This window comes from Glycine max, chromosome 2 (genome assembly GCF_000004515.6).
Source record: "Glycine max cultivar Williams 82 chromosome 2, Glycine_max_v4.0, whole genome shotgun sequence".
NCBI classification, from domain to species: domain Eukaryota; kingdom Viridiplantae; phylum Streptophyta; class Magnoliopsida; order Fabales; family Fabaceae; genus Glycine; species Glycine max.
The window spans coordinates 48,737,335-48,851,413 of record NC_016089.4 but is presented as its reverse complement, the minus strand read 5'-3'; the positions used below and the strand labels follow the sequence as shown (position 1 = coordinate 48,851,413).

Sequence of the window (114,079 nt, the reverse complement as noted above, 5' to 3'; positions counted from 1 at the left end):
ATTTCTAATGAAAATATAAGTATTATTTAGTTATATTCAATTTTTACCATTTAAGTCTATATGTTTATCTTATAGTAGTAACTAATATTTTAGCAGGTGCATTGTATACAATAAAATATTTATTTTATATTACAAAAAATTACAGTAAATAAATACTTACAATTATATAATTTATTTATAAATAAAATTTATAAAAAATATTTCAAATATATAATTTATATTTAAATTTATGATAAATAATTTGTAGTCATACGATATTATTTTTTATTACTAATAATTTATTTTTCAAGAAAATTAAAATTAAAAATATTAAAAAATGATAAATTGAAAGAGAAAAGAGGTTAAAATTATTAACTAAAATTTGCTCTCTTTGAAGAAAAAGGATTGGGTTTCTTCAATTCTATACATAATAATTGGCAATTAACAATTGACAAAAAGATAAAAAAAAGTAAAATTAGCAAATTATCCAAAGAAAGCGGCAAAACCAAGTTTTTATGCAGTGATTAATTTAGATAATACTCCATATATATCTGGTTCTCTCTATTCTGAAAAAAAAAATGATTTTCTCTATATTATGTTATGAATATTTCTAACTTAAATGAAGTTATCTCTATTAAAAAATGCTTGTGGTCTTAAAAAAAATTCCTTTTTTTCTTCTTCTTCGTAATGACATGCCTTCTGAAACAGCTTTAACAAAATGCATTTTTTTTATCGGTAATTTAGAATATAATCAGACGAGGAAATGATAATGTTTAAGGAGATGGGAAATGTAAAGAAGGGATTCATAATTTAATAGTAGTATTTTTTTTTTTACATACCACAAATATCCTTTTTGATTTCTTTATTTCTCCACAAAAAGCAGTCTCAGCCTTAGTCCTACCACGTAGGGTTCAGAATTTGATATCTTAATTTTTAATGTCTGTTTAGAAAATAAAATTGGAAAAGATTTTTGTTTTGTCTTTAATTTTATTGGATTGTAAATTAAGTTTTATTTTGAAAGTTGAAACTCGAACTAAAATAAAATTCATTCAAAATTACTTCTACAAAATAAAATTCATTCAAAGTTAAATTTTTAAATTTTGATCTTAGCTAAAAGTGATTGTTATTTTTAAGAGGGTGTGAATTCTAAATCTTATAATTATGTTTGAAAGTAATAGAAATTAAAATTTTCAAAATTAATAAAAATTGATTTAAAATGTAAATTTTTTGGAATAATTATATTTAATTATTTAAATTAATTATTATTTTAACGTCATTATCTTTAAAATAAATCGTAATAAATAATAAATAAAATAAAATCTAAAAGAAACCCCCCACCATCCATTGATCATTTAAATCAGAACGTCTCTTCCACCAGCAGCCTTAACAAACATAGTAGCTTATAAATAAAGTAGGGCCAAACGACATGGTATAACATTTCCCCGCGCGTGGAATCATGATAACAGATACGTTGACCGTATTCACATACGGCAAGACGTACACCTCTTTGCGTATGTGTATTTGTATTTGTATTGTCACTGTGTTCGTCCTTTTCTCAGCAAAATCTCTGAAACAGTGAAACTCTCTTCCTCTCTCTTCTGTACTTTCCTCGTGTTCTCTCTCTCACACTTCACGAACTCCATCACTCCAGCAACACGCAGATTCTATATCTCTCTCTCTCTCACACACACTGTTTGCATCTTATCTTTTTGGGCCATTCATTCTCGCAAGTAACACTCTTCTTTGTTTGACTAATGGCCGAGACTCGCCGGCGACGATGAAGTATTCCGGCAAGGGGAGTTTACCGGCGGGCATTGCTTCGAGGAGCGTGAACAACAACCCTTCGCCGGACTCAGATCTTGAACCGGCGAAGCCCTTTCAGAGGTGGAAACCGAGAACTCCGGGGACACGGTTGAGGAGACACGGTGGCAAACGGAGCAGACCCGAAACCCCTCTTTTGAAGTGGAAGATCCATGACGATCCACTCGAAGACGACCGGAAGTCTTCCGTCGCGGGGTCCCGTCGGAGAACGTGCCGGAGCGCCAAGAAGCAAGCCGAAGTCGCCGTGTCGGCGAGGAGACTCGCCGCCGGGCTGTGGAGGTTGCATCTGCCGGAAACAGCCGCCAATGATGACCGGAAGGGGTTGGAACATAAGGTAACTTGGGCTACTCTTCTTACACTCTGGGTTTGGGCCTAACTCAGTCGCAAAAACTACTTTTTTCTGCGAGGATTTTTCCTCTGCTTATATACACTGTTTTCTCCATGACACTGGTCAATGTAGGATCTAAAACGTTTACCCTTTTGCTTTTTTTTTTTTTTCTTTTTCTTTCTGTTGTTTTCTGTTGTTTGAGATCCCTAGTTTTTCTTCGTTCCCGTGTGAGTGTTGTTGCATCTTGCACGTGTTTGTTGTTTCTGATTTAAATGTGATTTTGCAGCTATATGCTACTAGGTTACTTCATCTACTGTATTGTAGGCCACCCCTCATGTAGAAAAAAGAATTAATTGTTTATTGTTGGGGTTTATTTATTTTTATATGGTGACGATGATTTTTTGTTGCTTGATTTTAAATCGTGGGTTTTCAGATTCTATCCTTGGTTCCTTGCCATTATTGTGCACTTTCCTGTTTTGGTGTTGAGAGTTAGGGATTAGGCTTTCTATGAAGGCTAAAACAACTGTCTTTTGAAGATTCAAATGCTTTTTTTTTAGTTTGCTCGCGAGTGATGTAGTTCTAGTGGAGGACTAATTATTAGTCTTTGTAATGATTGGAGAAATGAGTTGAGTAGGGTTTGTCTACGTAAATAGTTATCGTTATGTTGAAGATTTCTTCCCTAAATGCAAACTTGTGTTCAGAGAAAGGAAGAATTAGTTGCTTCCATTCGTGCTTTCATTAAATCTTATCCATCCAGACTGCTTTAAATATTGTCTTGTTTGGTAGAATGTCAAACAAACTTGCTGTGTTAATAATATTGGCTTATATGAAGTCATATTCTTTTGTGCTTTTTTGAAAGTAAGTTGGGACTTTAGTTGGGTCTTCCTTTTATATGAGATTCTGTTATTTGTTATCTGTACATTCCAGTTGAATTAGAGAATTGATTATCTTACATGCACTTTATTATTGTCGTCATTTGTAGATCAATGTAGATGGTTTACAATATTAATTTCATAGGTTTCCATTTCTCATTACTGATTACTGATTAATGTCACTTATCTGCAGCATGGAATTGGTCACGCAGGGCTCCAGTTCCTTGGTCATCCTAATGGCATGACCCATGGTTCTGATATGAAGAAGAATCCATCTCAAAGTCCCCGTTCCATATTTGGAACAAAGAATGGTCACTTCTGTGAGGTATGATTTTTTTTCTTATTACTTCAATATCAATATACCATTAGAAGTTTTACAGCTCTTCGGTATTGTAATTGAAGATTATTGAGTGAATGTCATATACAAGCAAATAACTCAAGTTAAAACTGCAGCCTGTACTGCACAATGATCCCAATATCCCATTGCTCAGTCATGCAATTACCTGTTTTAATCATCTTTGTGAAAATGACATTAATCATCTAATCATTAAGTTATAGATAGTAATGCGTTGTTTATGATTTCATATTGTGGAAATTTTTTAGTAATATTTCAAAGGCCTGCATGTGCAAACACACATGCATATTATGGGTTGATATCATGCTCCATAGGATGCCCAGATTGAACTTTGTAACAAATAAATAGAAATGTTATAGAAAAACGGATTATTGGACAGCACCTTGGGAATTGACAAATAATGCTGATTGTTATGTTGACCCATGCTATGCATAACAGTATAGATCTGTATAGAAATGGGTTGGACTACATTTTTCATGCAAACCAACTTGGTGAAATTAGCTTTTACAATGTCTGTATGAGCAAAGAGTTATGCTTCTACTCACTAAACGTGAAAGAGCAAATGATTAAAGTGCTAATTTCTAACCTACTTCATGCTATTCAGCCTGAATGTTTCCAGTTTTCCAACAATGAAATGGAGGGTGCAACAAAATGGGATCCTTTATGTTCAAAAACTGCAGATGAAGCTCAGCATATTTACAGCCACATGAAACATGTTGACCAAAAGGCGAGTGCTGTATCTGTTATATCTGCTCTCGGAGCTGAACTTGAGCAGGCTCGAACACGAATTCAGGAACTTGAGACTGAACACCACTCCTCCAAAAAGAAGCTTGAGCATTTCCTGAAGAAAGTCAGTGAGGAAAGGGCCCAATGGAAAAGCAAAGAGCATGAGAAAATCCGTGCATACATTGATGACATTAAAGCAGAGTTAAATCAAGAAAGGAAAAATCGCCAGAGGATTGAAATTGTCAATTCGAGGTTGGTTAATGAGTTAGCAGATGTCAAACTCTCTGCAAAGCGCTACATGCTGGATTATGAGAAGGAAAGGAAGGCCAGAGAATTGATCGAGGAAGTGTGTGATGAGCTTGCCAAGGAAATTGGAGAAGACAAGGCTGAAGTTGAAGCATTGAAGAGGGAATCTATGAAATTCAGGGAAGAAGTGGAAGAGGAGAGGAAGATGTTACAGATGGCAGAAGTATGGCGTGAAGAACGAGTTCAAATGAAATTGATAGATGCAAAAGTTGCTCTTGAAGAGAAGTATTCACAGATGAATAAACTTGTTGCAGAGTTGGAAAGTTTTATCAGGTCAAAAAGTGCAGAGCCAAACACAATGGAGATGAAAGAGGCACAGTCACTTCAACAGGCTGCTGCTGCAATGAACATTCAAGACATTAAGGGATTTTCATATGAACCCCCTAACTCTGATGACATTTTTGCCATTTTTGAAGATGCAAATTTTGGGGAAGCAAATGAGAGGGAGATTGAACCATGTGTTTCTCATAGTCCTGCTAGTCTTGCCTCAAATATTCACATGGTGAGTCCTGAAGCCAATGCAATAAGTAAAGGTGGCATTCAGAGGCATTCTGATGTATTTTTGGATGATAATGGGGATATAGAAGGAGATGAAAGCGGATGGGAAACTGTGAGCCATGTCGAGGATCAAGGCTCGAGTTATTCACCAGAAGGGAGTACCCGATCTTTGAACAGGAATCATCGAGAGAGTAACGTTTCAGGGAGAAGTGTACTTGAATGGGAAGAAACTGCAGGTGAGGAGACACCAATAACTGAAATAAGTGAAGTGTGCTCTATACCAACTAAGCAAGCAAAGAAGGTATCATCCATAACCAGGCTTTGGAGGTCAACATACCCAAACAATGGGGATAATTACAAGATAATCTCTGTGGAGGGAATGAATGGGAGACTTTCAAATGGAATGTTATCTAATGGTGGCATCATGTCTCCTGATCATGGATCAGGTAAAGGTGGGCTGAGTCCCCAAGACCTTCTATACCAGTTGAGTCCCGAATCAGGAAGTCCTCATGCACATCGAGGCATGAAGGGATGCATTCCTCGCACTGTGCAGAAGAATAGTTTGAAAGCCAGACTTATGGAGGCGAGAATGGAAAGCCAGAAGGTTCAGTTGCGCCATGTTCTTAAACAGAAGATTTAGTTTTGGGCATAGGCATGCACAGATTTCCAACCTGTATAATTGATAAATGATTGACGAAAAGCAGTTCATTTTGGATTGTGAGGGTACAAATATGCTGTTTTATGGAAAATCTGCTCGGAGGGATGAGGGGTCATTAATAGATGCACATTTTCTGCCTCATACTAGTTTTTATTTCAGTTCTTCATTAGCATTCATATTAAGCTTTAAAAGCAGATAATCTTCTCATTCCCTTGTGCCAAATACCTCAAAACCTAGGATTTCTTGGGAAATAGCTCGCTTTGTAATATGTGATTACAGGTCCTACTTCATTGGGTAGGGTCTTGAGAAAATTATGAGAAGCATGTAGCATGTGTTGTACTTGTATCAATTATACCCAGAGGACAACTGTGGAGGGAAAAAAGATCGTCATATAATATAATATAGATTATAGCATTATCTACTCCAAATTTTGATTTTATCATTGTGTATGTCGCTTAGGATTTGTTGTAGATTGTATTTTAGGTGGCAAGGATGATAGTTAGTGTTGTCAAAGTATAAAAAATGATGAAATTGAGATTAGCATTTTTCCTTTGTTTGCTGATTATAATTTAAATTGAGGTGATGGTTAACGTAAGTAATGTTTTAATTTTACGATGTTCATGGGAATGAAAGTTTTCTACCTTTAGAGGAAAATAATAAAAATAATTTTTGGATATAAAAGATTTTTGTGAATGTTAATTTGTGAGTAAATGACAATGAATTTTTTCACTTTTATAGGTGTGAATGAATTTTTTCTATGACAATTAGTTATAAAGTTATTAAATTTTATCATGATATTGAAATACATGTATCCTCGTGTTTATCTTCCATAGAAGACAATGCTACTTGAATCTTATGTGGGAATAAGAGGATAATTTGAATTTGAACATGATTTTTTTTCCAATTAGATTTTTTAAAAGGATATATCTTTAGAGGAAAAAAAATAAGATTTAATTGCATTCTTAGAGAGATGTATTGGATTGTGATTTTAAAAAATTATTTTAATAAAAAAAAGTATTTTGGGTTCTAAAAAATTATGTAGAAAAATTGTAACTTATCATATTTAGTTAGTTTTTTTATTATGATTGTGTAATTTGGTAATTTAGATTTTAATTGTGTTAATTTAATTTTTCTTCAAATTATAATCATATCTTTTATCATCAAAAGGGTTTAGATTAGTTGGTTGAGTAGAATTTTAGAGTTGTAAATCGTCTTTATGGTGTTTTTAATTCAAGCGGATAAAAAAAATATATCCTTACATATTGATTTTATTTAATATTTAAAAAGTTGATATAACAAATTAATATATGAAAAGCATAAAAATGTAGCTATTTTTATAAGAACAATAAATATAATACCTTTTTATCTTGAATAAATTAATAAGTTAAATATTAAACAAAAATTGAAGAAAAAAATAATCTCTCTTATCACGTATATAGCATTTTTACGTTCATAGCATTTTTTTTCAACAAAAACAATAAAATCTGAATGAAAAGAAACTTATTGTATATGAAAAAAACCTTACAGACTAAAAAAAAAAAACTGTGTTAGGATTTAGAAGTTAGGACAGAAGAGAAAAAAAAGAAAGAGCTGAAGACGCGATAAGTTTGAAGAGAGGAATCTTGTTCGCCACACTTGATCGTTCAGTCGCGCACCCGCGAATCAGAATTTCAATTCCTTCCATTTCCCCCTAAATTCAAATCCCATAAACCCTCCCTTATATACATTACAGTTACTTGCACCTCAATTCAATTTTCCTTTCAATTTCCATGGAAAACTTCGAAGTACCCTCATTTTCCCTAGGTCTCGACGAAACGCCCCCCCATTCCCCCATCCATCCATCTCCTTCTCCCGCCGACCTACACGTCTCTGACTCCGATCCCGAATCCCGACCCTACCCGCCGCGCCCCCTCCTCAAACGCTTCCGCCGCGACCTCCCGCCGCCGTGCCTCGACGCCGACGACGACATCGAGGAGTTCTCCTCGCAAGAAGATCCCGATCAAGGTCAGGTTAGCTTACACTTCAAATATTTCACCTCTTTCTCTCTCTCTCTGCTTCTCAATTTTAAATAATACTAATATTTTCCCTATTCATAATATTATTAGGGCATGCGTTTCCGTCGGCATGGAATCGGAATCATTCTGTGTGTAGCAGTTCGAAAGTTTCGTTGAATGGTAGCGGAGTTTTGACCCCTCATTCGTGTAGCAACTCTTCTTCTAGGGATAGGAAAAGAAAGGAACTTTCCAATGATGTTCCGGCTTCTTCTAGGTTAGAGACACGGAAGAGTGGCTTGATGTTTCCCAAGTTAAACACTAGTCCTCTCCGAAGGTTTCAATTGATTGATTCCGACTCCGATGATGCTGATGTTGATGTTGGTGCCGATAAAGTTAACCCTAACAGTCATTTGGAACAAGATAAGAAAACTTTGGTTGATTTGAATGGAAATGAGGATCTGTGGAAGGATTTTTCGCCAGTCAAGAATGTTTATGTTAATAGGTTTCAATTGCTTTCGGATTCTGATGATTTGGATGTTGATGTTGGTGCTGCCAACAAAGCTAACCTTGACAGTAATTTAGAAAAAAATAAGAAAACATTGCTTGATGAGGATCTATGGAAGGATTTTTCGCCAGTGAAGAATGTTTCTGTCCCAACTCCGGCCTTCAATGAGATGTGTGAAGAGTACTTTCGTTCTGCCTATTGCAAGGAAGTGGGTGGTGGTGATGTGTCTAAAAGTTTTAATGAGAGGAATCCTGGGGTTAGCTCTAGCTGCCAGAGGGATCAACAGCAACAGGAATCAACGGACCCTGTTCATCCTGCTCATAGTTATTTTTTCCATGAGGATCCGAGAATTCGGCGGTTAGTTTGCAGTCGCCTGCAGAATTTTAATCCACTAGGTACCATCAACACAGTGAATCAGCAACCTAATGTCTCACACATTGATTACATGTAAGTTATAATCCGTGTTTGTATTTTATTTTAATCTTTTGGTAATGATTTAAAAAGAAAGTGGTTGTCATTTTGTATTTCATATTGTTTTAGTGTATTTTGAATTCAGGAGGCAATTTGGCAATGGAGGAGCTTCAAACATGCAGGGAGTTCAAAATGGTCGTGTTAGCAACTCAACAAGGGGAAAAAATAAATCCAGCAATTTGAATGTTGAGGGATATTTTGATGCTTCTGGAGGCTGGATGGATCCCAAATTTGTTTCTCCATTCAGCCACGGGAAATCTTCTAGAAAGAAAGCAACAAAGAGGAATAGCACTAAGAATAGTGTCTCAAAAAGTAATAATAAAACAAACAAATCAAACCCTTCAAACCAATCATCTGAGGGCTGGGTGGAACCCAGGAGCTGCACCAGTTTGCCAAAGGATGCGGGCAAAAGGCGTGTTCAAGCAAGTGGTCAATCTGCTGGTCATTGGTTTACATCACCAGAAGGGAGAAAGGCATGAGAAAAATTCTTAAAAATTTGAAGTTTAATGTTATTAAGTATTGACTGGTTAAATTTATTTACTTTTCTCACGCTAGATGCTGGTCATAAGAAGTTGCGTGAGCTGTTTTGTTGTTGTTTAAAATTGAAATGCAAAAAACCCATACAGTATGTTGCTTAAGATTTATATAGATGCAATGAAATTCAAATTATCACATTACCTAATGCTTTTTTTTTTTGTGTGTGTGGAATCCATGATTTGATGCACAGGATCCTATCATTCCAATATAACTATACAACACTAGATAGTCACACTCAATCTCCCATTGTTTTTGTCAATATTCTTTTGACATCAAGATGAATAGTTATATTGTATTTGATATTAATGTTAGTCAGTACACCAAAAACAACATTAATACTAGTCATGTTACAAACATCTCTTTTGTACTTCAAAGTTTTGCTCCTAGTGCCTATGTATTAATTTTGTAGCATACTATGTCATTGTATTAGATGTTCTAGACACAGCAACAACTCAACAATTACAAACATCAGTGTTTTACATGTCACAGTAGAAACTAAAGATTTAAAGTTGTTATTGCAATGTGAAGGTGCTTTTATGTCTGTAGTTAACTTTCTCATATCCAGAATATGAATTTGTTGCTTTTAATTGATCCAGCAAATTGTAATTTATTCTCTGAACCTGTCTTCCAGCCATGAACATAGACTACTGATATTGCAAATGCTGCTGTTATTTACTCATCTTATAGTCACTCTTTCAATCTTGATATAGTTGTCTTGAATCTCATGTTATTCTGCTGTTATTTACTCATCTTATAGAATAGCAAAATGCTACTGGGATTTGCTCATGTTTTGGTCATTCTTGCAATGATTCCTATATTTTAAAGGTTTGGTTTTTTGAGTCTATGTAGTTTCAAAATCACTAGGAAATGGTCCCTAGTGTTGGGACAAAAATCAGAATGTACACTTAATGGCAGGGATCAATTCCTAGTGGTTTTGAAATTATAGGACCAGAACAAAAATTGAGATAAACTTTTAAGCCTTTTTCCAACCTATCTATTTTGTCATACTGTATCAATCTATCAGAACCTAATTCTTTATTTCCCCCCTGCAGGTTTATGTAAACAAAAGTGGGGAGGAGTTGACAGGCCGCAATGCTTACAGACAGTATCGGAAGGTACATCTACTTGCATTTCATTCTGATGTTTTGTTGTCCTTTAGGTTGTGATGCAGCCCTGAATGCCTTTGATGCTTACAGGAGAGTGGAGCAGGATTCAAGAAATCAAGAAAGAAAACAGGTGCCAAGACGACAAATGCCAAGAAGAGAAACTGAACACTTGATGACAAGACATTTATTCCCCGCCTGGTCCACGTCCCATAATTTACTTGTGATCGTATGACTAGCAATACCCTATAGGTTCAATTCAATTTTGTTAAATTGCCCTAAATTTCCGGTTTCATGTTTTGGATGCGGACAAGGAAGCTAGGAATCCAGCGTGCAGCATCACATGAGGAAACTGAATTAAGGCCTTGTTGCTTAGTGAAGATTTGATGCTAAAAAAATCCTAGCAAGTAGCAAGTAGATATTGGGAGCTTATGTAAGTGGTTCTGTACAGTACACACGGACCTAATGACTTGGGCCATCCTGAAATAATGATTCACTTTTCTTTTATTAGAATCCACAATGATTCTTCGTTTCATTCTTGATTCGCCACTTGGCTCTCTTTGTGCTTATGATCGAGCTTGTTGCGTTGTTCCGTTATTTGTAGATTAAAGATAATAATAATGGAACGATAGGAATGATAGCAAATTTTAAGTAAATGAAGACATCGAGAGGACCTTTCTTTCGTCTATCTTGAGTTAAGGATAGGAGATGCTTTTGTCTGAATTCTTTGGGCTTTTGGGTTGCTGTTTATTCTGTCTATTGGTTCCATTTCATGATGTGTTATAATGCATATTTACCAAATAAATACTGAAGTTTGCAGACGATGTAAACTTAAATTAGGACACAATATTTGTGAGCGTAAACTTAAATTAGGACATACGTGTACAGATTAAAAAAATTGGGAATTTTCACCCGAAAAAAAGAAATGGAATTTAATTTTCCAAAATCCGTATAAACTTTTAATTTTTTTATAATAAAATTGCCTTTGTTAATAACCAATAAAGATAAAGGTGGTGATGATTAGTTTTCTGCTTGTCTTCACGCTTCAAAACTGATATACTAAGGGCAACATCCCACAATTATATCTATTCACCTATTTATTGTTGTATCTGTTCTTTATCTTGGGGTGGAAGAGAATCTGCAGACATTGATTGGATACTCTACAATGCAACTTAACAAATCTCTTGTAGCTTGTGGTCTTCCTTCTGTGTCTTTATACCGAAACTCAATTGGAAGATGGATAATGTAAACAAGAAGTATGGCGTATGAAACATGGAGATCGGAGAAACAAAAGTAACCTGTTTTAGATCATCCAGTTTTGAAGAGCAAGCATCTACAGTTTCATCATCACCATCATCATAAAGCCAATCCTCTCGGGTTCGCTTGAAAAGCTTAACAGAAATTTGCCATTCGTTCTTTTTTTTTATTAAGTGAAATTGTCATTCTATACGTCAGCACTTGATCTATTTTGTCTCTTAACATAGAGAGGTTAATTATTATTGTTTGTCAATTTTGTCTCTTAATTTTTTATTTTACTTATTTATTATCTATTTTTTAAATTAAAATTGTATTATTGTTAAATAAAACAATAATAATATAAATAGGTAAAGTATATTAAATTTACCTAACATAATATTAATAAATAAGTAAAAACTGATAAAAATGCAAGGAATAAAGAAGTAAAATGAAATGAATATATTAAATTTACCTAACAATAATAATATAAACAAGTAAAATATATTAAATTAATTTAACAAATTTCACCAACCACTTGAGTGTTTTTTTGGTGAATTTAATATTATGCTTTTTTTTTTTGGTAAATTTAATATTGACTTAAATGTAATTTTGATCCTCTTATTTTGTTTAATCAATAATTTTTGTCCATTTATTTCAAAATTAAGACATTTGGTCTTCTTATTTTAAAAATTTAGTGATTTTAGTTCTCTCATTTCAATTTAAAAATATGCACTTCTTTTATTTTGAAAAATAATCCTCCTATTTTATAAAAATTACAATTTTAGTCAAAATTTTAATTTTTTTTATGTTTTATTTCTTTTCTTTTGATCCAATTGAACCCTAAGTCTAACATATTCATTTAAGGTAATATCAAAAAACAATTTAATTAATTTAAAAGTAAGAAATAAAACAGAAAAATTAAAAATAAAACCATACATGTGAATTTTCTAAAATATAATGATCATACTTACATATTTTTAAAAATATGAAATTAAATATTTGTATTTTGAAATAGATAGAACGAATTCCGGATTGAATTTAAAATAGCCAAACTAGGACCAACAACTTCGTACCAAAAAAAAAAAACGGACCAATGAATGGTTGGTCAGCGTTTGAGTGTGAATATGTGAAGATGATGAACATAAATTTTCCCCATACTTTTCTGGTCCCCCGGAATTGGCAGGATCCATGTGTTTTTTTAATTTTATCGGTAAATATTAATAATTAATTTTGTTAGAATGTTAACGGGAAGTGTTCGAGCCCCTTTTTCTTTCTTTTTCAATTTATCATTAAATTAATCTTATAACTCGTTTAACTAAATAAATAATCATACCAAAAAATAATGAAATGATAAGAACTTCGTCAATTTGAAAGTTTGACCCTCCAAAGAAAGTAAATCTAGGAATTAAGTGACATTTAAAGCAGTTAACTTACAATATCAAGGAAGAATATGAGAGGATGAAAATAGATTAGACTTGTTAGCTAACTAAGCTTATTGCAAGGATTTAGCTATATGGTACCAATTTATGCATATTGCAGCAGTTAACAAGACTTCCTTTAAGAAGAACCTCACTCAAGCTATATGGAAGATGTGCCTCAGCTAAGAAGAATTGGTTCTGAGTCTTCTGACCCTGAAAATTTTCAATGCAGCATACATGTTGTGCAGCATTTTGACATAGTCATCAATCTTGTCAGCCTTCCAATTTTCAGTACTTAGAGGAAGATACTTGACAGTGAGAGGTGCTGGTCAAACATGCAAACTTCCTTTCCTCCATGCTGGATGAGTACCTGTCAGGACCATTGGAACAATTGGAAGGCGCGATTGCAGTGCTAAATGAACAAAACCCTGCATGAAAAAGTGAAAAGAATAATGGGTTATGATTCATGAAGCATAACCAAAATGACTGCAGCAAATCTAGATGACTAAATTCATGCATTCTGCAGATTATGACCATATTGACATCTTTAGAATATATGGATACTCATAATTTTTTTAGAATATATGGATACATTATATACAACTAGACAGGTGATGATATTTCATAATCTGCATCAAAATCATAGATAACAACTTTTATATTTGTAGATTCTAGTATATTCTCACCATTGCCTGCCTTCTTTTAATGTATTCAAAAAATTTGATGAGAATATGCTCGAAATAGTAAACATTTTTATATGCGGCTTCTCACCATTGCCTTTTCTTAATTTATTCAAAAGAATTTGCTCAAAATGGTAAATACTTTTATATTTGTAGATTCTAGTATATATTATGATATATGGTAAAATGATTAATTTTATAAAAATTACTTTAGAATATAAATTATTATATAAATTGACTTTTAAGTTTTGTAATAATTATGTTAAATGATTTTTAATTAAATGAAAATTTTGACATTATATGAAATTATTATTTATACAAAATTATTTTGACAAAAGGTTTATCTACACGATCAAGCAAATTAATTGATAAAACTATTTTAAATTGAGGTTTAAATATTTTTTTAATCCTTACAATTTTTTTGTCCGTATAATTTTTTTAATTCTTATAAATCATGTTTATTTTATTTTGTCTTTAAAACACTTTGACTAATGGAAAAACATTATCTAAAATATTATTAAGACAAAAAACAAAAAAATATAATTTGTAAGGATTAAAATAAAAAATAAATTACAAAGACTAAAAAATATTTAAATCTTAAATTAATCAAAAAAATTGCGGTTTAAATTTATATAGATGCATCTATATTGAAAATTCAATTTAATAATATTGAACTATTTTATCATATTAGTTGTGTGTTATTTATTAATGCGTAAGCTGTTGGTGAATGTTTACGTAAAAATATTTCGTAGTATCAATAAATTAAGCTCTTAAAATTCAACAAAAGAAAATTAAGCTCTTAAAGATTTTAGATGAAAAATACTTTATTTATTATGAATTGGAAATACCAGTTAAGATGTCTTTTAAAGAGGCTTGCATTTTATTATTAAACTGGATGAAAGGAGTAGGTTACGTTGATCGGATTGTCCATGTATTTTGTATATGCATTATGCTATTTTGACTTTTGTAACACTTTTGGACATTTTAGGAATTTCTCAAGTCATTATGGTTAGGTGCTTTTGAGCCACATGTCGTTGGACAACACTTTCTACTTTATTCAAGATTGATCGACAATGTTGTTTTTTTATCATTTATTTTTTAATGAATAGCTTTTTACCGAAAAAGAAATAAAATAAATTCCTAAATTTGGTAAACGTTGTTGTGGGTGTTTGGGACTTTGTGTTCAGAGAAAAAGTTTGTGATATAATATTACGATTTTGTTATTTTATCATTGGATCAATTTTAAATATTTTAGTTATGTGATATATTATATTATAGTTATTTAAAAACAATTTTTTTTAATTTCATAATTTTTATATGCCATGAATATAAATATATTTTCTTAGTTTGAGGAACTAATATAATAATATTTTACACATTCAGAATCAAATTAGTGTTTTAAACTTTTACTTTTTTTTAAAAAAAAGAGTGTACAAAAAGAATGGCCATGGACTAATCGGGCCAGCCCAATGATTCATCACTCGGCCCATTACGTAGCTTGTCGTCGTTCACAAATGAAGCTTTAACCGCCAACAAGTCTAGGCACTGCAATGAAGCTCTTTCTGCCGCAACAACACACAAACCATAAACCTAAACCCCAACGTTCCTTTTGATCTTCATCTTCGTCTTCGCCTTCAAGCTTGAGCAATGAGAAGACCGAAATCGAGGGAGTTTCGGAAGCAACAGCGAGTTTCAGAGGAGGAAGAGATAAACCTCTTGAATTCATGGATCCAGTTCCAGCCACCGGATTCCGGTTCGAACCCAATGTCGCTTCCGCCTCTCCCCAAAAACTCCCCCGTTGGCCGCCTCGACGACGACGACACCTACTCGCGCTACGCCGGCGCGTCGAGGTTCGAGCAATTCCCGCTTTCCAAGAAAACAAAGGACGCCCTGCGAGAATCCAAGTTCGTGGTCATGACCGACATCCAGAGAGCGTCTCTCCCCCACGCGCTCTGTGGCCGCGACATCCTCGGCGCCGCCAAAACTGGCTCCGGTAAAACCCTCGCTTTCATTATCCCTGTAAGTGCTTCATTTCTCAGCTCCATTCACTTCGGATTAGGGTTCCTTATTTATTTTTTAACTAATACGAATATATTATATATTGTGATAATAATAATAATATAATCCGAAGGTTTGCTCAAAAGTGAAAAAATCTATCGTAAATATTGTGATATTTATGCTTATTATTATTTGTTTATGGTGGATTCTGAATGCAAATATTGTGATAATAGTATAACTATATAATCATAGCATTTACTATTTACTAACGAGTAGAGAAACCAAGATAAACTAAACTGACACATGTTTAGGCAAGGTCATTGATTTAATATATAGTGGATGAATAGATGGTATCTTGAACTGTGATATTTGTGCTTATTGTTATTTATTTATGGTGGATTATGGATAATAGGTGTTGGAGAAGTTGCATAGAGAGAGATGGGGACCTGAAGATGGGGTTGGCAGCATCATCATATCTCCTACGAGAGAATTGGCTGCTCAGCTGTTTGATGTGTTGAAGGTTGTTGGCAAACACCATAATTTTAGTGCTGGCCTTCTCATTGGTGGTCGAAAAGACGTTGACATGGAGAAAGAACGTGTAAATGAGCTCAACATATTGATTTGCACGCCAGGTAGACTGCTGCAACACATGGATGAAACTCCCAACTTTGATTGTTCACAGATGCAGGTCAGAATAACCTTTTTTCTTATATGGGATAGATTAACCTAATTCTGACTCTGAAATTATGGCTACAATTAAGTCCTTTGTTTTATTATATCACTCTCTGTTTCCTTGTGTCTGTTTTTAATTGTACTTGGGTATGTCAAGATTTTCCTGCCTTAATAGCCTTCAGAAAATTTGCTTCCGTGCATAGGTGATTTAGCAACAGTGGTTGAAGCAGAGTATAGGTGCCATTTAATTTTTGTATGCTTTAGCCCTTGTAAAGCATAATTTTTTAATTTTGTCTTCCAAAGTACATGTTTATTTGGGTCAAACAAGATAACAGATATGTATCATTAGATTTGGTCAATATAGCTGATGGTTGGGTGGACTTCCTGGATATAGGTTTTGGTACTAGATGAAGCTGATCGGATTCTAGACAGTGGGTTCAAGAAGGAACTAAATGCAATCATTTCCCAACTACCAAAGCGTAGACAAACCTTGCTTTTCTCTGCAACTCAAACAAAGTCAATTCAAGATCTCGCAAGACTAAGTTTGAAGGATCCAGAGTATCTGAGTGTGCACGAAGAATCTGTGACTTCCACTCCTACTCTGTTGAAGCAAATCGTGATGATTGTTCCCCTGGAACAGAAGTTAGATATGTTGTGGAGTTTCATAAAGACACATCTACAGTCCAAAACACTTGTCTTTCTTTCAAGCTGTAAACAGGTAACTCCACTTCTCTTTCCTGTTTCAAGAAATTCTTTTCCTTGTTGAACGGAATTGCATGTTATAGGCTTCTATTACAATTTTACTGTCATGCTTCTTCAAAAGTTGCACCCTTTGATGCTTAGCCAATGCATATGGCTACTGGCTAGTCATCATTTTCAAGATTTTTTGTGCAATTTGAGGGAATGTAATTTGATTTTATGATTGAAACTTGAAAGTTGTCTCATTAGTTTCATATTCAATGGCCAAGTAAATAATTGTTTTGTTGTATTTGTAACTACATGGTGTAGTTCACATGCATAGAACTTCAGTTATGGTTTTCAGTTGTGCTGGTTATGGTTATTGTAATAAGAATTTTTTTAAAGGATTCTTAGGATGAATTTGTCCATAATTCTTTCATGTTAGCAGGGAAAATGTTTAAGATGTGTTTTTTGGTGCAAATTCCCTCTCTTGAGCTTGACTATCTTCCATAACGTTCACATCCCTGCTTAATAGGTAAAATTTGTCTTTGAAGCATTTAAGAAATTGCACCCTGGCATACCATTGAAGTGCCTTCATGGGAGGATGAAACAGGAAAGAAGAATGGCAATATATTCTGAGTTTTGTGAGAAGCGCTCAGTTCTCTTTTCAACTGATGTGGCTGCAAGAGGCCTTGATTTTAATAAGGCAGTTGACTGGGTTGTTCAGGTGAGTTTCATCCTGCTTTTGGTTTCCTGTCTTGGAGCAAGTCTTAGGGCTTTGAGGTGTGGGGTGTTGGAAGCAAAAAACTTGTTTTTATGTTCAGTCTCACTTCTCTCTTGCATTTGTAGGTGGATTGTCCTGAAAATGTAGCTTCTTACATACATAGAGTTGGTCGCACTGCTCGATATAAATCTGATGGAAAGTCAGTTTTATTTCTGTTGCCTTCAGAAATTCAAATGCTTGAAAAGTTAAAAGCCGCAAAGGTTCCAGTGCATTTTAATAAGGTACAATTTCCCTGCAAATTAATTGTATGCGTGCAATTCCAATTTTCATTTGGACATCAAGATGTCAGTTTTAAAATCTGGTTCACTTCAGTCTTATGTTTGTCTGACATTTGCTTTCCATGCTTTTGCAATTGTTGATTATTCAGCCAAGGAAAGAACTACTGCAACCAGTTTCTAGCTTGTTGGCATCTTTATTGGTCAAATACCCAGACATGCAGCATCGGGCTCAAAGGGCATTCATCACATATTTGAGATCCATCCATATCCAAAAGGATAAAGACATATTTGATGTTATGAAACTACCTATTGACGAGTATTCAGCATCATTAGGTTTACCAATGACCCCCAAAATCCGTTTTCTAAATCAGAAAATTAAATCTAAAGATGTGTCAACAAAATCAATTTTAGTTGAACCAGAGGATTCAGACAAGGAAACTATCTTTGAGGTTTCAAGGAAGAAGCTAGACACAGTTGCTTTCAAGGATGAGGAAACCGAAAATGATCTTCTTCAGTTAGCTGATACTGCAAATGAAGGCGAAGTGAAGTCATCTGAAATTGAAGAAATAATGTATGCTACCTTATACATGTTTACAGTAGTACTGATAAAAAAATTAGGCTGCTTTCTGATAATACTGCATTAGTTTCTTTATATATGATTATGGAAAGGGGCTAGACTAGTCTTCTAGTTTCAAATTGCTGGGGCAAATTGATATTTGAATACAACACCTTATGATGTGGCTAATAGAAAAAAAAATTCAAACTTGGTGTTGGGTATAAAGTTGGATCTATTATATTTCTTGGCAGGAGCCATTCATGTGGAGCTTTGAATTTCTTCCTCCATTCTTGTTCTTACCAATTTGGTTCTTTCCTATGCAGACCAGCAACTCGTGTATTGAAGAAAAAGAAACTCAAGATTAATGTACACAGGCCACTTGGGACTAGGGTTGTATTTGACGATGAAGGCCACACACTTCCTCCACTAGCCAGGATAGCTGACACACAAAGTGGCAAAGAAATGTTGCTTGATCCAGGTATGCCCTTACTTTTCAACTGAAGCTGGAATGGTGAAATTGTTGCTTATACATGTGTATACATGTCATTTCTTTCCTTGTTTTCATAGTTTTGTGAAAATAATAAAAAATGTTTTAAAAATGTTAAATAAATATATAGCTACTCACTTGTTTACCAATTAGAAAACCCTTTTGTATTTTCTGCAATCGTTGTTGAATTTGAGAACCTGATCATGGCTAGATCTCATTCTCATCAAATCACTATATACCATTTTGGTCTTCAGAGCATTGAAGTAGTTACTTACATGTATGTTCTTACTTCATAAGCATGGGCTATATTTTACATTTTTGCCACATCATCTTTATGTCTTGATGCAGAACAAAAAGCTGAATACTATAGAAGGATGCGAGATGATTTGAAGAAGGCTGACAAGGAAGACAAACTTATAGAACGTCAGCGGCTTAGAGAAAAAAGAATCAAGCAGAAGATGAAATGGAAGGCTGGGAATGCGGAAGAGGACGACCAAGATGATATATCTGGGTCAGAAGGAGATGAAACTGTTGATAGACTGCATAAAAAGAGTAAAGTATACTTTGATAGTGACTCTGACGAGGGTGAAAGAAATGAAGTCACAGGAAATGCACGTACAAGTACTGGCGGGGTTACTTTGGAGGAGCAAGAAGCTCTGGCTTTGAAATTGTTAAATTCCATGCACTCATAGGACGTGCATAATTCAGTTATATGACATTTTTTGACAAAAACACGTGAAAAATATAATTTTTTGCGGAGGTTTTATGAACAATGAATTTTGCGGCGAATTGATCTCAAATTTAATCAGTCAAATCATTTTCAAGAAACAGAGATATAGAATCATCAATTTTCTGGTTTTATTTATATTAACAAACGCAAAAATCTTTTTGGAATTAAGCGCATAATGAGATAATCCTTATGTGCGTACCAGACATGAAGATATTAGTATTATTGGGAGATATTTATAATAGTTATACTACAAAAAATATGACTCAATTCTTATATAAATAGAATAATTTAATGTTGTATCGCATATTTTGCTATTTGATCAACTTCCTCGTATTTGACTCACTACCGCAGTATAATTTTAATCGTTTACTGGAAAAAATCTACCACCAAAATAGTGTCTTTGTTCTCTACCTTAGTAGACGTCCAATGAAATCCATAGAAATGTCAGATCAAATGTGTAGAAATAGGCAGTGGCTACAATAGCCTGGCTGAAGACAAGGTTTCGTATTTATTACGCTGAGAAATATGACATGCTGATCAAGTTTCTGAATATCCTTCATTCATTCCCTCCTAATGAGACATGTTATCGTCAATTTGTGAACCAGCTCCTGCTACTTATAGAACCGCCAGTTGAATTTTATCGGTTGATTTCTAGTTGACACTTGAGCAAGGACTTCGTGGTTGGTACATAGAATCCATTTTAAATTTTAATGGCCCTTTCCACAATTTCTTCAATAACTTCATATTCATACCTACAAAAGCGCAATGCTTTTTTTTTGTTTACTACATACATAAAAAAAATAGTAATTGGCACACAACAAAATACAGAGTATGTGTTGTACCCGGTTTCAAAGGTCCATCCTTTCAAGTTTGCGGCTTCAAACAAAGCTGATCTCCATTTCTGTACCTTCTCAGAGTCCTTACCCAACATATTTTCATGTTCAGTCATGGCTTCACCATAACTATTTCTTTGACGCCTTATATCCCTGGGCTCCACTTTGTAAAATATGGGCCAAACCAGTTGGTTTTTCATCTTCATGCATTCAAGGATTGCCAAAAGCTCATCAAGACACGACGAGGAATGTGCATAATTTTTAGAAAATACAATGATTGAAAGCCTTGATTTTCCAATAGTGGATTGTGAAATCTGGTCCCCATCATCATTCATGTAGGTTTTGAAACCACTCCGGCTCAAGGCATTGTAGAGAAAACCTGTAAAGGAGTACCGAGTATCTCTTCCACAGAAACTCAGAAAAACATCATTGCGGGGAACGGTCTTGGTGACCCAATCCACGATCTCTTCCACAAATTGATATTCATATTGGTCCCTACAAAAAGGTACCAGGCATTCATGTACAGTCTTGATCAGAATTCTTGATTACTAGTATGACAAAATTAAGACCGAGTAATCAATCTGCACGATATAAAGATCGTGACACAAAATACAAAATTACACTGAAACTTGAAACGAAACCTTAACTTTGCTGATGTTGCTTACCATAGTGTTTGGATGGGGAAATGCAGGGGAGGGGATTTAAAAACATTTTAGCTATATTGACTAAGATATCTTCATTTATATTTTGAAGTCTAATATTAACAGGAAAATTGAATTTTAAAATTTCTCTTCTTCCCTTGTGAACTAAACAAGAAAAGATTTATTTTTCCTCTCCTCTTCCTACCTAAACAATCTTCCCTCCATCAAACCAATCAGACTCGTACTTGTACCATAAATTTTAATGTGATGGTTTTTTGAATAGGCAATCAAAGTTTCTAATGCCACTTCGAAGCAAATTCATTCATTGTCAAACATTATAGTGTTGTTTGGATGCCAAAAGCATTTTCACTCTAAAAAATAATAAGGTATATAAATCAAGGAAAAAACTTAATACAATATCACAAATGTTGGTGGTGTGTTACAATTAAAATGGAAGTTTGCATGACTTGCGCAAAAACAATAGGCATAAGTTACTAGACGAAATTTTGCTTTTGATTAAAAGATGTTATACCTAGATTTGTCTATAAATAAATGATCAATACTATTTAGTGTTGATGAATGATTAAGGAACCAAAAGCAATTATTTTCATTAAAACGTGTAAAATTATGTTACTTATAATTTTTTTGTCACAATAAATATTTTGTTTGTTTGTTAATCAATGTATTAGCAAACACTCATTAAGAAGATTCTAAATAAACTGATTGATAGCCATATTACTAATCTCCTCCACATAAGACCCAATGATTATGGAAGTTACATGTACATACCCAGTACTGGAGAAACAGAAGGCGGTCAAGTTGGCGACATGAGACAAAACTGAGCTCCACTGGAGCACTTTGTCGGAGCTCTTTCCGAAACGATGTTGGTGTTGAAGCATGGCTTGGCCAAATGTATTTAGCTGATCTCTTACATCGGACTGGTCGACGTCGTAAAAGATTGGCAAAATGAGTTGGTTTTTGGTATTCATACAGCGATGGATGTGGACAAGTTGATCAAGGCAGCAGGTGGAGGAGGCAAAGTATGGTGAGAAAACGACGATTGAAATCCTTGATGCTTCCATTGCAGTGAGAATAGCGGTTGCGATTTTGTCGCCACGTCTCAACTTGCCATTCTCCATGTAAGTCTTGAATCTGGCGCTCTGTAAAGCGTGATAGAGAGTACCTGTGAAGCTGTGGCGTGTCTCTGCCTCATTGAAACACAAGAAGACATCGAAGGGCCCCTTGGCCTCCTCGCTGCCGATGCCACTGCCGCCACCCTTATTTGCCATCCTAATCAAATGCTTTCACCTACTTTCTTCAATTATTCACTGGACCCAACCAACTTGTCATAATTATTTATAGTTATCTTCTTAGCTTACTTTTTAAAAACTAATAAATAAAAAAATTAATTTTATGATTGTTAATTTTTGTTTGTTTTTTAATTCATATTGTAAAAATTAATTATTGTTATATGAAAAAAATTAAAATAATAATTATATTTAAATATTTTTTTCTTACATGCTAATTATAATAAGAAAAAAAAGAAAAGTAATTATTTCACTTTCGATTGAGTTTTTTAAAAAATAATAATAATTGACTTGACCTCTCCACTCAATGTCCAATGTCTCCCCCCTTCTCTTGTCACTTTATTTTTCACATATTGAAAATGAAAAAAAAAAAAAAGTTGAGTTTAACATAAGGGACTATTAGTCTCTCTCTCGTGACAATATGATAAATCAAAGTTTAAACTTCTGTTAAAATCATATTTAATATCCAAGTTGATTAGAAATTAAAAAAAATGAATATTTAAATAAGTCAAGTCAAGCTTATCGGCTGAGAAGCCAAGGGTTTTTTTAATCAGATTATACGTAGGGAGCTAACTGAGGGAGGCATTTTTTGTACCGAGATGCGCATTAATGAAAAATGAATAATGAATAAGAACACGAGGCAGGGCAGAGGAGAAGGCCTTGTGATTCATCATGACGAATGAACCCAACAACAAGTACGATGTTTTTCTGTGTTTAGTTGGCCCAGATACCCGCTACACCTTCGCTGGTAATCTCTATAATGCTTTGCGCCGCAACAGAATCAATACCTTTTTCACAGAAGATAATCATCATGATGAGCTACTACTCATGAATGGCGACCAAATTTCACCCTTTGCTCTAAGAGCAATTAAAGAATCAAACTTGTTAATTGTTGTTCTCTCTCCAAACTACGCATCATCCCCAAGGAATCTTGATGAATTTGTGGCCATCGTTCGGTGTATAAAGAGGAAGAAGCAACTGCTGCTTCCCGTCTTTTACAAAGTGGAACGAGGGGAAATAATGGATGCAATATTTAGTGGACCTGATCAACAAGCGCTCTGTGTATTCGAAGAAAGATTTGGAGATTACAAAGAGAGGGTGAATGAATGGAAGGACGCCTTGCTAGAAGTCTACGGTTGGACTGCTATGGAATACCAAAATGGGTATGTAAGTAATATGCTTGCAAATTTTATTTACTTTTTAGTTAATAAAGTTATCTTGTCTTGTCTACTAGCATAGCACCAGTTCTTAGTTACTTATTTTATTTGCAACCTCTGCTCGTCTCATTATCGTTTTAGAAAGTGATACAAATGGATGGGGTGTTGTGGATTTTTAAAAATTAAAGGTTCTGTTTCCTGTTTCAGTGTAGTATAGTTCTGATTTTGTTGTGCTTGAGTTGGCCTGATAATTAAAGGGACTTGTACACTGATTTTATAGGTCCGGATACGAATATGAATTCATCCGAGAGATTGTTGATATAGCCAAGAGGCGCCAGCGCCGCCGATATGATGTTTTTCTGAGTTTTAGGGGAAGAGATACCCGCCACTCTTTCACAGGTTTTCTCTATAAAGCCTTTTGCCGGGAGGGATTCTACGTCTTCATGGATGATGAGGGATTGGAGGGTGGGAATCAAATTTCACCTACGATTATGGGAGCAATTGAAAGATCAAGGCTTTCAATTGTAGTGTTCTCTGAAAACTATGGGTATTCCACGTGGTGTCTTGATGAACTTTCCAAGATCATTGAGTGCGTGAAAACCAGGAATCAAATGGTTTGGCCAATATTTTACAATGTGGAAAAGTCCGATGTATGCAATCAAACAAAAAGTTATGGTGATGCCATGACTGCCCAGGAGAAAAGATTTGGAAAGGACTCTGGGAAGGTGCATAAATGGAGGTCTGCTTTGTCTGAAATCGCCAACTTGGAAGGAGAGCATCTCAGGGAAAATCAGTATGTAATGCTTTTAATTAATTTTGGCTGATCAAGTTAATTTGTTGTTTATTAATGTCTATTAGTTCTAGTTGCTGATTAAATGACTATTAATCCCTTAATAATATGCCTCCCTCTTGACCATCTGTGAAATGGTCAAATAAATGGTAAATAGGAAATGTATAGTTCTTGTCCTAGACATGGAGTTTTGTTTGCTGTTTGGTTTGGTGCGGTCTTGTATTTTGTACGATAATCCATATAAGCGAGAAGATTAATTACTCAAGCTTAATGTGTTAAAAGGCCTTGTACTTGTGTAGGTACCAATATGAATTTATCGAAAGGATTGTGGAAAAGGCCATTAATATACCAAGTCCTTGCTCCAATGACAGCTACGAGGAAGAGTCAAGAGTGTCAAAATGCACGCATTGGGAGATTGGGAGCTGTGTAGTCAGCTGATAGTGACATCAGCAAGCAGCCTTGAATTTATGTGTGCTTAACGATGTTGTTACTATATCCAGTTCAATTCTCAAGGTTTATTATGTTCCTTTTACATCTTGTGTAATTCTTGAGGTCTCGTGTTTTTCTTTTTTTTTGGTGTGTACCAAGGTCCAAGGATTATGTCTGAGATTAACATCTCCCTTTTAATACTACTACTCTCCCTCACTCTCTCACTAGCTAACAACAAACCAAGAAGAAGCTGTGATAACTATTCATGAGGCAGAATATCAAATAAGAAAAAATATATACATTGAAGAGATACAATAATGAAATAATAAAAGCTTAAACATTTAGTATGCGTCAAAAACTTAATAAAAAAAAAGTTTTCAAAGATAATGAAATGATAAAGCTTAAAAATGAAAGATACAAAATAGAATTCTTGTCAAAAAATAAGAAGTACAAGAGTCTCGGATAAAATTCCTCTGGAGAATGTATAAATGATATTTTAAAAAATAAACCAATTTAATCTTTCTTTTTCTTTTCTCTTACTATCACAAGTACCCCCAAAAGCACTATGCTATAAATGACTGAGTTTAAAAATTGCACGGGAAAAATTGAACTTTAACCTTTATCAGAATAAATAAATGCTAATTTTCCTTGATTAACCACAGTTTACACTGGCCTATCCATTATATTTTTTGTTTGATTACACATCTCTAGCTCTTTGCTCATGTCACAAAACCATGAATACGGCTCTCCTAATCTACGTCATAGGTATTGGCGAAGGCTTTCTCCACTCAGAGATTCCATTTCCTGCAGAATTTCCTGAGCAAGAGATTTAACTGAAAGCTCCACATCCTCAAGCAGTTCACCGAGGAAGGGGATTGTTTCAGCTATGAACACTAGATATTCTTCTTTCAAGTTCTCCACAAAATATTTAACAATTCTGAGGCCCAATATTTTAGCTCGCAATTTTTCACTCCGTGTCTGCATCAAAACCTGCAAAAAAAACCGGATAAAGAAGGCAGAAAGATATTCAGTTGCTTAGGAATACTAGTATAGTAGTATGTGTGGGGTACAAACATATAGCATTCAAGAGCTTTACATATTACTGAATACCCAAAACTATAACAACGAACTAATGGGCTAAACTTCAACCGCATAAATGAGGCATGGATGACTACAAAGGACCAAAGCTAATATATTATGAAATGGGGATGCAAGAGTACAGGAGCAAGTTCAGATCTTTAAAGATAATTCACCCGTAGGTCAAAACCGCAGGGATACAAAGGGTCAATTGACATGATTACTAAAGTTTGATCAAAATGGCATAAAAGCTGCAGCATGTTTACAATTAAACCTTGTAAAGCCCAATAAACATATCAGAAAAGGTCGAGTCTATGACTGAAACCCTTTTCGGATAAACTATTCAATAAGCACTTACAGAATAATAAAAAAAAGAGTGTAAAATGAATTAAGCTTCCCTCATAAGTCAAAATCAACTTTTATAGAAGCTCTCATTTAGCTTCTCCAAAAACTTATTTTAACTTGTGCACAAGTTAATTTTAACTTACGGAAGAAAGTCAATCCATTTTACCTTCTTATTTTCTTCTTAGAAGTTCTTGTTGAAGTTTTCCTAAATAGGACATGGTTTTACTATGCTTAGGGTGATGTTGATAGGTAGTTGTTAGCAACGCAAAAAATGGAGGTCTAGCAAAGGAAGGTTTTGGTAATGATTAGCTCGTTTTTCTAGTTTGAATGACTAATGTTGGAAACTCCATATTTGGACCTGCTGCCATTGCTAGGAGCCCAGTTGGCTTGCTGCTGCACTACAGCTACTGCCTGAATGTATGCATGTGAGAGGCATTTGTTAAATTAAAAGTTTTCGGGGGCCCTATCTGTAACTTGCACTTTTATTATGGCCTTTAGATAGATAATTACTTCTATTGTTAAAATGTCATGGGGCATCCATGCACCCAAACTAATAGGGAGAATAGTAGAACCAGTCATATTCACTCAATGAAAAACAAGATTACCAGTATGTCAGTATCAAATTACTTGCACAATCATTAACAAATAGTATAAAAGAATAGAAATTGTAAAATCACCTCATGATTCAAAGGTTTCCACAAAAGGTCTGATCCAGCAGTCACTGCCATTTGACCAATGCATACAACCAGTAGGTCATCAACTTCCTTCACACTTGGTATATTAATGCTGTCATCCAACAGTGCTGGTGGATCTACAACAAGTTGTGAAACAATAGGTCTCAACAACATCTGTAGCAAGCAGCAAACAAGATATTACAGTCAGTGAGGGAATATAATGAGCAAGAATATTGCTGAAGGAAGCTGAAAGATTTGGGAATATTTTATTCCTTAATAATGGAATGAGAAAACATGCAAAGTATTTTTAAATGGAATGGAAAAATTCCCAATTAATGCACAGCCTTTAAAAAATCCACTCAACTAGGTGGAAAAAAAGTCTTCCTAGAGAATTTTTTCATAACCACTCGAAACGGTGAAAATAGATACTGATGCCAATACGATGCATATATCAGATATGAAAAGTACTAAAATGACTATGCAATTATTCTAAAAATACATAGGATAGGATAGGTATAAGATATAAATCTAGATATGTAAAAAAAAAAATCTAGAAATTCAAATTAAAAGCATATTGCCTGCACATTACTAAAAAAAATCATCTTAAATCACATCCTATTATCTACAAATAGGAATAGTATCAATCTCAATCCTTTTTTGAGATCATCCATAAAGAGTTTCCATTTTGGTTCATCAAGGGACAACGCTTTTCAATGTTTATATATGCTTCTATGTCTCATGTAAACTATATTAGATTTTCATAACTATAAAGGCCCGATACTTCACAGACACATCAGTTCAGTATCCAAAAGCTTTGGCAACGTATACGGATAGATGAAACAAATGAGAGTTCTTATTATGTAAAGAATTCACTTGCCTGAAAATTTGAGGAGTCAAGAAACTTCAAGGTCCCAGTGTCGTACAGGAAACACTTATGTAAGGATGACAAGACTAGTGCCCTGAGATGCCAGGCATTGATAGACACACTGCCTATTTCTTTTATATTGCCATCATCCAGAATCCTGGCCTTTTTCTTCTGATTCACTCTAGACACTTTCACATCTCCACCTTCACTAAGATGATGAACACAACTACCAAGCAAGTGTTTGAAGTAAGGAACAAACAATGACCTACAAATAAGGATATAGCACCATCTTAAACCGCTGTGATTTGATCATTATTTTGGGTAAACAAGGTAACATCATAACTGATTATATTCTTATGTTTATTCGTGTAAACATCATAGACAATTAAGGAAATCGCATTGATAACTAACTTCCAGTTTAATACTGAGACCAAATGGTACAAATCTCAACTGTCACAAGTGGTTGACATATTACAGTGGTTCAAAACACAATTTTCGTATCTACATTAATATATACATACATAATTTAATACAAACAAAAAGCTAAACTCTTCTTCTGATACAAAATATTTAGAAACACAAATAAAGTGTCGTTTAAATAAACTCAAAGCATGCTTATTTCAAAGACCATTTTCTAAAACGAACAATAACTAGCTAACAAAATACTGACTTACCGATGGCTCTCTGTAAGCTTATTTACCATGCCATAGAACGATATGACCCTATCAATGCTTCCGCTAGAGGCAGTTTCATCCACTTCAGATTCTGCCCACTCAATACTCTTTATGAGAAGAGGCTTGAACATGCTCTCAGTAAGTTTTAGGGTCAGAACAGTCATTGTGTTAAGCACAGCTTTTTCCACTACATCAATGTTTTGAACTGAAGGAGGACTTTGACGGCGCAGATCAAGAGCAACCAAACAAAGGTCAAATACCTTTCCATGGAATGCCACAATAGATGATCTGTCCATTGTACCAATTATGGTTCCCAACATATCAAATACAATTGTTAAGCTTTTATCCCCAGCCTCAATGGCAGCTGGGTATAATTTTAACAAAGGTGGCAGGGCAAGTCGAACCTGTAAAAAAATAAAGTGTTTGGTAAAGAAAAAAACGGGTATTTCATTTCATACCACATTTACACAATGCTACATTATAACAAGCCTTACAGGAATTTTTTCAGCAAGAAGCTTTCGTACTCCATGAGCTCTAGACTCCACTTTTGCATCTACTCCTGAAACATATTCAGGATAAAGCACCAGAAGCTCCATGATATTTGTGAGATATGGATTTAAAAATCCACCAAGCTTGTCCACGACTGCCTCCAAAGTGATGAGAACATAAAAATGGGATTCATTTGAGGCTGATAAAACATCGGTGGTTTCGGGTTTCTTATCCAAACTAGCCAATACTCGACGAGATGACTTCATCACATTGTCCATAATCTTGGGAAGTTCTGCCAGTGATTTTGGACCTAGAACATTGATCAGGGCAGCAGTTGTTCTGAGGCAGCTAGAAGTCACAGCCAAGTTATGAGACACAATATGTCTTGTAACAGATCCAAGGCACAGACTAAAGATGGAATTATTAGAAGGAAATCTTTCAGCTAGAACTTCTAATGCTGAAACTGCTGCCACTTTCAAGGAGGTATTTGATGAATCATCAAGTACTCGAATAATTTCTAAACACAATTTATTAAGTGATTCTTGAGAAGTTTCATTCATATGAAGCAAAAGAAAACTTGGAGTTGACCTTGAACCTTTATTGCCTTTAAGCTTTAAGCTGACATTTTTGTGATTTCTTGCAACCTCACATAACAGCCCAAGAGCCTGCAGCACAAGAAATACAAATATCAACTCAGTTTCTCACTGTCTTGCTTTCACACCACACAAAAAATGTGGATTTCTATTCTGTGCACATGGGCACATGGTGTGCAAACATTGGAAAACTTTAATGTTTTTCGATATACCAATACTTTCTTTTCTATTAAAAATTTGGGGCATTTGCTTGCACTTCTATTGCCTGTTTTCTTTAATTACAAAAATGTCAACTTGTTTTCAATTTGTTTCCTATTCTCATAGATTTGTACAGGAAATGGAGAAAAAAAAGCTTTTAGCATTTCCTGTACAAATACATGAAAACAGGGAACAGATTGAAAACAAGGTGGTATTTTTGTAATTAAAAAGTGAAAACCGAAAATGAAAACAGGAAATAAAAGTGCAAGTAATCGTCCCCCTTAGTATTTTTGGCTTCTTATCATGTGCTTATGCACACACATTAAAAGGCAAATAAATAATTTACCAAGATGTGTGGTCAATACAAACTAAACAATTTACAGTCTATATACAACTAACGGTATTCATAACATATGTTAATATAACTCAATAATCATCATATGATAAAAGAATAAATGACCATTGTGTATACCCACCAAATTAAGTAAACATCTTGAAAATCAGGATGTTTAATAGAATACTACAAAGCAGATAAAGACACCAACAAATGGTGGTTTACCACTTTACCCTTGTATCAAAATAATGCAAGATCCTAATAAAATCTCATATTTTGTAACTTCATTGAAAACCATACCTTTTTTCCTACATTCTTGTCTGCATGACGAAGCAATTTAATTATGCTCCTAAAATATATGACAGGTATCATGACTGTTGTTAGATTCCTTACAACTGCTCGCATAGTTTCCTTCAACTCTCTCCTCAGAATTACAGGGAAATTCAGTTGTTTTTTTCTTGCATCTACAAGTTGCAAGAGTAAAACAACCTGCTCCATAAGCTCACCTAGTGCCCTCTGAAATTGAAGAGGCCATCACATTTATTTTGATTATGAATATGTTCATAAAAAAAAACAAGAGTTTATAAGGCTTATTTAAAGATTAGAACAATTACAGAAAAATATAAGCACGCAACACTAATGCCATTGCTATCACAATAAGAAACCAAAAATCTCAATATTAAACCTACAAAGAAAAAATAAAATATGACATATATTCTACAAAGAATATTTCAGTTCATGTTTTGGTTATGACTATTGTCGGAATGTCGCCTAAATTCAGTAAATTGCGGTCACCCCTAGCCTTAGTTGTGGCCTCTTTGGGGGTTGCCTTAATTGCAACCCGAGGGATGGTGATTTTGTCCCACATCAACTAGACATGTGGTTAAATAGAACTTATCAAACTTGGGCAGTCCTCACCTTACAAGCCAGTTTTTGTGGGGTTGAATTAGGGCCCTAAGTCCAATTTCTGAGAAATATGTTCATCTAAGAAACAAGTGTCATTGCAATCACACATTAACACACATATAAGCATGAAACACCAATGCCATTGCAATCACACTAAAACCAAAAACAGTATCTAAGCATGAACCTACAAAGAAAAGGCAAACAAATATGATGTATATTCTACAAACAATGAATATTTCAGTTCACAATAATGAAGTCTGCTTCTGCTTCAATATCATCCTAAGATCTGTCCCTCACCTTAAAATCACAATTTCTGATTGATGGAAATTTAACTTCATCATGTGTATCATACTATTTTGTCAGGCAAATTACATTGACACCCCTTAAACTTAAGTCCAATACTGCTTTTTTTTTTACCCCACACGGACCTCCTTCAATTAATAAATCAGGGGAGATATATGTTAATGGTAGGGTCCAATTGCAGACTATGGGAATCGAATCGCACATTAGAAGTATGCAATTCTAGCGAGGTTTAAAAGGCCTTGGGCTCTCTAACTAAGTACAATGACAACTTTTGTGGTTTCGTCCTCCCAAGGTTCTTATCAATTGGTATCAAAGCTTTCCACCACGTCCCTTGGCTGCAAAAAGGCAGGACGGGTGGTGACACCACATTGCAGCCCCTGGGTGTCAACATAGTATGCCCAAATTTATGAATTATGAGATATCAACATCTCAACAACATACTGTATGTATCTGTTAGCCATTATTGGGCATGGGTCAGGCAAAAATAGAAGCTATTCATAAATATCGTAATATTTTTTTTTATCAGCATAAATATCGTAATATAAGTTACATCTAGACTTTGCCTTGTAGAACTGAATAAAGGCATTAAAAGGAATACAAGTATCTAGCATGCATCTGACGTGGATTTATACCTGAATGACTGCAGTATCTTCTCCTGATTCCAACTTAAACACAAATTCTGGATCTTGCAACTTTTGCAAGGAAAATTGCATTACAATAAACAATTCCAGAAACAGTGCCTGGTCAACATCACTATTTCCCCTCTGCTCAAGCAGCATGACTAAAGAAGGAAGCCAAATCATACTCGTATATTGTTCACAAATTTGCACTGCAAATTTATATTCCCATTCCCCAGTATAAAATGTTAAATCATCTCGTGTCTTGACATTAAGGAAACAGGCAGCTTTCCTTGAAATTAATGAACGCAAAAGTAGGATAAGCAATGAGGCTAAGCTTTTACCCTCACCCAAAGTTCTGCAAAACAGCCATCATTATAAGACAGACCAAAAACCAATGGCTAATGTATCAATAGCAAGATCATGATGTAGAAGTAGAACAATACCTTAATAGATATAACACAAATGACAGCCTTCTGTGCTCAACGATTTCAGGCAATATATCCATGAAAATCTGGAGGAAAAAAAAAACATAAGAAGGTTGAACTGCAAAGAGATTCTTTCTATCAAGCAGCAGAAGATCATTTCTGTGAAAAACCAACCATTAGTAATTTCTCCACATCATCTGTCTTAGCCAGCCAACACGGAACAATTGCAGATATAAGATCCTCAAAAACATGCTTTGAATGACTGTCAATCTACAGGCACATAAAAGAGAAATGATGACACCACAGTTACTACACTGAATTATTAGTCCTTACTAAATTGAATTATGAAGAATTTCTCTTAAACACTGCAACTAAAAGTTAAGTTGCAAGAGTTAATAAGAATCTAAGCATGCACTTCTATTGGTGATGTAGGACTTTCAACACCCCCTCCCACTCCACGGATGCCGGCTGACCAAGTGATGCACAAAGGAAACTTGGAAACGACAGAAATGGCAGTAGGCTTTGATACCGTGTTAGATTTCATCTTAACAACTATAAAAAGCACATCCTAGTAAACGAGGTAGGAATTGTGGAACTTTCCAACAAGCATGGAAACATAAGAAAAGGATATAAGCTATTCTACCCAAAGAATGCCCGAAGTTCAGTACATGGAAACCCTATATTAACAAACCTGTGTGACAGCTGCTTGTCCAATAACTTCTAGAATATCAAGCATATGCTCCAAAACTTCGCCTGGAAAGACTCTGGTAACAGCAGAAAGTACAGAAAATACATGGTTGCGGGTGACTGCAACGGGGGATTTCCGGGCACACTCTATCAATAGCTTGATGTTAATTTCACTTATTATTTTTTCCTGTCAACAATGACAGAACTTACTATAAGGAAATAGCTAAATTAGTGAAAAGGTACTAATAGTATTTCTAACAACGTAATAAATTTTCTGGCTTCATGACTTGGAAGCATACATTTAGCGGAGCCATGCTTTTAAGAGAAATAATTATATCCTCCAGGATTATCAACAGAGTCTGTTGAATATGATATATTGTGTAATTGTTGGCTTCAGAAGGACTTGAAGGTTGGCTTAACCTTCTCACCGGGGAATAGGCACCATTCACCCATTCACCTGAAAACACCTTGCTAAGAAGCTTAAATAAGGGCCCTAAAAGTAAATGCCTGCAAGAATCAAATTGAGAATTTAGCACGATTAAATGCTTTAAATAATCATCTTAGCAGTACCCATAATGTAAGTTCAGATTCAGAAGTAACCAAGTCACCTGTTTGTTATGTCCTTCTTCAGTAGCAAAACATCAAGAAGGGAACTAAGGATGTAGACTGGATTATCTCTTCTGGATATGTCATTAGGAGGATATCCTGCTTCTTGATGTCCTATGAATTTTTGTTTCTTCACCATCTTTTCTTCTGCTGAACTACTTATACAACTCTTCTGTGCAAGTATAAGATCAAGCATGTGGCCAACAGTTGAGAAACTAATCTGCAATTGCAATATATACACCAGTTATTCTCAATTTTATTTATTTTTTTCCTTCCGTGGAATAAAAAGTTGGAAAAAACCTCCCACTACATTGAAAAGAAACAACAACAAAACCTTATGCCACTAGGTGAGGTTGGACATTGAAAAGCATAATGCAAAATAAATAACAAATAACATTCATAGTGCAAAACAACCAGTTAATCCAAAAGGCTATGGTCAGTGATAAAAATGGAGTTTACATTTTTAAAATTTCAACTCAGGCCACTACCATATTAATTGTTTAAGGATTTTTAGAAGAATACATTTATCTTATCATTTTTAAAAATTTACTATCAATTGATGAATAATAACATCATCCATTTTGTCAATTGATGAATTTGAAGCTAAACACCCAGCAGATAATGATGAAACACATGTTTGATTCAAACAAAAAGCAAGGAAGGAACAGAACTGCAACGAAGAGGAGACAGCAGATAACAGAGGATTGAACACAAGAGGAAGGTTGCCATGTCAACAGCCAGAAACCATCACGATCTGACTGGGAATAGATGGGAATACTGCCGAAGAGAGAGACCAAGATTCGTCCAGAATCAGAGAGCACAAAGCTAAAACTAGGGAGCTCATCAACCACGGTAAAGGGGGAAAGGATCCAAGATCCACCACCACCACCACCACGGGAAAAAAAACTAAACAACCTTTTTGAAGGGATGAAAACCACAAAGGTGGGGGAAAGGATCCAAGATCCACCACCACCCCGGGAAAAAAAACTAAACAACCTTTAAGGGATGAAAACCCCAAAGGTCCAGATTGAATAATACCAAAAGATTAAGTTCTTTGCAAGTAACCACTAAAGAAATCGCACACACCAGAAAAATACATAAAAAAAAAAGGGAACACTAACTGAGACAACACATGGTTAATAAGTAATAACATTTGATCAAGAGCAAGGAACTCACATCGATGCGCATTAATGCCTCTTTAGTTGCACGTTGTACATCACCATTATCATTATGCCACAAAAACACGAGCTCACAAAATAAACCCTCCTGACAGGCATAAGAAAAAATTATAAGTTTAGGTCACAGTAGAAGCTACATTAGTGATAATCTAGATCATTAGATCTACTCATCAATTATCATGAATGACAACAACAAACTCTGAATATAAATAGATATACTGCCAATAAGACCTTTACTTCATTCTTCAACTCCATATAGAATTGACTGTTAAGTTTGTTCAAGACAGTGATGCAAGGCTTTACACAGGCAGGGTCATCCGAAGTCATGGCACCCAACTGAAAGTTCCCAAGAATTAAGTCAGTAAATTCAAAATAACAAAACATGACATAGGTAAAACACACATCTTAGTATCTCACCCGCAAAGCTTTCAGTAAAAGATTTTGAAGATCATTTCCACCAGAGGGAGATGACATAACACAGCTCTACACATGAAGAGGAACAAGTTCACACCAAACCTCAGAATAAAGGTTCCATAAGCTAAAACTAAACAAAATACACATACCTCCAGCAAAAGGCACACTATCTGAGTTTCAGTGTTTGACAATTTTGGACAAGACTTATTGAGCTCATCATAGTACTGCTCCAGAAAAGAGGACAACAATGGCCCAACTTCTGGAATGTGCATAAGGGCATTCCCAATTCCTTTGAATAAAGATAAAATCATTAGCTGCAAGCAACATCAGCAAATAAGTTACTTCCTTATAGTCTCAGCACAGCATAAAAACCCACACATAACACTGTTAATCTGGAACTGAACATAAGAAACCTTGATCTGTATCTCTATCTCCACAACTAAAAATATAAAAAGAAACATAGAAGAGCGTCAAGACATCAAACCTTCCCGTAGTTAGAGAATTTAAGAGTGGAACCCAAAATGAAGCCGAGAATTTTTATTTTTGTAGGCTGGTCAAACCTGAAAAGATATGTTTGGGAACAAAGTGGAATAAAGAATCCCAGAATTTAAATCAAATGAACATTTTTCATGAATGAAGATAAGGAACACTCTTTAAAAAAACAGAAACTAACAAGCAAAATGAAAAGGTAAAAGTAAGATGGAGAAAGTTACAATATAAGACTCACAGAAATATGCATCAAACAATGAGCATAAGTATCAGAACCAATAACAATGGAATCCTAAACCTATTCTATCCCTACAATCAATCTCAATAACACAAAGCAGCTTTAACTCCTCTAAAAAGGTAAGCCACACAATATGTAACATTAAACAAAGTCTAAATAAATAAACAAACAAAAACACTAATGTAAAGCAAATGAAACAATGTCAAGGTCTATGTGACTGTACATGTGTCGCCAAATCCTACCTATCATTATCCTTTAATCTAAATGCTAATATTCATTCACTAAATCAATTATGTGACCAATTCTCTTCTTCACAAACCCAGTTGTCACAGTGACACAGATGGACCGCTTGGGGACGCTGATGAGATCTGGTTTATAATGTCATTTTATTAATGGTTGCTGGCATCATTGATTATAGAGAGTCTCTACTAGAGACTTGTCTTTATACCAGGATGTATTATGGTACATAAAGCAACTTCACCTGCCGGCTAGAACCTTCTTAGGAAACACCAGCCAAGAACTCTTATCACAATCTCGTCAGCGCTCAGCAAGGCAAAAAAGCAATAAAAAATACAACAGCAAGGCCCATGTAGTGGGAAGAGAAAACAGTTGGTCAAGTGATTGGTTCAGTGAATCAATCCTAGCCTTTTAGATTAAAGGAGAAGCAAGGAATAGGATTTGGTGAAATATAAAATTTGACACTTAATGTCAATTGGTCATATATACATAACAGAAACACATGCACATGCACACCAAAGCCTAAAGCTGCAATTTAATAAAATACTCCAAAATAAAGTGTCATATTGCTTAGTTTGGAATTTATCATAATTTTTTATTTCATGTTTATCGAAGAATTCATCTAGAGGAAATAAATAAGGACAAGAAGAAAACAAGCAACCATTCTAGAACAATAATAATAAAAGAAATAGAATAACACATATCAAAACAGCTCTCAAGTGAAAACCCATAATTACAAAATTTATAAGCAATATAATTGATTAGCATTTCCATCTTGAATAAAAATAGGATTATTCAACTGTCAAGTTAAGGTTCCATCCTACAGTTTATGCATTGGTTCAGCACCATTTTAATTATCAGCTGTGTATATATATATATATATATATATATATGTATATATATATATTCACATTGAATGAATGTCCTAGTTCTCCCTATATGCCATCTACCTAAATTTCCATTTCTTTCTCGTCCCACCCTTAATTTACTTTCCCCTTCCCTATATGACTTTATTTGTGTCATGCATCCCTCCAATCCTTATGAACTTTGAGTTTTGACAATGGGGACAATGAACAGAAACAGAACAGTTATTTCCCAGCAACAGCAACTGAACATCATTTAGATTTTAAAAAGAAAAGGGGAAAAACTCTGTCCAAATGCTTCTCTCCACATTAAGAAAATCTAGCTAATTTCATCAACAGAACAAGAAAGCATGGTCATATTGATAAGCAGCAGCTAAGACAATGAATATAACAAATAGTTCTAAGGTAATAATATTGGTGCCATTGAAATGAGAATTGTCATAGTAACATCATAAATACCTTTTTTCTATATCTTGAGGTACCAAGATGTTTCGAGGCTCCAAGATGTTTGGACAGGATGAGCGAAAAGCAGATGCAAACAATGAAGGAAGAAATTTCTTGTCGGACAATATGAATGTTTTTTGTTGATCCATCAATGCCAAAACATCACCCAAAAAATGGATCCACGTTGCATTGTTACCTGTTCTTACCAATTTAGAAATTTATAAAGTAACAAGGTAAAATTAATTAGGCATTGAGGGCTACATCAAATTATTCAGACAATAGAGTACCATTTTTCTTGCCAGAACGCTCAACATGACACCACAATGTACGCAATGAATCAATACAGCTCATGGCAGCAACCCTTATAGACTGGAAGAAAAATTAAAAAAAAATGCAAAGAAATCATTTGAGCCGATAACATCTTTTCAAAAATAAAGAAAATGGCAAAAAAAAGTAATAGAGGATATACCACCAAGAAAACCATTTGTCAACAATTATAAATTGGCGGTGTGCAGAAAAGGACAAAAATATACACAACGTCAGAGAGTAAAGCTAACAAAGAATCATACCTGATTATCACTCGCAAATGGAACAAGAACAGAAGGAAATTCAGCTAAAAGTTCAATTTGCCATTTATCTTGCGACAGGCTACAAAGAAATGCATAGCATTGAAGACTTTCAACCTGAATTGCAGCAGTAACACCTGTAGAATGAAAGATTCAACCAAAAAATATGCCAATTGAACTTTATCTGACTTCTGATTCTGAACGAAAAATGTTAACTATAGAATACCAAAACAATTTGTAAATATCAATTCCAAAGGAACACAACATTAGCCAAGTAAAATATAATAAGTTTAGAGCACCTTCATCTGTGAAAAACTTAGATAAGAGGCGGGGAGGTGATATTCTGCACTGTGCTGCTAAGTAATGGAGGTGTTCGCGGAATGTATGCTTCAATTTAGAGGAAGCAAAAAATACAAACAGATCCCTTATCTTGTTGACCCACTTATCATCATCATGCTGCATTTTGTAAAAGGTTAATATCCAACAAATGTTGAAGGTGAGAATCTAACAACAAATTCCAAGAAGGAAAGCAGGTTCATTAGACAATTGATAAAAGGATTACAAATAGTAAAGGAATTACTAACAAGCAGAATGTCAGAAGGTAGTACTGATATTAGTTGTGCTAGCCTCCAAAATATGCAAATCATAACCTTCACATTTAGATGTCTCAGCTTGACATACAAAAGCTCATTAAAGAATGCACTGCAATCCCAGTCTAACACTTCAGGCTTGAACTGCAAAACAACCCGAATTCCCAACAATCAAAACAGAAGTAAAAAATTAGCTTCTCATTACAAAAAAAGTATAAAAAAAATGAAATAAAAGCACCAATATGCTAGTAAATTATTTGTACCTCATCCAATGAGGCATCACCAGCTGTCACTGATGTTTCCCACTCAGCCTTTAGAATAGGAAATACACATTCAAATAGTGTATAAATGTCTTCATCTTTGATCAAAAGAAAAAAGTCAATATTTACCATTCCTTGATCCCATCTTTTGTAATTTTTTTACAAAGAAATCTAATACAGAGAATAGAAAAGTACAACTAGGGGAAGTAAAATATACTTCAAACATTTATTTCTAGCTTATTTGTTTAAACATTACTTTTTTAGTCATTATACGATATAAGATATTTATGTATTAGTTATCAACTATTTCTGAAAAATATTAAAGAGAAGGGGAAAACAAACCTTTTGGTTTTATCAAAAGAGACTGCAAAAGAACAAAAAAGAAGAGTGTCTTTGACAACTCCAAATCACTGCAGCTTTCAACAAACCAAGCAATATGCTCTTTGGGGTGGACCATGAAATTCTTAGCCATGTTATCAATAGTCTTCAAGTTAATTGAAGATAAACTTCCAGGTATCAATGTCTGCAATTTTACTTCAAGAGTCACTAAAGTAAAAGATGATTGACGATTTCATCTGACATAAACATATTCATGAGTTGTTGTGATTACTGATTAACAATTTAGAAATACTATCAAACCAAAAATGTCTTTGAGAAAACCCACACCACAAGTACTACTAGTAAGTAGTAACATATCATGTTCATATACTAGACTCGTCATGCTCCAATTGGGTTATTCCCACCATAATATCTGTAAAAAATGTGCATTTGAATTTTCAAAGTTTTGCTTTTCCAAAGGAGACAGGACCTTATGCTTGATTCATATCTTCAGTTCACCTTGGCAAATTCTTTATAGGATCTAGAGTTTGACAAACTTGCCTTTTTGAGCAACAGAATTAAACTTCTTCATACTGTAATTGTACATTAAAAACAAATTTGAAAGTAGATATTTACCCCTTCTCCAAAAGAAGACACGACAATATTCTGATAAAGTGGCCAGTTTATTTTGTTGACTAGTCCCAGAGCCTTTAAATTCAAGCTCTGTGTCTGCATGGCAAAATAAGTGGTTATTTGATAATTACCAGAGAAGGGAAAATATAAAAGCTATTAAATAAGTACAAGACCAAAATATATTAATTTTCTATCCGAAAAAAATATTAAATATGAAGTTAGTTATTACCTGTGGTAGAACAAGGAGTAACGGAAAAATCATAGCAGCAACATTCTTCAAGTAATCAGTATGATCACTGAAGTAGGAGATGGCATTCTTTAGACAAGTGACAGCAACTTCACCATTTAGACTATAGTTATCAGCTGAACCTACAAGAAGAGAATGGCGCATAATACATAGAGTGAACAAAGAGCATAATTTTTTTTATTCAATTAGTAAGGAACCAAGCAAAGACCATTTGCTTAAAGAATATCTAATACAAACATCTCTAGGAAGCCGAATTCATCCTTATTCATGGCTATATCAGAACTGGAATAAGTTTACTTGACAGACAGGAAATAACTAGCTGTAACTTAATGAGGACAAATATTTTTTTTATCAGCAAAGATAAAATATATTAATGTTAAAATAAAAGACAAGTACAAGAGGACAAATATACTCCAGTAACAGCAGTACAACTGGAATAAGTGTATGAACCGAAGGTTATATGCTTATATGAATCTAATCAACATAAAGTAAAAGCATATTTTGATGAAATAAACATAAAAATGGACAACCAGACACCCCTTCAAAGAGAAAAGGGAAAGAATATAAGTTCAATAGAGCAAATCAATCCCAAAATAGACAGAAGATATAAGCATAAGAATACTTTGAACCATTGGAAAAACATTAAGAAAACTTAGACATTTATAAGACCACATCTGTATTCTGCATATAACCCCGCCACCCCCTAACAGTAATCAATCAGCATCCATCAAGAATACATTCAGAGAACAAAGTCCCTGTCCCAGTTTATGGATAAATTGATGCTTGCATGTAGTGCTTCAATATAACACACAAACAATAAAGATGATATCTACCTAATTATTGTTAATATATCACCAATTACCTGACAGCAGTTTGTCAGTGCATCTTCTTAGCACTTTTTGTAGTGCATCAAGAAGCTTAGAAGAATCTATTACATTCGGCAAGCCATCAACACGTAAAGCTGCTTGAACAACTGTTAGATCTTTATCCTCAAGCTGTCTTAATATGTCCTCTTGGATGTTTATAAGATTCTGATCAACAAGATGTGTTTTGGGGTTAGTTAAAGGTTGAAGACTATGAATATGGCAAAACAGTAATAACACATTAACACATCCTAGCAAGAACTTTGATCATATTATAAAGATTTCCCCAAGTCAACATGAAATCAACTCATAATTTCGCATAAAAATAGCATAAACCACAATGATAATCAATTAATTTACAGCTTATAAATATAATTAATTATAGCATACCAAGTACTAATTAGTGCTACCTAAATAATGGTACCATTGGTACTGTGTACTTCTTACTAGCAATTGGTGTTTGTGTTTGACAATGAAGCATGATACAATAATTTTTTATAGCATTTTCCATCATCACACTTTCTTTTGGACAGATTTGTCCCCTTGGGTTCATCGTGGGTCAAGGCTCAGTTTACAGAGGGGTTTCCCTTTTGAGTTTTGACAGTGTTGTAAAGATATCAGGTTTAATCTTGAGTTGTATAGTCTTCACTTTTTGCTAAGCCTTTTTTACCTGGCTCAATTCAAATGAAGTTGAGGTGGCTTTTGAGGGATATATACTCCTCCCACCTTGTACACATACTCTTTCAAATGAAGTTCCGTAACAAAAATCAATTATACCCTCCCTCACCAACAATGTGTAGAATCAGTGGCCTTAACAAATTAGATTACAAATGTACCTCAGTTAAATCATTCAAAATGGAACTTAAATGTATCAACAATTATTTCCAAATAAAACTAGTTTGACAGCAAAATTTTGTAATGCAACCATTTCCTAAAAATAAAAATATAAAATCAAAGAGAAGTAAGATGCCGTCACCATCAGAAATTACAAGCAATTGATTTACACTATTGTAAATCACACTTACTCTTACATCACTATGAAATGTAATCTTTGCCAATCCAACAATTGAATTATAAATGTATATTACCCAAAATTATTTATGTCAAATCTTGTAAAATATAAACAACAATAAGAATAAAATTGAATAGGTTTTATTTTTATATATTTCAGAAGAATATATAACATTAGTTTTGATGATCTGAATGATGTATCAAAAAAATGAATTAATCTAAAATTTTGTATTTATAATCTATATGATAGGAACTTTTAATCCAACAATGGGTATCGAGATAAAATTATCCAGTAAAAAGTTACTGAATGATGTGAGAGTGGGTGTAACTTATATCAAACAATCCCTCATTGAGTGTGTGTGTGTGTGTGTGTGTCCAAAACATAAAACACATCAATCAAAAATTTAATACTTCTGTCACCCAAAAAGAGAAACATCAAGGCTGCTCTCTAACTAGTGTCAAACAAAAAATACAAATTGAAGGAAACATACAGTTTTGGGAGGACAGGTATATAAAGGAAATAAACCACATCAAGCAAGAAGTTTCAACTTTTTCCAACCAAAAGGAGCACATCAAGGATGTTCTTCAAACATTGTCATAAACAAAAAATACAAATTAATGGAAACATGAGGTTTTGGGAGGACAAGAAGATTAGCAGAGCATATATACCTCTAAACCAACTGCCTTGGCTTTCAGGATAACGGAATTATTTAAATCAAGCAGTGTAGCACGTCGAACATCAGCCTAGAGCACCATATCAAATACAAATTGTGAAGCTCTAACAATTAAGAAAAAAAATTATCACTGTTGAACAGGAGAAGACACACTTTTACATTTACATACACCTAATAATCAAGAATAGGTCAATGGTTGATACCTTTGGATGATACAGGCCCAACCAAACATTTGAGTCTGAAATATCAAGTGACGAATCCGAATTCCCATCCAACATCTTACATAAAACCTTATACAATGAATCATCTTTCTTAGAACGTGCTTTGTTATCCTGTTGAACATGTTCAAAGCTCAAGCCATTATATACTATCTGACAATGCATGACAACAACAAAAAAACAGACAATTCATCAGCATACCTGAAGGAAATGATGAGCTGCACCTCGTAATTCAGAAGGGTATTTTGTATTGACGACAAACAGAATCTTTTTTGCCCACCCAGCTAATCAACATTTGACAAATCAAAGTTATGAGAATAATAAGCTAGGCAACAAATGATAACTGACTAGTTGTAGATTTCTAGTAAGAAAAGATAATAAAGGCATACCATATGGAGCTAAATGATTAAAAAAAACACCATAAGAAAAGAAAAGAAAATTATTCAGGAGCAAAACCTGACAATAATAATCTACACAGAAATCAATGAGACTTCTTAAAAAGAAATTTGAATTTCCAAGCTGAAGCAAGTAAAACAAAATACACTGACTATTGAAGACATCACATGCACGCATGATACACATGGATAAATCATAAACCATATAGCGAGATACACAATTTGAAGATATCTAGTTCATTAGTGGGTTTGTTGACAACACTCCAAATTTGTTTTAAATCACATATTCAACTGCTTTGAAGCTGTTCCACACTCAAACTTAGCCAAAATAGTGTTGGTATCAACAAGGATTGTTAGCATCATAAATGTATTGGACAGTAGTATATGCAAAATTTCCTGTCTTCGTATGTATCTTTCTTGGTCTCTGGGTTTCTCTATAAATCTATCAGTGTTATTTACAGTTGAAAAAAAGAGTAAGTAGTTTCTTAACAAATAAAACTTCACTTCCTGAAGGCACACTTTAGACTTCAACATCAAATTCCAATTTACTTTTCCCAGTTTCAATACATGGGTAAACCGTTAAAGAATGGACTAAGATTCTTTGACAATAAGGCATCGTAACCAGTGTGATCCGAGAGTTTGGCTCTTAATTAAGAAATGCTTTTCATACTGTAGAAATGGAGTGGTGTCAGCACTTGTGGTATAATGCAATGCTTTTGTTCTGGTGTTTCAAACTCCAGTTCTAACTATTTATACAGGATGTACAAACATTTTATTACTTAGGTAATATTGATACAGAAAACAAATCACTTCTAAGTAGACCACTTTTAATATCATGCATCTATTGCATTATATGTTGGAAAGTTCGGTGTTGGGGGAATAATTTCCCGATAAGCTGCCAAAAAAATTTCTCCGCCTCTAAAATAAGCTAATACGAACACAAAGTACGATCAAACTTCATGGTGAAAGAAATTTCCCAATAACTTAAAATGCATCCATGGTCATTGCTTTCAGAATTCAGAAGAACATTTTCACACAGGTATGCAAACAATTTTTTTACAGAAGTTTAGATGTGATTTCTCAATCACCAAATGAGATTTTCATTAAATATTATTTTCTTTAGAAATTTATTGATTCACTCTTGGTATGAATTATTAGATCAAACCATATGAACAATGAAGCACACCAGGATATATAATTTGTTGTACAGAATAGTGATCACCTTTCTACAAATCAGAATCAGAATACACACCTGACACGGAAGAAGTTGAGTCGCTAACTTTTTGTGATAATTTCACACAAGTTGAAAGGATCTTGGTGACCACATGATAAACAAGACCATTTATGGGGACTTTTTCTATTAAGGATAGCAAAGTCCGCTGACAGTATTCATCAGAAGAACTGCAAATGTGTTATTGTTATAATCAGCACAAAACGCAAGCTTCTATAAGATATGACTTAAAGCATATATCTCCTGAAAGACAATCATAGAAAGCACACCTGCAGTCAATCAGGGAGTCCAAAAGCACAAGGAGAAACTTTTCAATATTGAACTCCTCAGATAATTCTAATAAAACCCCTGCCAGGTCCCTATATAGAAAAAGGAATTTAATAAATCATAAATATAGGTACAGAAATGACAACAGTCAAAGCACAGTGATTATGCATAAGTTGAGCAGTTCGAGGAAGAATACCTTATTTCCTTTAATATCTCCAAGGCCTTCATTGGGAGTATTTCAACATTTTGAGACTAAAAAAATTCCAACAGAACAAATTATAATGAAAATATAACCAGATTCAGAAATAGTCAAATAGATATTTCACAATGAAAGGAAATTGGATGAAATACCATTTAACCCCCTCCCCCTCCCCCCCCCCCAAAAAAAAAAAGGATTAATACCTCCATTTAAACTATACACAAGCACACAGGATTACACTAGTACCTGAACAAGACTAATTAAGGTAATAAGGGACAATCGAAACCAATGGAGATCTGTCAACTCTGTAGCCTCCTGACGAGCAACCTCAGCAACCAAACGTATCAAACTATTCAAAAGTTTAGGAGCTAATGCAGTTTTGTTTCCAAGCAAGCCAATGATCATCAAAGAACCAGCCTGCATAATAGAAAACAAAAAAAAAAAGCAAAAAAAAGTGAGCTTCCAGGTGCTAATTATAAATCAGGACAATTTGACCAAAAAAAAAGCAGGAGAGGGTGGCAAGAAACATATCTCAAATACATGAATATACATAATATGTGAAAATATTTTATCATATCCTATCTTAGATTATGTTTTAGGATTAGTTTCCCTATACTTCCATTATCTCTCAGGATTGCTCTATGATTAACATAAATAAGGGTTAGTACTTCCTATTTCATGAATATACCATCCATGACATTGCAATTCATCGTAATAATCAGTAGAATATCATTCAAAGTTTCTATTCTCTTCTTTACTTCCCTCTATACCTAAAACCCCATATTTCAACAGATCAAATAAGCACCAAAAGTAAGGTCATACTAACATATATTTCCCTCAACTTGAGTGTTATAGAAACAGATGGTTATGGTCTTTGTTAGGTGCTCAGTGTGGGTTTATTTTAAGGGAGTCTCCATCACAATTACAAATATGGAGAGCAACTGGAGGGATCTTTTATATTGGTGAACTACTTGTATTTCTGATTTTAACGAAAAAATAAGGGATATCGAAAACAATTTAGCACTCAATCTGTATCACAGCCTAACCATGAAAAAAGGAAAATTCATGACTGGAAAGATTAAAGCCAACTCATTTTTCACAAATAAAAAGTCTACTTGCCCAATAAAGAAAAAAGAATACTCAAGTTATAACAAAACAGCAATATCCAAGCTTACTCCAACTAGGCAGGGTAAGCTACTATATTCTTGTATGATGTTACCATATTCTCTTCTTTGCAGAGGATCAGATGCAAAATAAAGCAATCAATTGCTTGAACAAAACATACATTATGACATGAGCTAGTCCGAGCATATTCTACATTTATGGAAACAAATTATAAAGAAAGTAGAAACTAGCTTAACACAATAAACATAGCAACAGTGAATAACATTTGTTAACAAAATGGTTTTAGGCCAACTTGTACAACATAAAAATGCAGCATTACTTGTCCTATTTGTGATGAATAATATTGCACTAGCAGATATTGTAGAGCAAAAGAGAAAATTCATTTCACACAGCGTACCATTTGAATGCAATTACATCACCTACTAATGATAAGGTAATCACAAAAATTTTACAGTATGATGTCCAACTATAATCAGTTTTAAATTTTAACACATGGAAAATAATTTCCTAGGAAGCTAACCTTGTGATCTGAAACCCCCTTAATGCCAGGCTGAAGACTCACAAAAGGAAGTATCCTCTTTACGAGATCATCATCAACAGTCACAACAGTACCCAAAACTTCAACGAAAACAGCAGTACAAAAGCGAATTGCAGGCATTGAAGGTCGAGACTTTTTTGATGGAGATGCCTGTAACCAAATCCTTAGCCACCTAATTATTTGATTCCACTAGAGAACTTCCAAATTCACAACTAAACACAAAACAATTACTCACATAGTTACATAGAGCATCTAATATGCCCTTATCACGGATGCACTGCTGCACTATGACCATTCTAGGTAGCCGTGCACCAGAGGCTTTCACACCATCAAGAAATCCCCATTTAGTATTCCTTTATATTAACAGAAATATCAGAAGCCTCTCCAATCAATAGTAGTCTACAATCTACATCACAACCAAACCAAAAACATGTAATAATATCTTTCTAACCTTGTATCGAGTATCTGTACTATTCGAACAAATTCGGGCTCGTCGTGGTACGGCAAAGTACACAAAATCAAATCCTCATTGTTGTATACATGAATCCTGAAACTCAAAACAAACCCCATCAAAAATCACAAAAAAAGGTAAAAGAGGCAGAGCCAAAATGTGATTATCAACACAACACCCCTAGGAAGAAAACAACATTGTTGAATTATTGAAATCAAATAAACAGCTCACTTGTGTCTACGTATCAAGTACTCGAGCGTTTGAAGAGCAGAGGTATGAAGAAAGTATCCAGAAAGTAGTCTCAAGTATGAAGCAATGGAGACATTAAGTTGATTGTTCTGTTCTATTCCCATTAACTCTCTATCCAACTCTATACTTCTGTGGCTAAACAAATCGTTCTTATAGTTCCTGAACCGCTCATCCATGCCAATAAGAATCTCTAAGCCTGGAATGTTGCATCACATAAGAAAAGAAAAAATAATACAAAAATAGAATATAAAGTAGCAACACACTTCATAATGCTCCATGATAATCACTGCGAAACTTAATTCGGTTAACTGAATTGCTTAGTTGCAGTACTATGTTGAAAAGAGCGAAAGTAAAAAGTTGAGAAGATAGACCTCGAAGAGCTTCGGTGAAAATAGTTTCGGTGCTGATGTCAGCGGCTTTTTTGGGATCGTACAAGATGGAAGGGCGAGTGTATGGCCTCTTGAGAGGATCAGAATCGGTTTTGGCGAAGGATCTGATAGCTTCTAACTGCGAGGCTATGGAGGACGCCATTGCTGGGGTTTCGCACCAAAACGAAGGTTCAACGATTTTGGTTTCAGTTTTGGTTCTTCTGCTTATGCTTTTCTTCTTCTTCTCTGCAGAAGAACTTAAAAGCGAAGACTGTGAGAGAACGAGGTGTTATATTGATTTACGGCTTTCGCGCTGAGCTGCTCGTAGGGTTTAGGGCTTATGTGTTTTCAACCGCCAATGTTCCCTTCCCAAGCGACGTCGTTCCTCTCTCTCTCTCATAAAGCCAATATAAATAATGCAATACTTGTCCCCTATAACTATCATTTTTATCTAAATGAAAAAATAATTTTGTATTTTTTTATTTGTTCTTGTGTCTATAATTTATTTATAACTATTAATAAAAATAATTACTTTATTATATATATATATATATATATATATATTATTTATAATTTATCTATTAATTATTTTTAAAAATCACTCGATCATAAATAATTATAATCTAATAATATTTCAGCATGATCGTTATTATAATTACATCTAATTCAAAAAAAAAATTAAGACATAATGCATTGAGCGTTGTTTTTCGACTAGTTTATTTATAATGTTATTATATTTAATTGCAGTATTTCATTTTTAAATATAATTAAAATCAAATGATGTAAATACTATCCTGTGTTGATTGAAAGAAGATAAAACAGAAATAAATGATATATATACTAGATACTATCCGTGATGCACAGGATTGCATGAGTAAATTTAGAGGGAAATTTTTTTAGATTATACAAAAAAAATTGTATTAATTTTTTATACTATTAAAAAATTAATTCACATGTTTATAATATATAACTTATTTACTAATTAGAAATAACAAAAGATAATTGGATGTGATTAGTTTTAAACAATTTTTTTTGTTGTTGTGTTGTTTGTTTAAACAAATCAACCCACTTAACAAAATTCAAATGAAAATTATAATAAATTGTTTTTACTAAAAAAAAAAAGACAGATTATTTCATTATTATCGCTTTTATGAAGATCATTAATATAATAATGTAAAAAATAAAAAACAAAATTAAGTTAATGAATGAAAAAATATAAATTTAATAACACGTACTTAAATAACTGAAAGTTAATACAATAATACCTAGTACGTGTACATGTGCATTGTATGTGAGGTAATACTTTTTATTATTTTAAAAAATTAATTGAAAACTTAAAAAGAATAATAATAAATAACTGTAATTTATAAAAAATAATTTGACGTTACAATATTTTAGTTTTGCCTCTCATATTCAATTAACCTCTAATGCATTATGTTTGGATAATACTTTTTATTACTTAAAGTTTGTAACTTAATAGTTCGTGACAGTTCGAGACAAGTGTTAAGTGAGCTAAGAAGTTTAACTCTTATCTCTACCATCTTTTATTTGAATATATTATAATTTCTTTATCATGTGATAGATAAATAATAATCTCTCAGTTATATTTTATTTTTAACATTATTTGTAAATCATTATTATCTATGGGTTATTATTTACACCTCATAAGTATCATGTTTCTTCTTATCTTTTTCATACATTATTCTTCTAACTCATGTATTTATTTACTTGAGTGTCATAATTTTTTATTTTGAAAATCTTTTCTTTTACCCTCTTAATAAAGATCATTCATTATTCAAGTTGTTAAATTTAGTAGTTTATTTTAGTCACATTTAGTCTAATATGTGTGAGCTCTAGATTTTAGTAAATACAATAGTTAACAAAATATAAAATTGATTTTATTAAAATTAATTTGACATTACAAACATTTTAGTTTAGTCTATGATGTTCAATTAGCCTAAGTACACTTTTTCTTCAAACAAAACGACCACTCTTGAAGAAAAACAAACCACTTTACAAATAGTTTGTCGCACATGAGAAATCTTGATTCTATTAGAATTATATTCAATAATTTGAAATGGAAGAATAATAAATAAATACTTTTTTAATTCGTAAAAATGAATGATTAAATTAATTAAAATAACTATAATCATTACGAATTAATAATAAACTAACACCAGGGCTTGGTATTAGACCATGTGGCAACTCCCTTTTTTTATTAAATGCAATCGATTTTATTTGTATTTACCCATCAGTAAACAAAAGAACATTGCGTACAACAATGTAAAAATGGTTGAAGAGAAATAATATATATTGATTGTAATTATCCTAATTAAATTAAAACAATATGATTAATTTAAAAATAATATTAATTACCTCAATTAACACGTTAATCATAATTATAAAAAATTCTCAATAATCGTTTATTTCGTATCAATTAAAAAGAATTGAGACAATCGATCACACATTTCATATCATGAATTTCGCTCATCAAATAATATTAGTCTCTAATATGGGTTTTGGACCTTTTGGTCATATAATTTATATAACATTTTGTTTGAAAATGTCAAAAAATGATATTATACATTTTTAACAATATAATTCTATTTAAGAATATTAAAATGAAAATACTGGTAAGATATTATCTTTTAAAATATTAATGAATTAATTTGCTGTATAATATTAACTTGTTATATTTTCAAAGTTTTTTTAGCAACTTAGTATAATATTATTATGATATGTATAATATGTTAAGAATAATATATAAATGATATATATATATATATATATATATATATATATATATATATATTGATTAAATGTTGATATTAATTGATTGATAGACAAGAATTGAAAATATTTTTATTCCTTAAATTTTAAACTTATAAAAAAATGAAATATATTTTAATCGGTGATTGACACGTGTGTTGATAAATACAATTAAAAATTATGTTTTATATAATATATTGATGATGATGATTGATTGAATGTGAATATTGATTGATTGATAAACATTAATTAAAAATATTCTGATTAATTAAGGATACAAATATTTAATTATAGTAATTTCAAAACGGTGTAACTCATTAATTGAGTTTTATTTTATAATTTTTCTTCTACCATTTACCGTCATTTTTTTATTTGATTATTTTACTTTTTTAATTATGTAAGTTTTGGTGTAATGACTTTTTTTATACCTTTTTTTCTTTTTTTTTTTCTTTAAATTCATATTCTAAATGAAAATTCCGATGTCACACTTTCTCTTTCATTTTTTTCTCTACTACTTGATAACTTTTAATTTTTATTGTATTGCAAACACTAATGACTTTTTTTTTTCTAACACTTCCATTTTGTTTCACCTAATATTCATTATAGTTCACTATTTTTATTTTTTTTCATTGTTTCCTAACTTTATTTGTTTCAGGTGAAAATGATAAAGGCAAAGATGAAAAGTGAAACAAGAATACAATAAATTTCATCTATTTGTTTGAAGATTGGTTGAGAAGAAAAAAAGATACAAATCCATGGACCCTCACCTAAGACGAATTCTTCTTTTACTATCCATGATTTGAAACAAAATTAAATACAACAAGCTCTTTGCTTTATATTTGTTTTGCTTGATTATTAAAAAGATTTGTAAACTTAATTTATCAACAAGTTTTATTATTACTTCAACAACTTCACATCAATGCACATACTTTTATTTTATGTGAGATTATTAGATCAAGATTAAAAATAATAAAGGGTAAATAATCATCTTTGTCTCTGAATGTGTAATTCGTTGACAAATGTGTATATGTAAGATGAAAATACAAAATTTAGTCCCCGAAAGTGTAAAAAATACGTGTCGTTAACTTTCATCAGCCACTGTTAATAAAATAATCTACGTGACACAGATGAATGAATTTGACACTGAAATGATTGTCAACATGACTATCCCTAATTGTAAGCATAGGGGCATGTTTGTCATATAATATTTTTTTACTTTTCGTCTTCCCATTCCACTACAAATGCGTCTCTGAAAAATGAAAATACAAAATTTAGTTCTTGAAAGTGTACGGTTAACGTTTGGATATATTTTTCGCACTTTTTATACTTTTGGGAACTAAATTTTAGTCACAATCTCTTGTTAACGTCTAGATATATTTGTTGCACTGTTTTACTGGATATATTTGTTGCACTTTTTATCCTTTCGGGAACTAAATATTAGTTGTAATCTACTATTAGCGTCTGAATATATTTGTCGCATTTTTTACACTTTTAGGAACTAAATTTTGTATTTTCATCTTTCAAGGATGCATTTATCAACAAAGTGGAAAGATGATAAGTTAAAAAAATATTATATGGCAAACATGTCTCTATACTGACAATTAGAGATAGTTACGTTGGTAATCATTTCAGTGACAAACTCATTCATCTGTGCCACGTAAGCTATTTTATTAACGGTGAAGGACGGAAGTTAATGATGGGATATATTTATCGCACTTTTTACACTTTCCGGGGTTAAATCTTATATTTTTATCTTTCAGGGACGTATTTGTGAGCAAATTACACATTTATAGATAAAAGTGACTATTTATTCAAATAATAAATAAGTGTGATTAAAATATTAAATTAAAATTTAATATATTATAAAATCTCTACAAGATTAATCAAGCAACAAATAAATCTATAAGGATCTCAATTGTCATTCTCTAAAATATTTCAATTAACCCAGATTGTTGTTGTCATCACCATGATCATCTTGTACCCACCACCATCACCACCTTTGTTGCCACGACCTTCATCACTATCGATGTCATCACCATGACCATCATTGCAGCCACTACCATCACCACAGTCATTGATTGTCACCACCTTCTCGATCAATGACGATGACAATAATGACGATGACCATCATGGCCAAACAAGTGATAATAGTGATGATGATAGTGACAACAACAATGATGATGACGGTGATGCTAACGGTCATGGTGATGGTTAATAATAATTAAGATATTTTATGACGTTATTTATTTAATGTATTTTTTAGAATTTTAATGATTATATTATATTTTAATTTAAATTTTTAAATATTTAAATCTCAACCATCTTTTATTTTTGATTATAATCTAATGGTTATTATTAACTATTATGTATTTGCACCTAAGAAAGTGTTATCAGAAGAGCCATATTTTACTAATATATATGTTTCGTAATCACAACATGACTTCTCTATTTTATTTTAAGTGTATTTTTAGTTGTTTTAAGAAATTGTGTTAAAATGTTGAAGAGTTGATATCTAACTCAAGTTTTGAGTGCGGTTGTTGCTGAATATTATGAATAAAAATATGTAATATTTTTTTAAGAGTTATGGAGGGTAGGTGATACTAATATATATGTTTTTTTTAAAATGTGTTATACTATTTTTTTTAAGAATTTTTTTTCATTGTTTTTTCTTTGGTGAAAAGTTTTGATATATTTTATTTATTTATCAGGTATTATTTCAATAAATATTTTTTTTATTTATAATCTTAATTAATATTTTTTTCAATTTATGAAAAATCTTATAATATTAAAAAATATATAAATTCTGATAAAATATTTTTTAGAATGAATTTTGGATGAATTTTATAAAAAAAATAGTAAAAAATATAAGTACCACATTCATTAAATAATTTCACTTATGTTCTTGACATTTTTTAGTACTTTTTGTTTGTCGGTTGTCAAAACTATCTTTTTATCACATATAATATCTTTTTCTATTCATCGAAGGTAATGTACACATTCATAATTTTCTTCTTCACAACAAATATCACCATGACGATAAAGAATTTTCAATTGAATTAATAGATAAATCTTCATCCCCTATTTTTAGAAGACAATGTAAACATTCATAACTTTTTTCACAAAAAATGTCACTATGAAGATGAATTTTCAATTGAGTTAATAGAAAAATCTTCATTTTCAGTATTATCAGTTAACAAATACCGTAAATTTGAATTTGATATTCAAATTCAAGAGTGTGAGCAAGAAGATGCTAATGCATTGAGGCTTAATAAATACATGAAGAAACATTATACAGGAAGTCATTTTTTTAAACGGAACTAGAATCAATTAACTATTAAAATATTGAAAAAAATTGTATTAGTTTTAGTTTTCTTTATGTAAATTTTATCATTTATTTGTTATCTTCTTTGTTGATTCTTATAATCGTGAATGTTTTCTAAAATTTTATAAATCTATAAAATATTTTCAAATTTTTTGAATTGATATGTTATAAATTATTAAAATAAAAAACTACAAAATTTTAATCATAAAAACAAAAATCTTGTAAAATTCACATGTAAAATTATGAAAGCCTGGTTGGGTTTTATCTACGAAGCGAAGCGGAAAAAGTGAGGCAACGACATATTTGGTGACGTCATGAGGATGGTTGATGATAGAAAGAAAGATTGAAGCGGAAGTACATTGTTGTCGGAGGCTCAGGCAGTTACTGTTACTGTTATTATGGAACTCAAACAACAAAAACTCCTTCTTGTTCTGATTCTAACGCTTCTTTTTGCCACTGCCACGCCTGATTCTGAATACGTTCGACCTCTTCCTCGTAAAACCTTAACAACCATCCCATGGGATTCAATTTCCAAGGCCCACTCCTCTTACCCTCAACAGGTGCTCAACCAACCTCTCTTTCATTCCTCATATTCATACATAAATATAATACTTTTGTGCTATTTATTCCCTACGTGATCAATCTTACAGTACCTGATTTCTTTCGTATTTGATTGTATTAAGGTGTTCAGTTGTGAGGGTTCTTTTTTTTTTTTTAATATAGGGTTGTATTTTCAAAATTATTCTCTGTTTCATGTTATCGAGTTTAATTATTTATATGGTGAATAAAAAAAATTATATTATTAATCAATCAGAAATTATCGCTGATAAGACTATTAAGACAGTGACTTTGGTAGCATGTCTCCGGGGTTCAAGATATAACCCTGTAAGGTTTCTTTGGTGATGAAATTCTAACTTGATCCAATAATTTTCTGTCACTCTTGTATTGGGTTTATAGTTCATGAACTGGGTTCTAGTCGTAAATCTTCAAAAGACATTTTTTATTTGTGATAGTTGGTGATTTGTTATAGTATCTATGCACAGACAATGATTATTGTTTATCTCATTATCTGCTTATTTTGCAACTTGAACAGTTTGTTTCGCTTACTAGGAATTATTTGCCAATTCTAGGACAAATATTCTGTGAACTGAACAGTCAACCGTGCTTGTTTTATTAAGCAATCATATCGGCCTCTTTATGCATGTTCGTTTATGGTGACTATTCAACTTAAGTTTCTTTGATGCCAAATGTTTGTTCCAGGTACACATTTCTTTGGCAGGAGACAAGCACATGAGAGTTACATGGATAACCGATGATAAACATTCACCTTCATATGTAGAATACGGAACATTACCTGGGAGATATGACTCAATAGCTGAAGGAGAGTGCACCTCTTATAACTATCTGCTATATAGCTCAGGAAAGATACATCACGCTGTAATTGGACCTTTGGAAGACAATACTGTGTACTTTTACAGGTGTGGTGGAAAAGGTGCCGAGTTCGAGCTCAAAACTCCTCCAGCTCAATTTCCAATTACTTTTGCTGTGGCTGGGGATCTGGGTCAAACTGGTTGGACTAAATCAACACTGGCTCACATTGATCAATGTAAATATGATGTCTACCTGCTACCAGGAGACCTTTCATATGCTGATTGTATGCAGCATCTGTGGGACAATTTTGGGAAACTTGTGGAGCCGTTTGCGAGTACAAGGCCATGGATGGTAACTGAGGGAAACCATGAAGAGGAGAACATACTATTGTTAACGGATGAGTTTGTGTCCTATAATTCCAGATGGAAAATGCCATTTGAGGAAAGTGGATCAACTTCAAATCTCTATTATTCTTTTGAAGTTGCAGGTGTTCACGTTATAATGCTTGGCTCCTATGCAGATTATGATGTGTACTCTGAACAATACAGATGGCTAAAGGTTAGTTGATTTCACCTATTGGTCAAGAGTTTCTATAATTGGATAAGTGTAATGCAATCCATGATCATGGAAAACTACACAATCATGCTTGTTATTATTATTTTAATTTGTCTTTTTTACACTACTCTATCATTTTAAAAAGAAAACTACTTTGGAGTTTGGACCACTTCATTTTTTTCACTCTTAAATTTTTTTCTCATCCCTCATCTACAGGAAGATCTGTCAAAGGTGGATAGGAAAAGGACACCTTGGCTGCTTGTGTTATTTCATGTGCCATGGTATAATAGTAACAAGGCTCATCAAGGTGCAGGAGATGATATGATGGCAGCTATGGAGCCGTTGCTTTATGCTGCTAGTGTTGATTTAGTTATCGCTGGTCATGTTCACGCTTATGAACGTTCAGTATGTCTTTATGGTTTAGCATTTTATCCTCTTTGTAAGCACCATTTAGTGGGAACCGGGTTTTAATACTCTCTCTGATTGTCAGAAACGTTTGTATAATGGAAGATTGGATCCCTGTGGTGCTGTCCATATAACTATTGGTGATGGAGGAAACAGAGAAGGCTTAGCTCATAAGTAAGTTTCACAGCCAGAAACATCCCACAGAAATCTGTTCTCTGAATCGTTTGTTATGTGAAAAAAAACTATATTGAGGTTTATCGTCATGTATGCAGCCTGAAATTTGTTTTTCTGTCATTGTTGCTGGATGTATCCTTACATAATTTGTTGACAGGTATATAAACCCGCAGCCAAAGTGGTCAGAATTCCGTGAAGCCAGTTTTGGTCATGGTGAGCTGAAGATTGTAAACTCCACTCATGCCTTCTGGAGTTGGCATAGGAATGATGATGATGAACCAGTAAAAGCTGATGATATCTGGATAACCTCTTTGGTCAGCTCACGCTGCGTTGATCAGAAGACACATGAACTCAGAAGTACACTTACTATGCCCGAAAACTCAGAACTTCGTGGATTAGCAAAAGTTATGTAAATATTGACGATGAGACAATTCCTTAGTTTAGTTTGTATCACTACAAGCAGCAGAGTGAGTAAACTGAGGTATTTCAGTACATAGCTGCTGGTTGTGCTGGTGCATGTATTTAAATATTCTAAGGACATGGACTAGTCAGTAAATGGAGTACAAGGCTAGTTGTCACTTTGCAATTGATGGTGTTGCTTGTTTTGTCTGAACTTTTAAGATTGGTTTCTGATTTCTATATAGGAAAACCAAAACTTAGGTTACTTAATAACCAGCGATAAATATGTATATTTTATATTCTTAACTGACATTGAGATTTTAGATTATGATTCAAGAGCCACGCAACGAGTAAAGCCATGATTACTGGGATGCACGAATGTCTAATTAACAAAATGCCTTAAATCTGAAATCATTGTTCGCTGATACCAGGGAAATGGGATATGATTGAATGTAAATCAGCAATCTAAGAATAGAACTGTAAAAACAGCAGAGAGGATAATAAAGCATTAAGTGAAAACTTCTGGGTTGGCCTATTCTGTCTTGAAGTACTAAAACTGATTTATCCAATATACATGAAATCCGGTAAATAGAATGTAATTGCATTAATCAAGTGGTTGGATGATGGGTAGCTTTAGCACTGTCTGATTCTGATGACTGCTGAGGTTTCTGTAATCATTAATGGTCCAGCATGATGCTTGCAGTGTCTCTTGGCTTGATGTTGAAACCAGCAAGCATGAGAGCCATGATTCTGTCTGAAAGTTCTCGAGGAACATGCTCTCCCCACTTTCTTTCTTCCGTCCCGAGTTTAGTCAATTCCCTCTTATTTTCTTCCCCTTTCCATTTTTTTTCATTTTTGCTTTGATTTTATTCTTTTTAACCTGTCCTTTTAAAATTTTAGAAAATCATTTGAGCTCCTTTTATTTTGTTCTCCACCCACACACAACTTTGAGATTTCTAAGAAGTAAAAGGTGCTACCCATTCCTCAAAATTTTTTTACATGATATCTTTGTGGTATATCACGACAATAGGTTTTGGTATGTTTTCATTTTGAGGAATGATATATTTGGAGATTTGAGTACAAAACTAAATTTTATTTATAAACATATTTTAAGAGCATTTTCAAATAACGACATGGATTAAAATAGATCTCAGACGTTATCACACAATTTTATATTTCTTTAAAACGGATCTTATAAGTTTTCTCAACGACTTTTAATTGTTAATTATTAATTCTTAAATAAGAACGATTCTTACATGTTGCATCCTCCTCCTCTTCCAATGATGAACTCAATTAAAAACAATTTAAGACTTTAAGAACCCACCTAAAAACTACTGCTGGAGATGCTCTCAAAGCCTTTTTGAATAGTTGTTACTTGTTTGTGCTCAGATTCAATGAGGATTACCTCTCTTATGATTCTAGACTAGTCTTGACAGCGATTAGTTGGTACTTCTTTGTTTTAAGTGGATAGTAATTATAGTGATATACATTTAATATATTTATTTATTCATTTAATTATTTTGTTATCTCATTATTCTCTAATATCATTTTCTTAGGAAAAGAAGACTTTGTATTATTTTCTAAGATTGGGAAAGTTTTAATGAATAAGAGAGAAAATTAAAACACCAATCACATTTGAATATTTCATAAAGAAATTTGCTCTGTTTTGATGCTCCTCTGACTGCTGTGAATTCATCCCAAGGGAATTTTACAGTAGCAGATTCCCATCTCCGTATTTTGTTTGCTTCCTCCGAATAAAACTATTATAATTCATGGAGACTGAAAGATTAGTTATGTAAACTCTATTTTATAAGCTAATATCAGCAAAGACAAAACAGCCAACCCTGTTGTTTTTGTTTGATTCCACTTTACGTCACATCTCGATACTAATAATTTGTAAATCTATGCGATCCTTTTCTAGGGCATCATTGGGAAATAATACTTCTTAATGCAGTTTTTGTAATGTACATAGCCGACCTCTATCAAGAGATTCATTTGGACACTCCAATTAGAAGATCAATGCAAAAGGACAAGCCTTCTTACAAAATCCTCACATAAATACTCTTATAAGAGCATTGCTATCTCCAGAACCCGAAAAAAAGAAAAAACTTGAAGCATGAGCCTTCTTTTGTTGAGTTTCCTCTTGATCATCCCAATCCTTCTTCTTCTTAGAAGAAAAAGAAAACCATCCAAAAGGGTCCCTCCAGGTTCACTTGGAATACCTGTTGTTGGCCAAAGCCTTGGCCTTCTTCGAGCTATGCGTGCCAACACCGCAGAAAAATGGGTTCAAGAGAGAATCAACAAGTATGGTCCCATTTCAAAGCTAAGCCTCTTTGGGAAACCAACAGTTTTAATCCATGGACAGGCTGCAAATAAGTTTATATTCTCCGGTGGCGGTAACGCGATTGCTAACCAGCAAACACAGTCCATCAAAATGATCCTAGGTGACCGGAACTTGCTGGAATTGACTGGTGAAGATCACAGCCGAGTCAGAGGTGCACTTGTCCCATTCTTGAAGCCAGAATCCTTGAAGAGATATGTGGGAAAAATGGATGAAGAAGTTAGGAAGCACCTTGAGATGCATTGGCAGGGGAAACAGCAGATCAAGGTATGTACTATGCTGTTACAACTTACAACCCAATATGTGTTACATTAAACAAGGTTAAACTATTCACTTGGTCCATGCAGTTGTTTTCCATTTTAAGTTTTAGTTCCTGCATGATAAAATAGTAAATTTTAGTCCCTGAATAGTTTTTCTGTGATGATTTATTTATCACTGCCAGAAAGTTTTCGGTTTGAGAAAAAAATCATCCAAGCAAATCCACAAAGATTATGGTTTGGTTTGGTTTTCGGTTTGGATTTGAGCACTCCTATTTTATTTTTGTTTTTCTTGTAGGTATTGCCCCTGATGAAGACTCTCACATTCAACATAATTTGCTCTCTTCTGTTTGGTGTTGAGCGTGGAAAGCAAAGAGATCAATTCCTGGATTCCTTCCAAGAGATGATACAAGGAATGTGGTCAGTACCAATTAACGTGCCCTTCACACGCTACAACCGCAGCCTTAGAGCAAGTGCAAGAATCCAGAACATTTTGAAGGAGATTGTGCAAAAGAAGAAGATTGAACTCAAGCAAAATGCGGCATCTGCACGCCAAGACTTGATCAGTTTCTTGTTAGGCATGGTTGATGAAGATGGCAAACAAGTTATGAGCGAGAAGGAAATCTTTCACAACATTAAGCTTGTCATGGTTGCTGGACATGACACTTCGGCTGTTCTGATCACTTTCATCATCCGACTCTTAGCCAACGAACCTGCTATCTATGCAGCAGTTCTTCAAGGTATGCATCAACAAAGTGTGTGTGTGAAAGCGCAGGAAGAACAAATTTTTGTTACTTCCATAGTACCTACTCCTTTGGCAGTCATCACTCTTAATTTAACACTTTTTATTTAAAATAGGAAAAAGAATTATACATGTCAAGTGTCATGATTTTTTACACTGACAACGCAAAATTAAACTCTTTGGTTAGAGTAAATAGCATATGTATTGATAGTCTAAAAGTTCTTACATCATCATCTAACTACAGATTACCATGTAGTAAATTTGTTGACTTTTATAACATGATAGCGCATAAAAATTAAACTCATTTGGGTACGTGGTTACAGAACAGGAAGAGATAGCAAAAGGCAAGCTCTCAGGAGAGGCACTGACATGGGAAGACCTTTCAAAGATGAAGTACACCTGGAGAGTAGCAATGGAAACTATTAGGATGTTTCCTCCTATTTTTGGTGGCTTCAGAAAGGCAGCAACAGATATTGAATATGATGGATACTTCATACCCAAAGGGTGGCAGGTAAGTGAAACTCTGGTGTGTGTTTTCTTGTACCCATGACATTGGAGTGGAGTATCAATTAGCTTTGATGATGACTAATCTCCGTTGGAAAACCTGGTTGGCCTCCTTTAGGGGATCTCCACTCCCAATTATGTTTTTTTCATCCACAAGGCTCGAGATCTTACTTAAGGGAATTGAGCCTAGTACCACTTAGACCAATGACTTGGTAACTCTGTGTTTATCGTTGGTGAACTTCTTTCCATGCAATCATGTTACTGATTAAGACATTTCTACATGTTTTTAGATTTTCTGGGTCACAGCAATGACACACATGGACGAAAACATTTTCCCAGAGCCATCAAAGATTGATCCTAGTAGATTTGAAAACCAAGCATCTGTCCCACCCTACTGCTTCATTCCATTTGGAGGGGGAGCAAGAATATGTCCAGGGTATGAGTTTTCCAGGCTTGAAACTCTTGTTGCAATTCATTACCTTGTGACACGGTTCAGTTGGAAGCTATGTTCAGACAATTTCTTCAGTAGGGATCCAATGCCAGTACCAACTCAAGGGCTACTTGTTCAGATTTGGCCAAGGAAACTTTCTTAATGGTCATTTCAATAACTGCTGATCTTCTAATCAATACAATGTACCAAAAATAAGTCAATTTTATGATCAGCTTACGACTATATTAGCTTATTTTGTGTTCAAACTGTAAAATAACTTATAGTTACAATCATACTGAGAAGACTTTTGGGGGGAAATTAAGTACTCTTTTCTCTAAAATGAAACAAATTCAAGCATGCACTTAAACTACATAGAAAACATGATAAACACACCTATTAGCTTTCCTAGAAAACACGATGGAATCAAACTTCTTAATCCCTATTAATAAAAAATTAACAACTAATATTTATGGATAAAAAATTTACATATTGACATGATTATTTTTTTGTAACGTTAATCCAATGTATTTGGGTGGTGTGTGGGGATAAAACGACTTTTTTGGAAAAAAAAAAATTAACAATTCAACAGTTGATACTTTGATTAATCATTTGAGTGATTCATTGTTTTTACTTTGTAGGAGAAAAAATTACATTGAAGCCATATGTTCGAACTAGATGTCTTTCTACTAAAATTAAACTTATAGCAAATACCCTGGAGTGTATCCCATGTAATGCCAAAAATATTTTTTAAGAGGGTGCAACACGGTGTACTTGAAATGGCCATGCAATATATATAATTTAATGTTTATGTATTGACGGCATAAAATAATTTTATATTGTTATTTAATCATAAATCATCATTTGAATTATTTTATAATAATTATTTTAAAAATAAAAAAATTTACCATCATAAATCGTGATTGAATGATTATATAAATTATGAATTAAATAATCAATGTAAAATAATTTTACACTATCGTTTAATTACAAATCATGATTGATATAACTTTTAAAGTAATTACAATAAAAATAAATAATCTTATCATATATAATAAATTGTAATTAAATAACAGTGTGAATTTTTTTACACGGCCAATGTATAACATTCTCTCTTTAGTCTTTATATATATATTAAAAAAAATAAAAAAGCTACCCGTGTTTAATTCCAAGTTACACATGGTTATACCGATGATATTTTTGTATTGCGCTGCTAGTTAATCTATCTGCAGATGTCTTATGTTCTGTAAACGGGTAAAGCAGGCAACACTGTAACAAGCTTTACACTAGTGTGCTGAATTGGTGTAAACAACGAAATTGCTACTTTCACAATTTCAGTAGAATTTTGAAGTTCTCACTTCAAAGTTGCCAAACCCATTTTAGAGAAAAAAATATGCAAGACTTACAAAATATTTTACATGACACTTATTCAAGTTAATTTTGCATGAGCTACATATATTCAAGTTCCTTATATTTACAGTATGTTGAGTCTGGCTACATAGATAATCCAAATTACATGAATGTCTAATATAAGTTGTAAGAATAAATATATGCAAAATATCTAATTGTTTGAATAATTTTTTAAAATTAAATGGATACAAACAATAATTCATTTGGAATCTCCTAAGCAATCCAAATCTAGAAGACCAAAAAATCTGGTCACACGCAATCAGCCCTCCGATTGGAGGAAAAAAATTGAAGACTGCTAGCAATTCTGGGGTCTGGAGTACTTTGGAGGAAGAGATGGACATCTTTCATTCATATGAGGATATGGTTGCATGGTGTTGTATCCAGGTAAATCCATTCGATACTTGCCTTTAATTTGACAATAAGGAAGCTTCACCGTGTCTCCATCATTGCACCATTTTGGCAAGCGAGTAGAATTGTTCTCAAAAAAATTTAGGATGTAAGCATCTTTTATCTGCATTTATTGCACAAAAATAAGTCCATATGTTGTGATTTCTAAAATCACTAAATTAATATATATGGTGAACTGATATCAATCCTGCTCAACAACCTATATTAACTTACAAATTTACTTATATAGTGTTTGGTTGGAGGGGAGGGAGGAAGAGGATTTTTATAGAAATCTGTAAAACCATGATAAGAAATTATATATGCTCAATCATTCGTATAAATTGTGTAGGATGAAATTCAAAAATCACTAAAATATTGCAAGCAATCCAAAAGACCAAACATCCCTGGAAACTCACCGTAAACTCTGTCACTTGAACAGAACTAGCAACCGGATCAAACAGCCCTGCCTCCTTGTACATCTCAAGTATAAAAGCAATGCAAGAAGTCGACTTTCCATCACTGTAGATCCAATCATCCTGTTCGGGAATTGTCAGTAGTTCATCAAAAGATGATCCACGCTTTTCAACTTCTACTAAAACTTCTGAAAGGTCAAGTCCCTGTAGAAACACAAAAAGGCTACATGGTTCACTTTTTTCACTAATGTGGAATTCTATATTATCATAAGGCAGTTATAAAAGAAAGAGACTCCCCATCTGTGCAATTTCTGATAGCTTACTAATCTATGCAATATAGATCACATCACAGGCATCTTATGACTTATGCTAGACAATTGAAGACATTGATTCAATTTACTATCATAAGCCCAAAATGTTTAGTATCATATACATATGTGTGTAGACATCCATTCACCGACTTGAGGGGGAGTGTTGTAGTCCCACATTGATGACATTGCTATATACTTGTAACATGTGAATTATTCGTGTAGCTGTGTGTAATATTTAAATTCCTAGTTTCCACATTTGAGAAATTGCAGCATTAATTATAATACATTTTCTGATCCAGAAATAATTATTTCTCCTTTTTCAAGTGTGTGTGTATGTGTGTATAACTGTATTAGAGCAAGAAACAAGATTGCCGCATACTTTAGTTCCAAGTCGTTTGTTCAAGGCTTCATTCCACATATTTGCTGCATATTCAGGTTGAAGTTGACTCCAAATTGTCATAACGCAAGCAACCTGCAGAGCAACAAAGTAAATGCTCAAAAAGACTCGTTCATAAAGCATTAAGCTATGTAGCATGTGGCTAAAACATAAAAAAGACGGAAAGGGCAGAAGATAGAGACAACACACAATCAATAACAGATACCACATTCTGTGAACTTATTCATCACTTCTTTTATTTTTTTTGTGAAAGAACATTTTCTTCTATAGCAGTGCCCTTCCTGGGAAGCAGACAGACAAGTCTACATATACCAGCTTATGGTACTGTAATTCAAGCAAAATTTTATACTATTCAAACAACTTACGTAGAAAGCTCATAATGAATTTTTGCAAGATCAAAATCATGGTTTATTTAATTCTCTGTTTGAAACAATTCATACAATTTATAGAAAATTGTAGGTAAAAAATGCTCAAGCATGGCATAAAAGTGCAAAAACTCAAGATAGTTGAATCTAATGTTAACAGAGATGTATTGAAATTCAAGCAGAACAACTGATTAAATTAATACCACATTAGCATCCAAGGGGGGTGGATAGTTTTCATTTAAAGTGTCTATCCAACTGAAGATCATGTTATGGTAACCATATGGTTTTCCTGCCATGCTCAGTGCATACTCCCATGCAGCAGTCTCATTAAACCTGGCACGCAAAGCAGGGTGCAATGGAAGCAGAGCAATATGGGGATTGGAATCATCATTATTCAGTTCAAAGTCCCACCACTCTTCCCATGGTATCACAGCAATTATATCTTCTCCCTGCAAACAAAAGGTGAGGAAGAAAATAAAATGCCAGCAACTTGACCCCAAATGCCGCTGCAGAGTTGACAAACCACTATACATTTACCATCATTTCTCAAACAATCAAACTACCATGTTGAATTATTTGTCATAAAAGAAAATCTATGTATGTTAACATGATAAATACCATTCACTAATTTTTTATCACAATTTCAAACTGAAACTGAGAGCATAATCTTGCTATTCTGATGATAAATGGTAAACTTAAGGAACTTAAAACAATTCTTCATAAACTATATCAAAACCTTAGCATTGCATAGGATTCTAAAAATGCTAATTTTTTTAAGGAAGAAAATATAAAATATTAACGAAATTATCAAGAAATTACTATGAACATGGTAGTTAAATTGACTTTCAAATCATTAATCGAAAGGCCTATTTTCCAAATTGCAAATTGAACTGTACGATTAATAATAAAACATAACATATACAACTAAATAGGACATAAAAGCACAAATTCATTATAAAACATAAATCTAGGAGCATTTTAACATAAATAAACATATCAAAAGTCAAAACATACATGTGTGTGTGTGTATTAGCATTTTGATGTCAAATGGCTAACAAAGTGACATATAAGCTTCAAAACCAAAAAAAAAAAATCACCAAATCTTAATAGCCATAAGGACAAAAAACCAGTAGCTGCTCAAATTCGTATGACCACCCTAAATAGGAGGGGACCACCAAGCTTGCAGGGTAGGTTGGAAGAGGTAAAGAAGAGTAGAAGACAAGAAGAATGAGTAGAAAAAAGGAGACAATGAGCTGCCCTGTGATTGATTAGAGGGAAAGAATTGGCCAATTCCCTCTCATTTTCACTAATTTTTCAGGGGGAGGGGGGTGGGAATATCAATTTTAGGGTTCTTCAAAACCGGGTCCTGCATGACCCAAACCACTTTGGTGTGTGGCCGCTTGCACCAAAATCACATGATTCATGTGCAACCTACAATTCCTATGTGATTCCTGCTATTCGTGGGGTGATTCAAGCACCAAAATGATTCACTCAAGGATTTGAGTCACCAACTGCTCGAATTGAATTGTATGTCTTCGTATCGTGAATTGTATGATACTGATAACGGTCCTATGAAATATAATAAATCTTGCACAGAACCAATAGATATAATGGAACTTAAATATTTTACCTTTTCATTTTCATGTCCTGACTCTCCAACCCAAAGCTTCCCACTGGAGTCCCTTAGACAAACAGCAGTGTGGCCAGCATAAGCTCCACTAACCCACTTCTCTAGAGTCTCAAAAGCACCCCACCGACCTCGAATTTTCGAAACGGCAAGGAAATCTCCAGAATGAATGTCATCAGCACTGACATTTGTAACCCAAGGCTGAGGGCGCACTTCAAAAGAAGCTCCCATATGTTTCTCCAAAAACTTAATATTGGAGTTCTCCCCCCATCCAGTATTTGTAAATAGAGGGAAGACCTCCCAAAGTGCTTGAAGGGTCCCCAACATCCCAGCTTGCAAGAGGAAAATTGATAACCCATGGTTTTTTACCTGATTGCAAAGAGGGTAAGGATCTCCAAAACAAAAATGTGTGTTTCAAGTATTGACAGCCTCTCTACTTAGTGACAGTGTACAGAAGAAAGATGGTCACTTACATACTCGTACTCAGCTTTCCCTTCCCACTCTTTGATCTCAAGCGTATGCTCCCGGGCCAGGAAATAATAATCCCATGTTACACGATAAGGGGTGGCAAAAATATAAAGATCCATGCATGTCCAACTGTGAGCATTGCTAACCTAGATAAGCACATAGATAATAATCAATCAGTTTCCGCTGAATCCCAAATCCATACATGCACAGAGAGAGAGAGAGGGAGGAAAAAAAATACAATTATAGAACTGCATAGACTAATAATGACTAGGAAAATACTAAACATACACCCAACTTCTCTTCCATCTCACTTCTATCCTATTTTTCTTCCTATTTCTCTTTTTATTTTCCATTGCATCATTTGTCATATCCATCAGTTTCTCTCTCTCTCTCTTTAGTTTTTCAATCTCTTTCTCTCTTCCTTCCACCCATACACCCAAAAATGGGGTGTAAGAGTTTCACTACTCTAATGACTAAGAGAAATGATACATGAACCACCATTTATTTTAAACACCCCATCGACACCTCTCATTTGTCTTTATTTCTCTCTTCCTATCACATCATGAACCCTATCATGCCTATGTTTTTTCTCTCTCTCTCTAGGTAATGAATAGGTTCTTGGGTGTTCATCAAACATTTTCCAATGACTAATACAAAATACCGAGCGACATTAAATCCACTTAACTTAATCTCCTATAATAATGTAATACAAGCTAGGTGACCGCCAAAGGCAGATTTCTGAACCTTTTAAATGACAACACGTCCAACCAAAATCCACCAAATTACAACTCAATCACAAAACATAATCTATGGCATTCCAATATTTAAGAAAATACTCTTAAGTCTTAATCACACCTACTCCCTAAGCAATTTTTTTAAAGTAAAAAAAACTACTACGAAATATGTCATGAATATGACCAGTTTCCGTTAACCACTCGGTATAAAGATTTCACCAAACGATGTTGATCTAGTCCTTCACCGATTAGTACTATAAAATAAAGTTCATTACAACAAGAATGACTTATCATAAAATTTGATTTTTTTTTCAACAAAAAAAAGTGACCTAGATTTCCAACACTTGAGAAGGAAGCGACCTTTAGGTGAAGGGTTCCACCGCCAAATTGAGTGCCGCTCTTGTTGTGAAACACCATCCAGGCTTTGTTCTCGTAGAAGCATGCACCTTTCCACTTGAGATTGTCGTCCGGAGAAGAGGCGGCGCCGACGAAGACGGGGAGGAGATCCACCGCGCTGTGGAGGCGATTGAGGATGGGCCACGACAACTGTTTGGGAAGCAGAGGAAGTACGTCTCGCGGGTGAAACGGCGATTTCAGGGCCCAAACTTGAACGGACACTGATACCAGGAGGAGCAGCAGAAGCCACGCTATCTTCATCTTCGCCGTGGCACGATGGAAGAAAGGAGAAGAAACTCTTTTGAATGTTTCCAGAGTCAACTTTGGATACTTCGCATTTGCTCCTCACTCCATTTTGTTTGGCATACAAATTATTGGAATTTTTTCGTCTTTATCTTTATTAAAATTGAAGTTTGTAACAATGAATAAATAAATATAAATAATTTTACGTGATAATATTAGAAAAAAAAATGTCCTGATACTAAATTTTTACGCTATGATTCAATCGCATACCATTAGGAACTTAACTGAGATTAACTAAGACAATATTATTGATTCTGAGTGTTCTCTTAACTTCATAAAATATGGAGTGGAATTTACTTACTATTGCTATCCTATAGTGATTAAGATGATTAAAGTTTTGTGGCAGCAGGATCGACATCTTTTGTTCAAGCATACTCTAAGACAAAGAGAAATAGAGAAATATAAGGTTGATGAGGGATTAAGAAATAATGGAAACAAAAAAAAATTGTGAATTTGATGTTTTTTAATAAAAATTAACAAATTAGTTATCACGAAATGCAAATTAATAAAACCAAATAGTAAAAATAAGATTGAAATAAATATGAACAAGAAAAAGTCATATAATCCTTAGACGAGAGAGTGAGAGAGACTAATATCGTGAGACGGATAAATTATATTTTAGAGAAGAAGTTAGAGTTCTTAAAGAGAGAGATTGAGAAATCACAATTGAGAAAGAGAAAAGAATGAAAGAATTATTGCAAGAAAGAAAGGAGTCGCTGTGGATTGTGTCTTAGGTTTAAAAAAGAATTTCAAATTCTTTAATTTTTTAAAGAATTTGAAATCCTAATATTTAAGTTAATTAAAATATCTTAACAAAATATTGAAATTTCAATTTTTTTTTAAATTTTTTTATCCAAACACTTTATTTAACTAAAAAATAATTAAAATCCTTTAAAGTTCAGGTAATGAACTAATTTACTTAAACTTATTTGTTAAAATAAATATTTATTTTAATAAAATAAGGAACTCTTTGTTTGTTAATATATTTGTCTATATTGCTTATGTTTTAAAAAATAATTTTATACTTGTTTTAATAAGTAAATCATATTTGTTTCTTAAAAAACACTTATATAAAAAAATGTTTTTGTAAAAATTATTTTTGTTAAGTTTAAACAAATCCACTGAATGTTAAGTCTAAGTTAACAGGGGATGCTTGGGAGTCTTGTTCCTTATACATTAGTTGTTCTTTCTATTTTTTCTTTTTTGGGGCATAAAAAAATTTATGGGTGACAAAATAAGTTGGACCGGTCATGTCAACTTGTTGTTTTGACCTCCTTTTTTATTAGACGGGGTAAGTTAGAATTTTCAACCAGATAATCCTCTTCATCCCACTTCGTTTTGACCCGCAAAACTATAAGATGATAAAAAAGGGTAACTGAACAACTCGTGAAACTATTTTTTATTAAGAAAAATTAATATTTATTTTGATATTTTATACAATTTGAATTTTTTAATTAGTTTATTTTCCATCTAAATAAATTATTATTCAAAATTTTAAAGTAATACATTTTATTTTCTTAATAAGTAGTTATTATTTAATATTTTAAAAGATAAAATTAATTAAAACATATTAAAGATAATTTAAATCTATATTTGGGTCAAAAAGTAATAGATTTTTAATTTGCCAAACATACTAAAATTTTTATAGGATGAAGTCTCAACATTTTTATATTTACGAGAATGGAAAATATATTTTAGTTTTTTATTTATTTAAACTACAACTAGCTTTCCATAAATTACAAATAATGCTCAACACCACTATTTGATAAGCATAATTTCTTTAATTATAAATAGAATATTTAGGATTTATTCGAAGCTTGAGGTTTGGCATATTCCCTTTATGCCATTTTTTATCTGTTTATTGAATCCTGTTCCTATGTTGGCTAATCGTGCAAGGAACATATTTTCTTGGCAACGATGTCGTGAAGAGTTTGGCTAGTAGACGGAAAAACGAAAAAGTTTGGAAAACCACGCCATCCAATAAGATTCAAACAAAAAATATTCGTGGGCCTTGGTGATTACCGATTATGCAAAATCTTCAATCAAACAAAAAAACAGCACCCTGCAAGAAAAAATGCTAATAATTAAAATAATATGTAACACGACAATAAAAAATCAGAGTGGCGCAGCGGAAGCGTGGTGGGCCCATAACCCACAGGTCCCTGGATCGAAACCAGGCTCTGATAAAAAGGAGAAGGCTTCCGGTGTTATTTTTTTTAAACTGTCATATCTTCATTTTTCTCTTATTTATTTCAAATCAATCATAGTCTTCCCATTAATTTCAAAAGAATGACATTTTTCACATTAGATATTTTATCGAGGCTTAAAATATATTTTTTTTGTTTTTGTAATTTATTATTTTTTTATTTTTTTCCTATAAGTTTTTTTATTTTAGTTCTTGTAAAATATGACTGTTATTTTCAGTATTTTTTAAAACACTTTCAACATTAAAAAAATATGTATTGAACAATGAAAAAACATCATTTAAAATATTTAAAATAATTATATTTTGTAAGGACTAATTAGAGGAATAAAAATGAAAAAATTAAATTAGAGGAAAAAAATATGTTTAAACCTTTTATGAATTAACTCTTGTTGAAGAAATTTTATCAATTAACTTCCTTCCCCCTCCCCTTTTCTTTTCTCCTGTTTCATAATTCATAAATTAAAATATAAGTTTTTCTTACATTTTAAAAAAAATTGCATAATGTTTTATTTCACATCACGTGGATCATAGCAAACACAATATTAAGATAGATTTCAAAATATTTACATATTCTTTTACCAATGGCGGTGCTCACCAAGTCCAATAAGAACAATATGTTTTTTATATCGCACACTAAGGTAGGAAAATCAATTATCCAACTGTGATTAGATGTGATGGAGGTGTCATTGATTGTGATTCATTTTGAGTAGCATGGCCCCTAGGTGTTAGTCTAAGCTTCTCAATTGTTGGGATTAAAGCCACATTCCGATCTATTTGATTCTAGGTTAATTCCATATTAGTTATCTCCAAGTCGGTTATTTCTTCATAGAAGTTGCCCATTTACAATATAGTTAGATCATTTTTTAGACAGCATCCTGATTTATTTGTTGCTAGGTTGCTTCCAAAACAAGTTTTGACCACATAAAAAATAGACACACATCGCAATGATCACAACATGTTAGACATAAACACAATGAAATGAAAAAGAGTGACCGTTATAGTAGTGTGCGTGAAGGAAAACTGTGTTCATATGAGCATTGAAAGGAGGATGAAGAGAAAAGGATTAGGGGGGCCTCCCTCATACTTCTTTATATATACTACTGCCATGTTACTCTACTTCTTCCCCCCATTTCCCTCTTTAATTCTTTCTATATGATCTTATTCTCACGCTGCAGCTTCAATATTATATTCTAAGATATTTAAAAATGATTTAGTACACAATTTATATCCCTTTTTTACTCTTAATTTTTGTATTTATTAATAATGATAATATATTAGTTAAATTTATTAATATTACAAAATATTATATATATATATATATATATATATATATATATATATATTACTACATGAACATTTTATTATTTTTATCATTCCTTAAAAATAAGGGTGTTTTCTGATATAGTTTTAATTATTGTATTTATTCAATATAATATATATTAAATTTTATAATATTATTAAGTATAGTATATTCATAAACAAAATATATATTTATTAAATATATGAATTTTTTTATATAAATTTATGTATATTAAAAACATAGTTTAATTAAAAAGTAATTATTACTAAATTTAATGGATATATATGGAAAATAATATTTTTATTTTTATTATTGGAGATGGGCACTTCCTATATTCACATTTGTAGAGCCAACTCCTGCACATAAAACAAATGAAGTAATTAAGTAGAAAAATTGTTAGGTTCCGTTAGCTTTTATACTCATCCGCAAGATTCACCCAACAACCATAAAAATGGTGCAGAGGATCTGGATCCCTGTAAGTTGTGTGTACGTACGTACCTGTGCGTCGTAGGCGAGTTTATACGTCTTATTTGTAAATATATAAGTAGTTGACAAAAATTTGAAAACGAATTGAGATAAACTCACACTACACATCTTATTTTACCCATGAAACTGAATTTGCCTTAGAAAAATACTTGTCATAACAACTCTTACATTATCTGACACAAAAGGAAGATGCCTTTAATTATATATATTGCTTTTCGAAATGGTAAAAAATTGACTACTATATATTTGAAGAATCTTTTAGCCTTACTTTATAGTTTACCTTGCTAATACAACAAGCAGTACCACACACAAACTGGGCTGAAAACTGCCATTTTAATTTTGAATGGAAAACAAAAAATATGAAAATGGCCACTGTAGTGAGCTTGTACATAGAAATAATGGACATTTATTTGCTGCATTTCCACTGCTGCATCCTTCATCTCACGTTACATTTTGAAAAATCCATTTTGGATTCTAAATTTATATTATGGAATGAATTTTTCGAAATACAATATGTGTATGATGCTGCAATACTGGAAAGACAAGATACAATAGCCAAAATAATGATTTCACGTGTGCATTTAATTTATTTTATTTTAGAATAATTATTTTTAAACAATTATCTCTTAAAATTAATTTCTAAACTAAACATGCGTTTAACATTGTATATGTTTAGTGCATACCCAAACATATTATATTATTCGACGTAACGTTAACGCTGTCACGTTTTTTTAAAATCAATTTTCAGTGTTTGATTTTGTGGTGATTTAAGAAAATTATGGTCTCTCATCACGTTTTTAAGGCTACCATAATTTTTTCTACACGATTTACCACGTTTCCAAACACCACTTCATTTAACATAAATTTTGTAGTGCATCTCTGAATATATATACAAGCACTACAATAAAAATCACTTATTTATAAGGACAAAAATTATCACTAGATATTAAAAATGCTTAGATAAATATATTAAAAACTTTGTCCTGCATATATTTTGGCCATCAACTTTGAGGGAATGTATGATGATGAATTATATAGGCTGTCAATAGAAGTTTTACCCACAAATTTATTTTCACTTACAACTATATTTGATTGTCACTATATATGATTCTTACAATTTACAATGTGTAGGTAAAAGTCATTAACTTATATTTATAATTTTTAACTATAAGTAAAAATATTAATTTGTACTTATAAATTTTAATAATAAGTAAAAGTCATATAATAAAAAACTTACATTGCTCGTTATCTATTGAGATGGTTTATTGTTTATAAATTATTAGTAATATTATTATAAAACAAAATTCCCTTTTGATATTTCCAAGTACATTGCTTTTCTTTTAATCATAATTAAAATTTTCTATTGCCTTTGACAAACCAAAGAGATCTCCATTCATTTTTTAAACATTGAATCTTCCAATAATATTGTATTTTTCCAAAAGCTTTAGATCTTTTTTCATTAGAGCGTTGACAAAGTTTGTCTCAATAACTAGGTGAAAAAAACTAAGATAAAGAGGAAAATGAATAGCGCCAGCAAACCCAATATCATCATGATATGGCCCTTTGTACTAGCCTTCTTCATGACCATTGTCACTTATTTCTGATATCATAAACAATAAGACACACTTCAACTTTCACATTCAGCATTAAAAAATTTTCTCCATATATTATTACTAATTAATCACAACAATCAGCCAAATAGATCATACATTTTAATGCAATAATGAAAACTCGAAGCAGAAACTCACTTGGACAAAATCTAGCTAGACGATTAGATGTATTGTCCATCTCATTACCCAGTTCATCAATAATCTTTTCCTGAAACATCAAGGCTTTGACAATTTTAGAATGAGAAATTTCCCACGGAAACAAAATCAGCATGAGAACACAACTACTATTGAAGACACTCAAAGGAAGCTACACCTGCATTTTAGAAATTATGTTACTGTTTAAGAAGCTTTTGTTTAGGAGAATCATACCAAGTCATAGGTTTTAACCTTATAATCAAATGTAATGCATTCTCATTTGGCAACCATGATAAATGTATACTACCAGGAGGTGGAGGAGGCAAAAGAGGTGGTGGTAATGATGTAGGCACAGTAGTGGCAGGCTTTGGAGGCATAGTGTATCATTTTATCATGGATGGAATTTCTGCATCTGAACAAGGTTCCTTTTCTGGCAAAGACGATTTCCGGTGGCAGTGCTATTTTCTTTTTCTCTTCTCCTTTTCTTCTTCCCTTTCCTTCTTTTGCATGTTGCAGGTGGTCATCATCGGGTCTTCTTTCCCACAATTCAAACCACCACCATCACACACATGACCATGGGGCCGGAACCGTGTCATTGTTTCTGATTTAGGTCAACACACAAAAGGGGATTTTGATTTAGAATGGTGGTGCTGATGTGAGTGTCATTGCGGCTATTAGGACCAAACAAGAAGAAGGAAACGGAGAAGAGAGGAAAAGAAAATGTTTGTAGATAAGCCGTGACCTTGAATTTAAATAATGTGGGACCTTGCGGCTACCAAAATTGTATCCATTGCTTAGTTTTGGTTTTTTTTTTTTTTTTATCTTTCTTTTTGATTTACCACTTAAGGTATTTATCTAGCCTTGTGTGATACAGATGCTACTGAAAATCAATTTACTATAACAAAAGTACGTAGTCTTCTCTACTCCAAAATTTAGAGTTTAATCGATACAATATACGAGTGAGCATTATATTCAATGGTAAGATAAAGAAATTAGAGTTTGTCAGGAAAAAGTCCAATAGTGCTAATCTTATTAAAACACAATGGCTTAATCTCGTTGTAAAACAATTAAATCTAACAGAAGTCAAGTCCCTGGCAGAGATTAATTAGAAGGTATATATACATGACTAATTGGGGTCATATTTTTTCTAATTCCGTGTGAGCATAGTCGTCTCACAGCAAATTGAAATCCTTTTAGTTGGGGTAATAATTGGATTCCTTGTATCATTATTATATATATGTTACTTTTGAAGGCTCCTAATTTACTTAGCATTGCACTTTTCAGAAGTATTGTCGTTCCGGTTCATATTCCTAAATCATTTTTTTAATTATGTTTTGGGCTTATATAAATGTGTATGTGCATGCATGGCAAATAGATGTCCACAGTCCACCAATTGTTCCACATTTAAGCTCCACATAGTGCTATATTTTAGGACAGAAGTTGATGTTCATATATAGATGAATATGATCGCATTTCCCTTTTTGCTTGGTTTTGGTTTACTACTATATGGTATGGTCCCCCCTTTGCACTTATTCTTAATGGTTACCATTGAATTTAATTGTACATAAAGACATTATTCAATACAGTTTGAGGCAGGTGAAGGGTTCCTAAAAAAAGTTGCATGTTAATGAAAGACCTCAAAATTTATCACGATGGCTTTGTGCGATTTAATTCTATTTTTTCCCCATGTTAATTTCCTGATCCCGTAGCATTTACAGCTTCTGTTTCAGTAGGTGATCTAAATACCTAGAAACTTTTATTAGGGCAAGCTTTCACTAATCTAAGAACAGATTGCTGAACTTATCTTCTGATTATTGTCGATTTTAGATCCTTTAATTGGAGCTAGCTAGGTTTTATTGCTTTTGGTTACATCAGTTCAAATCAAAAGATTTTTTTTGGTGAACAGTTCAAATCAAAAGATGAAGCTTTTGGTTATGAATAATAATGGGGAAAAAAATCATTGCAACCCTTGTTGGTAAAGAGTCGTATGCCAGAAAGCAAAATGAGCAAATGTTATCTTTAATTTAATTTAGTTTTTGAATTGATACTTGTAAAAGAAGAAATAAAATAAATTAATGAGGTAAAATGAGTTTTTTTTTATAAAATTAAAATTACTTATACTTCAACTTCTTTAAAAAACATTCTTATTTATTTTCTTTTAATGCTTATAAACTTAGAAATTCAGCATTTCTGTCTCAAAAAACTTGTAGCAAGATATTACATTAATTGAAAGCTCTTATAAGTTAAAAATTAACTTAAACGGGATGTTTCTTATCTTGTGAATGTATTTAATTATTTAAGGGGTGTATTGGATTAAGATTTTAAAAGATTTTTTTTTTTTATCAAAAAGGCTTGTGGTATTTAATTAAGATTTTTAAATGATATAAATAAATTTTGTGGTATTCAATTAAGACTTTAAAGATTTTTTAAAGAAAATAAAAAAAAATTAGTAATATTTAATTAAGATTTTTTACAACTTATAAAAAGTCTTTTGATATTAAAAATATACAAATTTTAATGGATTGTTTTTTAAGAAAATTTTTGATGGATTTCATGAAACTTTTTAGTATAAAACATCTATCAAACAATCTCATCCAAACTCTTAAGATTTTGTTAGACTCTTTTCTTTTTTATTCTATTGTTTACCATACTTTTTTTTTCTTATCATACATATACTTAATATTCTTCAAGATTCATGTGTCATCTATGTTTCTCTTATTCTTTTAGAATAAAAAATGTTAAATATATTCATTCCCTCGGTATTTTTCTGCTTGTTTTCTAAATTAAATTAATATTTGTCTAATGTGATAAGGTTAATCATAATATTTCTCTTATTCTTCTAGACTATCATAAAAATCTTATAAAAAAATCTAATAAGTCTGATATAATTTTAAAAATATACAAAACATTTTTATGCTAAAATAATCTTTTAAAATTTTAATCCAATACATCCCATAAATTATATTTTTCTTCACTTTAGAGAAACCTTTAAATTTTATCATTGGATAAGTATTACAATTCAAAAAGAAGATAGAGATTTTACTAAGTTCTTTCAAAGTTTGACTATTAGAGAAACACAAAGGAAAGAGATTCAACAACAATAAAGAACAAACTAATTTAAGAGTAATTAACATGTAGCAAAGGTACATACAAAGATTAACGCAAGTGACTTAGTTAAATTGGCAATAGCAGGGTATTAGTCAAATCACATATTTACTTTTTATTTAATTTCTGACATATTATTAATATTTTTTGGAAGTAATCACAATCGAACATCATCTCTTTGTTTATTTTAGTTTAGTTGGAAGAGAAAGATTTTGAGGAGAATGAAGGAGGAGAAAACTTGAGAGCCATACTTATATATATAGACTATAGTTGTATAGAAATAGAAGTGAGAGAAAAAAAAAAGTAAACGGTAATGGAGTTCACGAAAACATCTCCCCCTCTCCTTAGAAACGATTTCATTTTTATTTTGGTCATTAACCATAGTCCCAAAATGACGTGCTTAGCAAAATGTAACTTCAAATTTCGACATATCACATGTTTAATAGTATATCATATTATTTCCAAATAGTTTAATTTTGATTTTGGACTATAAGTTTTAAATAGAATATATACTCTGGGATCTGTGATTTTTATTACAACATCAACTTTGATTGAACTTTTAATTTTCCTGATTGTAAGATTGGCTTTTTATTTGTTCCTTGTCTTTGGAACTTGTACAGAGTGAGTCCTTTTTTCCTTTTAATTTTAATAATCTTTGAAGGATCAGCATAATAACACACTAATCTTCACAAGACTAAAAAGAGGGTTGCTATTTTTTCCTCCTCTTTTTCTCAACCTTCTAGTAATGTTAGAAATATATTTTTTGTTTAATAAGAGTACAAAAAAAATCATTTAATCAAACAGAAAAAAAAATCCTTCTATTTTTTTGTATAACTCAGGAATAAAAATATGTAGATGATGGAAAATTATAATTTAAAATGTGATATACTACATATAATATTCCACTATCCAACAAAAAAAAACTTATAATATTCCACCTAAGCACCATTAAATACATTGGTATATTAATGAACATTTAAGTAAAGGCCCAAAATTTAGAAGAAGAAAAAATTGATGTCTCATCAAATCATTTTAGTGAGTTTATTATCATTCAAAAAGTTTAAAGAAGTATTATATATATCATACACAAAATTAGGTACACGCTTAATTAAACAGAATATAACTGAGGTAGATGGGAAGGAGACAAAGTAGATATAAGCTGTCCATATAAAATAGTTGTCATAATTTATACTTGACTGGTTTCATAAAGGAGTGATCCTCCATTTTGGTTGGCATAATAAAGTGCAACCTTAGAGAGAACACTTAATGAAATCCTATAGTGAGGAACTTTAGATAATGATATTAAAGATGAGTGACTCCCTAACGGTCATTTTTGGATTGGCATATTCGACAAAGTCATCATTTCTTTTCCTAACTATGGCCTTTGAATAACAATGAAGGAAAAGTAACCTTGCCATATTGGAAAATTTCTGTGAAGGTAGAACTCAGGATCAATTTGGTTTCTGCTGGGCCAATTTTTCAATGGAAAATTTCCTAAATTGATTTTAAGCCGCTTCTGGAGGGTCTAATATTACATGCATTGGATCATTGGCTAACATTTTTGCATGCTTAGAGACAGATTTGAAAAAAAAAAACAGATGCATGAATTTTGCAATTCTGTAAATGTGGGTTTGGTTAGATCAAATATTTAGGAGTGGAAGATGAGTTTCTTTTCATGTTGCACGTCACAAGAGAAGATAGACAAGAGCCCATTGAAAAGGAGCAGTAAGAACTACCATCACGCAAAAGCTCTGCCATCGTTAGCCAGCTTGTGTTTTAAATCTGGTATTTTTCCTAGCTCCAATGCTAATTTTCTCATTGTGTCGATTTTCAGGCCAACATTTTTTAATTTAATGTCTCATATCTAGAATTTAATGTTGTTTCCGCTACAAATTATTTTCCTCTAGCACAATCTTATTTGTCTCAACATGAGATCCTAAAATTGAAATCTATGAAAGGTTTGCACCATCACAATAGGCTTCATCAACTTTGTTAGTGTTGCATCAATTATTATCAAGCCACAACGATGTGAAATGCCGCAGTACATACAAATCCTGTGCATCTCTTTAGGCTCCCTTCTTAGTTCAATACTTAGCTGTTCTTAGCTTCTTGATAACATGTTTAGAAGCAATTTGTGCCACCAAGTTCTTACAGATTATGTATCAATGAGGTCTTCACAATTGACAACAAGATTCAAACTCACATCCTTATGAGATATGAGTCTTATCCTTACCCATTAGGGTATCATAAACCTAAGGATCTCTTGCTCTCTACCTCAATATTTGCGTCTCAATTGTCAACCTCTAGAGTTTGGACAATAGATTGCTAAGCTAAAAGTGCAAAGTGGTCTTATAGAGCCCTATATAGTGAGTGGATTTCAGGCTTCTCAGACATTTTCCTCTCTCAATGATGAATACCAATGCTTAAAACTTGAACAATTTTATCTTGTAGGTACCAGCAAACGGAGGTACATAGAAGAAGAAATAGCAAAAATTGGGAAAGGGAATATTACCTCTCAGACTTTTTCTTATCACGAGCTATGTGTTGCAACTCGGAACTTTCACCCTGACAATATGATTGGGGAAGGAGGCTTTGGAAGGGTATACAAAGGACGCCTCAAAAACATAAATCAGGTATAAGTTCAACTCACATCTAATTGATTATTATGCTAAGAATAAACTTCTAAATGCTGTGTTACTTTCATGCAGGTTGTTGCTGTGAAGAAACTTAATAGGAATGGATTCCAAGGAAACAGGGAATTTCTTGTAGAGGTTTTGATTTTGAGTCTCTTGCATCACCCTAACCTTGTCAATTTGGTAGGGTATTGCGCAGACGGTGAGCAAAGGATTTTGGTATACGAGTACATGGCGAATGGCTCTTTAGAAGATCACCTTCTTGGTAAGTAAATGCTTCTTACACCATGTCTTCTAATGCAATACATCACGGATAAAAATGAGAGTAACATCCAATTTGAGTATCAAACTTGAATAAATGCAATAAACTAAGTGTAGTCTGTGGTGGCAGTGTGACCATATGAGTTCATTGGATCATCATGGTTATTACTTATTAGTTACAACATAAGTAAAACTTGCATACAGATGGTTTTAAGTAGATTATGTGTTATCTTTCCATTTGTGTGAGAAACCAAATATCTCTGCAAGACTGGCACCATGGAAGTTCCCCTTTTCAAAACATTACCCTAGTGTTTTTTAGTTTTTGTTTTTGTGATAAGCATGTTAAATGTTATCTGACCAACAACAAAAGAAAAATGATTGTCAGAACTACCTCCGGACAGAAAGCCTTTGGATTGGCGTACAAGAATGAACATTGCAGCAGGTGCAGCTAAAGGACTTGAATATTTACATGAAGTCGCAAATCCGCCTGTGATATACCGTGATTTCAAAGCATCAAACATACTATTAGATGAAAACTTCAATCCAAAGCTCTCTGATTTTGGACTTGCAAAGCTTGGTCCAACTGGTGATAAAACTCATGTATCTACCAGGGTGATGGGAACTTATGGATATTGTGCGCCTGAGTATGCCTCAACAGGTCAATTGACTACAAAATCAGATATATATAGCTTTGGAGTAGTGTTTCTAGAGATGATCACAGGAAGAAGAGCAATTGATCAGTCAAGACCATCTGAAGAGCAAAACTTAGTCACTTGGGTATGTCATGAATCTTTTATTATGTGCCTAAAATCATATTTCTCTGGCATAAAATTTCTGGATTTATAATCTAATCCAAGGGTAAAATGTGTCACAAGTCCCTTAATTTTTGTTGGAGGTTTTAATCCCTATATTTTAAAAAAAATAATTTTGATCATCGTATTTTATATAATTGGTGAATTTCGTCTTTGACTCTAGTATCATATGTTCCATAAAGAGAGATGATTATAAAAAATACAAAGATCAAAATCATGATTTTTAAAATATAGATAAGACTAACTTTGAACGAAAATTGAGGGAACTAAAACACATTATTCTACCCTCTAATCAATATGAAAACTAGCCCAAAAATTTAAGCTTAGACCAATAATATGCACAAATGTTCAGCAATTGACATTCATAATGTTTCTTCTTTTCAGGCACAACCCCTATTCAAAGACAGAAGGAAATTTTCATCAATGGCTGATCCATTGCTGAAAGGGAACTACCCAACAAAGGGTCTACACCAAGCCCTAGCAGTTGCAGCAATGTGTATTCAGGAGGAAGCTGATACCAGACCTTTGATTAGTGACGTAGTTACAGCTCTTGATGTTTTAGCAAAGAGGCATATACAAGTGGGAAGACAACAACGTTCAAAAGATTCTTTTTTCGAGCATGGGGAATGCAGTTGACAAAACGAACCTGAAAACAGTTGAGGATTACACAAAAGGACAATGAATGAAAAAGCAGCTGCTAATGAAGTTTGAGAATCATTCTATAAAATTTCATCATGATGGCACTTGGTATCATTATGAAAATCAAAAGAATTACATACTTTTGTATGTTCAAGATTTATTGATTAGTAGTATTAGATATTGATAATAGAATGACAAGATTGTTACCAGATTCATAATTGCCTACTCTTTGAGATTCTCTAATCAATACTGTTACATGGGGCAATACACTTGTAATGTCTGAAAATTCACCCATTTCAGGATACAGTGTAATGAAGGGTTGAATGAAGATGGCGTAGGGCTCTATGATGCTCTGATAATTATATAGATTGTATTTAGATAATTTAATATTAAAAAATAAATTTCAGTAAATTTTTAATTATTTTGTTTGTTTTATTTACTATCCATCAAATAATATATAATATAAAAAACTATCCTATAACTTGATTTGTGTTGTTCTTTTATTTTATCTATGAGAAGATGGAAGTTTACAACAACTTATTCTTATTTATTGTTCTTATATCCATTAAAATAAGTGAAAAATAATTGTTACAATAAAGTGGTACAATTAAAAAAACATAAATGAGTTTTATAAGTTTTCCTACATTCAGTAAAAAAAAAAAAAAGTTTTCCTACGAATATGTATTTTTATTTTAAAATTCTTAACATTGAGACAATGAAAAATATATTGAAAATATAACAATTTATTTTAACTTAACTTTTGATGAAATAATTTATTGAAAAACACAATCAATTCTTTCAATTAAATTTTATTAAAAATATGCAAAAATAAACATTACATAAGCAAAACAACATTGAAAATAAATAATATAGATTACACAACAGTTTAGGAATAGGCTACATAATTCAATATTTTTCTCAAATTATGTTATATAGTACCTTATAATCTTTATATTATTTATCCGTCAACTCAGATGTATTTATAAATTTATAAATAGGACCTTCTTTTTCACAGTACTTCAAGTCTTTTACTTTTCATGCATTTTATCATCATATTTTTTAGTTTCTAAACATTTTATTGATTCATTAAATGTATTCTGTCCCAAAAACAAAAACAGTTTAAATAATACTTAATTCAACAATTTATGTTATTTTTTAATTCCTGTGTATTTTACTGATTCATTAAATGTGAACAAAAGTGTTGATGTGTCTCTAAAACATGACTTTTTTTTCAAAACAATGTTGTTTTGTTAGAAATATTATGATAAAATGTGAAAAAAAAAACATGAATAGTAAGATGTGTGAAAAAACAAGATAATAAAATGCTAAAAAAATTTGGGTGATAAAATTTATGAAACAATGATAGTTTGAGTGATAAATTATGTAATTAAGCTTTAAAAAATCAAACAACTTTATTTGTTTTAGAAAAAAATTAAATGGTAAGTAAATATGTTATAATTAAACTTATTTTTTTAGAGTTACATGATTAAGAATCAATGAAGATGCTAAAATGGGCTAACCTAACCCAATTTATCATCAGTTTGCCCAAAAAATGCATCAAGTTGAGTTGGATTGATTTTGAGATGAATTCAAAACCACATCCTAATTCAATTTTTACTATGAGTTGCTGGTTAAATTGATCCGTTAAAATTAAATAATAATAATAATAATAATAATAATAATAATAAAATATTATAAAAAGTAGATGATAATGTTACAATCATAAGAATGATATCTCACAAAATTAACTTGAAATAATTGCTCTCCGATAAATTATGTAAATACAATCAAATCCATTTTTTTTTCTTTTTAGACTTCTAATTCCCATTTTGAGTTAAATAAATATAGAATAAAACAACAAAAAAACATCATAAAATTTATAATATTCTGCAAAGTATTATATCGAACAAAACAAAATTTAACTATTAATACAAAAACATTTAACAAAAGCAATCTTAAGTCTTAACCCAATAGCTCAACCTAATCTAGCCCTCCTCACTAACTCATTGGCTGATGAGTTATTTAGGTTGGATTATGTGGATTGAATGTGTGTTTGTAAAATTGTCGAAGGCAACGTGCAACGTAAAAGCAATTCGTAGGTTGCTTTGAAATTTTTGCATCAGAACACTAAATTTTTCCGTTAAACGTGATTTCAGTGTGTTTTTAAACACATCCTGAAAAGGCTAAATTATGTAACCTAATATGTTTTGGTGGATTAATATTAAATGGGTTAACTTGAACTTTTAACTCACTTTGACATATTTAAAGTTAAGTGTACTTATACAGCAAAAAAGGAAACAATAATGTATTTTTATAAAACTTATCTAAAAAGTATTAATTAAAGAATTAAGCAAGTTCAAACAAAATAATTGTTATTCTAAAGAAAAACAAAATAATAATAGCTAAAAAGTAAAAAGTTCGATCACTATTATATTTTAAAATTATAAAGTTCATGATATTTTAATTTACAATTATTGTTTAAGAGCTGTAAAACATTTTTGTAATAAAAAAGAGAGTTATAAAAGTTAAAATTTAAAATAATGATTCTAAATAAATAATCTAAGTTTTAGAAAATTTATTAATATATTATATATTCTGATTTATTATTAAATGATATAAGTAAACTCTTTTACATGAACAATGCATACCATATTTTTTCATAAAATCATTATTGATATTTTAATTTAAACTTAAATTGTTGATTATGAAAATGGATTTTTATAATTTAACTTATTTTAATTACTTTTAAAGGAATAATTGATTCCAAATTTTCAAAATGTTTTAATTTTCTTTCTATAATAGTTATTTTCTATCTAATTATTTGAAAATTACTTAAGTTAAACTTGACTGTGATTTTAATTGATAAGAAGATTCACTTATTATTCATTTATTGTCATATTGAATATTTTTCATCTTTATATTAATAAAAGTGAAGAAATCTTGGAAGAAATTCTTATATATTTGAGCATAATTTTTTAGATTTTTTTATTTTTTAAATAAAAATAATTTAATTATTTTAAATCAGAATATGCACTTATTCTAATTACATTAATTACAATATTTATAATTACATATTATTTTTCCTTCAAGACTTCTTTATTTTTATTAATATGAATTTTTTTTAATCATATATAAAGATGGAAAAAAGTACTTTACGTTTTTTCTCCCCTGTTCTTTTAATACCCCTTCTAGTTAGAGTATTTGGGTATCAGTATCACTTAATCTAATCATATACTAATATGTTTGTCTTATTTTATATCTTAGTGAATCTTAAGAAGTGATATATTTAGTAGGGATGTTTGGAATCGAATTGGACCCAACTAACACCGAAAATGATCCCAAAAATTCGGAATCGAATTGGACCCAACTAACACAAAAAATGATCCCAAAAAAATTGGAGAAAAATTTATGATCATTAGTTTGATTTGTTTGTTTTTTTAAATCGCACGATTTGGTTCAGTTTGCAGTTTGATATGCGAAAATTGAATCAAACCAAATGGAATTGATCTAGTAATTTTTTTTTATAATTTGCTTAATATGGTATGATATATTTTATAAATTATATTTATTTTTTAAATGCAAGTGATTGTATTTTATTGCAATTGGTGATGCTTTATTTTATACAAGAATCAATTATTGGCAATTGATGATTTTGTGTTATGTTGTTATTGTTGGAGATATATTTTTTCAAGTTTCTATGGTTTTATATTATTGTTGCAATTAGTGTTTTGGTGTTGGATAATTTCTAAGTTTTCATGGTTGAAAGCAAATGTTATGAATGTTGTTTTACTTTTTTTTTTTAAAGTTTAGACATTGAAACTAGAAAGCAAGTATTATGCACTATTTTTATTTTTAAGTTAGATGATTATTATTCAACTTGAAAATAATTATTGTTTCACTTTAAGTTTAATTGTTGAAACTTTTGTTATCCATTTATGTTATTGATTGTTGAACTGGTTATTATACAAGTTTTGTTTGATTGATAATTGTATCATTGGATTTTTATTGGGTTGACCATCCTAAGACTCATTGACTTGGATGTCAAATGACTCATCTCAAATACGATGTTGGTATATAACCCATAGTAGACCTAGAAAGGATGACATATTACACTTTCACACTTGAATCCTTTTGGATTAGGTATGCTTTCTCTAAGACATGACTTAGTTACAAGAACATTTTGTTGTCCACCGCGGAACTTGATGAAACTCATCCAAACGCCCTTGTGTCTTGTTTAGATAGGAGCTTATAGCAAAATGTAAACTCAAAATAGTGCTATGGTACTCATGGATATTGATCTCGTATAGGTGGTGTAATTCATTGAATATTGAATCCAACCAATTTGCAATTTTCTCCAATAATAGGCATGAAGACATAAAATTGATTAGGTCTAACATAGAAGCCACACAAATAGAGGTGTAAGAGTCTTCGACAGAGCCTTTATACATGGTTGGTATCAACACTAATATTAAAATTGTCATTTGTACATGGTTGGAATTGACACAAACAACACGATCAACACGAATATTGAAGCCACCATTTATACATGGTTAATATCGACATGATTGACACAGATATTAAAACTATCGTTTATACATGATCAGAATCGACAAGACTATTAAAGTAGTCATTTATACATGGTCGGCATCGACATGACTATTAAAGTCGTTATTTATACATGATTAATATCAACACGAACGACATGACTATTAAAATTGTCATTTATACATGATTGGTATCTATGGTTCTACATGAACATAATTAACACAATTACTAAAACCACCATTTATACATGGCTGATATCGACACCGTCCACACAACTAAAGTTGTTCGTGGTACCGAGAGTACACATGGTCAACATCGACACGACTGAAACCGTCCATGGTATCGATAGTACACATGATCGACATCGACAAGATTAAAGTTGTCCATGGTATCAAGAGTACACATGGTTAACCTCAACACAATTAAATCTATCCATGATATAAACATTACTTTTGAACATTGGCCAGTTATTGAATTAACGATGAACTTATAACTTGGGGAATTTTAAACAAGTTGAATTTCTTCCAATGGAAAATGGGGTTGTGTACTTCTGTGCTTATACACTCAAGGTAGTGGGGTTGTGTACTTCTTCGGTTGAATGTCAACCGACCTTACTACTTCAAGTCTCTTTATGCTCATGCACTCGAGGTTAGTAAGTTATGTATCTATCTAGTAGAATGTCAACTGTCCTGGCTTTCAAGTCTCTTTGTACTTACACACTTGAAGTTGATGGGTTGTGTATCATTAAATTTTTATTAGATCAACCAATTTAAAGTCTATTAACTTGAATGCTGAATGACTCATCCAAATATGACATTATGTAACCTATATTAGACCTATACCATACCAAATTGTACCGCAACCATCCTTATGTTATGCTTCCGCCCCCGAGAGTGGCATCCTAGCCTTCTAATCATAAGATTACGTGGCAATTAAATATTATAACCCCTTATGTTTATTTACGGTTTTATTTTATACGTATTTTATATTAATGGCCAAGGTTTTTTCAAATACTTTGTCTCCTTATAGATAGATATATATTTAAGTAGCTGGCTCCTAATCTGTTTAACTGTGGAGGGAGCAGGAGCACTAGGAGGTGATTTCGGCCTCAATGGAGGTCTCTGCTTTAAGGCCACACTGCCCTTTATGCCGCCGCTGCTTCTCAAGTCCCTTCTCTCTTCCTTCCCTTTTACCTTCTCAGCCTCTCCAACGGTTTACCCTTCTTCCTTCTCTTTATTTCACTTCAAAGTTCATGTCTTTTGTTGCTTCTGACCTTGCCCATCTCTTTAATATCTAAAAAATCTGCATCTTTTCCATCTGGGTATCCTACTTTTTGCTTAAGAAATTAATGTTTTTATGTTGCACAGTAAAATATGCCGATTGTTGTTTCTTTTAGTCTTGACTTCAATGGGTCATTGTGTCTTGCTGTTCTTTACTGCTTTGAAAGGTTGAGACTAGTGTGACTATTTAAATTTTACTTGTGTTGTAACTGCTATGGCAATTTGTTGATGAGAAAACCTGAAATAGGTTATTAGGGGTGCTATCCTGGGATTAACTTTTGTTAGTATTAATGTTATGGGATTAGAGTGATGAAAATATGTATTTTCTTTTTGTACCACGCATGCCTAGATGGAGCTTTTTGTTAGCTAGTGCTTGGCTACATAAAATGCTGTTACATTTCATTGATTGGAACCTTTGTTTTTGTTGCATGATGTGAATTGCAGAAGAAAAATGCAGTCATTCCAAATTTCGTACAATGGCCTCCGTAACAGCACTGTTCTTAGAAATTTTGTACAATCTAGAGCAGATTTCTCATGCTGTCTGAAGGGCACATCTGTGGGGTTAAATAAATACAATGGCGCGAGGTATAAGCGTAATTTTCTGTGCAAGAGTCCAGTTTGCATTTCATCTATGAAAATTTCAAATGCATCAACTGGCACGTTGGAGGAAATGACGGAGGAGGAAGAGCTGAACTCTTTGCGTCCGTGTGAAATGCAAGTTAGGACAGTGGGCATGGCTGCTTGCAACAATGAATTTTCCACAACCACTTTAGGAAAAAAATTGTCCGGTGGTGATTATAGAGGCTGGACTATGGCAAAAGATAAGTTAACTGAAAATAAAAAGGAAATGAATGGCTCAAATAAATTTGAGAGGGAAAATGGCAGTTTTTCTGCATCTAATGGAATTGCTTCCATTGCTCAGAACCAGGCTGTTCCTAGGAACGGGGATAGCATTATTGTACTGCAGGATCCTGGTACACATGCCCCATCTTCTGTTAACTATTCTGTATTAAACAATTCAAAGGTGTTAACAGATTCTGAAAAGGTGATTCACCAGTATAACGGATCTTCTTTGGGGATTGGTAAAGAGAAAGTCATTGTAGTCAATGGTGATCATGGTTTGGATGAAACTGCAAAGGATTCAACTAATGCAACACTTACTAAACAGGCATGTGGTACCGACCAATCAAAGCTCCGGGATAGGCTTTGTAGTATATATGATGATATTCTGGTTGTTGATAATATTCCTCTTGCAGAGGAAGTTTCTAAGATGCTTACAACAAAGTACCGGCATCTTATTTATGCATGTGATACCGAGGTATAATTCTTTTTACTGTAATTACTTGTATTATGGTTACTCCGTATCACAAGAGTCTATATAGCAAGATTATCTCCTCTCTTGCTTCTGTGCACGTGTGGCTGTTTGTGTACTTTGGACATGAATTCAACTAATTTGTATTTGTGCAACATATATTATCTGCTGATTTTATTGTCTTCAAAGGTGGCCAAGATAGATGTCAAACAAGAAACTCCTGTAGATCATGGGGAGATAACATGCTTCAGCATTTATTGTGGTCCAGAAGCTGATTTTGGAGGTGGAAAGTCTTGTATCTGGGTAGATGTTCTTGATGGTGGAGGCAAAGAGATTTTAGAAAAATTTGCTGAATTTTTTAGTGACTCTTCCATCAAGAAGGTGATCTTTTCTTCTTCTATCCCTTCTATGTTCTTAATCCTATTTCTCACCAGTCACCTCAACATGCAGCACCTCTCAAGTCTTAATTCTATGCTTGCTACTGTATGAAAGATGCCTTACTAGTTAGGTTATATGACAATCAGCTACTATCTGTTCTGAAATTAACCTCAGGTAATCTAAAAGTTTAGTGTCATATTATACAGAGACATTTCGATTTTTACTATGTGTTCGGTGGTATATTCAATTTTGCAATAATATGCTAAGAATAGGTTGCAACTTGCAATCCTAGTGTTAAGTTAATGTGTACCTGATTTAGGATAGTTGGTGCATGGTTTTATTGTATAGAACAGCAAAGTTTTCATCTAATGATAGAAGTGAACTAGCATGATTTGTTATTCTATTTTATTTTATTTTATTTTATTTGTGTAGTTGTTAGATGTTCTTATCTTGTTGTAATGGAAAATTAAATCTATCTTTTATAAAATCATATTGGCATTAAATTCCTGGGTTTGTCTATGCTCATGACCAGGGATTACAATCCATATTTGAAATAACCGATTCACTGGTGCATTCTGTAGGTCTGGCATAATTATAGCTTTGACTGTCATGTTATAGAGAATTATGGATTCAAAGTTTCTGGATTTCATGCTGATACAATGCACATGGCACGATTATGGGATTCTTCAAGACATTTGGATGGGGGTTATTCTCTTGAAGGACTTACTGGTGACAGAAGGGTCATGTCTAGGGCTCAGCTGAACCATGAAAAGGATTTGACTGGTAAGGTGTCAATGAAAACTATATTTAGTAAGAAAAAATTGAAAAAGGATGGATCTGAGGGTAAAACAAGTATCATTGCTCCTGTTGAAGAGCTACAGAGAGAGGAGCGTATACCTTGGATATGCTATTCTGCCTTAGATGCTAGCAGCACTTTGAAGCTGTATGAGAGCCTAAAGAGCCATCTTTCAGACATGCCCTGGAAATTTGATGGCCTGCCAGTTTATGGGAAAACCATGTATGATTTCTACAATGAATATTGGCGACCATTTGGTGAGCTTCTAGTCATGATGGAATCTGAGGGAATGCTAGTTGATCGGGCTTATCTCGAAAGCATAGAAAAGGTGGCCAAAGCAGAGCAAGAGGTAGCTGTTAATAGATTCCGCAAATGGGCCACTAGGTATTGCCCTGATGCCCAATATATGAATGTGGGAAGTGATTCACAGTTGCGCCAGCTGCTTTTTGGTGGCATCGTGAACAGGTGTGCATTGTTTAAATCTTACATGTAGCATTTATTTCAATATTAATAAATTAATGATTTGCTACTCAAAGCCTGAATACTTATGATATTCATGAATGACGGTACTACTGCTGGTACCTACCTTGATATCTATGAACTTTTGTGTTTACAACAAAGTAGCTGAAGAATATAGATGGAGGTAAAACTTTCATTTTCACTTGTCACATTCTTCATTACAGAAAGGACTCCAGTCAGACACTTCCAACTGAACGAATATTCAAAATTCCCAATGTTGATAATGTGATTGAAGAAGGCAAGAAGGCTCCAAAAAAATTTCGTGATATAAAGTTGACGAGCCTAGGTTATAACCTGGAGACTGAGATGTACACAGCAACTGGTTGGCCGTCAGTTAGTGGTGATGCTTTAAAGGCCCTGGCTGGAAGTATTTCCGCTGATTATGACTTTTTTGATGAGGATTGTAACTTGGATGATCTTGATGATGAAGATGAAAATCCTTCTCAAAGTCAAGTTGCATCTGTAAAAATTGATAAATCTGCATATGGGACAGCCTATGCAGCTTTTCCAACAGAGGAAGAAGGGAGAGAAGCCTGCCATGCAATTGCTGCTTTATGTCAAGTCTGTTCAATCAACTCTTTGATCTCCAACTTCATCCTTCCCCTGCAGGTATTTTTTATTGTTTGGTTTGCTATATGAACTTTCTTGAGCTTGCTTGAAATCTCTTTTATTTTGAAACTAGTATACAAACTTCCATACAATACATATTGTCTGTAATAAATTGATGATGTTTTCTATTTTTTTCCCTAAAAAGGATATTTTTAGACTTATAGTTATCATATAAACATCAGTCAATGAGATGCTTGACAACTCATACCTTGATCTTTTAAAATACTCATTGGAGAAGGTCAATACTAAGTCCTCCCACTGCTTGGATATGGCTAGAGAAATTATTTCCTTATCTGAGTTTAAGCTAATTTTTTGGATGCTTATTGTGCCACACTGCCACCACTTACATTTTAGAACTTTTAGTAAATATTCGTATTTTTACACTGAAGCTCTTTATATGTGCTCTATAATAGCTGCAGTTTCTCTTTGTCAGGGACATAATATATCAGGAAAAGATCTCCGTGTTCATTGTTCCTTAAATATCAACACAGAGACTGGACGCTTGTCAGCAAGAAGGCCAAATCTGCAGGTTATTCTAATTAGATTTATCAGAATTTTCTAATGATTTTGATTAGGAATTTTCATTTTAATAGTAGTTGTTGTGAACTTGAATTTTTTTTAATTGCTATACGTTTGAGATTTGACCATTAACCTTCATCTGTGTGCTTGCATGTTCACTAATTGGTGTCATACACTTTCATTGATGCTAAACTCTTAGTAGATGGCTTTATCATTTTGCTTTTTTCTAAAATGTAGCTTCTCCTTTTAGTAGGGTGTCTGAATATTAGATATATAAGTCCCTTTTGGACCTCCACTCTATCTTTTTGCTTCTGTTTTTCTTAACTAAATTTTGGCAAAAAAATCAGCAGAAGGTGAAATAGGTCTGTGGATTATTTGTGTTTCAAATCTGAATTATTCTTGTGAGGTAGCGTGTTAAAAATATAAAACCCTTTTTAGGCCTCCATCTAACAAATGTCTCAAGGTCAAGAGTCAGTTCTTGACATCTCTGCTCAAATGTACATTCTTTTGTATTCATTTATTCCTAGTTAAAAATACCTGATTAAAATTAGTTTTTTTTGGACTAATCACAACCTTGCTAATTGCTATACACATTTATGTAATTATTTGATGTCTACTTGATCTTGATGCCTTTTCTGTTTCTTCATTTCAATTATTTGGATCCTAAATTTGGACTGCACAATGCATCTCATTCATTTTCAATTTGTATTTTGACATTCATATGTGAGTAATACATATACTAGATTTAATCAGACTTTCAAAACGATTTAGAACCTAACACATACACTTCATGAATTAGAATCAACCTGCTCTGGAAAAGGACCGATACAAAATCCGTCAAGCATTCATTGCTGCACCTGGGAATTCTCTTATAGTTGCTGATTATGGACAGGTTAATAGTCTATATTGTCTATCTAACTGAACTATTTTTCAAGAAATTTCATTCTGTTAACTGCCTTCTGTATTGTTACAGCTGGAACTTAGGATTCTGGCACACCTCGCGGACTGTAAGAGCATGTTGGAAGCTTTTGAAGCTGGTGGAGATTTCCATTCAAGGACTGCAATGAATATGTACCCACATATTCGTGAAGCAGTTGAGAAAAAGGAAGTGCTTCTGGAGTGGCATCCTCAGCCTGGTGAAGATAAACCCCCTGTTCCTCTTTTGAAGGTAACTGTCTGCTGATAGTAGTAAGACAAAGTGTCTTTAGTTTGGTATTTCTTGTAGCTGATGATGTCAAATACAGTGAGCACCAGAGTGCTGGCAGTGGATGAGGAAGCACTAATCCTTGTTCTGATTGGAACCAGATCCATCAACTGCAAATACAATAAGTTTACTTTATTAAAAATCAGAACAAATAAAATAACTTATGAACTTTCCAATAGTATTAAAGGACAGCTACTGCACATTAGAATGCTGAGGGGGAAAACATAGTGCGTTGCTGTGGTAGTAGAAGGATTACAGTTTATTTGTGACGGACTTCAAAATTATGAGTATTCATTTAGTTTTTGGATATATAATGTGTTTAATAATGTTTGTGTATATTAATAGAAGTAAATCAAAATACACCAAGCATTAATAAGCTTGTTTTAGCAGTTTAACGTTATTTGATGCCCTTCCCTCAAGATATAAAAAAAAGCCTGTTTTAGCAGTTTACATTTATAACTTATAACCATCCGTTTCATAATTTGATTTTGGTTTATGTTTCCCTTCCATGTCAGGATGCCTTTGCTTCTGAAAGAAGAAAAGCTAAAATGCTTAACTTCTCAATTGCATATGGGAAGACTCCTGTGGGGCTTTCCAAGGATTGGAAGGTACCCTGAACTTTTACTCATTATGAGGGATTTACAAAGGTGACAAGTGCCCATGATTTATTATTTGATTGTTCACTCTCAGGTTTCTGTGAAAGAAGCTAAGAAAACAGTTGACCTTTGGTACAATGATAGAAAAGAGGTTTTGCAATGGCAAGAGGAGCGTAAAAAGGAAGCTCGTGTGTTACATTGTGTTTACACATTGCTAGGGCGAGCTCGGCGGTTCCCTTTGATGGCCCAAGCTAACACCTATCAAAAAGGTCATATTGAGCGAGCTGCTATTAATACTCCAGTGCAGGTCCTTAGCTCTTTCTAATAAACAAATCAATACTGTGTCTCCCTCCCTCATCTATCAAACTGTCTTTACACTCTCAAGTTAGTAAATAAAATATGTACTGAATTATTTAACTTGTGATTCTTGTCTAGTTTGGAACTTTTCCCTTTTAAGAACAATGAATGATAAGATCATATTTTCAAAGCCCACTTGTAAAATATCATATTCCAAACTTCATATTGAAATGATAGTCCAGATAGAGCTGTGAATAATAGAGTTTGATAGTATTAACCTTACAATAGTGTTATCTTGTATTAGTCTAGTTAGTACTTTTCCCTATCTGGAATCTCCTTTCTTGAAATCCATTATTGGGTGAAATTATTTTTCCTTTACATATATTGTGCCTGTTAGCAATATAATATTAAGTCATTCAAGTGTCTTTACCTAACAACTTATAGCTTTTGGGATTGTTGGTTTATGACAATGCCCATAGAATTTGTAAATATATTCCATTAGTTTGTAAATGTAAAGATAAATATAAATATATTTACTTCTGAAAATATAAGAAATTATTTACTATTTAATTAAATATACTGATAATGTCTGATTTATCTAAAGTTAGCGTTTACACCATCATTACTTATAACTAATTATGATTCAATTGTGAGATTGACAGAAATTACATTTACTAGAAACTATTCATTGCTGTTCATGCATCATGCTACCTGTGAATGGGGAGATTGTAAATTTGTAAATAGGCCCTTGTGCAGTGGTATGAGCTAATCTTAACCATTGGATAATGGCTTGTGGTTACATGATTTCTTAAAATAAACACATTACTTTGTCCTTTAAAGCCCTATCATGCTGTCTGAAATGTTGAAGATTCACTCTGACTCATAATAGCACAATGCTTTCTGTTGAGATGCCATTACTACGTGGCCCATTCCCACATGCATACCTTTCTTTTTGGGTTTCTGATTTGTAGAATTCAACAGGGTAGTGCAGCTGATGTTGCCATGTGTGCTATGTTGCAAATTTCCAAGAATAAACGGTTGAAGGAGCTTGGGTGGAAGTTACTTCTACAGGTAATTTAGTGCCCCCTATATTTTCCTTTTTTTAAAAAAAAATTCTTGCTCACTTTAATTGTAGTGTGTGTGCAAATTACACCTGATCTCACTTGCCATTATTCTAGGTTCTTGAATCTACAATCAATTCTATCCATTCTTTCGCCCTGAGTTGGGAGGGGGATTGGGGGAATAAGCATTAAGTAATACGCAAACGAGAGCTTGGCTGATTAATATACTCTATAAGCTTACTATGTATTCAATAATTTATGCATCTGTCATCTCAAAACATTTTGTATGGATTATTGGAGAAATTAAGTGATACCTATGTAGTCCGTCCTTTTTTTTCTTCTTTTCCTGTTGATTATTAATGACATTATCTTGGCTGTAGTTCTTTTTATCAACCAATGTAATTGCAGTTACATTACAACTTTGTTCCATTGGTGAATTATTCCACCACACAAGTAGTTCATTTTGCCAACTTGAGGCGCTTTCCTTAATCTAAACCAATTAAACGATATTAGTAACCATATATAGTTACAATTTCTATCAACCATTATTTTTAATCAGTATTTTCTGATATTGAGGTTATTTCAAATCTGAATGTGTTCAGATATCTTTTCCATACTTGCTACTTTTTGGCTAAGATTCTTGGATATGTCAAAGCAGGTTCATGATGAAGTCATATTGGAAGGACCAACGGAATCGGCTGAGGTTGCGAAGTCCATAGTTGTTGAGTGCATGTCCAAACCCTTTAACGGCAAAAATATTCTTAAAGTTGACCTCTCTGTTGATGCCAAGTGTGCTCAAAACTGGTACTCTGGGAAATAGGTAGTCCCTTATACAACATGAAAATCCATGACAACTGTTTGGAGATGGTTCCCTTGGTGATTGCTATCAAAAGATACTGCTACTCTAGTGCCTCTATTTTCAATGCGAACTTTATATGCCTAAAATATCATTATATGAGGTTGTTGATTTCTATAGAGGTTTATGACATCCTAGGAAATTTTCCAGTGATATGTTTTGGTAATACCGAAGCATAACACGATTTGCTTTGAAGGAAGAAAAAGGCCAAAACTACTGGCCTCGGCATTTTACTTCTCTAGTTAGCAGTTTTTTGTTTTTTTGCTTCTATATTTTGAATGTATACCGGTTTTTCATGCCTTGCATCATGTACCGGTTTGTTGTTTTTGGTTGATGCAAACAATATCAATATTGTATATAAATTATTACAAAATGAATGTATCTGCATTTCTGTTGATCTGTTGCAAACATATACTTTGTAGAAACAACATGCAATGACAATTGGACGCTCAAATAGAGCACTTTGCATGCACAAATGATCAGTATAGCCGGTGACAAATTTCAGTAATATCAAGCAGAATTATGAATTTATGATACTCTGTAAAAATGAATTATTATCTTATGAACGAGAGCAAAAATGGTGTACAAGAATGGACCATGGACCTACTTTAACCGTTATGCATGCCTGGCAGGAGCAAATTACCTTGTTATTCTTTGATGGAAAGTTTGTCAATTGATCATATATAAAATCTATGTACTGCAAATTACCTCGTTTTTAGAACACAAGTTTCTATTTCAGCTTTATTATTTTGTGAATGAGTAAACTTTTATTTCCATTCCAGAATTTTTTTTATTTATTTACATGTTACATATCGTAAGTGGGTTCTATTATTACTCATCATTCATTTTTATTTTTCACAAACTTTCACCTACCCATTTTTTATTGAATTTAAATAAAAAAATTTAAAAATAAATGCCATTTATTGGATTAAGAAAGTTAATTCTAGTTAAAGGCATTCCAGTTTTCCACCCACTATTTTTGTGTTCTCGATTAGAAATAGTTTTCTTACTGAATTATGAATATTTTTGGTGGGGAAAACTAATTTTAGCACACCTACCACAATGATGTGAATCAAATCATAGCAGCGGACGTGCACTCGATAATGAGACGCGGAGAGTGTGTCAAAATTGCTGGTTGGATATGCCGTTCTTGAAGAGCTTATGACACGTTGTATTAAGTATATTTATTGCGAGAGGAATTGTGTGGAGAGTTCAAAAGTATATTTGAACTGCATAATTATGTATATAAATAATTTAAATGAATTTTTTTAAAGTCATAATTACTGAAAAATATATAATTTAAAAAAAAACTCGTAATTTATATGCTTTAGTTATTTATGATAAAACATGAGTTAATATTTTTTTATATAAAAAGTTTTGTCACTACATGCATTTCCTTTATCCAAAATTCCAAATAGAAGTTTGGTTTTCGGTTAATTTCAGCGCAAAATATTATTTTGGGTCTGTTTCAAAGCTGCAATTTCCAAATGGGGAGCCTTGAGCTTGTTGTATAGGGCATGTGGTAGGGTTTGGACCTTGAAATGGCGTGGCCTAAGGAAACACAATATGTTTGGTTTCTAAAGAAAAGTGGAAATAAATAAATAAATAAAATAGAATATATAATGATTTTTCAGTTATTTGGTAGAATAGAAAGTTAAAGGAAAAGAAAATTAACTTCTCTTCTCATATTTAATTGAGTAGAAAATGAGAAACAAATATATATTTATAAAACAATATAAATACCTTTAAAGAGAAATAATGACAACATAAATATGCTCTCAATAATAAAAAAAATCAATTACGTATAATTCTATTCTAAAAATTAGTATAGAATAAAATTACTATCACATAAATTTTATTTATAAAAGTTTTATTAATATTTCAGTAAAAAAACATTGTAAATTGTAACAGTAAATAAAAAACACATTATAGTATTGTAGTACTAGAATAGAGTGGAGCGCGTACTTCGGAATGAGGGCAGGTAAGTATTCTTGGCCGGTTTGTAACCACGTGATCCTTTTTATAGTCCACTGTGCTGTGAACTCATCAGCCCCATTTTCTGACTTTTTGCCCTTTTCTCTTGGGATCTGAAACTTAGGTTTTGGATAAATTTTTTAGTAACCAATTATTGAAGTTATAAATTAGATCAATTTATACTACTATATCACAACTTTTAGATGAATTCTTTTTTTATAAAAATAAAATGCATAATTTCATAGTAACTTATACCAAAAAAATTAATTTATTTTTCCTTTATATTTTCTTCTCTTATAAATACTTATAAAAAAATTATTCAAACATAACTTTATTACAATTTCAATTAGGATATAACATCATTAATGCTTCCATCTACATTTACTAACTTATTGTAACAAATTAATTTAGCAGTTTGTCTATTAAATCAAGTAATAAAAGAAAGATAGTGCTAGAGAGTGGCGTTCCATTTGGAATTTCCACCCAGTATTTTATGTTGAGATTATGATTATGATTTGATTTGATTTCTCCATAATGAGTAGTGAGTATTTGGTGGGAAAGTTAACTTTTCCACGACGATGATGTTTGTGAGTCAAATCAACGCAGCATTGGATGCGCACGCTACAAAATGAGACAGACTGTGCCTCAAAGTTTGTTGGATTAGATATGATATGATGATTTTTTTCTAGAACAGAAGCAGTTTCTCAAACTCGTTGCCTCTGAACTTTCACTTTCACTGAATTTCAGCACAAAAAGATTGCAAAAGCGCTCCCTACCTCTGTTGGGTCTGTTTCAAATCTGCAATTTGCATACTTGTGGAGCCATAAGCTTGCTATGTGTACGATACCCAACTTTTTTTTCCCTTTATTTGATCTTACCTCTCTTTGTGGATCTAAAATGTTGTTTCTTTCTTCTGCAGTGTCGTGTAGTAATGAGTTGTTACTTGTTAGAATTAGATTGCCACACTTTGAAGTGAGGCGATTTGATTGAATTGGAAGTTAATGCCTTTTTGTTCAAACAAAATCATTGGTTCTCTCTTTGTGTATATATGCTTATTTAAGTTTCAAATTTGATGATTCTTGAGTTTGATTTAGCTTGTCTTTTGGTGAAGTTGGATTCCTTTTACCCTTCTCTGGGTTCTGTTAATGATTTAGATTTGACTCTGCTTCATCGCAACCATTGTGATTTGGTAGTGAATTTTTTCTATGTGGGCTAGTTCTTTTTCTCTCCCCTTGCTTCCATGATAGATTATTATAGTTGCCATTCTCATCCTGAAGTTATGAAGTGTGGTTGTTGTTGTCTCATGGCATACAAAGAGAGAGTACATTATGAGTACCTCTTTTGTTTTGAAATCATGATGCACAGTCTATAATGTTTTTGAATTATTTCAGAATTGCTGTTCTGATGTTGTTGATTTGATGCTGGAATGGAACTATGTTTTTGTTAGTGAATCTAGTAACTCCCCATCCCATTCCTCTTTCTCTTGCATAATATGACACATCTCTTTATTTCTATAGTTAGGCTTTGTTTGGATAAATTTATCTATAAGTACTTATAGGAAAAGGATTGAGCTCCTTCCATTAATTAAAATTAAATTTTTGCCTTTAACTTTTATAGAAGCTCTTTCATCTAATTTTTTGGAAAGTTAAATCATCTAATTTCTCGAAAAGTTAAAGTGTATAAGTTGATTTTATTGTAAGAAAGAAGCTCAATTCATTTATCTTATTTTATTTTTCGGTTAGTACTTGTAGAGAAATTTATCCAAACTGGTCTTAATTCTAGAACTGATAGAAGACAAACCAAACCAAATAATTTGTAAGGAATTTATGACTTTACATCTCAAATCACTGTAATTTGTAACTGTAACAGATCATTGAATAATTCTACTGGGAACATCCATCTCAAAGACAGGAACATTTGGATCTTGAATTGGAGGTGTTACTAATAGAAGCATGGCTAAGAGTGTGGAAGGTATAAAAGGGGGAGGAGGATCCATCAAGCTAGGTACCACTGGAACAATCAGTTCCTTAATGACAAGGGAATTGGATCACATCTCTTCTGCACCAAAGAAGCAGGTATCTTCAACAAGAAGTAAAACTCAAACACTTCCTGTTTCAGTTCCCTGTGGCAGTACAAGTACAACCCAAAAAAGACTACAACAAAGAAAATCATCAGTTGAAGCCGGTAGCAGTGGAAGCAGTAAAAATACAAACCGTAGAGTCCCTGGCAATGGCATGCCACAGAAAACAAAAACTAATAGCAGAAATACACAGAGAATACCTATGCTAGGTTCTGATAAATGTTCAGTGGTCAGAACTCCAGAGAGGGGAAAAAATGATAAAAAGATACCTAACATTGTTGAAATCGTGGACATAAAATGTGGGAATGCAGAAAAGGCTTGGGCCACACCCTTGGCAAGTCGTCTCAAGAAGCTTGGTTTTTCGAAGCTATCTGAGAGCATAATCTAGATCTGAAATTTTTTCATGTCGGACTTCAGGTTCCTGTAACTAAAGGCTGAGGAACCATTTGGCCTACCATTGTCTGATACATCCACCATAGAACACATACTTGGTAAAAGCTTGCTGCTTCCTCGCTTTTTCTTTGTACTTTCTTCTACTACTGTAGATACAATTGTGGTTCTAGAACTTGTACTAATGGATGAACTCACCTCTGTGGTTGGGGACTTATTCCTTTGTGAATTTGAATCAATCCTGCTGAAGTACTGAATTTCTTGCATTATGAGTGATGCAACTGTGCCTCGGGTTCCTATTTCCACTGGGGGAAATTCAGCCTTATCTTTTGTGTCATTTGAGTCAAGGGTAGTGGATTTGAGCATGCTTTTGTTGGTTGGTGTTGGGGAGAAAGCAAAATCTTTTGATTTAAGGGTGGCTTGTGGGTTTGTTCTAGAGGGGAAACTGCAGGGACTCTGAGGCATTTCTTTTGTTACAAAAGATGTGGTTTCACAAGAATTCTTCACCTTATGTTCTATATTTGAAACTGAAATGCATGGCATAGGTCTATGTAGATAGATGGAAATTGGTTGATGACATAGTCAGTGCATTCATGTGCTTGTAGTTATAACACTCTAGTGCTAACTACTATGCCACCTTTTTAAGTTTCATCATGTTCTTAAGTACATGCTACTAGCTAGGTCGTTATTTGGAACTCTTGTCACTGCAGAGTGGATCTGATGGGATTCATGTGAAAGGTAAAAGTAGGACGATCTCTTCCATTGACTTTTTTTAAGTAAATTGGTGTTTTAGTTGGCAAGGAATAGTAAGCTAACTAAATCAGGAAAGCAACTATTTATTTGAGTGTTTCAGGTTAAGGGAGTTGTGGATGATTTTGCTTCGGTTGGCTCTATCTTTGGTTTCATATGGGGTTCTGCAGGAGTGTGAGAAAGAAGTAACATTATTTACGAAATCTATATTTATCAATGAGTTAAGTTGTTATTTTGAAATAAGCCAAAAACCATGCCATTAGGAAACCAAGATGCATGATTCATGTATCTTAATTCCCTCCCACAAGGTGTGACACAAGTGGCTATTAGTCTAGACCCTTTAAGTATATGGTAGAGATTTGATTTTTTTTATCATGCGAATAGAAAAGTATCCGTGATTAGAAGAATTACTCCTTCAATGCTACTCTACTCTTTTAAAAGATTAGTTTCATAACTTTCCGGCTATGGAAACACTATTGAGTCCAATTCAGAATCTAAAAAAATATGTATCTTAATTCACTCAAAAATTGTTGATTTGTAACTATAGTTTTATGCTATCTGAATCTTCCTTTGGTATATTTAAATATTATCTGCGTTATGGAATCCATTTCTTCCCTTTATTCTACTTATGTGCAGAAATTTATTGCCACCCTACTTTACTACCCAAAAGAGAAGGAGCAAGTTTGAGGAACTTGTGCCTTACTCTTCAGAAACCGCCAATCCTACTGGACCATCGTCACGGCCTTTGCTTTGGTGACACTCACGGGTAGTTCGTTTCACTTCTTAGACATAGATTCCATTTCATAAGGTGGAAAAACAAAATCTTTATAACCAAAGCTAAGGAGTGTCTCATTCACGAAAAGGACCAGGTCCTTACTATTTATCCATATAGTGTGCATTTTAAGAATATACCAGTTCCTTCAAAATTATACCTATCTTTTTGTTGAGGAGATAAAACAACTATAAATAGGTGAGGCATAGGGTTGTTAAATCAGATAATATGAAAGTTAAAGCCTAGATGATTAATCAAGTTTGGTTTAAATTTTAAGTAATCCTAACAAATTTAATTTAGGTTGGGTCAAGTCATTCAATTACTAAAATAATTACTAAGGAAGTTTGGAAAAATAAGAAAAAAATTATAAGCATATTCTTTCATTCTATTGAAACATCATAAATCAAAATCAATAATAACTTAAAAAAAGTTCCTCTCAACTTCGTAAAGTGTCGTGCAACAAAAATCTCCTCTTTCTAAATCTTGTCATAAGCCAAGCAAAATGCCTTCGTTTGCATCATCTCGTTGTAGCTTTTAAGATAATTAACGTAAAAGTTAGAAGTGGTGTTATTTAGTACGAAAACTGGCAGTATGAATTCATATAAATTTAAAGTTTAACAATCTAAGCGTTGCATAAAAATTCAGGAAGGCAAGTGAGAGAGTGAAAATTGTCTCCAATAAATTCACGCCATTTAAGATTTCGTGTAGACTCGTATATATATCTTTCAGCAATTTATTTAGATTATAAAGCAATCTTATAATTTTAATAAAGGAAATAACTTTTTTGTGATGAACAAAATATAGAATCATGATCAAAAGATAACAAATTTATTTTCAGGCCAAGGATTTAAACTCAGATTTTAATTTTTAGTAAAATTCCACTAGATAATAAGCACGGAGATTAAAACCTTAGTCAAATATCATAATATAGCATCTTTCCGCTTTCAATTTTTATCATTAAATTGCAGAATTCTTTCATGTTAAACTTGTGGGATCATGGGATGTTTAACATATTTCATGCTAATAACTTGTATCGAGTCTGTCACATCCTGCCACACCGTAGTGATTTGCATACTAACCAGAGCAAACATTCATGTAAAAATAAAACACCATATACACAGGATTTCACCAGATACAGGTAGTTTATACTTACATATTACACACAGACACAGGCTGCTATCAAGAATAGCTAGCTATTCGTTACAAGAGTACATGTATAACAGTTACTGCTTAAAATAAAGCTCAAGAAGCTTCTTCAAAGTGTCAAATACACTTGTGAAAGGATTAAGCTCAATAGGGGCGTTGAGTCCTAGATCAGGAAATTGGTTTGTAAGTGCCTGCTGCATTCCAGACATAGACATCATAGCTGCCAACTGACTATTGGACATTACTTCACAATCCTGAGGCGTATCTTTAATTTTGCTAGGATCATATCCATAGTTTGCAAGGTAAGACTTGTACTTCTCTATAAATTCAGGTCCAGGGTTAGGTGTCCTTGAGTATATCTGTGATATTGATCACAGGGGAATCAACACTATAAGCAAAAACAAATCATACACTTCCATGCTAGTTAATAGCTATTAATTATAAATCTTATGATGCAGCATTGTTTCTTTTATTTATCTTAACATTTGAATGAAGTTCAATAGCTGCAGAGTTAGAATGCTTGCTTAGCACATGATCAAGATTCAGGAGTATTTAAGCTACATTTTATAGTTTCTTAAATACCTGAATAAAACTTTGATCCTTAGCTCCTGAAACAAGAGAAAAATTGTCATAATCTGTAGCAATCACATCATAAGGTTCCTTGGGAATGAATGGCAGTGTAGGAAAGCGGAGATAGCATTTTTCTTTGATCATTTCCTGCTTCTCTAGCTGTGTCTCAGTTTTCCCCAAATCTTCTTCTGAAAGACATTGAACCCTTCCTCTAATTCCAGTTATAAATCCATTAGGGCCTCCATGAACACAAAAGGTATCAACTTGGATAGATGGTGCTTCCCTATCAAATGTATATACACCCTGAAATATCATTAGTATACCCAAATCAATATCAAGAAGCTTGTCCATGCCAAATAAGGTAAATGATAAATCTTATCTCCAAGATGTACTAACTGTTATACTACTGAATGGTAGAATTTTCCGCACATGCCTAATAAATGAACAACCTTAGGATTCTGTCTGTGCCTCCAAATTCAACAATTTATTATAAAGAATATGAAGTTAATTAGGGAAAGATGTTGGAAGAGCATAAATATAATGGGCTCTTTTCTATACCAAATGTTGTCCTGTATATTTACGGCTATATTTATTTTAGCATTTACCTGAGTGCAATGACAGTCTTCTTGGCCTTGTCCTGCAAATCCACGTTTAAGTGAAGCAACTTCGAACCATCTTCCTGAATATCTTACAGGGTCAAAGTCCTTGGCTGTCATTCCTCTCATCATCATTAGATTTGAACCTTTTTCATTCTCAAATGGTGAAGTAACTGCGTTCTCACTGGCACTGGCAAGTTGGCATATATTATTTGGTGCACGAGATAGATCTGCTGCAATAGTCTGTTAATGAAATAAATGAGCACACATTAGATAAACTCATTCATCATAAGAATATACATCTATTTTCTAGATTTTTAATCAATGAATAATATTCTCTATTTGCTGCATTTCCAAAACCATAAAAACATCCAGCCTTTGTAAGAGCTCCAATATGGGAAAAATTCAAGGGTGATACAAAATATTTGTACGAGTAAAGAGATCCACATAAGAAAGTAATGGCACCAGATAACGCAAACTACAATTATTAATATTTAATAGCAATGACTTTTGTTTTGGCCAATGTCCATGTAATTATGGAGTCATAGAAAAGGATTGCAAACCACTATAGCTAAAGTCTCTATACACTACCAATCTACCATCAAGAAAGGTTTTAAAAAATGACTTGTGACCATGATTTCGGCCACAACATCAAGGTTTTTAGAGTCACTACGACTGAATCGTGATTGCAATTGTGGCCGCATCAGCTGCATTTGTCCACAATTTCCTGCAACATTAAGGATCATGACAAAACTACAATTGTGACCACAATTTAAAACCTTGCTATCATGTATTTGGGAAAAAAAAATATTGTGAGAACGTTAAGTAAGTCCTCCTAATGGGTATTGGAGATATCACATCTTGAAGTTGCATGATTTACTGAAATGTCAATAGTAAAACTTTTGGATTGTGGTATACAACACAAACCTGATTTGCTGGAGAAATAAATATCAAGGAAGCAGCAAGCCCAGATAAGACATGCTTTGTCAGAACCTTACTTGGGACTTCCAACGAGCACTTCACCAATGTCCTTCCTGACACTGTCCTGCATTGTCTGTAAACAAAATTCCATCCAATTTGAACAAAAGAAAAACAGAAAGATAAATTACAAAAAATATTATTCACACAATCCCAGATCGAGTATCAAGTTTTAGCAAAAGAGTTTATATTTAACAGTATCTACTAATGAAGAGACAAAAAATGCACTTAGAATCCAAATGAAAGAGGAGGACCACAATGAGGAAAAAAAAGGAGTCTGCAATCTAATTCACTAAAAGTTGGTTATTACACAACAAAATTCTGGGAGTATTAAAAAGGAAATTCATTCAGGAATGCTATGTATATGAATATGGAAAAGCTACATTACATAAACTGAAAATTGAAGTACACCAAAAAAAAAAAAAACTGAGAATTGAATGAAGAAGCAAAAAAAAAAAAAAAGTCTGCAAGAAAAATGGGAAAAAAGTCATTGTTAAAAGGCTTGAAATTATGAGTAAATATTAAAAGAAAAATCTAAGGGAGTGTTCCAGAATGGAAAAACAAATAAAGGGACATAAACATAAGTGAAGCAACAAAATTTCAACAATAATTATTGCTAAAGATGAAAAAGGAGAGAAAAGAATTAGATTTGTTACCTCAGATAAGAAGAGTGAGGTGGAGGAGGTGATGCTCGTAGAAGAACCTCTACCATGTCTTTGCCTTTTCACTTGTCTACTACAGTTGCCCATTCTCAACTTTCTACTCTGCTTGGTTTCTATGACAAAAAGATCCTCTTGAAACATCATCGTCCAAGGTCCCATGAATCAAACTGGGCCTGTCTCACGGATCACATTTTTGGATTTTATGTTCAAGGCCCAATTTGTGAGCTATCTGTACAACCACTTTAACTAACTATATTATTCAGTTGAAGGCTTAAAGCTAACTAACAGTTGATGAACTATCAATTGATCCTAACACCTTTCTTCTGACCATCAAATAATAATAAACATGAAACCATATTATCTAACACACTTTTTCTCATACATATTTTTATTGATTAATTAAAAAATTTCTTTAAATAAAGTGAAACCGAAGCAATTTTGTGATTCCTACCAATTTCAACTAATAATAAAAAATTCTGTTAGAAAGAGTGTAATAAAAAGGTAAAATACATTCAATTTCTCTATAATCTAAGATCAACTTATGCACCATAACTTTTATAGAAATTAAATGAAAAAAAAAACTTCTATAAATTAAGTGCAAAAATTTACTTTATCTTTTTCTTCTTATAAGTACTTATAAATAAGTTTATCCAAATAAAACCTTAATATTTACACATTAGTAAATGTGTGTAAGGAGTGATGAACAACTAACATCTTTTTATTTATTTAAATTAGAAAAGAAGTCAGAAAGCATTTTCTCAGCTAGTTAAAATATGAGAACAATTTTGTTTAAGATTTTTCTTGATTCATAACAAATTAACAATAATAAAAACGTAGGTTTATTTGTGTCATGTGTTTGCTCATGTTTGTATGTACGCCAGGCTTGTACATGATATTAGGATTAGTGATTGAATTCTATCTAAGAGAAGTGTTTTTTTTTTTTTCAATTCCTAATTGCGTTGTTCATTTTGGGTTTATATTGAAATAATAGGCAGGAATCTCAAACCGTTTTTATTTATTGGTGGTGACGAGACCAAAGCCAAAAACTAGTGGGAGAATTAATGGCTAACGCCAAATTTAGAGAAAACATGTGAATGAATTGAAAAGTTCTGGGAAAAATTGGTAAGATTTTGTCATTTTAATTAGGTTATAGACAACCTTTAAATTAAATAAATAAATAATGAGGTTTTGCTTTATTCCGTTTTCCCTAAAGTTTTGTTCTTAGGTTCTATTCTCCATAAAGTTACTCTCATGCATGAATTCGATAAAGTATATTATTCCCTTTCCACATTAATCTTATTTAAGCTTTCATTAACTACCAAATATCACTCAGTGAGTTTGGTAAACTATTTTAGTTATCTAGTAACTTATTTAATTACTTTATGAATTTATTTGGCTAAAGTAATTGTTTGATAAATAAATTAATCTCATTTACTTCTAACGTTTTATTTTTCGTTTTCTACTTAAAATAGCGTAACTTGTAGCATATAATTTAACATGGAGTTTTAGCCCCTTTATTCCACAAAAAAAAATATAATTTAAAAAAATTCTTTCATTTTTATCATTAATATTTTAATAAAAAAATTATCATATATAGCCTCCTTTGATGCTATATTACTTATTTTATTTTCTATACTATTAATTCAATTTATTTTTAGTTTTTAATAAAATATTTGATCTGTAAATAGAAAATAATAAGAGATCAAATTAAATTCAACCTAAAAGCATATATTTTATAACTTTCAATTAATTTATCAACTATTTTTGTTAAACATAACTAGTTACCAAATTAGATAAAAACCTACTTATTAAGATTTTTTCTCAAAACATATTGTGGACTACTAATGGAAGAAAAAGTCTCTTTTAAACTTTCAAGCACAAAAATCCCTTTGGGGACGATAGTTTTTCAGATATTGACACTCAATCGAGTTTATTTGTCATTAAAAGAAAGTTGAGTTTTTCTTTTCTTCCATGATAATTGTGAAACATGTCTATTACAAGATATAATAAATTATATTGAATAAGTAGAGGAGATATCCTTTCAGGAGATTGTATAAGAAATAAAGTCTTGACATGCACATGCTGGTCTTTAGCCTACTGTATTTTATTAAAAAATAAAATAAATGTAGAAACAACCAATACTTATTATTTCTTTTATTATTTCTTGTTAGCATGCGAGCACATTGTACTCAGGATTTTGGCATCTCTGGTGCTTCTATTAATATATATTTGCTTTTTTTTTTATAAAAAAAACTATTTAAAAACAAGCTTAATTTGGAAAGAAAAACAATTGTTTGAAAATTAAATAAATTACATTATTGTGGTTCTTTAGTTGATTATTTGAGTGCTTATATTAAAAAAAAAACATTTTATTAAGTGTGTCTTTTGATATTCTTCTCTACAAATGAAGTGTGGACTGTGCAAGATTTCCAATTTATATAAAGATGATATGCAAACCCACCGAAAGTATTTCACGCACTACACGCATTACTGAATTTTAGCTACGAAGACAAGCATCCCAACTTTGCAAAACCCACTTCGAAACTTTACCAAACTTCCACGATCAAATAAACACAAAAATCAATTTTCAAAGGAACCCATCTCTCAATTACACCGATTACACGTCTTGAAATTAAGCATAATTCCAAGTCGTGTGTTTTTCACTTTCTTTCTGTTTGTCAACACGTGTGTTGGTATTCTAGGCATCAACATCCAACGCAAACTATAGTAAACCTAATTGTAGTTAGTTGATCCCGATTTCAATTTAGTAAACCATTAGCATACTTAATTATCAACGATAATGTTCGTAGTTACGTGTAAGTTAGTGGATTAGTTAATAAAAAATTAGCAGTGGTTACATATATACTAATATCAGTTTGGTGAGAACCTTTTCGTTCATTTCATTACATTATCCAAACCCCATGATCTATGTAACTAACAAAATAAAATCTTATTAAAAAAACATATAAAATATATTACAGATAGATAGGTTGGTGGGTTTAATTAATCAATAAAACTTTAGCTAGATACCTTGCTATGGAGTCTAGACTTTTATAGATGGACCACCTTAAAAAAGGGTACGTAGCATCCCTAATTAAAGTGTATGCAAGGTCAGTCATGGATATAGGTTCATTTAGGGCAACATTTGGAATTACCAAGATTCCACAATAAATTAAATAGGTTTTAGATCTGATGCGGTGTTCATTATCTTTCAGGAAAAACGTGAGGAGAAAGTGAAATTGGTTTCCACAAACTTATCTCGTACCAAGGTTTGCTATCTAGTTGCCGAAATCAAATCAATGTAAACTTCCTAGAACCGATACCAAAGACGCATTCAAATACTGAAAATAAATTTCCAATTTAAATAAAGTGCAAAAACTTACACGTGGCAGTTTCAATTCTCCTCTCGTTGAACTAGAGTGGCATTTTAATGTTTTGTTTTTCTTTTTTACATTATTTTATTTTATTATTCATATTTCTCCTTAGTATAACCAAAAGACAGAAATCTATGAAGGCAAAAATCACGGTTGCTAACTAACACTCGTTTTGTTAAGAGTGAAATGAGTACAAAACTGAGAAGTGAATAGAAATAGAGTGAAAGTTAAAAGATAAGATTTTTTGGTTGACATGAAATAATAAGGAAAAAAAAAATATCCAAACCAGTGATTAAATAGCGAAAAAACGAAGTCAGCAGAATCTTCTTATTTACAATAATCCCGATAATATTTATGTATGTCCCATTGCCTCTATAATCTATTATTTGTGCTGCTATAGTCATTATATGCACACTAAAACTTGTAATGTATTGTATTCCGAGCTAATTATGCAACCCATTATGTCTTGCAAATTGGATCTACAACTATTTAATATTCACATGTGAGAATTTGTATATAAGAATAAAATAGTATTTTTATATTTAATCTAATTTTTCTCTTTGCTTTCTTTTTTGTATTCCTTTTTCTTCTCTTTCTATTCAATTAAAAAATCTGATAATATTTTTGTTTTCAATTTTCTTGGTATTTCTCTTAGACAAAACAATATAAAAAAATCTATCCTATTTTTATTTACTCCGTTTCTTTTTCTTTTTTACAGGAACTTGCACCATTTCTTACTTCGCAAACAGAGTGTAATTAATTTCTTAAAGAAAACAGAGTGTAATTAAGTGATGCTATCTAAAAATCTATAAAATATAAATTTGAGTGAATATTAGCTGCAAGTAATATTTTAAAAGAGAATCATGGCACCCATAGTATGTCGACATCTGATGTGTAGTTCGTTATTTTATTTTATATTTAAAATTTGAATGATACATTTTGGTGTGAGGGAAAAGATAGGAAGGTTGCAGGCTTTTCCTTTATCAAATAGTTTTCACTTTTATGGTGTGAGTGATCAGTAGATTCAGATCCACCAATCAGAGCAGCATTCAGACCAACAAATTGATGGTGTACTGTACCCACTTCCACTATATTCTGTAATCTGTGCCTCCACTGCATTTCCTAATGTGAAAATTAGTTAAAATACTAGACATCTACAATCTAATCAACTGGTCTATTATTCACTTTTTAAATTAGTTAGAAATCAACTCATCTAAGCATTTTATTTTATTTTTATTAATTTCTCAATTATCATTTGTAATTGACTTTAGCAAAACTAATTCAAAAGCGCGTTTAACTTCAAATATATTAGACGTGTCTAACATGCTAAATATTTGTGTGTTTTTATTAACATGCTAATAATAAATGTTTGCTTATTTTGGTTAATAGTATTTTATTAAATATTAGGCGTGTTTAACATGCTAAATATTAAATGTTTACTTATTTTAGTAGATAGTTTATTAAATATTAGGCATCTTTAAGTTTACTATTATTATTAAATAACAGTATATATTTTCATAATTTCATACTAAAATATAAAATTAAACTTTCAAATATATGATATATAATGCTTTTATAAAAAAAAATCAATACTCTTTCAAATTAATTGTTTTTTAATTCATAATTTTCTGGGTACATTTTTAACTTATACTTTTAATATCAAATCAAATAATTAGAATATTGTGTTTTTTTAAAATTAATACATGTATTAAATACTAATGGGGTGGAATATTCTTTATATTCAACAAATATATTTAGCTTATAAAATATTTCAATTCAAACTATAGATATAATTATATTTTATATATTTTTCTTTAAAAATGATAAATATGATTAGAATGATAAGTATGGACCTCTGATTTAGAAACTCTTAAAAAGAGCAGTATCTTTATTATTTCTTGTTTTGAGAAGAAGTCACCATTCACTAAACGGTTCAATCCTTTAATACATGTAATCATTCTCATCATGTCTTCAATTCAATTTCAAACTAATACTAAAATGCTAATAATAATCAGAAAGAAATATCAAAATAAAATGATTTCCTACTTTTTCAGTCATGAATGTTATTATTTTAAAGCACAGAAATTACGCCAAGTGGTCACATCATGCGCCCTCTCCACATCAGATAACTCCTCATCGCACTCGGTTTTTCAATTCCTATCCTATCCCTAACACCACACCCCATAAGATGCCGAATGCATCATGACAAATCACAATTGACAAAGATACATATACTTCTCTCATACCACACCCCATAACATTCTTGTTCCATTTCTTATACAGCCATGAACCTTTTGACATGTAAGAGTGTTAATGAAATACTTTTTTCTTACTTTTTATATAAATATAAAATCTTTGTATAAATAATACAACATGTTATGATTGGTTAATAGTGTTTTGATTTTCCGTTTCTTCACCCCAAACGTACGTTGATTTCAAAGCTTTCTTTCACATATTTTCTAAGAATTGGTGCCGCCAAGAAATCAAACCGATGCAAACAAAATAAACACAAAAACAAGTGTCTTAATCCGATGAAAAAATTATTTTTTCTCAAACTTAATTTTCTTAACCAATTTTCAAACATGTTCTGTGTTGTGTTGCAATTTGCTCTTATCACCCCAAGGTGGTAATGCAAATTTACCAAAGTACCCATCCCTACGCAGAGTTTGGGAAACCGAAATGAAAAATACCGGTCAACTGTCCCCTATATTAAACGGTGGGACCGAGAAACCAAACTAATAGAACAAACACACCGCAACAACAAAGAAGAAGATTATATGAAAGTATTCTGCAAGAGAAAAGAAACCATGCTCGATGGCGAAGAAGATCATTCACGACACCACTAGGAAGATGTCGCAGCTGTGCCAGAAAATCGTTAAGGTCGACGTCCGGTGGGGTGTCCTCAAAAGGGTATCTTTCGTTGGACACTTTTTCCGCTTCATTTGGAACAGACTTCTTGTTTGCTCCGTCGCCGGAAGGCCATCTCAGTACCGGAAACTACCCGTCCGGGACCCCTCTTCTTCGCCGCCGTCCTACGCTGACGACGTCTTCTTTTCCGCTACAACCACCACTGGCGGCTATGACTCCGATTCCGATTTGGTGAACCTCAAGATCAGCTTGTTGGGTGATTGCCATATTGGAAAAACTACTTTTGTGGTCAGCATGTTTCTAACTTTACCATTTTTTTTAAAATTTAACAAAGGTTGTACTAGAAATTTTAAAACTTTTACATTATTATCTACATGGTTAGCAAATAAATAGAAATCTTAAGCTTGCAGTTAGGCTTCGATTTCAGGTCTACGCATATAAGAGAATATTTGTCTCCAGAGATTAATATCTGACTCTCAACGAGGATACCCTCAGCACTCTTTTTTTATTATTATAAAATTCTCAAGCTTATTTATCATGAAAATTAACAAATTTACTATGGAAGTTTGTGATTAGATTCTCCTTCATATTGGTCGAGTGTAGTATCTTTTATTTTAAAGGGTCTAACTAGCTTGGGTTATGTGAATTCCTATTTTCAGATCAAGTATGTGGGGAATGAGCAAGAAAAGAGGAGCTTACAGATGGAAGGATTGAATCTAATGGACAAAACTTTGTCTGTTCAAGGAGCTCGTATTTCATTTAGAATATGGGATGTTGCAGGTGCTTTGCTTAAACCTTACCTTTCTTACAATTTTCTGTGTACTTTTACATTTGCTTTTTTGTTTTTATTCTTATTAGTTTTCTGGGTTTGTTTTTTATGATTTTATTGATGGTAAAGTATTATATTATGTGGCGTGTGTAGGTGATAAAAGGTCCCTGGATCAAATTCCCATGGCTTGTAAAGATTCGGTTGCGATTTTGATTATGTTCGATCTCACCAGTCGTTGTACACTAAATAGGTAGCTGAGACATATTATTATCTGTGTGTCATGAGTTCGGTGGAGGGTTCTTGGAAACGTTAACGATGATTTGCTTTTTTTTTGTACTTTGTTATGTTCGTGCAGTGTTGTTGGATGGTATAGTGAAGCAAGAAAGTGGAATCAGGTACCATAAAAATTAATTTTGCAGGGCTTATATAGTACTATTACTTGAATTGATTTTATTTCACAAAGTGACGCCACTGTTTAAATTATGGTGTAGTTTCCAAAGGCTTTTGGCACGGAAACTCTTTTGATGAAAATAAACGAGAGAAATTTTGAAGTGGTAGTGCAAATGGATTGAGTAACCACATTATGATGATAATGTTTAAATTATGGTGTAGTTTCCAAAGGCTTTTGGCACGGAAACTCTTTTGATGAAAATAAACGAGAGAAATTTTGAAGTGGTAGTGCAAATGGATTGAGTAACCACATTATGATAATAATGAGACTTTACTGACTATTATGACAGGAAAGTGACATTAATTTCTCATTAACATTAGACAGAGAAAGGAACTGATTATTTACTTGTTTTCTTATGCTATTTGTTCAAGGTATCAAAATCATGGCTTGTTAATATAACCAAGTATCCTGTTTTAGGCTGATAATATCAATATTTTGAAGATTTTGACATATTTTTTTGTGAAATTTCTGATGACATTTTGTTCAATTTGCAGACTGCAATTCCAATTCTAATAGGGACCAAGTTTGATGATTTTGTTAGACTTCCCCCAGATGTGCAATGGACAATTGTAACACAGGTAACTGAATATTAATTATTGCTGCAAATTAGGTTTGGTAACTTAAATTTATCGTAAGCATAGTACATGCATGGGGCTGCTTTACTTGTCTTGGTCATTTTCACCTATTGACTCATCCTTGATTGACTCGGGAACAAAGAATAATTCTTCTAATAAATAGGAGTCTTATTTGGAACCTCAGCGTGTGTCATTTATGAAAGTTCTATGTTTCCGCGTTTAGCATTAACTTTGGGGCCTACATGTTGATTAAAGTCGAATCAGTGATGTGTTCACAGGTCTCACTACTTTCTTTTTTTGGCAGAAATTCACGGTTATAACTTTAAATAAAGTTAATAGTACTACTTTTTTTTTTTAATTATCACATTACTTGGCTTTTCAAAATTTAATTAACTTGGTACGGCGCATAAATACAGGCAAGGGCATATGCAAGGGCGATGAAGGCAACCCTTTTCTTTTCAAGTGCAACCCACAACATAAATGTCAACAAAATTTTCAAGTTTATCATGGCCAAGCTCTTTAACTTACCATGGACAGTGGAACGAAATTTGAGAGTTGGAGAACCCATAATTGACTTCTAAATTGTTCTTTACACTGATTCGTATGTATATAGAAGGACAAAAGATAGAGAATAAAAAATAGAATGACAAAGAAAGAAAACAAGTCAACTTTTTCATATTGGCTGGGATCTATCACCATTCACCACCTAGGTACCTAATTTCCATGTCTCAATAGGCCATTTTGACTATACATCTTTAGAGAGTGAGAACCTGAGACGTTGTGACTCGGTTTTTCTGTCGCTGGTAAGCTTACCCCTGTTGTGGCTGAGGTCAAAGCCCACAGGGGTCTTGATAATTTTCTATGTTGCCCTGATAAAGGAGAAATTCTATTTCTATATAATTTTCGTATGATATATTTTTTTATTCATCTAATCTAATGCTATAAATATACTCTCTAACACATTTTCTTTTTATCATTGTTCAAGATTTATTAGAAATTGTAGTTTATGTGTGAGAATGATAAAAAGATTTAATATATAATTTTTTCATTTAAAGTAAAATATTTATCCTCACAAGTTTCAATCTCTGTCTCTCTTGTTTGAGACGCTTTTATTTTTTAAAATTTGACATGTTTTGTGTCATTGTGTGTCTGGTGTAAGTAATAAGAGTGATACAAAAATTAAACAAGGTAAAATAGTAAAATTCTCTCTGTTTTATGCTTTCTAATTTTCTACATTCATTTTGTATTAAGAGAGAAAT

General features: G+C 32.6%; 14 protein-coding genes and 1 non-coding gene across 21 annotated transcripts; 11 read left to right on the top strand and 4 right to left on the bottom strand.

Annotated features, from left to right (window-relative positions):
* Positions 1-1,343: 1,343 nt before the first annotated feature.
* On the top strand, positions 1,344-5,957 carry LOC100799140 (uncharacterized protein At5g41620). The gene is made up of 3 exons (XM_003518477.5): positions 1,344-2,134; positions 3,194-3,325; positions 3,960-5,957. Exons 1-3 carry the CDS (start codon positions 1,757-1,759, stop codon positions 5,523-5,525), a joined length of 2,076 nt encoding a protein of 691 aa, XP_003518525.1. The 5' UTR covers positions 1,344-1,756; the 3' UTR covers positions 5,526-5,957.
* A 1,078-nt stretch (positions 5,958-7,035) lies between these two features.
* Positions 7,036-10,660, top strand: LOC100798619 (uncharacterized). Its single transcript, XM_003518476.5, has 5 exons — positions 7,036-7,547; positions 7,649-8,489; positions 8,599-8,986; positions 10,103-10,165; positions 10,247-10,660. The coding sequence occupies exons 1-5, from the start codon at positions 7,313-7,315 to the stop codon at positions 10,319-10,321; spliced, it is 1,602 nt and encodes a 533-aa protein (XP_003518524.1). The 5' UTR covers positions 7,036-7,312; the 3' UTR covers positions 10,322-10,660.
* Positions 10,661-14,998: 4,338 nt separating this feature from the next.
* Positions 14,999-19,653, top strand: LOC100792106 (DEAD-box ATP-dependent RNA helicase 32). The gene is made up of 8 exons (XM_003519524.5): positions 14,999-15,506; positions 15,898-16,173; positions 16,552-16,875; positions 17,371-17,562; positions 17,685-17,840; positions 17,987-18,408; positions 18,717-18,871; positions 19,229-19,653. The coding sequence occupies exons 1-8, from the start codon at positions 15,135-15,137 to the stop codon at positions 19,570-19,572; spliced, it is 2,241 nt and encodes a 746-aa protein (XP_003519572.1). The 5' UTR covers positions 14,999-15,134; the 3' UTR covers positions 19,573-19,653.
* Positions 19,654-19,852: 199 nt separating this feature from the next.
* LOC100791578 (toll interleukin receptor) lies at positions 19,853-22,420 on the bottom strand. Of its 2 annotated transcripts, NM_001252839.1 has the most exons (3): positions 21,874-22,373; positions 20,453-20,938; positions 20,311-20,362 (listed from the first exon to the last, which is right to left on the bottom strand). In NM_001252839.1, exons 1-3 carry the CDS (start codon positions 22,371-22,373, stop codon positions 20,311-20,313), a joined length of 1,038 nt encoding a protein of 345 aa, NP_001239768.1. The 2 variants fall into 2 exon arrangements, with proteins under 2 accessions (XP_006574412.1, NP_001239768.1); XM_006574349.4 differs by having other exon boundaries at positions 19,853-20,938; positions 21,874-22,420.
* A 501-nt stretch (positions 22,421-22,921) lies between these two features.
* Positions 22,922-24,970, top strand: LOC100791052 (disease resistance protein RPP5). Its single transcript, XM_003519522.5, has 3 exons — positions 22,922-23,554; positions 23,829-24,341; positions 24,638-24,970. The coding sequence occupies exons 1-3, from the start codon at positions 23,064-23,066 to the stop codon at positions 24,774-24,776; spliced, it is 1,143 nt and encodes a 380-aa protein (XP_003519570.1). The 5' UTR covers positions 22,922-23,063; the 3' UTR covers positions 24,777-24,970.
* Positions 24,971-25,385: 415 nt separating this feature from the next.
* LOC100798087 (uncharacterized protein At3g06530) lies at positions 25,386-48,015 on the bottom strand. Of its 2 annotated transcripts, none has more exons than XM_003518475.5 (39): positions 47,633-48,015; positions 47,244-47,457; positions 47,013-47,108; positions 46,797-46,914; positions 46,544-46,711; positions 45,145-45,315; positions 44,896-44,951; positions 44,702-44,791; positions 44,454-44,602; positions 43,008-43,090; positions 42,792-42,920; positions 42,584-42,658; positions 40,903-41,071; positions 40,023-40,162; positions 39,797-39,889; positions 39,185-39,365; positions 38,846-38,940; positions 38,577-38,726; positions 38,292-38,448; positions 37,996-38,129; positions 37,714-37,795; positions 37,442-37,622; positions 35,640-35,715; positions 35,305-35,469; positions 35,159-35,224; positions 34,973-35,077; positions 34,740-34,829; positions 33,566-33,783; positions 33,257-33,464; positions 32,962-33,144; positions 32,445-32,540; positions 32,289-32,356; positions 31,858-32,200; positions 30,317-30,532; positions 28,897-29,556; positions 28,403-28,806; positions 27,741-27,993; positions 26,867-27,037; positions 25,386-25,757 (listed from the first exon to the last, which is right to left on the bottom strand). In XM_003518475.5, the coding sequence occupies exons 1-39, from the start codon at positions 47,790-47,792 to the stop codon at positions 25,527-25,529; spliced, it is 6,444 nt and encodes a 2,147-aa protein (XP_003518523.1). In that variant the 5' UTR covers positions 47,793-48,015; the 3' UTR covers positions 25,386-25,526. The 2 variants fall into 2 exon arrangements, with proteins under 2 accessions (XP_003518523.1, XP_006575676.1); XM_006575613.4 differs by having other exon boundaries at positions 34,979-35,077; positions 47,633-48,000.
* A 5,996-nt stretch (positions 48,016-54,011) lies between these two features.
* PAP4 (purple acid phosphatase 4) lies at positions 54,012-56,952 on the top strand. The gene is made up of 5 exons (NM_001252699.2): positions 54,012-54,280; positions 54,981-55,649; positions 55,863-56,051; positions 56,137-56,225; positions 56,383-56,952. The coding sequence occupies exons 1-5, from the start codon at positions 54,119-54,121 to the stop codon at positions 56,636-56,638; spliced, it is 1,365 nt and encodes a 454-aa protein (NP_001239628.1). The 5' UTR covers positions 54,012-54,118; the 3' UTR covers positions 56,639-56,952.
* Positions 56,953-58,601: 1,649 nt separating this feature from the next.
* On the top strand, positions 58,602-61,148 carry LOC100790001 (cytochrome P450 family protein). The gene is made up of 4 exons (NM_001255909.3): positions 58,602-59,232; positions 59,521-59,962; positions 60,288-60,475; positions 60,759-61,148. Exons 1-4 carry the CDS (start codon positions 58,741-58,743, stop codon positions 61,059-61,061), a joined length of 1,425 nt encoding a protein of 474 aa, NP_001242838.2. The 5' UTR covers positions 58,602-58,740; the 3' UTR covers positions 61,062-61,148.
* A 1,296-nt stretch (positions 61,149-62,444) lies between these two features.
* On the bottom strand, positions 62,445-67,788 carry LOC100789468 (uncharacterized). 2 transcript variants are annotated; one of them, XM_041009555.1, is made up of 8 exons: positions 67,368-67,775; positions 66,279-66,419; positions 65,809-66,174; positions 64,382-64,627; positions 63,796-63,888; positions 63,109-63,309; positions 62,927-62,985; positions 62,720-62,816 (listed from the first exon to the last, which is right to left on the bottom strand). In XM_041009555.1, exons 1-7 carry the CDS (start codon positions 67,662-67,664, stop codon positions 62,935-62,937), a joined length of 1,395 nt encoding a protein of 464 aa, XP_040865489.1. In that variant the 5' UTR covers positions 67,665-67,775; the 3' UTR covers positions 62,720-62,816; positions 62,927-62,934. The 2 variants fall into 2 exon arrangements, with proteins under 2 accessions (XP_003519567.1, XP_040865489.1); XM_003519519.5 differs by lacking the exon at positions 62,927-62,985 and having other exon boundaries at positions 62,445-62,816; positions 67,368-67,788.
* A 2,032-nt stretch (positions 67,789-69,820) lies between these two features.
* On the top strand, positions 69,821-69,892 carry TRNAM-CAU (transfer RNA methionine (anticodon CAU)). Its single transcript has one exon. It is a non-coding gene; the product is annotated as a tRNA-Met (tRNA).
* Positions 69,893-77,762: 7,870 nt separating this feature from the next.
* LOC100797557 (probable serine/threonine-protein kinase PBL23) lies at positions 77,763-81,102 on the top strand. The gene is made up of 5 exons (XM_003518474.5): positions 77,763-78,333; positions 79,000-79,181; positions 79,257-79,446; positions 79,828-80,219; positions 80,639-81,102. Exons 1-5 carry the CDS (start codon positions 78,210-78,212, stop codon positions 80,888-80,890), a joined length of 1,140 nt encoding a protein of 379 aa, XP_003518522.1. The 5' UTR covers positions 77,763-78,209; the 3' UTR covers positions 80,891-81,102.
* A 5,382-nt stretch (positions 81,103-86,484) lies between these two features.
* Positions 86,485-95,260, top strand: LOC100797016 (DNA polymerase I A, chloroplastic/mitochondrial). Its single transcript, XM_003518473.5, has 12 exons — positions 86,485-86,650; positions 87,163-88,036; positions 88,220-88,411; positions 88,990-89,669; positions 89,888-90,332; positions 90,766-90,861; positions 91,651-91,743; positions 91,825-92,019; positions 92,571-92,663; positions 92,746-92,958; positions 93,930-94,019; positions 94,668-95,260. Exons 1-12 carry the CDS (start codon positions 86,550-86,552, stop codon positions 94,827-94,829), a joined length of 3,234 nt encoding a protein of 1,077 aa, XP_003518521.1. The 5' UTR covers positions 86,485-86,549; the 3' UTR covers positions 94,830-95,260.
* A 2,001-nt stretch (positions 95,261-97,261) lies between these two features.
* Positions 97,262-100,662, top strand: LOC100788941 (uncharacterized). Of its 4 annotated transcripts, XR_003265437.2 has the most exons (3): positions 97,262-97,677; positions 98,709-100,047; positions 100,163-100,662. XR_003265437.2 is itself a non-coding variant. In XM_003519518.5 (2 exons), exon 2 carries the CDS (start codon positions 98,792-98,794, stop codon positions 99,305-99,307), a length of 516 nt encoding a protein of 171 aa, XP_003519566.1. In that variant the 5' UTR covers positions 97,262-97,677; positions 98,709-98,791; the 3' UTR covers positions 99,308-100,662. The 4 variants fall into 4 exon arrangements, 3 of the variants coding, with proteins under 3 accessions (XP_003519566.1, XP_040865475.1, XP_040865477.1); XM_003519518.5 differs by having other exon boundaries at positions 98,709-100,662; XM_041009541.1 differs by lacking the exon at positions 97,262-97,677 and adding an exon at positions 97,701-97,881 and having other exon boundaries at positions 98,709-100,662.
* A 1,235-nt stretch (positions 100,663-101,897) lies between these two features.
* Positions 101,898-104,887, bottom strand: CHL (chloroplastic lipocalin). The gene is made up of 5 exons (NM_001289318.2): positions 104,778-104,887; positions 104,071-104,197; positions 103,153-103,386; positions 102,560-102,850; positions 101,898-102,336 (listed from the first exon to the last, which is right to left on the bottom strand). Exons 1-5 carry the CDS (start codon positions 104,831-104,833, stop codon positions 102,055-102,057), a joined length of 990 nt encoding a protein of 329 aa, NP_001276247.2. The 5' UTR covers positions 104,834-104,887; the 3' UTR covers positions 101,898-102,054.
* A 5,488-nt stretch (positions 104,888-110,375) lies between these two features.
* Positions 110,376-113,715, top strand: LOC100788413 (septum-promoting GTP-binding protein 1). Its single transcript, XM_003519517.5, has 6 exons — positions 110,376-111,313; positions 111,685-111,805; positions 111,948-112,044; positions 112,150-112,189; positions 112,740-112,823; positions 113,237-113,715. Exons 1-6 carry the CDS (start codon positions 110,972-110,974, stop codon positions 113,399-113,401), a joined length of 849 nt encoding a protein of 282 aa, XP_003519565.1. The 5' UTR covers positions 110,376-110,971; the 3' UTR covers positions 113,402-113,715.
* Positions 113,716-114,079: the final 364 nt, after the last annotated feature.

Excerpts from the sequence above, each read along its gene's own strand:
- LOC100799140 (XM_003518477.5), top strand. The coding sequence starts at position 1,757 with ATGAAGTATTCCGGCAAGGGGAGTTTACCGGCGGGCATTGCTTCGAGG. Across the intron at positions 2,135-3,193 it reads GGAAGGGGTTGGAACATAAG|CATGGAATTGGTCACGCAGG; the intron begins GTAACTTGGGCT and ends ACTTATCTGCAG. Across the intron at positions 3,326-3,959 it reads AGAATGGTCACTTCTGTGAG|CCTGAATGTTTCCAGTTTTC; the intron begins GTATGATTTTTT and ends CATGCTATTCAG.
- LOC100798619 (XM_003518476.5), top strand. The coding sequence starts at position 7,313 with ATGGAAAACTTCGAAGTACCCTCATTTTCCCTAGGTCTCGACGAAACG. Across the intron at positions 7,548-7,648 it reads GCAAGAAGATCCCGATCAAG|GGCATGCGTTTCCGTCGGCA; the intron begins GTCAGGTTAGCT and ends TAATATTATTAG. Across the intron at positions 8,987-10,102 it reads CATCACCAGAAGGGAGAAAG|GTTTATGTAAACAAAAGTGG; the intron begins GCATGAGAAAAA and ends TCCCCCCTGCAG.
- LOC100792106 (XM_003519524.5), top strand. The coding sequence starts at position 15,135 with ATGAGAAGACCGAAATCGAGGGAGTTTCGGAAGCAACAGCGAGTTTCA. Across the intron at positions 17,841-17,986 it reads TTCCAGTGCATTTTAATAAG|CCAAGGAAAGAACTACTGCA; the intron begins GTACAATTTCCC and ends TTGATTATTCAG. Across the intron at positions 18,409-18,716 it reads TCTGAAATTGAAGAAATAAT|ACCAGCAACTCGTGTATTGA; the intron begins GTATGCTACCTT and ends TTTCCTATGCAG.
- LOC100791578 (XM_006574349.4), bottom strand. The coding sequence starts at position 22,373 with ATGGCAAATAAGGGTGGCGGCAGTGGCATCGGCAGCGAGGAGGCCAAG. Across the intron at positions 20,939-21,873 it reads TTCTGTTTCTCCAGTACTGG|GGACCAATATGAATATCAAT; the intron begins GTATGTACATGT and ends ACCTTTTTGTAG.
- LOC100791052 (XM_003519522.5), top strand. The coding sequence starts at position 23,064 with ATGACGAATGAACCCAACAACAAGTACGATGTTTTTCTGTGTTTAGTT. Across the intron at positions 23,555-23,828 it reads GCTATGGAATACCAAAATGG|GTCCGGATACGAATATGAAT; the intron begins GTATGTAAGTAA and ends CTGATTTTATAG. Across the intron at positions 24,342-24,637 it reads GAGCATCTCAGGGAAAATCA|GTACCAATATGAATTTATCG; the intron begins GTATGTAATGCT and ends GTACTTGTGTAG.
- LOC100798087 (XM_003518475.5), bottom strand. The coding sequence starts at position 47,792 with ATGGCGTCCTCCATAGCCTCGCAGTTAGAAGCTATCAGATCCTTCGCC. Across the intron at positions 33,145-33,256 it reads AAAGCATGGCTCCGCTAAAT|GAAAAAATAATAAGTGAAAT; the intron begins GTATGCTTCCAA and ends CATTGTTGACAG. Across the intron at positions 28,807-28,896 it reads TTCTTGCTGAAAAAATTCCT|GTTCGACTTGCCCTGCCACC; the intron begins GTAAGGCTTGTT and ends ATTTTTTTACAG.
- PAP4 (NM_001252699.2), top strand. The coding sequence starts at position 54,119 with ATGGAACTCAAACAACAAAAACTCCTTCTTGTTCTGATTCTAACGCTT. Across the intron at positions 55,650-55,862 it reads AACAATACAGATGGCTAAAG|GAAGATCTGTCAAAGGTGGA; the intron begins GTTAGTTGATTT and ends CCTCATCTACAG. Across the intron at positions 56,226-56,382 it reads AGAGAAGGCTTAGCTCATAA|GTATATAAACCCGCAGCCAA; the intron begins GTAAGTTTCACA and ends ATTTGTTGACAG.
- LOC100790001 (NM_001255909.3), top strand. The coding sequence starts at position 58,741 with ATGAGCCTTCTTTTGTTGAGTTTCCTCTTGATCATCCCAATCCTTCTT. Across the intron at positions 59,233-59,520 it reads AGGGGAAACAGCAGATCAAG|GTATTGCCCCTGATGAAGAC; the intron begins GTATGTACTATG and ends TTTTTCTTGTAG. Across the intron at positions 59,963-60,287 it reads CTATGCAGCAGTTCTTCAAG|AACAGGAAGAGATAGCAAAA; the intron begins GTATGCATCAAC and ends ACGTGGTTACAG.
- LOC100789468 (XM_003519519.5), bottom strand. The coding sequence starts at position 67,664 with ATGAAGATAGCGTGGCTTCTGCTGCTCCTCCTGGTATCAGTGTCCGTT. Across the intron at positions 66,175-66,278 it reads GGAAAGCTGAGTACGAGTAT|GTAAAAAACCATGGGTTATC; the intron begins GTAAGTGACCAT and ends CTTTGCAATCAG. Across the intron at positions 63,310-63,795 it reads ACAAACGACTTGGAACTAAA|GGACTTGACCTTTCAGAAGT; the intron begins GTATGCGGCAAT and ends GTGTTTCTACAG.
- LOC100797557 (XM_003518474.5), top strand. The coding sequence starts at position 78,210 with ATGAGTTTCTTTTCATGTTGCACGTCACAAGAGAAGATAGACAAGAGC. Across the intron at positions 78,334-78,999 it reads CAGCTTGTGTTTTAAATCTG|GTACCAGCAAACGGAGGTAC; the intron begins GTATTTTTCCTA and ends TTTATCTTGTAG. Across the intron at positions 79,447-79,827 it reads TTTAGAAGATCACCTTCTTG|AACTACCTCCGGACAGAAAG; the intron begins GTAAGTAAATGC and ends AATGATTGTCAG.
- LOC100797016 (XM_003518473.5), top strand. The coding sequence starts at position 86,550 with ATGGAGGTCTCTGCTTTAAGGCCACACTGCCCTTTATGCCGCCGCTGC. Across the intron at positions 92,020-92,570 it reads CCCCTGTTCCTCTTTTGAAG|GATGCCTTTGCTTCTGAAAG; the intron begins GTAACTGTCTGC and ends CTTCCATGTCAG. Across the intron at positions 94,020-94,667 it reads GGTGGAAGTTACTTCTACAG|GTTCATGATGAAGTCATATT; the intron begins GTAATTTAGTGC and ends ATGTCAAAGCAG.
- LOC100788941 (XM_003519518.5), top strand. The coding sequence starts at position 98,792 with ATGGCTAAGAGTGTGGAAGGTATAAAAGGGGGAGGAGGATCCATCAAG.
- CHL (NM_001289318.2), bottom strand. The coding sequence starts at position 104,833 with ATGGTAGAGGTTCTTCTACGAGCATCACCTCCTCCACCTCACTCTTCT. Across the intron at positions 104,198-104,777 it reads CCTCACTCTTCTTATCTGAG|ACAATGCAGGACAGTGTCAG; the intron begins GTAACAAATCTA and ends TTTTGTTTACAG. Across the intron at positions 102,337-102,559 it reads AGGATCAAAGTTTTATTCAG|ATATACTCAAGGACACCTAA; the intron begins GTATTTAAGAAA and ends TCAATATCACAG.
- LOC100788413 (XM_003519517.5), top strand. The coding sequence starts at position 110,972 with ATGGCGAAGAAGATCATTCACGACACCACTAGGAAGATGTCGCAGCTG. Across the intron at positions 112,190-112,739 it reads AAGCAAGAAAGTGGAATCAG|ACTGCAATTCCAATTCTAAT; the intron begins GTACCATAAAAA and ends TTCAATTTGCAG. Across the intron at positions 112,824-113,236 it reads AATGGACAATTGTAACACAG|GCAAGGGCATATGCAAGGGC; the intron begins GTAACTGAATAT and ends GCATAAATACAG.